Below are 143,363 nucleotides of genomic sequence, written 5' to 3' on the forward strand. Positions count from 1 at the left end.
GTCATGTGTGGGCAGAGGGGGATGGAGAGCAAAATCCTGAGGAAACAAGTCACTGCATGTCTGTTCAGCGCTGTCGCATGGAGCCACCACAAAGAAAATATAAGTCTGATTCTGTGGACATGGAGAGAGATCCAAGACAAACTGTGGAGTGAGCAAAGCCACCGTCTGTCGTTATCACATTGAATGATACACCAACATGCACGTTACGTGTGAGTCATGTTACTGCAGGCCAGCGTCTGTGTTGGCAGTCCCCCATGCCTTAGCCCATTTCACCCTCAAAACTGCCTTAAGGTGCCAGTGCTGTTAGTCCCACATGACGTCAGTGGGAACTGAGGCTTAATGAAGTTAAGGAAATTGCCAAATCACAGGGAGCCTGGATCAGGAGTCCTGCCCTGCTGGTGCTGAAGCCGGCACTCCTGACCACGAAGACGCCACAGTGTGCACGAGAGAAGGGTCTGGAAAAGTGTGCACACTGACACATCAGCAGCCCTTCCCGCGGGGGGCGGGTAGGAAGAGAGGACCTCGTTTTTCCCTTTCACTCCATGTACCTCAATGTCATTAATGTGGACTTCACACTGAACATGTGTAAGTTTTGTATTGAAAACCAAATCAGGGTCTGGTTCCAGGGAAGCTAGAGAAAGTGGACTCTACGCTGCCTCTCCCCGAAGGCAGCTATGGGACCAAAACACGACTGCACTAGAGGAAAGAGCAGAAAAGCACACGGTAGTGGGTAGATCCAGGAAGACCAGGATTTGAAGTAGTGCTGACTGGCAATTAGTGTAGCGTCTTTTTTCCTTCAGAATCTCCCAGCCTGCTACTGTGTTTCCCCCAAAAATAAGACCTGGCTGGACAATCAGCTCTAATGCATCTTTTGGAGCAAAAATTAATATAAAACCCGGTATTTATATTATATTATATTGTACCATACCTGGTCTTATTTTACTATAAGACCGGGTCTTATATTAATTTTTGCTCCAAAAGACCCATTAGAGCCGATTGTCTGGCTAGGTCTTATTTTCAGGGAAACACGGAATCAGCACAGCCTGAGACCTAGCCGGTGGGCATCAGGACATGGCCACGGAGAACTCTGGGAGAAGGCCATTACTTCTGGCTTGAGGAACGGGCAGGGGACTCTGACAGAGTGCAGAACTCCACTCTCCCCGTTTTAAACTTTCTTCATTCTCTCAGCTCCAAGCAAGCAGCAGAGGTAGCATTAGGGGCCACAAGAGCCAAACTTCTGGGGCAGGAGATTCTTCCTTTCCAATTGGTGAGCTGTCATCCCAAGAGGGTGGGGTGGACCGCTGCTGCTTCTTTTCCTCTCTCTGTCTTCCCATCACTTGGACCCAGGGAGGGCATTGTCACAGAAGTGCACAGCAGAGTGGGATGGAGGATGGGAAAGACAATCCCAAGGGGACCAGAAAGCACCACGGGGATTGCAGAGAGGGCAGAGCTGGGGATGCAACCCCATAAAGATGCCTGTGAATCCATGTTGTACACCAGAGGACCAGATTCTGAGCCACATAGCAGCTAATTGGAGAACCCTGCAGGCTCTGGAAGACAGACACACCAGTTCCGAGCATATGTTTTGGAGGCAGGCAGAACCAGACTCACCACCTGGCTCCCTGACTTACCAGTCGAGACCTCACTGGACTCATTCAGATTCTTCTACCGCAGATTGGTCTCTTTGGACCAACGGTGTCATGTACCTGTGGCCCTCAGCACAGAGCCCACGGCTGACAAGTGTCCCTAAACAGTGGGATCTTTCTCGCCACAGCTGTTGTTACAATTGGTGTTATTGCAAGTTTGCTCCTCTGCAAATAGTTTCTTTTTTCCCTTTCCTTTAGTACCAGGTGCCTGGTCACTGGCCGTTGGATGTCACACACACGGGGCAGACCTGAGAAGCTTGTAAAGATTGAAAACTGAGCTGACTATTGGAACTGCAGCTTACAGGTGGGTTGGAACTTGTGGTCTGATCCTAACCTGTTCAATTGTCTGCTAAAGCAAAATTGTCTACATTCTCCATAGAAGTCTCCATGAGCAAGACTTAGCGTCTCATAACATCATAGTCAAGTGTCCAGGATACAATCCAGAATGGTTCAGCTTACAAAGAATCCAGAAAATCTTAAATCACATGGGAAAAGATCATCAGCAGACACCAAAATGAAGTAGCAAAGATGTTGGAATTTACAACCAAGACATTGAAGCAAATATTATAAAAACGCTCCAAAAAAGCAATCATAAACATTTTTAAAGTGACTATAAAGTGAGAATATTCTAAAAAAAAAAAAAAAAAAAAGAACATGTAAAGAAGGACCAAATAGAAATTATATAACTGAAAAAAATACAATAACTAGAATAAAAAGTGCACTGGATGGGTGCAAACGCAGAATAACAAATGACAGGAGGAAAAATCAGTGAACAAAAATTATCCAATATGAACAACAGAGAGAAAAAAAGTTAAAAAAATAAAACAACCTCCAAGATTTATAGGAACAATAACAAAATTAATAACACTAATGTCATCATAATCCCTGGAGAGAAAAAACAGTACAAGGCTGAAAAATTATTTCATAAATAATGGCTGAATACTCCCCAAATTTGGCAAAAGATATAAACTTACAGATTTAAGAAGCAAATTCCAAAATGGATAAACCCAAAGAAATCCACATCTGGGCACATTGTAATCAAACTACTGAAAACTAAAAGTCGAGGAGAAAAAAATCTTAAAACATCCAGGGAAAAACAATCTGCTGCTTGTAGGGCAACAGTGGTCAGAATGACTTCAGGTTTCTTATCAAAACCACGGAGACCAGAAGGAGATGGTGCTTCATTTTTAAACAGTTGAAAAAACTGTCAACCCAGAATTCTATATCCAGAGAAAATATCCTCCAGGAATGAAGACAAAATAAAGATGTTCTCAGATGGAGGAAAACTAAGAGAATTAACTGCAAGCAGATCTTCACCAAAGAAATGCTAAAAGAGTTCTTCAAACAGAAGGGAACTGGAAGCATAGGAATAAGGGGAACGCAACAGAAATGGTAACTCTGTGTGTAAATTCTCCTGTGTGTAAAGAATAAAGTATTCTTCTCCTCTTGAGTTTTTTTTTTTTTTTTTTGGTTTGGTTTTGTTTCTTTTTTCTTTTTAGTATGTTTGAGGTTAGGAAATAACAGTGCTAACTTCCAATGGGTTGTGGGTGCATTTAGATACAATATATGAAACAAGTAGAACATAAAGAGGGGGAGTAAAGAAACCTGTGTAGTTCTCCAAACTCTGACCACATCACCTGCTCAACAATGGCTCACAAACACTAGGTAGTAAACACTTTCTACTGCAAGCACCTCGTGCATTGTTTCAAGGCCCATGCTGGGCGATAGGGACACCTTGATGAGCAAACAGGTGAGCGTATCTCTGAAGGCTCTGAGGTCCATCTGGGTGGGATGCCCAGGTCCTACCTGAGGGAATAAAGCCAGGTGCCTCCTGACTCGGGAGGCCTGGGCTTTGGACAGGAACAGGTTTTGCTTCTCAGCTTCTCCCAAGCACCTTCCCCTAAAAGCAAACTAGCAGAGCCCTGAAGGTCACAGATAAAGTCAGAAGCCTAGGGCTCTTACCACACTTTCCACCATTTTGTTTATTTTGCCAACTGTGTGTTAGTTTTGCAGATTCTTGGTCAAAGAGCCTTCCTTTCTCACACAGAATCTCAGATTGATTGATGAGCATAATGTATACAGACACTACACACACACACCACACACACACATTATATATATATATATATACACACACCACACACACAGACTATATATATAGACACCGCACACAATATATAGACACCACATACATGCACACACACACTATTTATATACACACACACACCACACACACACACCATATATATATATATATACACACACACACACCACACACACACACCATATATATATATATACACACACCACACACACACATACACACACTATATATATATATATATATATACACACACCACACACACACATACACACACTATATATATATATATATATATACACACACCACACACACACATACACACACTATATATATATATATATATATACACACACCACACACACAGACTATATATATAGACACCGCACACACATACACACTATATATAGAGAGAGAGAGACACACACACACACACACACGTCCTCGTCTATTGCTCTCATAAGCCATTATCGCTGGCATGGCCAGTCTGGTCCTCAGGAGCCCTTGCTACACTCACCGCCAGAACCTCTGCCTCTCTCCTCTCGGGAATTTTCTCCTCGCTGAGCTAGCAGCAGCAATAAAGGGTGTGATTTGTGATCTGTCCCTTTGCTCTTGGGATTATAAATGCAGCTACAGTATAAGATGCAAAGGGCAGGGCTGTTCCTGGCCTCCCACGCAAGCAGCCATCCCAGGCTGTAATTTCACTTTATCTCTCTCCCATTAAAAAGCAATTGAAAGTGAACCGAGGAGAACGAGGGCTGCCTGCAACTTCGGGAACCCTTGAACGGCGCTTGCTGAAGGGCAGCTGGGGGCACAAAGGCACCCTGTGTGAAAGGACAGAGGAAGAAGCAACTATTTGCAGAGGAGCGAACTTGCAACAACGACAATTGTAACAACAGCTGTGGCGACCCCGATCCCGCTGTTTAGGGACACTTGTCAGCCGTGGGCTTTGTGCTGAGGGCCACAGGTTCACGACTCCGTTGGTCCGAAGAGACCAATTTGCGGTGGAAGAACCCGAGTGAGTCCAGTGAGGTCTCTGCTGATAAAGTCAGGGAGCCAGGCAGTGAGTGAGTCTGGCTCTTCTCGACTCCGAAACATACACTCAGAACTGCTGTGTCTGTCCCTCCAGGGCCTGCGGTGCTTAGAGAGCGTCGCCTTTGCGTCCCCTTCTCCAAACCGCATAGGACGGTCCAGCTGATGCTTTTCACCAGCCAGCCTTTGGCTGTGGGCAGTGGGCACTTCCTTGTCATTCGGATGGAGCCTGGTTTTTGTCAAGATTGTGATGCTGGTCAAGTCTAGTGGCCCCTTTGGCAACGTTTTGCACCGTTCCCTTTCCTCACATCCCGGGCTTGTGATACACTCTAGTTGTCTTATCCCTAAGCAAAGCAGCCCTCGATGAATTAGTTCATTGTAAGAAACACATAGCATAGAGGCAGCTGGTTTCTGAACTACTTCATTTAAAGGAGCAGAGTCAAGAGTTGTAAACTATCAAGCACCGGGACATCTGGATCCTTCCACATAGTCCTTACGTTACATAGCCCTTGACTCTTGGGCTAGAAGGACTTCCCACCTCTCATTTTGCAGGGAGAGCGCTGAGGTCCCCAGGAGGAGGCGGCTGGTTCAACGTCAAGTAACAAAAAATTAATGGAAGATGTGGACACAGGACTTGAGATTTCAAGTGATGCCATCTCAGGTCTTTTCCACTTCATCCCATTGCCTGGGTGACTCCCACTTTGTGTAAGAGAGACATATCTGTTAATACTCTTCCTGCTGTAATGATGAAATCCCACCCAAATGGGTTTACATTTGAAAGAGGAAGTTGTTGGCTTGCATCCAGCAATTTAGAAGCTCTGTGTTCAGTGCTGACTGGGCTCAGGTGACGATGCCAGGACACTGCTCAGCAGCAGCTCCTCGTCCCAATGATGACAACACCTACCGTGTGTCCCCGAAAGTAAGACCTCACCGGAACATAAGCCCTAGCAGATTTTTCAGGATGACATCCCCTGAACATAAGGACTAATGCATCTTTTGGAGCACAACTTAATAAGACCCAGTCTTGTTTTCGGGGAAACATGGTAGGTGAGAGAGAGGCAGCTTTCCCTCACCTCAAGTAAAAGACTCAGCATTAGGTGTCATTGCTTCTGATTGGCTGCATTAAGTCATGTGCCCTTTCCTGAACCAACCATCATGGCTAAGAGGGGAGTGTGGCTCTTTGATTGACAGTCTGGGTTACAGCCTCACCATATGGATGGTCAGTCAAGTTTGATTTAAGGAAACAGAAACAGCCTAGATCTTCCTTGCATTCTGGCTTCCTGGTAAGTTCAGCTAGAGGTGGAGTGGTTTCCAGCTGTTTCTAATCTCTGAGTTGCCTCCTCATCCCACTGGTGCCTCTGCTCTTGCATCACTGATGTAATAACCCGAGGACTATGGAAATAACCCTAAAGGGAGGAGGTGGCATTACCAGGACACAGATGCCCAGGCCACCTGCCAAGGTTGACTCATGGCAGGGTGTGCTGGCTGGAGTTGGGAACAAGGTGGGGTGGCTGCCCAGTGGGGGTTGGAGCCAGTGCTGGAGACACCTCCCAGGGCCGGGGGAGGGCAGAGCAGCCAGGCTACCTCTCGTCTTTCCTCCTTCCTCTCTTCCATCCGTGTGTCCCATCAGCTGAGGCTCGTTAGCTGGGACGTGTAGTTCCTTGTGAAACAGGTGAGAGCAGGGAGGGACGTGCATCTAAGAGCAAGCCGACAAGTGGGAGACCCGGTGTTGTGTGGGTGGTGGGCCCCCAAAGCAAAGTGGGGGCCCGGCCCCAGTGACCAGGCAGGAAGCTCTGGACCTGGTTCTCCTCCTCACACAGAGAACCAGGAGGGTGTCCGCAGGTTCCGGAGCACTTCCAGAGCTCATGCCCAGAACACGGTCCATGCGATTGAGTGTCCGTAGCGTTGGAGCTACTCCTCCAGAGGAAAGCAGTTTCTGGGAAGCACATTTCTGAAGTGCCACTTGGGAAGAAGCAGCTAGAACCCCACCCCAAAGCACACAGTGGCCTTGGCGTCCCTCTTGTGACTTTCTGGGTGTCCCCATTGGGGTTCTGCCTGCCTCCTCTTGTGTCGTTGCCGGAGATCATTGAAAGAACGATAGCAAAGGGTTTCAAATCCAGTGAGAGAGCTGGTTGATGGAACGGCACAATACTCCATAAACAACACGGTGCTGCCGGCGCGGAGACGGCCCCAGCAGTGTCCAGCCACCACCCCACACAGCGCTCCCCCAGTGGAGTGAACTCACGTGGGGCCAACCCCTGGCCGTGTGGCTGCAGCCTCACCTGGCTCCCCTTCTGAGCTCCGGCTCACCCAGTACGCTCGTGTCAGGAGAGCAGCAACATCCAGATGTGGGGTGTCTTTTTGTGAGAACCCCAGCTGGCTATACCCCCCATGACTTAGGCCTGCCTCCAGCACAGCAGCCGAGAGCACAGGACTGCCTCACCTCAAGGAGACACCCCTGGAGACGGTACTTACTTCACACTTCAAAGCAGGGGCTCTGGAACCCAGAGACCCAGGTTCAAGTCTCAACTCTGTCACTTCCTCTTATGTGAACTTGGACAAGTTAGTAAATGGCTTTGGGCCTCAGTGCCTTGACTGTAAAATGGGTATGAGAATGCCTGCCACACTGTTGGAGGACGACCTGAGATAATTGCCATAAGCTCTTAGCGTGGTGCCTGAACGCAGAAGAGCCATTGCCCGTCTGCACAGACTTGCATCCACCGTCCACTGAGGTTCCTGAAAGCCGCGTGTGCCCTAACTTGTTTCATCTCATCAGAAAAGTCCCTAACAGTAAATATCGTGCACCACACGTGGGGTCCCAGACGTGACCTTCAGGACAACAGAAATGACAGCCCAGCATCTGCAGCTGTTCACAACCGATCCCATTTCATGACTCAAAACAAGCCCTTCTTTTTTTTCCTTTTGGTCAGAGGTATCGTGAAAGTGCATTGCTATCACCCCAGGCATCCAATTATACATATGAGCTGCATGTTCTCATTAGATTTTCCTAATGTCACATCTGCTTGGCCCACTGCTATTAATTACGGAATTAAACTCTCCTGTGAAGCCGAGTTCCGTTTAGCCAGTGATCCTCTCCCGCCTCCCAGCCCAGCCACGGTTCCTTCGCTTCTGGCTCTCACTCAGCAGGCTGGGCCCTCGCGTGTCCCTGAGGATGGATCCCCTTTTGAGAAAAGACACGCACTGTGGAGGCGTCCCCCTGGGATAGAGGGGGAGTCACCCGCAAGAGGGAAAGCCAGCATAACGGAATAAACACGCTGACCATTGTTAATAAACATGTGGTCATTGTTACAGGGCAACCCTCTAAAGGACCAGCCTGCTGCCCTGAGGGCCCCCCTCAGGGACCCCGTGCCCTCTCTTCACCATCTGGCCCCTCACAGGAAATCACAATTGATGCCAAGGTGTCATACCTGCTGGGGAGACGGGGCAAAAGAGGCGCCATGCATTGGCTTCACGCAAGAGGACGCATCCTTGATGGACTTTATCTGTGTCGTCCTGGTCACGTGGAATCCTAAAGGAGAAATGGATTAGGCCGTTGGCTGGGGACATTTGGAATTTGATTGAGGGGACAACCGTGTGGATGGGCTGTAGGAATCCTCCAGGGAAGGTTCTCTTGTTAAGTTTGGCCATCGCTGTGCCATCACCTCCTAGGTACAGGCCCGGCAAAGGACACCAGGATTCCAGAGATGCTGAACATCAGGGGACAGTGTCACTTGCCCCACTGTCCTGTCGGTCTGCCCTTATGGCACAGAAGAGCTGAGCTTCTTGGCTACCTTGTTCACCAGGCGCCCCGAGGCTCAGGCCCCAGCTTGTCCTTGGAGGTTTTCCACTTCCTCTTCCTGACGGGGCCCGTTCAAGTGCCCACAGCCCTGAAGCTCTGCTTCTCTCCCTCTGCCTCCCTCAAGAAGTAAAGAGGACGAGTATTAAAAATTACAGGTGCTACCGCCACACTCTGTCCCAAACTCCATTTCACAATAATGTCACACAGGATAATCGAGTTTGCATAATGGGACAGCTGTCCAAGGGTCACCTGCACGGTCATCCCTCCCTGCATGATGGCTTCAGATGGGAGAGAAAGGCCCGCAGGCTGTAGACATAAGAGTCCTTCACCAGTTACGGGTCTCTGAGTTTCCAGGCATCAGCCTCGGCGAGGACAGCTGGCTTCTCACCCCATCGTGACCCCTATTGGGGAGGGGGCCACAGACACAATCATTGAATCATCCTCATTTTTCTCTGCTTTAAAATGGAGATAACTCGGGAGAGGCCTAAACAATCGAGACGTTGGCTCTCTTATTGTATTATTGTTAAAAGAATAAACTTAATAAGATGGTAGTTAAATAAATTCTTTTGTCAATGTATCTATTAACATATCATCACCACTTGTTTGTTTGAAAAAGAACTTATCTTTAGAAAGATAAGAATTGCTGGGCTCTGGCATGTCCTAAGATGGACTCTAGATAAAATTAAAAATTCAAAAATCAATGACACACAAGAGGAAATTAGGTTTAAATGACTAATGAATACACAATTCTTTGTATTTTAGTAAATTCCGCTTATAAAATGTAATTCTTTGCAATTTGTTGCAGATAAGTAGGTTGCACTCTATGCGCTTGACATCCAGTTTAAAATATGAGGATAAAATGACACAAATGATGAGAAAGCCTGAATGAGCACATCTCCACAAACTGTTCCCCCAGCCAGGCTTTGACACACGGGCTGCTTTCCACCTCTCATAGTTCCCTCCCCTCCTCCCAGCTGTCCTCTTAACTAACTCCTATTCTTCCAGAGTCTTCTTCAGTATTGCTTTCTCCAGAAGCTCTGCCTGACCATGTTTGCAGGCCAAACACGGTGGGTGGCACACGGTGAATGTTCATGTACATTCCTTAAATGAATGAATAAATGAAATGTTTGATGCAATAACAAAACTTAACATTTAGTGAGTGGCGAGAGCTTCATATTCATGACAGGGGACCCAGGACCCCACTCTGACAGCCAACAGGGAAGGCACAACCCTAAAGATCCACCGTGTGAAACCCTACACCTCGCCTTTTGCCTGCTGCTCAGGAGAGACTCAAAGAAGAGCAAGCTTGTTAGAGCACTCAGGGCACACTGCCTCCCTGTGATGACACAGCCGTTCCCCAGAGGGCGCTCCAGAGCGCCTTTGTAATCCCTGATAACCCAGCAGTGTTCCATGGGGCCCAGTGTTTGCATGGAATCAAATCACACTCCAAGTACATTCTACGTAACAAAGGAGAACCTGGGACCGTCCAGTCAGCCACAACCTCTTCACTGACCCTCCACTGGGTCCTGACTTCTCAACCCCATCTCCTGAGTCATGGAGAGGGGAAGAAATTGGTTTAGCAAGAGCAAGGTCATGTTTAGTGGGTGGAGGGTCTAGCGAGGAGGGAGTCTGAGGATGCTGAACCCGGTAATCATATGCCTTCGCCAGTCCTGCTTCATTTTTCCTGTGTTCTTTGCAGCCCTTCTCAGCGCCTCCTTCCACCCAGGTACCCAGAGGACAACATCCCACGCCTCTGTCTACACACCCTGCCCACCTGCTCTGGAGGCCACGGCCGCCTGTGGCTTCTCGGTCAGAGCTCACTGCGGCCAGGCTATCAGGGTAGGACCTGGTGTCTGCAGGTGGGTGCTATGGGCTTGTCCAGCACCAGGAGCACCTGGTGAAGTTCAAGTCCAGGAGCTTCCCCACGGCCTTAATTTTAATTCATTTTTGTAGTCTCAGGTCTTTGGGGATTTCCGTTTGATTAAGTAAGAAAAGCAAGATGAGTTGTCCCTGGACCTCAGTATCAGTTGATTTAATGAGTCAGACAGATGAGGATTCAAATCCCTGCTCTTTCGCTTTCGCCCTGAGCACTCCCACACTTCAGGTCCCCCGCAGTGGAGTGGAGACGGGCAGGAAGCATGTGAGAGGCCCGGGGGAGCCTCCTGCATGGACCCCATCAGCCGAGACCAGCACCGCCGCTCCCCAGGAATTGCGTTAAATCAGTATCTGTCTTGTGTTTAACAGGCCGTTTGGTCATCCTGCCCGCTCGTTCTCAGAACCCTAACTCAAAGCCAAAGCCAGTGGCCGTTCACACGTCTCTCCTCACCCCTCCCGCCCTTTCCTTCTCTCCGATTCCCTCTGTGCAAAATTGCTCTGAAGTGTCAAGAAGGTCTTGTCTTTTCCCAATAAAAGGGGAGAAATCTAACATCTTAAGTCTGGAAGTGCCTGTAAAGGTCACCTGCCCTCCACCCCTGACTTTGGGCAGGACCGCTTTTAACAGCCAGAGCTATGGGGGCTTTCTCTACACATTTGCTGAAAAAGGACACTCCCTTCTCTATCTGTGGTTTAGGAAGAGGCTAATTTTAACACATCAGAAGAGAGATTTAAGGGACCACGCAACGCACAGTCAGACATGCCAATTACACCTGGGTGCCGTACGCAGGTAGCTGCATAACGAAGGGACCACTCCTACAGGCGGCCGCCTGGGCTGGGTGATCACAGGTCGTAGGGTCAGCCTTTCTTGTGCTTGATTTTGTAAATCGGACACTGATATTCTACATGTGCAGAGAGGGACCTGAAGGCGTGCTGAGACAAATTAGTTAAATTGATCTATAAGAGGAAATTCTAGAAAAAAATCTGGGTATTAGAGCTTCCTGATCAAAAGCCCCTCACCTGAATAGGCGAGTCCCCATTACTGCAGATGACTACCTGAACCTTCATGTATTTTTGATCTTCTTATTTGAATACCTTTAAATAATGCACCAGGAAAGGGAGGACAGTAACAGCATGGCTTCCAGCCAGTAGCAGAGAGAAGCATTTGCTGAGGTCCACCAGCTTTTAAAGGAGCCCTTTGACCCCTGAACCAAAGGCCTGGGGACTCCCAGAAGAGTGATGGATGTTGAGGTGAGAGCAGGGGTAAGAAAGACAGTTGGGATCTCCTGGCTGCCCCGGAGAAGCTGTGCTCAGTACAGAGCGATGCAGGAGACCTGCCTCAGAGGCCAAGGGGAGGCCTGCTCTGCCAGCCGGCTTCCCGAGCAGCCTGCCAATGGGGGTGAGGAAGGCCCTAAAAGGCCCCCTCCTTTGCCTCAGCTCTTTAGCGCTCTCGGGCTGACCACCACGCCTTTCATCATACCCAGATCTGCACAGGTCTCATCTAGGGCAGTGTAGACGTCCAGGGGACATTTGCTTTATTCTGGGGGCATTAAGGGGTTGTCACTGGGGAGGGGGTGCTACTGGCATCCAGTGGGTAGAGTCCAGGAATGCTGCCGAACAGCCTACGCTGCCCAGGGCAGCCCCACAACGGAGAATGAGCCAGCACCCATGTCAGTGGGGCTGAGAAATCCTGCCCGGGAGCCTCCGGGTGAGATTCCTAAAACTATGAACCTGGCCCTCAGGGTGCTCCAAAGGCCACTTGTGGAGAAGGCGCCTGGGGAGTCACCCCTCCCCAGCTGCCTGCAGTGACGGCCCCAGCTGGGTGGGAATGGACAGAACACCAGGGCCGCCTGCCCCCACCACACGGGACCCAGCGCTGCGCGGAGCCGCAGGAACATGGCCCAGCAGGGGGCGCTGTAGCGGCTGCTCTGGGACCGGATGCTCCCCCAGACCCGGCTGTGCCGGCTGCATTCTCTCTCTGCCTCCTCTGCAGTGTGATGAAACTGGATGATGGACTTGGGGAGCGTGTGGGAGGCGTGGCAGGGGCGACACATACACCGGGGGAGCCAAGCAATGTATACCCATGACTCGTATTCATCTTCTGTTGTCAGGATATGTGGAGTGTTACAATTTTACTAGTTTTTTTCCTTTCTTAAAATGTGTACACATTTTGGGGGCACCCTCTGTATAATCCAGGGGGCAGGAAGATCTCCCAGACATGCAGCCGGTGATTAAACCAGTCACCACCGGCAGGAGCCCACAGCACTGACTGGCCTTGTTCCAGCGCGAAGGCTGAACAATCAAACACGTTTCCTCTGCGGTTCAGCTGCGGGCATCGGTCAGCCCAGGTCACCAGGGCCTACTCGGGTCCAGGAGTTGCATAAGCATTTGTGTAAGGAAAACACAAGTGCTTGAAGGGTGGCTTCATTAATCCCCCGCTGGCCTGCCCCAGGAGGGGCGGCCAAGGATAGAGCCCCTGCAGGGGAGGGGCCGTGCCTGAGGAGCACGCTGAGATCTGGACGTCTCACCTTAACACTCAGGGGCATCCTTCTTCTACTCTGTAATGTCACTGCGTCTGTCTTACCAGTTTTTTAAAGCCGAAATCCCTCGCTCTGGAGGACACCGGGCTGTCTGGTTGGCCTCTGACTCCCAGCCCTGCACCCACCGAGCCCTGCGCCCCCAGCTGGAGAAGCTCTGCCAGCAGGTGAAACCCGGCCACAGCGGAAGGAGCAGACATGCCTGATGGCCTTGTTCCAGCAAGAGAAAACTAAGGTGACCGTCCCCGGCCCTGAGTGATATTACCGACAGTTAACATCTGGCCACGTACCGCAGTGAGCATTTTTCATGCTTTTATCACATCTGATTACAGAAAGTAGTGTTATTATGCCCCTCGTGCGACAAGGAAACTGAGGCCCAGGGCGGTTAGTGGTTTCCCCAGGGCCATGCTACTGATCCATCAGTGGAACCCAGGCAGTGTCAAGTTCAGAGCCGCTAAGGCGTAGCCTGTCACAGTGCGCACGCGCCCCTCAGAGGAGGGAGACTGTGAAGCTCATTCAGTCAGGCCCTCCCTGAGTGCCACCCACGGGGACGTGTGTGCTGGACACTCCCTAGGGACCAGAGAGGACACTGTCCTGGGCTGCAGGACACACAGTCCGTGTGGACTAAAGGGAAGGGCACGCCAGTAAATGCCACAAGAGGAGCTAAGGTGACACCGTGGGTGGTCCCACCAGGGCCCACCAGGCAAAAGTGAGCCCTCAGGGTCAGGAAGCCAGGAGCCGGAGGGAGGTTTTGGCAACAGCCGTAGTGCCAGGCACTTGTCAGAAATGCAGCTTGTGAACCCAAAACGCATGTTTCCCCGGGGATTCTGGTGTTCACCCCGGCTTCCGATCCTCTGTTTTAGAAAAATAAGAACTCCAAAGCGCAGAGAGGACGACACGTGGCAGGCCCGGCAAGTGGGGAGCAGCAGGGACGTGGCCGTGGCAAAGCCCCCTAGACGTCCAGCAGCTGCCTGCTTTCTTCGTGGTTGTAGAACTCGCTGTTTGAACACCGATATGCTTAGGAAGGATGGGTGAGCCCTGCCTGGCCTAATCCAGCCTCTCCCGTCGACGGATAAGAAGAGAAAACGGGATCAGCTGGGGCTTCCAGGGAAACTCGTGTAGATCCGTGTGGGTTGAATGGTGACCTCCCATAGAGGCCTGCTCTCCGCTACCTGTGGATGTGAGCTAATTCGGGAAAAGGGGGCTGGTCTTTGTAGACGTCATTAAGGTAAGGGTCTGGGGATGAGATCACCTGGATTTTCCAGGCAGGCCTTAAACCCAGTGACAAGTGTCCTTATAAGAGACAGAAAGAAGACACAGAAGCAGGGGAGAAGCCATCTGAGAACAGAGGCAGAGATGGGGTGATGCAGCCACAAACCAAGGAATGTCTGGAGCCACCAGCAGCCAGAGCAGCAGGAAGGCCCCCCCACTGTCCCCCCCCCGAGCCCACCCTCCCCAGAGCCCAGAGCCGGCGGAAGCCGCACGGCCTCACCAGTACCCCGTCACTTCTGGCCTCCAGATGTGAGACAATAAGTTTCTGGTTTTAAGTTATGAGGTTTCTCGTAATTTGGTACAGCAGCCATAGGAAACTAATAACATCACCCACCTAGATACCACCTGTACACTCTATTTCCTTCCTACCGCCCACAGCCATCCTAAAATGTGCATTTATGTATCTGGTTTTTTACTTCCTGTGTTCCCACTGGACTCTGGCGCTGTATCCGGTGCATAGTGGGTACTCGGTAAATATTTGTCCAGAAATGACAGACTCAGACGCATCTCCTGCCTCTAGGTGTACACAGGGACGGAGGTACAGCACACATGGAAGGAGCAGCAGCATACAGCGCCGGGTGCCAGGTGCGTGTTGCGTAGCACCAGTGGACGTGAAGCTCTTGTCATTTCCCCACAGCCAAGCCTCTGGGTAAAGTGAGGCACCCCTGGATGCAATGGCCCATGGACTGGGCCCAAAGCAGGGTTTCTCAGCCTCAGTGCCGGTCACACTGGGAGCAGGGCGCTGCTGTCCTCTGCGTGCCGCAGGGTGTTTCGCAGCACCCCGATCTCTCCCCACCAGACGCCAGTAGCAGAACACTCACCCCCCACCCCAAGCCCAGGTGTGACAACCAAAAACGTCTCCACACATTGCCAAATGTCCCTAGGATGCAAAATCAGTCCAGGTTGAGAACCACTGACTGACCTAAGGAATTCACAAATGGACAAGTAAACTTGACCTGCCCTGAAATGAAGGAACGAAAACATCCCCCGTGCTGTAAAGGCTGATGGAAACATACCAGATACAGTCAGAACGGGGTCACAGTCAGAGGACGCCCATGAACATGCATCATTTCAGTTCATGGATAAGTGAGAGAAGACGCGTGAAGGCTGGGGAGTGGGCCACAGGCCACCGGCTAGAAAGGGACGACTGTGTGTGGGCTGGTTCCCACAGCCAGGATGGGGGAAGGAGCAAGGGTGCAAGGGAGAAGCCACAGCCCCCATATTGTCACTAACTGCGAGGCGCAGGCCCTGAAGAGTAATCTGAGAGTCAGCACTACAAGGTGACAGAGCAGACAAGTGACACACACAGGGGTCCCGGCGAGCACAGGGGTCCACACCCCAAATCTTCACGGGGTGCCATTCCTACCCAAGCCTGAAAACGGTCACAACCCAGGGGGCCACCTAATGGCATGGGCTTCATACCAAAGCAGGGGCGCACAGAATGGGGGGGGCAAGTATAAAGCCAAAGGCGGCAATGATGATGATGTCATCTTGCGTTTAGTGCACACCAACTGTGTGCTGAGCAGGGTGTTATCTGATTCGAAGTACGCAGTTAGAGTGACAGCTATCGCTACCCAGCCTCCATCTCCAACTCTGCAAAGAGGATAAAAGCAAGAAATGAGTAGAAACCCAACAGGAGATTTTGAAAGAGCTCTCCATTCTTAATGAAGAAACCAGGTGAAAATGAATAACGACAACAGAAGATGTGATAAGGCCATAAAGGACGTGTGGTTAATACAACCAAAACCCTTGTCGCATCCCTCAGCTTTATAGGATGCCATGGTTTTTCCATATTTATAGCCAACCTTTTTGGTTTAGTGAATAAAATGCTACCAAGACATTTGAAGCAGCATTTCTGTTCCTCTCCCTCCCCACCCCATCCCAGTGGAAACCGGGTTCTTAGAGGTGGTGAACATGCCTCCTTTTGTACTTTTGATAATATATACACATCCAAAAATCATAGGTAGCATTGTTGCCTGTGTTGCTTTTACACAAATTATTATCGAAATGAACATGTTCTTTTTCACTTTCTTCTCCCTCCCTCCTGATATTTTGCTTTTGACAATTTTCCAGGCTGATATGGGGTGATCTAATTCAATCACTCCAACTGCCACTGATTAAGCTATTGCATAAATTACCTTATCCTACCCCCTACATTTCCAATTTGTTAACCAAAACAACACTGCAGTGAAAATGCTGGTACATATCTCCTTGTGTGCGTAAGAGAGTTCCTCCAGGGTACAGACATTGGAGCAGAGTTGTGGGATTACAGGGTATGCATGTTTTGACTTAGATATTAAGAAATTACTGTCCAAAGTGGCTGAAAACATGTACACTCCCAGTAGTGGGGCACGGCTTGCCACTTGCCAGAATCTTATTTTCTCAAATCTTCAAGGAACTGATCGTTCCTACACTATTTAAACAGTTCCAATACATGAGAAAGACAAAAGTCCCTTGGCTGTATTTATGAAGGCAGCGTAACCTGAAAGCCAGGGCCTGACAGAGAAAAGATAGGTAGAGGTCTGTGCAAAAACCGAGAATAAAATGTGGCAAACAGAAGCAAATCACACCGTGACAATGAGCGACTGATTCACAGAATCCAAGAACTGTCCCGCTTAGGAAAGTTTTTAAAACACCTTTACCGTATTAATAGGACAAAGGAAAAAGAAGCATACGATCATTTATTTTTCTTATAAACCATGAAGACATTTCATAAAATTTAATATCCACTTCTTATACTTGAAACGGAAGTGACCGATACCTCCTTATAAAGATTTTAAAAAATACATGCTTCAGTCCAAAAATTTCCATGATAATTATAAAAATACTGGAAGCATTCCATGAGAGCCACAAAAAGAGTTATGACTGTCCTTATCACTACTCTTACATCACATTGTCTGCAAGTGCTGGACAAAGCAATTAGACAAGAATATAAAAGCAGCCATGGTCATTAGAAGAGGTAAACCAATCATAATGTGTAGATTATAAGGTTGTACTCCTGGAAAAACCCAAAATAATAGAAAATTTTAAAATAATAAAAATACAGTAGTATATGATCAGTTATAATATATAACAATATAATTTATAATCTCATGTAAATTATAACAAGTTAGAAAATCATTTGCAATAGAATCCAAGTCCTAAAACACCTAGAAATAAATTTAACAATAAATGTACAGGACATGTATGAAGCAAAAAATAAGTCTCTAATGAAGATCATTGAAAAGATTTCAATACATGGAAAGTCGTGTCTTTTTTTTTTATTGGATAAAAAAGACTCATTACATTAAAGATACCATTTTTCCTAAATTATTCTTTACTTTCAATGTGATCCCAACGTGGGATATATTTTTAACTTGAAAAAAAGTAATTTTAAGATGTATGTGCAAGAATAATAAGATGTTTTATGATGATTTATAAGATATTTATCTTATAATAGTCAGGAAAATTCTCTAAAAGAATAGTATTGAGGACCTGTCTTGCTCAATATTAAAAATGTATTATATGGTGACAGGCACGCAAAGCATTGTGGTTTGACAAAGGAATCAAAAAGACAGCTCAAAGGAACAGAAATCGAGATCACAGGAATATTCTAGGCATATCGAGATTCTAGTGCATGGTCTGGTGATCATTTCTAATGAGCGAGAAGGTAGAAATGGAACAGCTGAATAGCTGTTTGGAAGATATAAAACTGGACTCCAAACTCATTCCTTACCACAAAGTGAATTCCTGGAGAAAAGAAGAAAGGTTTAAATTAAAAGAAAAAATAAATAAAAGAAACCCAAAAAATGCTAGAATGTAGGAGAATAAAGGATCATAAAGTGGGATTGGCCATTTTAAACATACTGTGAGCATCGAAAACACAAAATAAGACATGTATAAATATAACAACATAAAAATTTACAATGTCGGAATGACTTAAAACACTATAAACAAAGCCAAAAGAGAACAACAATCCCATAATTCTTGCCATGAATGGCTAATATCCCCATATACAAAGAGCTCTTATAAATAAATAAGAAAACAAATCACCATGTAGATAGAAAAAATGTCAAAGGATTTGAACAGGCATTTCACAAAAGGAAAAATACACAGACTAATGTGCATGTTCAAGCCCATTATCAAATAATTAAATAAACATAAAATATTAATTTTTGCCTATCAGATTGGTCAGGAATTATAATATAAATAAAAACCATATTATAGCAAGCCTTTAGGAAAATAGGCATTCTCATGCAATCTTGGAGGGATATAAAGTAGTACATTACTTCTGGAGGCAGTTTGCATTATTGTATAAAAAACATAAAATGTTCACACCTTTGGACCCAACAATCCTATTGCCAGGAATTTATCCTAAGGAGACTAATTCAGAAGTGAGAAAAATGCATGCAACAAGCAAACTCCTTAAGTGCTATCGACTGAATATTTGTGTGTTCCCCCACCCACTGCGATTCAATTCATATATTGAAACCTAGTCCCCTAATGTGATGGTTTTAGGAGGTGGGGCCTTTGGGGGGAGATCAGGTCACGAGGGTGGGGCCCCCAGGAATGGGATTAGCGCCCTTATAAATGAGAGCGCTTTATCCCTTCTGCCAAGTGAGGACAGGGTGAGAAGACAGCCACCTGTGCGCCAGGAGGAGGGCCCCCACCAGACACCAGTCTCCCCAGCCTCCGGAACTATTAGAAATAAACATCTGCTGTTTCTAAGCCACCTGGTCTCTGTGTTTCTGTTACGGCAGCCCAAACGGACTAAGACACTAAGTCTCCACCAATGGTGATTGGTTAAGAAAAATGGGGTATGTGCATTGAATAAATGCTCTGCCGTAGTTAAACAATGATAGTAGAGTACGTGTATTGACTAGAATTATGACCTTTGACATTGAATTGAGTGGAGAAGGCAAGTGTGGGCACGTAATGTGATAATCACATACATGAAATTGTATACAGACATCTTTGCCCATATGTACAGATGACAAAGGGCCTTCACCGCAGCTCTGCCCTGAGGCCGTCGAGCTTCCCATGGCTCATTCCACCTCGTCCTGGAGGAGGCCTTCTCTGGAGACGCACACCACACAGGCCTCTCTCATTTTCTTGGTGGCCATTATCAGCATCTGAAAGTGCCTGTGTTCCCTCGTTTTCTTGTTCACTTGTCTGCTGCCTTTCCCAGGAGAAGGTGGGCCCCGTGGGAGCCTCCAGAACCAGCGTGGACCTGGCCCAGAGTCTCTGCTTGGACAATACCTGCTGGACAAATGCTCGCTTGGTCTTGTGAGGCCAGAATTCCGCAGAGCGCGCCCTCTGGATGGAATGCAAACCCTCGTTCTAGGACAAGACATTCTATGGACGAGTCGGCTTGGGAAACATGAGATTGGATCAAGCCAAACGGCTTTGCAGAACTTCTCAGGTCCTTTACTACACGTACACACGTATTTCCCAATCGTCGTGACTTCAGAGTTCTTTTTCTTGGGACATCTTCAGAGTGTCCTGTATCATGGAACAGTCTGGCATGGAGCACGTCCGAAATACTCAGCAAAGTGTTAAATCGGGATAGGATTTAGGGCGGCCCTAATCTGTCTTGGGGCTCTTTGTGTTCTCCAGAATGTTCACAATGAGTGAGCATGTTTCCTTCTATAAACACGCTCTCATTTGCAGGATAAAAGAATAAACACTAAACCTGCTGACTCCTTTCATTTGCTGAATCTCAGAATTATTTTACAAAACCGTGAGTTCAACTAAAATTGTTGTGAAAGATGGAAGGCCAGCTGGAACCAGTAGAAACACATGGAACAGCAGAAGCAGATTTTCGGTACTGAGTTCCACCTTCGCCACCTACTTGTTGCGGGACTTGGGGGAATCGCTTCGCCTCTTTGAACCTCTGTCTGTCACAGGAGCTGCCTCCTCCAGTTGGAAGGATTCGGTGTGACCAGATGTAGTAAGCCCCCAATAAATGTTGGCAACTTCCGCTATTGCTAACATTGGTGGACCTGGAGTAAATTGTAGCATCTAAGCATGTTTGACTTAAACTTACTTCAGTCTGCCCGAGGCAGCCTCTTCTCCTCCCAAACCCCGGGACCTGGAGCCGCAGCTCACCTGCTCAGGCTTCCGCAGACAAAGGTTCCGTCACCCCCTGGTTCAGCACGTGCTGCGCTGGCCTCCCTTCCAGCTGTGTGGTTGTGCCCTCAGCCATCTGCCAGCAGCTTCGGGGCTGCCATGACCCTGCACACCAGTCAGGACCCCGGCCCAGGACGAGCCTTGAGGAACTGCATGGATGCTGAGAAGTCAGTCCCCACAGCTGTTTATTACAGTAACATCTGGATTTCTTAGACGATACTGGGCAAAGCAACGGTCATGTTTAGCTGTGGTGGTGCATTTTGAGGGCTGTAGCTTTTATTCTGCATGACTGAGAAGTCATGTGAGGCCGACACTTGATGCTTTCACTCAGACATGATTCCCTGGCTCGCAATACGCGATGAGGAAAAGGACAGAATTGCTTTTATTCATACATTCCCATGTCTCCACCACATCCTTAGGTTCAGGGCAGCAGACCTGTCTGTCCTTCCATTGAGGACTTGGTGGTGAGCTGGTTCTCTCAAGGGGCCGCATGATTTTGGGGAAGGGTGAAAGGGAAATCATCACATACAGCCTGATTCTCTAACACCCTCTAGCAAAACACCATCATGGCTTCCGTCCACCAAAAAAAAAGATACGCCTGAAATTTACAAAAGGCAACGAAGGAAAGCTACACTTCAAGAGCTTAGGACTGCAGGTCCAGGCACCTGACTGGGTGACTCCATGTTTGGATCCACCCACTGAGCCGCCTCTATTTCCACCGAAAATCCAAGCTCTCCCCCTCTGCAAAGTGGGGTATGTGACAGTGGGGACCTCTTTGTGCTGTTTGGGGAGCTCCAGGAAAGGGCTTTGCACAGAGCCGGACAGAGTATCACCTTATCACTGTGTTTTTGACGACTATGGTTCACAGCATTTCCTTTGAACAGGTCACTCAGCAAGTGACCGCCCCTGGTGTGACTGGGGAGGGACACCCAGTGGCCAGGGGGCTGGAGGCTTAGGCTCGTTCTTTGTCAGAGCGCTGGTTGACACATTTGCCTTGTAATCACTCGTTACACTAGGCATTCACATCCACCTTCTCTGTGTGCACATGGTCCAAATACTTTTAAGCTTAACAAATGTTTAAAAAGCAGAGCTTGGGGAGGTGACGTGACCTGAGCAAGATGACACAGAGGACTGGAAGTCGATGTGGATTTGGATCCGGTTTCTCCCAGTGTCACCAGTATGGTCCTGGTCCCCATTCCAGCAGCAGTCACAAGTCACAGGCCCCTCCTGTGGGGGGAATGCTCCATCCCACACACACGTCATTTTCTTTCCACAAATGCACACACACACACGTGGACACATGCATGTGTGCACACGTAGGCATGAGCACATGTACATGCAAGCACACAAGCACACACATGAACACACAAATGCTTAATACACAAGAGTTAAAATGGAAGCGCTGAGCTCACTGCCGACATAACAACCCCACAGTCTTACTGGAATCTTTGGATGGTAAAATCTGCAGGGCCATGTGTGTGATGTAGACCCCGCGACACCCTGGTTCCGGCTGTGTACCCGCCTCATCTCTGCGACGGGCGGCCTTGAAGATTAATGAGCTGACCTGCACCCAGAATAGGGCCTTGCGTGTAACACCAGCTCGAGTAACAGTTGCTGTTACCGCTGTTATTACTCACGAGTCCGGTTCTCACGTGTACACCAACCAAAATGTGTCAAACTCTCCCCATCTCACCCTTTGGAATGTGCAGGTTTGCTCTTAGCCAAGAAGCAATCTTACCAAGAAATGCTTGTGCTCTCGGCACTTAGAAAACCCAGCCACCACCTCTCGGCTTTGCACCAAGAGCAAGGCTGGCTGTGCCTAGGACAGCACGCAGGGCGCTCCCCAGACCCCCCACCAGGTAACACAGCTGATGAGAGACACAAAGGACAGACATCGATTCTCCCCACCACCTCCACTAGAAAGGTTTTAATCTGGCTTTAACGGAACCTCATTCGCTTACAACCCCTACGTGTGGTTCTGCACATTGCCCTGGCATTCTTTTTGAGATCAAGAAAAATATAATTTTCCTTCTTGAAGAAAGTCAAATTACATGTGCGGTGACTTTCTCTAGGTAACACCTCAGCCCTGTAATTAATTGCACCATCCACAGCCCTATGATTAAACAAGAGACACAAGACTGCTGATGGGCACAGCCGGGCCGGAGGCCAGTCACTGGTCTGGCTCTGCACCCGTGTCTTGGGCGCACACAGGGCGGAGGGAGACCTGCAGGCAGACGGAGCGGCCCTGAGCTGAGCTGTGCGCACGTGATCATTCACTTCCCATGGGGCCGATTTCCCAAGGGGCTTCACGGAGCACTAGGCAGACAGCACCGGTTTCTGGCTGCAGAGTCTACCCACATCCCAACGTACACTGCCAGCGGGAGACATGACTACTGCGTCCCCCGGGCTGGAACTCATGCTCGAGGAGGTGCAGGGTTGTGCTGAGCCCTTGCCTGCGGTTCCGTGTATTTGTTTCCAGGAGTGCGCATGCAGAGAAATGTAATGGGGGGCTGCAAAGCTCGCTCCCGGAGCTGTGGTGACCCCTCCTTCAAGCCCCTCCCACTGCAGACTTCCAGTACTAACCTCTGTCCCAGCATCCCGCCCACCTCCTCGCTCTCCCAGACTCCCCTGTAGAACTTGGGGCCGGAAGACCAGTCGTAAGACCGGCCCTGAACACAAGGGGTGCGTATGGCTTCCAGGCCGTGCAAAGCTGGTGCCTCATTTTCCTCTTGATTCCTCTTTGGTGAACCTTGCAGACCATGTAGTCCAGATGGGGAGGCTACAGATGGCAGAACCCCTTTAGCTGGAGCGTGAAGAGCAGAGGTCCCCACCCATCCTCACTGGCTGTCATGTGCTCAGAAATAAACCTTCCCGAGAGAAGCCACTCATATTTCCAGGGTTACCTGCTGCTGCAGCCAGCGTAAGGCACGCTAACGAAAATAAGCACCTGCTATGTGCCAGGCACTGAGCCACAACCGTTTGGCAGCATGGAAGAGACGGGAGAAGCAGACAGGTAAATCTATGTTAAGCGTGACCGGTTCTGGGAAGGACATGAGCAGTAAGCTATCGTGGACAACAATGGGGGCAGCCTGTAGCCATTTTGCTCAAGGGAACGAGCCATGCCAGGCATGGGAAAGGAAGAAGGCGGGCATGGCGGGCAGCGGGACGGCTCGTGCAAGGGCCTGTGTGAGGTGGAGGAGCAGAAAGCAGCCAGTGTGACTGAGAGGGCCAAGTGAAGGGGCGGAGACAGGCGGGGACAGAGCACAGGACCTGTGTGACCTCATGGTGCAGCGGGAAACCACTGCAGGAATTTCAGCAAGACAAAGACAGGGTCTGACTGACTTTCCAAAGGATCACGCTGGTGGCTTCGGGGAGGGAAGGCTGCAGAGAGGGAAGAGCAGCACCAGGGAGATGAGAGGCAGCCGTGGCTGCCACCCTGGTGGGAGCTGACAATGTCTCAGGCAGTGGCCAGGAAGAAGGGACGGGGACAGACTCTAGAAAGCTGTCACGGTGAATTAATAATGTGCCACCGGTGCTCCAGACATTTCCAGCCCGCTCCCCACATCCAGACATTTACAGCCCCATCTGATCAAACCCTTGGTGCTGAGGTCCCGGGCCTGCCAGCAGCCGCTAACGGCTTCCCGCCTGGTTCCCTGAGATCCAACCTGTGCGTCACATCAGAGGACACTGGTGTCGTGACCCTAAGGAAAAACTCAGGTCCTGCAAGCCAGGGGACAGCATATCAAGAGGCAAGAAGGCCTGTCAAGGGGCCGCCATATCAGAGCACAGGCCAGGTGGTGTGTAGTCTTCGGGCTGAGCTTCTCCAGAGACAGATCTTACGTGATGTGCCCACCAGCACTTACCTCTATGCACCGCCCCTTGCTCCCTTCCATTTGAAGGTTGCCAAGTAGCCTCCTGCACTTGCTCTTCTTTCAAGCAGATTTTCTCTGCTTGGAACATGTGCTTGGCTTCATGAGAAAGTGATTCTCAAGCACAACTCTGCCTCAGGACTATCTGGGAAAGCTTTTAAAACACGTCGCTTCCGGCCCCCATTACGCCCCCACGTCAGACACGCTCGTGTTTCTAAGAGCTGCTAAGGTGACTCTGAGGGGCAGCCAGTTTAGAAAAGTGAAGCGGGGACCTGCAAAGACGCACTCTTTTCCTTCCTTGGAGGGGAAGCCGGACAACGTGCTGTGCACCCCTCGAGTTAGCTGAGACTTTCAGGACGGCGCAGTCCCCACAACCCCCACTTCAGTGATCTGAGGTCCCCGGGCTGCTGGCCCCACAATGCCCTCTGGTGCAATAATTTGTCAGGAGGACTCACAAAACTCAGGAAACTGCTCTCCTGATGGTTACAACGTCTTTACAAAGGATACAGGGAGACCCAGCCAAACGGAGAAACACAGAGCCAACCTGGGAGGGTCCCAAACTCAGCACCTCTGTGTCATCTCCCCATGGGATCAGGAAGTGTCCCCTTCTAGCCCACCCAGGTGTGTCATCAACCAGGAAGCTCACGGGTGCTTCGGGTCAGAGTTTTCAACATAGGCCTGACAAATGGAGTCACTGGCCCCTTGACTGAGCTCAGCCTCCAGGCCCCAACTCTCCCTGAGTTCTGATGTGACCGAGGTCTCAGCCCCAAGCCTCTAACCACATGGTGGGTCTTTCCAGCAGGGCCAGCCCCATTCTGAGTCACCTCATTAGCATAAACCCAGGTGTGGTCCAAGGAGCCCCCCAGGACTAATAAACATACTCCTTTTCCCGGGAAATTCCAGGGACCTAGAGGTTTCCTCTCAGAAACCAGGGACAAAGGCCAGCCGAACCCTCTGTTATACCACAGAGATGCCTGTAATGACGAATGCTGGAAGGACAGCCGTGTGGTTTCTACAGCTTTTGCGTATGATTCGCCAGCAGAATGATGGGAACGGCCCCTAGGCTTCCGAGACCCCCACCTCCTCATTAGTGGCCCAAGATGCCAGGAATAAAACACAGACAATAGTGGGTCTGGCCATTTATTATGGGGTGTCACTTGCTATAGAGAGAAAGGGAGTTGAAGTGGAAGAAGATTCGGAGAACATTCTGGACGGATCCTATAGGGGAACACCTGGGTTCCTCTGGGCCACGGGGCTGGAGCCTCCCTGCTTCTCCAGGACAAGACCACAGGTCTGCCGAGCTCACTCACGGGCAGGCCAGTGCAGGACAGACAGCAGTGTCTACACTCAAGCCTGCGTGTCCAGTTCCAGGAGGTGTTTCCATAGCAACCCAGGCCCTCCCCTTCACAGCCCATGGCTTTAGGCTTTAAATGGGCAAATGCAGGAGCAAGAATAAAATTTGGTGTTTCCTTGACCGGCACCATGACCCAGGAATTAAAGTGCTCCCACTGAAAGCCCCCTCTCCCGGCCTGTGGGAGAGGGACTGTCACACATTAGCTGAGAACCCTGATGAGTTCTCTCTCCGGAGCAGCGTCCTGCTCCTCCACCACAGGAGACCGGGGTCTGCACATTTAACACGCTTTCTGCTGCCCCCAATTAGGGCCCTCCCTCTCCTCTGAGCCTTTCAAATCACTCCAGTTTTTCTCAAAGCAGCCAGCTCACGCTGGCCTGAGTTGGTGCCAGCTCCAAAGAGCCATCAGCGCTCCAAGCAGCGGCTTGGGCCAGGAAACACAGAAGAGGGGAATTCTCTGTGTGACTAATGGATTCCAGATACAGCCACTCCCCAGCCACTGCCACCCCTTTACAATGAACCCCCCCGACAGTACTTCTTGCTGGACTGTAGAAAGCTGTACGCAGACATGGCCAGTCGAGCTGCCCCACAGATGCCTACACAGCAAGTTCCAAAGCATCTACTCAGCAAGTTCCTGACTCTTCCCAGAAAGTCAGGCTCCCTCCTCCCACCTCCCGGGCCCAGGACAGAACCCGGGGGGAGGTGAGGGTGGAACCCCATCCCTTGCCAACGCCAGGCCCCTCTCCCCCTCCGCCTCCAGGCACCAAGCTAAGTAAATTCAATAAATCTATTTGAGCTCGTTTAGCCTCGCAGGGTCTCCCGGCTGGCCTGGCCTCCGTGAGCACCTCCAAACTAAGATCGCTATTAGGGAGAACGACGGCCGAGTTTTAAACGTGTTTCTGTCCCCAAGTGCTGTGGTTTTAATTAACAGCATCACCAAGTGTCTCCTCCTGGCAGGCGGCGGTGACGCAGGCCCGAGGGGGCCAGAGGAGCCCGGAGCCCGGCAGCTACTGTTTGTGTGAATCCTGTCAGCACAGGAGCTGCATCTCAGACACAAGGAGCAGATTCCGGCGGAAACGGGGGTGTTTCAGCTGCGGGGCACAGCAGGCGCGTGGTCCACGCCCGTGGACAGCAGGGCCCAGGCAGTCCCCACTTTGCTGCAGGAGAGGCTGCAGCGACATTGCGGCTGCAGCTGGCTCCCAGGCAGGCCTGGTGGCATCGCTTTGGCACGACAGACCCACCGGGCCGCCTGGGTGCCTTCTTCGGTGCCAGGCTCGAGAAAGTCCATCAACTGTGGCTCTAATTAATTACAAGCTCTGCTCGCCAGACGACTGCCACCACGAGAGACCGAGTCTGCTGTCGGGCTTGGCGAGGCGTCCATCGTGACCAGCGTCCAGCTGCAGCCTGGCCACAGAGTGCCCGCCCACTGCCCTGGGGCCACTGCCTGACGTTTGGGGGCGGGGGCGCCCGCCCGGGGAGAGCGTTTCCACCAGCCACTCCTCCAGCAGCGTTCTGGGGCATTCGTTCTTGTCCTTGTTCAACAAAGGAGGCAGATTCCTCATGTCAACCCCTGTCCTGTCTCCCGTTCTCAGTCTGTTGGACCTTGACTGATCCTATGGGACTGATCCCCCATCGGGAGTTTACATCAGGTAACATGCAGGCACCCCTCATTGTCCCCACATTATCAATTCCTGCAAATGCTTTGGAGAGCAAATTTTCAAACAGCAGAAGCTCAAGTGCCATTATCTAAAATGGGGGAAAAGGATACATTTCCAGTCCGTGCAAAACCCCCGGCCAATTTTCCAAATATCACTCAACCATTCTTAAGCAGCCACACACCCATCGGTCCGCTAAGGGTTTCTGTGCGATGCAAGCGTGAGAAGCACCTACTTCTAATGAGTCCGCACAGAAGGAACACACGGAGGGGAAGGTTTGCGTGCAGCAATTGGCCGCACTGCACAAAATTCACTCATTATGTCTGCCTTCGGCACTGCGACGGATACATGTAAAGTGTGAGTGCCCGATGCCGAGGCGGGTTACACACGGGACCTAAGAGAGACCCAGGTTGGGGGTGGTCCGGTGCCTGGCAGGACCCAGCAGGGGCCCTGTGGAGGGCCAACCCCAAGGGCGGGGAAGGGGAGAGGGGAGTGGCGGGAAGACTTCTGAGCTATAGGACCCTGTGAACCTGACGCAGGAGAGCGAGGGGTCCCTGCAGCTTCGGCCCAGCCTCACACCAGGCTGCCGTCCCTGGCACAGCACGGAATCTGTATCGGGACGTTTTCATTGGGAATAAATTCGGGTAAGGTTTTTGGCATGTATGTATGGACATGTATATGTGTGTATGTATATGCATAGGTCTGTGTGTATGTGTACTGTGTGTGTGCACGCATATCCACATGTGTATACATGTAGGTCTGTGTGTATATGTATGCACATGCGTAGGTCTATATCTGTGCGTGTGTACACGTGTGTAGATGTGTGTGTATGTGAAGTCTATAGAGTGTCCATATGCGTGTGTGTGTCTATTTGTACATCTCTGTGTGTCTGCACCTGAGCTGAGATCCACACAAAGAGGAAACAGGTGTGCCGTGGCCGCATCTCCAAGGTCTGCTGGGTTCCTGCCTCTGGTCTCATTTCCAGGCCCTCACCCCGCCCTGCACTGGGCCTCAGCTCCCGCCACACAGGTTCTTCTTTCCCCAGACCTTGGGACCTTGGTGGCCTCCCGGCCACATCTGGTAACTGCAGGAGGACAGGGTGGGCAATGCCATGAGGTGAGGCCTGGGCACCGGAGCTACACCCCAGCCAAGGAAATGAAAGCCCCTCCCACTTAACAGCCTAATGCGAATCTGCACCTGAGCTTACGAGGAGCTGTCAGTTACCTTTTCTCAGCTGTCAGGAACATGTCTCCTTTCCAGCATCCCGGGAGGAACTGTGACAGCTGGATGAGAACTTGGAAGCCTCCTGCCCTGGCCCAGCGGCCAGAGAGTCCGCGAGAGGCCCCCGGGACCAGCGCGGGGCGTCGCTAGACCTGGGGGGGCCTGGCAGGGAGAGCCAGGTATGCAGGCCAGAGCCAGGCAGCTGCCCACAGGGGACAAGTTCTCAGCAGGGCTGAGAGGAGTGGGCTTGAAGCCATTTCCAGCTGCCCTGGGCAACCTGATCCACCCGGAGGGGGCCGCTGGAATGAGAGGGTCTGTGAACTCAGGAGGCAAGTGCTCAGAGACGTCCCCAAGTCCATGTCAGCCACCAGCGGAACCGCGTGAAACCACTGTACTGGCCATCGGGGCAGTTTCACATTCAACCGCATGGGATCCAGCCCGTCTCTGTGTCCGGTGACCAGGCCCCTGGCACCCAGGCCCTCCCGCCCCCTCATGTCTGCTCAGCCAGCCAAGCCTCCTTTCTGGTGCTTAAACATGGGCCCCTTCGCGCCCCCGGGTTTGCCCTGACTGTTCCCCTGGCCTGAATGCCCTTCCACTCCCTGCTCGGGCCACTCCCTCTGGTCTTCCCTGACCCCCCCTCAGAGTTGCCCCCAAGTCCCAGCTCACCCTCTTTCCATCCCCTCTGCGGTTTTGCTTCCTGCACCTGGCACAACCCCACTTCATCTTCCCTCCTTACCAGTCATTTTCTCTCCCACTGGAATGGAAGCTTCCGGTGGCTGTGGCCTAATGTGTGCTGTTCACGCTGCACCCCTGCCCTGGAGGAGGCCCAAGCACACAGTCCACGCTCCGTGGGTACCCCCTGGATGCTTGGCCACACCCACCAGAACTGGCCTAGTGGTTACTGTCCAAAACTTCCTATTTAATGGTAGGGACACACTGTCACCACCTCCATCCCTGACCTTGGTGCATCAGCCAGTCAGGGAGCAGAGAGAAGTGGCCAGTCCCTCTGCAGGGGGTCTACCGGGGAGCAAGAGGCATTAGTGTGACCTGGGAGCAGGCGAGAGCCCTGGGCCTTCCGTGCCAGCCACGAAGCCAGTGCTGAGTTTGCTTCGAATCCTGCCTGGGATGTAGGATGGCTCTTACACTAGTGATCACGCTCCTAGACAACCCCCAAACACCAGGGATTTTCAAAGGCAGTTGCCACCGCCCACCCGTGGGGCACAGGCTCCGTCCCTGGCTTGCTTCTGCCACCTGCTGGCCACTCATTAAAATGCATCAGAGAAGAGGGTTATTTTCCAGTCTTCAACATGCTTTTGTTTCTTTCCGGGAAGAACTCATTGTGGACTTTATTGATCTCTTGGCGAGAGCTGCCTGGTTGAACCCTCCCTTGAGTAGGGCAGACTCTAAACCCAAGGTGAGTTCGGGAAAGTCACCTGGCCCAGCATCCTATGGCTTTTCTGCATTTTACATGTATTAACTCAACATTCAATATCAAAACTCTGAGTAAGGGACAATTATCATACAATTTATCGATGAAGCTGTTAAAGCACAGAGAGGTTTAGTAAGTTGCCCAAAGTCACACAGCACAGGTAGTGGAGCCAAAATTTGAACCCAAGCAATAAGGCACCTGAGGGCATGTTTTACCAACAACCATGCAAAATGGCCTAGGTGACCCCTTAACTCTGCTTGGGGTGAATATGGCCCAGGTGATCCCTCAACTCTGCAAGGGGCCTCAGCAGAGCACTGGAGAGAGAGGGATATGATGTGGGGAGAGTGGAGGACAGAGGAGAGGGGTCCTGCAGCTCATCGCATTGGACAGAGCGATTTCAAGTTTCCATCAGGGTTCTGTGGACAGGATAGAGGGACAGAGAGTATGATGGTTAGAACACAGCTTGTTTGGTCAGACAGATCCAAAGTACAGACCAGATGCTTCCACTCAGTAGCTCTGTGAACAAAAGCTACTTGTTTGTAATCTCTAAGACCCAGCTTCTCGTCTCATACCTGTGGATGAAGACAAAAAGAGTCAAACGCAAAGCTTTTTGCACTGCAGTGGTTCAGAGTAAGTGCTTAATAACTGTTACCTGTCATTATAATTACGTTAAAGGCTCTGAGAAGTCCTGCAGGAAAGAAACCTGCTGAACTTTAGCTCCACCTTGTGACCTGCAGAGCCACCAGGGAGCCCCGAAGAGCCATCATTCCACAGAATCCATTTGCCCTCGATTCAAACAGTTTCCTTAGAGGGATGAGAGCTTCGAGCCCCAGGAGAGCAGATCAGGGCTCAGGGCGGGAACTCAGGCCCCCAGCTCTCAGCTCCCTGCTCTTGCTTTCATAGTATCTCTCTCCCCAAAAGGCAGTTCTCACAACCATAAACAACAACAGTAGGAGTCATTCTCCCAGGCTCCCAAGACTAAGTATTTTACATTTGAATTCTATGGTGCTAATTTGTCAGCTTTACAGACCAGAGGCAATTAAGAGTCCAAGACCGGGAAGCCTGTTTTTAATAATTCCATCATCATTCTCAATTTTCAACACCACCACACATAAAAAACCCATTTCCAATTTCTTTAAAGGTGCTAAATGGCTTTGCTCTGTGTTGTGAAAGTTTATCATCAGCCCAGCCGCTATAAAGCAGGCCCACGGTTTCCTGGGCCGTCATAACAACTGGTCTGGCCTGACCCAGTGGGATCATCTGGGTGTTTCGTTCCCAGCACAGGTGACTTGAGTCACTGAGGATTTCTGGGCACAGTCAGCACTGCTGAGAGTTGCAGAGGCTTTCACAAGGCCCAGGTCACAGTGACTCAGCCCAGCTGATGCCCCACAGGAAGTGAACAGGAAACCAGGCTCAACACCCCGGAACCCAATTGAGAAACCCAGTGGCCAGCCTGACAGCAGAGTCATGAAGAGGGAAGTGAGTCAACACCTGAGGTGGACAGCCCGCTGAGGAAGGCAAGGCCAAGGGGACCAAAACCCAGAGGCCACTGGGGGGAGTGCTTCCTTTTTGTGACAATGAGGGGCCAAAGTCTGGGAAAGAAACAAGTGAGATAGGAAGCCAAACATTTGAATGAATGAATGAAAGAATGAACGAACGAACGAATGAACAAACAATCTGACAAGGAGCAAATGGGTTGAACTTGCGACGCCTTTTGGCCAGCCCTGCAGCTGCCTTCTGGAGCAACGTCCATCCCTCAGCCAGTTTTCCCATCACTCAGCTGCTCCTTTTAGAAGCAGGGTGTGCAGAAATCAAGGGCTTGTTTGTGCTGGCTCGGTGTGTGTTTGCTTTGAGGATCAGAGAGTTTACTCATTAAGAAACAGAGTGGAAAGGAGGCAATGTCTCCGGTTGGCAGACAAAAACAAAGCGAGGCGAGGGGAGGACGGCGAGGACAGCTGACTCCCGTTCTCGGTCTTAAATCACCAGCTTCCCTACATTCATATTTTCTCCTTTCAGCTTGGCTGTCAGTGCCACATGGCATGGCCTGCTGTCCTCTGGAGTGGCAGTGAGCTTTCTGACGCATCCCCAGCTGCTACGAAAACGGCCCACGTGAGTCTGTGCGGGTGTGTCGTGCTGTAAATGAATTTATTTACTCCGCAGGACAAGCTTGGAAGTAGGGCTTGTTTTTGTCCAGATGACGCAGATGGGAAAGCCGAGACCCAGAGAGGTAACATGTCTTGCCGAAGGTCACACAGCCACCAGTGCTGGAGCCTGGATTTCACAGCCTAACTCCACAGCCTATGCCACTGATCGCCAGCTAATCCTCAAAAGAAATTGAGTCATATTTAGTCAGCCTGCTAGTTCCAGGCACGTTAGTAAGTGCCTTGGGTTCAGTCTAGTGAAACGTATGATCGGAAAAGATGCAGCAAGGTAATCGATTCTTTCCATGACGGGAGTCAGGCTGCAAAGCACAGTGTTGTTTGGAATTGGGGTGGTCCCTCTAGAAGCGGGGGCGCTGGCGCGTGGAGGCTCCTTTGAAGAGACAGAGCTAAGGAGGACAGCAGTTTGGAGACGGCGGTGGGCCTGGGCCATGGAAGGCGTGCAGGTGTGTAGGTGTCAGATCTGGAAGGGGGCTCCGGGACCACCCCGGACAGAGGGCTCTGTGAGCCTGTGTTTCTGGGCTGTAAGCGTCAGCAGTTTCTGTGTTTTTCTCCCCTCTCAGGTGGGACAGGATGGCTCGAGGGGGCTGAAGTTAGGTATTTCCCTTCCCCAGGTATGTGGGCTCCAATAGCTCAGCAGGGTAGGCTCTGGTTAACGAGTTCCCCCTGAGGACAGGCCTTGTTAAGAACAGGTGCTCCGGGGTATTTCACAGCAGCGGTGCCTTTCTCTTCCCTCTGCTAGGAGCCAGAGGGGATTTTTTTTTTTTTTCTGATTTCACTGTGAAAACCTGGTCAAGCTCCTGTAGATAAAATTCACACAGCGGCAGGGCCCTGACGACTGGGTCCTCCTGGAATTTTTATCTCAGGCCTGTCTACCCTGAGCCTCTGGCCGCTCATCGGTTAGTCGGGTTTCTCTACGCCAGGCGCTGGGTTAGGCCTGGGGGTTTCCACTTCGTATGCTGTGATTCTCTGCATTTGCCTGTTGGGCTCTCCAATTTGGGGGGCGGCTGCAGTTTGCCGTGTGACCTCATTTCTTTGACAGATCTGAGGAGGCTTGTTCAGTTTGTTGAGCTTTTCACTTGTTAGGACTGAGCGGTGTCTTCCTCCCGCTCTCACATGCCTGACCGACAGCAGGCGTCTCTCGTTATATTTTTTATGGTTTCCTCCCATTCATAGCAAGTGTCTAATTTCTCATTTAGAAGAAAGTTGGGGGATTTACTTTTTAAATGCATGTAAGTAAAAAAATGGATTGATGTTTTTTATGAGGTAATTCAGAGGACCAGATCACACAACATGACCATGGGCTTGGAGGTGGTGTTTGAACGACAGCAGTCGGGGCGGCCGGAGCGTGGCAAGACACTGTAAGCCAGAGCTCTTGTTGGTAGGTAGTAGCCCCAGTTAGCCGGCCCCGTGCAAGCAAAGGGGCCGCCTTGTGCTAACCCACTTCCGGCTGCCACCCTTTGGAACAGACGTTCTGAAGGCAGTGGGGATAATTACCCGGGGGTACCGCCCTGTGCCTGGTAAGGAATTGCCTGCTCTCCCCAAAGCTTCCAAACAACCCCTGCTGAGGGTTGTAATCAAACCCCTCAAGTGGGGTTTCCCTCCAGCCACAGCAGATGCTCAAATGGATGCTCCACAGCTTAGACCATGGGAAAATTAGTGGGTGCATCCTCGCAACCCCCTGAAGAACAATATTTCAACCCTACCAATAGCCACAAACAGCCCACTGGCAGAGAAGAGCACCCCCTGTTCAAGAGACCCCAGGAGACAATGACATCCTTTGCCGGTGATTGTTCAGTGGAACTGTGGGGTGTCAGACTCCCGAGTGGGGACAGCAGGCTACTTCATTCTCAGCCCCCTCTCCAGGGTGGTACTTCTCACCTGACAGGCTCGGCACCAGCCAAGTAAACCCTGCAGCCCTTGGCCGTTCAGCCACAGGCACGAACTAGAGACAACATGCAAAACACACCTGGTCAGGGGATCAACACAGGCTGCTTCTCGTGAAACATGAAAACAAAATGCTTTCATTTACGTGAAAACAAAAATGAGAGAGTCAAAAAACCAGTGACGTGAAGTGTGGTTTGGACGGGGCTAAAGGGTTTTCAGCCCTGATCCAAAATATCAACCTCACCGCCCATCACCCCCGAAGAGAGCTGTATGCCTGGGCATCTTGAAAGGATCTTTTCATTGCAATACTTACATGCCCAGGAGTCAGAATCTGTTATATAAGGTGTCATTGGAGAGATGGATGGACAGACACATGAAGACAAAAGTGGGATCCAGGATGGGAACTGAGAGAAAAGGGTACGGGAGGCGAGAGAGAAGCATGGGGGGAGGGTGAAGAAAGGGAAAAAGAAAGAGACAAAGTATCAGTCAGGACCCTTTAGATTGGAAATGACAGAGACCAAAATAAAGTGAATTAACAAGAATTAGAGGAATATTGACTCAAGAAATGGAGAAAGCAAAAGATGTATAGGCTTCAGGCAAAGCTGATGCATGAGTCTAAACAACATGTCAGTGCCCAGCCTCTCTCCATCTCCCCACTCTGCTGTCCTCTGCATCTCCGTAGGCAGCCACTCGGGGCCACCACCCCACAGCCCAGGGACCCAGGAACAGAGGGAAAGCCAGCATCCCTATCCAACCTCTCAAAGGATTCTCATTGGCTTGCTCGGGTCATGTGCTCACCCCTGGACCAAGCACGGGGTCACAGCGCAATGAGTACTCTGATGGGCCCAGGTGGGGCCAGCCAGATAACAATCCCACCAGCAACACGGAGAGAAGAGGCAGAGAGTCCCAAAATGAACAATGAGTGCTTTGAAATACTATTTTTTCCCAATTTAATCCTTACCATAATCCTGCCAGGTAGGTGTTTTTATCCCCATTTTATTGATGAGGGCATTAAAGCAATGTCGAACTTGGCTGCCTTCAGTGTTGCAGGCATATCAGGTCCTGGGATGGGATGCCTGTGGGGGATTCATGAAGTCCCCACCCCCACGCTCCCCAGGAATAAGCTCAGCTGGGCTGCTGGCCCGTCAGGCAGGCGGCATCCTACCTTCCTTGGTGCCCCGCGCTCTGCTTTAAATCTACTTCTGGGGCCTAACTTCAAAGAACTGTGTTCAGGGGCCACTGCCCAGAAAGCTGGGACGTGTGAACTACAAGGGGGCCATTTGCACCCCAGAGAGAGAAACCCATTTCACACTGGAACCCGGGGGACTCACATTTACCTTACGAAGCAGACTTACGTGGCTTTCTCTGCTGACGCGTCCCCATGCCAGGCACCACCCTGCACTCTGCCTCTCACGACAAACAGACCCAACCAAATGTTTTCTTAGAACAGCCGTTTTGTCAGGCGATGAATTTTCCCTCCACCTCCTAAGGCACCCCTCGTGCACTCGGTGCAGTTTGAAATGGGACCGTCTCCTGGTCCTGTCACACCGCCTTTCAGAGCCGGTCGCTGTGGCTCTCCCTTCTCACAGTGGGAACAGTTCGGATGACCTCAGGCTGGCCTTTTTCTGGAAGCCTGCCCAAGAAGCTGCTAATCCCCTTGATCTGGGTCACAGATCTGCCGTGTCCTAGGTTGTCCTTCTTGGTGAATATTCAAAATGTGCTAAGTTTTAACACCACTTTCTCTTTGGTGTCCAATATGCTATGGGTTTGCTGGGCCTGTTCAGAAACCAATAGCTGAGGTGATTTGTTTCCTTTCTCTTCTGCCGTTCAAATATGACTTTGAAGTCTGTCCGCAAAGTAGAGGTAAAACTCGTGGGTGTATTATGCTTTTGACTTTTGACCCAGAGCGATACGGCGGGGTGGCTGGGTGAGCTTGTCCTAACACATGTCATAACCTCAAAACTACCAGATCGCCACCGCAGGAAGAGAAAGCTCAAAGACAGTGACTCTTGGGAATAAACACAATAAACCTGGCCTGCTCTTGAAGGTCAGGAGCACAGGTTTCCCCAAGTCGGGAGCTGTTCCCTGTCCCCACAAAGTCCAATTCTGCGTGGCCATAGACGTTGTATGTCAGGGGAGCAAAGTCGGGCACGTGCTGCAATCCAGGCCCACCCTGGACAGAGAACCAGCATGTTGAAGGTCAGCAAGGGGCTTTGTCCACTCTTCTGTTACTTCAACACATGCCGACCAACGGGGCGCTGTAATTGTGGAGGCCCCAGAGAGGGACAGAAAGAGGTGAAGACACAGCATTTCCCCCAAAGGGCTTGCCTGCAGCAGGAGGGGAAGGCGGACAAGCCAGGAGAAGGTATGCTTCCCCAGTGCCACACGAGGGGGCCCTGTGAGGAGCGCTGGGGTCAGGGAGACTCCTGACCTGGATGCTGGCTGAAGCCATCCCAGCTGGCACCTGCAGGCCCAGAAGGAGGGAGCCATGAAAATCTCAGCAGGACTGGGTTATACGACTCCAGGCAGAGTGAGGGACACATAGCTGGAGGGGTACCCCAGAGGCTGGTCGTCCAACAGAACATGTGAACTCTGCACCTCCTGGTGGCTTTCTTAGGCAAAGGGTGTGAATTGCCCACGTGCTGTGAATAAGGGGTCAGGTGCCCTGGGAAGCGTGGGAATATCACCTGCTCCTTAGAACCTAAATGGACACAGTCCATCTGAAGACAGCCATAGAATAGTCTTTATAGGTATTGAGAGATTGCCCTCATCCTGCCAAGCCCCAGGCTTGATTTAAAATCCTTCCATCTGGAATTATTGGTTAAGGGCAGTTTATCAAAGTAAAGATGGATGGTGTAAGCAGATTTCGCTTCCAGCATTCACAAAAACGTGGTATCCCCCTGCCATGCAGCCAGAGCTCTTTAATCATGGTTGATTGAAGATTACCAGCCTTGAACTATTAGTTAATGGCATCTGCAAAGGAATGATGTATGGGGCGAGTAAACTTGGCAAATGAACGCAGACCCTGAATTGCTGGGTGTTTTCATCCTAAGCTGATATGCGCATTATTTCAACTATCTGTCTTCACAGTGGAAACAAAATCCAAGGCAGAGGCTAACATTCAGACTTGATCTCAGCTCTCCCTGGGCATTGATATTAAGAAGACAGAAGCCGAGGCTCAGGAGAGCCCCCCATTTTCTGGTTCACCTGCGCCCTGGAGAGCTCTGCACAGCAGGCCAGGCCACCTGGGAGCAGGCTCCCCGTTATGGATCCCCATACGAAGAAAAGCACGCGTAACCCGGTCACCCTTCACCAGAGCCCTATCCTGAAACCCCAGCGGGGCCAACACCACTCACTGCCCCAGGGGTCCCAGCTGCCACCTTCTTGGTTCATTTGTTTGAGAGCAAATTTCATTGGTTCCAAGGGAAAAGAATATGCTGGTTTTGTCACATGCCCCATGGGGAGGACACATCCTCCCCTTCCGAGCCTCCAGGGCCCACAGAGATGCCATGCTCGGGTCCATGCTGGGGTGCTGCCTGCCCCCCACCTCGCCCCCATTCACTGCTCATACTCAACGCCCAACTCACAGGGGCTGCCCCAACCCCCAGATGAGGTCACACACACACACACACCCCCGTGATAGTTTCCCGCCATCACCCTCTTTCCTCCCCACTCAGAAATGAATGTCCTCTTAAAGCCATAAAGGAAAAGACTACATCACATTTTACATTTCACGTGGAAAAGGATCTCAAAAAACAACTGGTGAGGGGATTTGCAACATGTGACTGACAGAGATAATACCCTCACATATAAACAGCTCTTACAAATAGATAGAAAGGACCACCAACTCATTAGAAAATAGCCAAAGAATAAAACCAAGCAGTTCACAGGAAAATAAATGGCTCAGAAACATATTTTTCCATGCTCAACTCATTTCATTTATAATGAAAGACATGGAAATGAAAACTATAATTATAAACCCTTTTTAAAATTTTTTACTTAGACTAGTAAAGATTTAAAACTTGGTAATAAACACTATTGGTGAGAATGTTGGAGGACAATTTGCCAATAGGTTTTAAAATTTTAAATGTAGGTTTCTGCAGGTCTAGGAATTCCACTTTGAGGATTTTATCTGGATCATATATGAAGGTCTGCCAATTAAGTTCTCAAACTCATCCTAGAAAAAGTGCCACACACCTCATTGCTGAATATCACTACAGTCACCTTCGAAGTCCTCCCCTTGGGAAGCTATGCACCGATGCCAGTGCCTAGTCCACCCGTCAAAGCCATTTTGGAACTCTTTTTCTGGAATGGCCATCAGAACTGTTGTATTACCCTTGATGTCCTGAATGTCATCAAAATGTCTTCCTTTCAATATTCCCTTTATCTTCAAGTAAAGAAAGAAGTCATTGGGGGCCAGATCCAGTGAGTAGGGTGGGTGTTCCAATACAGTTATTCATTTTCTGGCTAAAAACTTCCTCACAGACAGTGCTGTGTGAGCTGGTGCATTGTCGTGATGCAAGAGCCATGAATTGTTGGCAAAGAGTTCAGGTCGTCTAACTTGGTTAACTGTCCCGTTGGCACAAATTCATTATGAATAATCCCTCTGATATCAAAAAAGGTTAGCAACATCATTGCAACAAGTTTGTGAACTTAATTGTCCAACCTCGTATTTGTGCACATGTACAAAGAAATGTGAATAAGAATGTTCTCAGCAGTATTTTATTTATTTATTTATTTACTTACTTATTTATTTATTTATTTTTGGTAGCAAAAGGCTGGAAAGCACCTAAATTTTCTCAGCAGGGAACTGCGTAAGTAAATCATTACATACAAAAGAATGGTATGAAACCTCTAAAAAATTAGATATGAGCCATGTGTTGATAGGATACAGTCTCTGAGCTGCACTGCCAGCTGAATCAATAAAAATATGGTAGAGTTCGCCCATTTCTATTAAAATTAAAAAATGATACCTCCACCTTTTCAGAAGGTGCTATCAACCATAATCACCTCTGGGAAGGAGGCCACGGGACTGGCGCTGTGTATAGATCGAAACTGTTCAAGTTTCGGTGGTGTCCTCACGACGACCCTACCAGTCACCAGCATTCCCCGCTCTCCTGAGTCTCCGCCCTGGTGCTTTGGGCCCCGACCAGCTTTCCCGCCAACTTCTACCCCATCAGAATTTGCTCTCAGCAGCCATAACTTACAAATCGTTCTGAACAAAGCATCTACCTCACACTGTGGATGACTTCCACAAAGCAAGAACCGTGGCAGCGGTTCAGGCACCAGCATCAGGCCGGAGAGAAACGCCGGGGGGTAGAAGGGAGCTGCTCACAGTTCTCCAGCCTCACTGTGGAGGAGCCCACCTGCCTCGTCCTTCTAAGAGTCAGGACAGCCAGGCAGACGTTGACAGCTGCTCCAGGGACTGGCACCCCTACCCCCCACCCCCATTCAAAATGGAATGACCGCAGGTCAGAAGCAGCTGGCCAGCCTTCTCACAGAGAGCCTCACAGCATCTACTTATCCACAAGTACCAAGGACCTGAGACAAGGCCCCCGCCCAGCCCTCCCCAGGAGCGACAACTCGCCATCCGGGCCCTTGCCTGGACCCACCTCAGCTCGGACTGTTGGTGCAGCGGTTCTCAGGGGCTGTGGGAAAGGAAGTGAGGGGACCGATCACCCCTCTGGGCTCAGGTTCTCGGCCTTCCCAAGCATCAGGACCCTCGGGAGGGCTTGGTGGGCACCTGCCCACCGTTTCTGATTCTGTAGATCTGTGGGGGACTGGGGATGTGCATTTCAGCGGCACCCCACTTTGAGAATCACTGCTCTGGTTGGTGAGTCAGAGGCTGCTGATCCAGGACAAAGGGCACCAGGAGGCCAGGATGATGCCCCACAGGGACCACAGGTGCAGCTTCTATTTCAGGCTTGGGATCCCAGCCAAATCCTCCCCTCAAAAATAACCAAGCCCAGGCTCATGACCTGGCCTTTGAATCATGGCCCAGAGAGCTGGTGCCTGAGATCACCCAGACTCCAGGCCAAGGGCTGCGTGAGCCCAGGCAGGCTAGCGTGTCGAGGACACGGGGCCACGTCCCACTCTCCTGACCCGCTGTGTGAGCGCCGGCAGCCCCTGGACCCCTGAGCCCCTGAGCTTTGGGGTCCTGGTGGAGGCAGCCGTGGCCCTGACAGGGGCTGTTGTCACAGGATTAACCGCAGCGTGCGCTGCCTGGCCGGGGCCGAGGGCTCAGAGTAGCTGCTGTGAATAATAATATGACGGGTGCTTGGTCCAGTACTGCCCCCAGCAACTGACTGTCCCCTGAAGAGACAGGATGTGTGCACATGAATTAGATACACAGCAGTCCTGCATATCTGTGTGATTTCTCAGAGTCCAGCACCTGCTTTGTGCATAGTTTGGGCATGAATCAGCCCCAACCACCAGGCTGGCAGGAAGGAAGAGTTGGGCAGAATGTCTGCCCCGTCCCCAGAAGAGGTGACTCATTTTTTTCTCATACCTGAAAGCAGGATGCTGGCATCCTGGTTTCTTTGAATTCTACTTGTGATTCTCAGTGATTTAAAGCGGAGCTGGCCCAGAGACGTTGCAGGTGCATTTCTGAAGCGGCTGGGGTCAGAACCCTGCCTCTTTCAATCGTGGTGATTAGTTGCCAGCGAACCCAGCACAGATTTGCTGTTAAGGCAGTAAAACAGAGAGAGGTCCTCGGCTGCAAGGCTCTGGGAAGCTCGTAAGCAAAGGAGCTGAAAGGCATTTCACTTGCATCTGAGCACCAAGGCCGTCCTGGCAGAAGCTCGGATCTGTAAGGGCCCTGCTGGCTGACCTTTGCCACCGTGCAGCCGGCCTGGTGTCCCCATATCATGGCTCTCCCCTAGCTGCTCCCGGAAAGCAATTTCCTGCATGGAAGCCCTCGGCCCACCACCAAGGTATTATTTTTAGCCACTCTCCGCAGTGGCCAGGCTCTAAGGCTATGAGCAGAGACTTCAAGAGTGGGGCTAGAGAATATTCTTGAACCGTGGGTCCCTGCTCAGGGCTGGGCTGGTTCCCACAGCTAATTTAGAACTTGCATGGCTTCCCTCCTGACCTTTCCCCGAGAGCACCAAGCTGACCAGTCCACTTTAATGACTTTGTAGTCAGTGTCCCCCGAGAGCCTGTACTTTAAAAGACTCAATCCATAAGCCAGTGGTCCAATCAGGGCACTTTTGCCCTCCAGGGACACTGGGCAATGACTGAAAACATTTTGGTTATTACAACTGGAGGGAGAGTGCTCCTGGCATGGAGTGCGGAGGCCAGGGATGCTGCTAAATGTCCCCCAGGGCACAGGACGGCCCCCACCGTGGAGAATGATCTGGTTCAGAATACTGTGCCGAGGTTGAGAAACCTGCCATTAACCTCCCGCCCCAGACCCACCCTGACATACTGTTCAGATGCTGAGAAGCTCATGGCATCTGTGTTAAAAACACTTGCTCTTCCAGATGGGCCGAGGGAAGTACTGCTAAGCAGGGGGCCAGATCTTGCCGGGGCTGCCGCCCTCCCCAAGTGCCAGCCGGCCAGCCACTTACCCTGGGCTATCTCTACATCCAAATGCTCTTATGCCGCTGCTTGCAGGGCGCTGAAAATAGAACAGAGATTACGAAACAGCAGTGGCTTGCCTTTGATCAAAGTGAACCTGGAGTGGACAGAACCCAGCAAAATGAACTGACAGTGCCAAACACTGCGTTTAGCAGGAAGCCTATGGAGTCGTCAGGGTAGCAGAGTCCAGAGCCAGGCCAAGGACCACGATGGGACAGGGGGCCTGGAAGACGGTCCATTCTGAGACAGAGTCTGGAGGAAATTCCCAAAGAGGAACCGCCTCCTCACCCGGCCTTCTGGAAACTTGTTTTTCTTGGGGGTTATTCTTTGCTCCCCTGTGGGGGGCAGAATTTTAAAGATGTTTCCCAAGATTCGGACCCCTGTTCACACAGATAAACTCGAATCTGGCACTGCTTTGTGGTTTGACAACCTATAAACCACATGGTAAGTTTCTGGTTCCTGGTACACCCAGCATAAGGTAGATGAGTAAAAATACGATGCCGCCTATAAAAGCCCCCTTTTAGATAAACACACCATCACTGGTCCATGCCCACAAGCCAATCCAGCAGGACCAATGAAGACTGGTCTGCAGCATCACCTCCACAGCCATTCCTCGCACGCTTGCTGCGATCTCCCTGCCACAACTGACCTATGTGGTATCGGAGGCCGTGGCCTTCCTGGGACTGCGTGCGTTCATGCTTCTTGCTTTCCATGTTGGTGGTTCCAGGGTTTGCTTTGGGGTTGGACAGTCACATGCTTTCTCAGATCAGGTTGTGGTTTCTTAGGCAAAACAGTTTCTTCCCAAAATAAAGACTTCTGACCTATTGTGTCCAGTCAGTGGATCTGTCCAGATATGGTTTATAACCCCGGAAGTCTGGCCTTCCCTTGTGGGCTTCCACGCTTGGCCAACGCCTCCTGTCTCTGAGCACAATGGCGTCCATCCACCTTGAGCCATTTGGGTTGGAGTAGGAGGGCAACCCCCTTTAAATGGCTTTTGCCACAAGATTCAGATTAGTGGGATGGGGCACTAGCATGATTTTCTGCTAAGTGCACTGCTTTGCACTAAACCGGTTCTGGCGCCAGTGTCATTTGAGAGACACAGCAGCTGCTTTCTTCAACCCTGCAAGGCTCCGAATTACCGAGCTCTCGGTTGACTTAGGTTGCAGACTGCAGGCAGAGCGTCATTCCCGCTCCCACACCGGCCAGCAGTAGCCTCGCTCCCTCTCTGTTGGAGGACTGCTAACAGCAGCGGGACGTAGTAATGCATCTCCACATTAGGAATTTTTCTACCTCAAGCCTTGTTCAGAAAGAGCTGCTTTGCAAAACCCAGCAGGAGAGGCTTGTTATCAAATGCTTTGTTTCTGCATGACAAGGGTCACCCCCCCCCCGCCCACCATATCTCAGTCCTGACCACATCCATGAAGCCAGTGCCCATGTTTCAGTTCTGCTACTTGAGGCTTCTTCAGTTCAGGTTAGATTTGGCCACAAGTGACAGGAAATCCAAAATAGCCATGGCTTAAACAACACATATTTAATTCTCCCTCATTTTGAGTCCAGAGGAAGGTGGTCCGGGCTGGTGCAGGGGGGCTGCATGGTGCAGAGACCTACGCCCCCCTATCTTGTGGACACGGCATGCGGCAGTTCTAATGGCACCGCCCAGAATGGCTGCCCCAGCACCAGCCGTCATCATCTCATTCCAGCCAGCAGAAGGGGAGGAGGGGGAAGAGACAGACCCATCCCCACCCTTCAAGGACCCTTCCTGGAACTTGCCTTCCATTGGCCAGAACTTAGTCACATGGCCATACCTGGCTGCCCGGAAGGATGAGAAACGTCACTCCTGTTCCGGATGGCTGAAAAGTCAGGGTTCTTTAATGGAGGAGGGAGAGGTAGCAGATACTGAGGCAATTTGCAGTCAGTGTGGCCTCAAGACCAGAGTCCATGTGCTGGGAAAGGTACAAGGGGTTTTATAGCCCCGAGTTCTGTAGCCCCCTCCTTCCTCTGTACGGCGGATTCGCTTGGCCTCTGACACACATTTCAGAGGAGACTCTGACCACACCAGGTTTGTGGTCTTCTGCCCACGCGTCATCTTTGAGGGACCTGTTGCTTCCCAGGGACATAAAGTGAGGTTTCCCGAGTTAGTGTTTCACTTGGGAAAGTATTAACAACTGTGTTCACACCTTCCGTGTTCAGTAAATCATAAAAGTAAGCAAAACAAACACCTCCGATGAAAAGCTCCATAAAACCAATGAGGTTGTTCATGCAAATGGAAAACCAAAATTGATGAAACACAAAATAAATATTTAACTGACGAGACTGCAGCTGTCTTTGGACTGCTAAGTAATTTGGAGGCTAATAGTCTTAATAAAATCACTTTCCTTGAAAATATTTACTATTTCAGTTTTATTGCATTTTTCATTGCCATAGTAAGACTTGGTTTAGCTCACAAGTCAATTCCACAGCACCAACACCTCCTGATGCCGACGTTCTAATGGAAGCTTTTCTAAGCATGTGGATCGACTTGAGAATGAACTTGTGGGGAGAACCAGCCACTTCCATGAGTGTTCCCTGCAGATATCAGTTGGGGAAGGTGATAATATAGAATATAAACTGGCATCTAAATGGAAAGGCTGAAGTTTTATATGCCAGGTGTGCTTCGTAAACAGGCCAACAGGGCCATTTTGTCCCCAATGTCTGAGACCCATGAAAATGGTCAGGATCTGAAATATGCGTATAACTGTGTTTCCCCGAAAATAAGACCTAGTTGGACGATCAGCTCTAATGCATTTTTTGGAACAAAAATTAATGTAAGACCCAATATTATATTATATTATACCTAGTCTTATATTATAAGACCTAGTTTTATAGTATAGTAAAATAAGACTGGGTCTTATATTAATTTTTGCTCCAAAAGACACATTAGAGCTGATTATCCAGCTAGGTCTTATTTTCGGGGAAACACGGTATATTGGCTTCAGAATACACAAAGGAAAGAGCAAAATTAAAATTAGTAAATGTCCAGTTATCTACAAAACATAACACTTTGTTCTCATTAACTGTTAAATTTGGTATTCATGACTTTTGCATAAGAATTTTACTACTTTTGAAAACAATTAGTTGGAGAGAGTCTCATAATGTAAGATTTCACAAATACGCACAACTGCCCAGATTCCACAAACAGTAATGAATGAAATGAGCTACCCACAACCAAAAGCAAACTTACCTACAACCTGTCCGAACCTGTATGGCCATATACCTCTTTTTAACACCGGCTGTGTGGATACATCCTAATATGTTTGATACAATGTGGCGTTTCCAAAAAGAATCGCTTAAACAGGATCAGCACACTTTTGTTTTCTGTGAAGAGCCAGGCAGTAAATAGGTTTGACTTTGTGGGAACATATGGACTCTGTCATAGCTACTCTGCTCTGCTGTAGCAGCACAAACCAGCCATAGATAGCACATAAAAAATGTATGACATGGTTGTGTGCCAATAAAACTTTACTTACAAAAACAGGCGGTGGGCCAGATCTGCTCCCATGGCGGTAGTTTTCTGTCCCTTGCCTCAGATCCAGGAGGCTCTAAGGACCACCTACTTACCTCTGCCAACCAATCAGACCCAAAAAGTATACTTGTAAAAACATAGACTTTTATCCTGAATTACACAGAAAATGTCCTAGGCTCTGCTCTGCATCGTTCCAGCATTCAAGCAGCTGTTGTACACATTCACGTGTCAGATGGACACTCCAACACTTTGGAGATGGATTTTCTTCTTTGTCAGTTGCCCAAAGCACTGGATGAAGAGTGAAGTAACTATATACAAACACTGAGGTCTCTTCACAGTAAATATTTCCATAGCTTCTTCATAAAGAAAGGGGAGGGTTTCACCCTGAGTCAGCTAAAATGTCATTTAATATAATACTTCACTGATTTATCCTAGGGTGACAGAGGGCACTCACAAAAGATTATGCTTAGTAATCATATAAAGGTTTTAGCATTTGGCTGTGGACTTTTAGATTTCCGATACACACAGTAAAGTGTCCTGATAGCATTTAAAATTTTGTTTAGCTAGCCTCTTATCTATTACCCAGACCAGACATTGACCGTTTTTAGGGCACATGCCTTACTATTTAAAATTTTTTAAGAATTTTAAAAGATTTTACACTAGTAGTAAGTGGACAAGTAAAAAATTAAAGGTGGTCATTCTGTTTAAAGAAAATGTAATTGGAATTTATTCATTAAAGCTACCAAATTCTTTTACTTACATAATACACGCAAGTTAAATTATGTCTTCATTTTTGGAAGTATATACTGCTTATTAAGTTTTAAGCATAATCATTTCTCTCATGATAACATATTTTACTTATTTATCTATTCAAAAAGTGAAAAGGATCACTATTTATTTTTTAAATCACTAAAAATACTGATCACAAATGTTCTAGAAAACATTTCCCTATTTTCCTATTTTTTCCACTGAAACTGAAGCACAATCATAACTATAAAAATATAAATAATCACCAAAAAAACCTATTTTCCCCCAATATTACCTGTTGTTGCCAAATTGCTGTGTATTATATTTCATTTACCCTCAGAGCTAGGCTGCTACTAGAAGCAAGAAATTACAAAATTAAACTTTCTCTGGAAAATCTGTCCAACAAATCAAATTTTTAAAAAAGCATAACCTACTCTTTTGCTTTGGTTCAAGATGTCTGGTCTGAGAATATCAAAGCGTTTAATCTGAACTCGTAATTTATTCTCATCCTAGGACTTGGAGGTAATTTTATGAAAGAAGAAGAAGAAGAAAAAAGAGAGAGAGAGAGAGAGAATCCTTTAATAGTGATTCCCTTCCATAAATTATTTCAATTCACCATAACATACATTTTTTAGGACAAAACACCTGACCCAGAATATAGTTCTATGAGTGAAGTAGCCTTGGAACCCAAACAGTCCAGCAAGTCCAGCGGCAGGTCCTGTTCGGAGAAGGCAAGAGAACTGAGGGTTTCTGCTCTGTCACATTCTCCCTCTTCCGAGTAGAGGTGGGGCAGGTAATCAGTGTCATCTTCCAGCACATCCATGCCACAGAGCTTCTGGAGAAAAACCAGGGCAAGACATGGTAAATGCCAGAGTCCATACGTGGCTTATTTTCTCCAGGCTCTATGGGTGGATGGATGGATGAATATTGGATGGATGAATGAGTGGGTGGATGGATGGATGGATAAGGCTAAAGAGCTTTCACCACGTTACCTTTGAATACCTCCAGGAGAGTGCTGTTGGAAATCTGAGCCAGTTACCTTACCCTATGTGGGAATGAGTTTAGCTAGAATCTTCTATCTTCACTACCTAACAGCCGTCCCTGAGAGGGTGATCTCACCTATGGCCTAAAGACTTGTAGAATCAAACATCTCAGAGCCAGAGGCAGGAGGAGCTGGGTGCAAGGCCTGGAAAGAGGAAGCTGAGAAGGCCGGAGGCCACCCACATCCCGAGCCCTCAGCCACGCCCTCCCCGGGATTCTGGCAGCCAGCTCTCCCCCACTTCCTCTGGCTCACAGGAGCCCCTCCTGGGCTCTCTGTTTAGCCAAGAAAACCGTCTCCTGACCCTGTATTTGCTGGTGCCCACAGGTGAACCTCAGAAGCCTCTCCCTTATGTCTGCTCATTGCCTGGGTCCACTCATTTGGGGACTGGTCACTGGGTGACCATACACCATGAGGGGGCCGGGTGGGGGAGGAAGGGAAGCTTTGCCAGCTACCAAACGGATGCATAGCTCTGGCCACGCTGTCACAGTCCTGTCGGTTCCTGTAGTGAAGCTGAATAGGTAATTGTGGCGGACGGACCTGGTGGGCAGATCCAAGCAGACTCTGCAGCGGGTCTGTACTGTGCAGATTCTAGTTCAGGATCCCAAAGGCTGACGACAGAGCAGCGGGTTTCTGCACCCTCATTCAGCAATGTCAGAGTCCCCATAAGATCAGTAATTCATCATAAAGCCCCGACTCAGTTGGAAGGCCCACAAGGGAAGGAACCAGGCCTCCTAGTCTGTCCTCTGTCACCACCAAGCGCAGAGCCCCAAGCTTGCACTGAATAAACTCTCCTGCCCGAGTGCCTGGTGGATGGAGCGGGGGTCCTGGGCTGGCAAGCAGCCCGGGGGAGCCCCACGTCCCTGTCCTCACGGTCCATCTGGCACAGTACAGGCAGGGGGGTACACATATGTGGGTATGGGTAAGCGGATGTTGTGTGATGACAGCCGTGTACTGTATGCAGCCACCTCGTCCCCTTGTGCAGTCACGTGACTGATATGTGGTACAGTGTTCCGACATTCCTTTACTGACGGGAAGTTCGGGGACAAGGAGCTTTTCTGACTCCTCAGCCAGCAGGCAAGCAGGGGTGCAGTGAGCTGCACCATGTCCAGCCCGGCTCTGCATCCTCGCAGCTTCCCCACTTTGAGCCACTTCCCCAGCCTCTTTTGCTGCTCTGCCTCCTCTGCTGAGAACGCTTGTTCACTCATTCATTCTTCAGCCACCATGTGTCAGGCACCGGTAATGACAAAGTCCTGTGCTCACGGAGGCTGCAGTCTGCTCTGGAGAGACGGACAAACCTTGCTCTCTGCGGCTCATTCCATGTCTTCGTCACCAGCAGCTGTGCCTGACGACCAACGCTGTACGATGCACGGCCCCTCCCACAGGCCCTGGATCCGGGGTGACTTAAGACTTGGAGAAAATACCAGTGGTTGTTTTCTGTTTTTCGTATCAGCCACCAGGCATTGCCCACTTTGCAGGACTTGGGAGTAGACATGAGGAGGGACCAGGTCCACACAGGCCTCAGGGCTGTCACTGAAGAGATGCAGCCGGGCACCAGAGGGAGCCGACACGGGGAGACCCCAGCCAGCGACCCTAGATGCTGCCATGGTCTGGATCTCACTCCCTTAAGCTGTGGTGCCTGCAGCCCTACTGTTGTCACTCTGACAGCCAGAGGAGGGGTCACCCGGTTTCTCAAAATGGGGTCGCAGGACCTCAAGTCAGGGGCTCTGATGAGCACCTACACCCACTAACACAGGGTCTGTGGGGTTGGGGCCTGGGATTGATGCTTTTGAACAAGCTCCCCAAGTGCCTGTGAACCCCAATTCTACCACTTCCTACAGCTGTGACCTGGGACAAGCCACCTGATTTCTCTGGCCCCAGGTTCCCTCATTTTATAGTAAGGAATGTGACAGGACCTGCCCCAGTGGGTTGACGCTAGGACTGAATAAGTTAACATCTTTCAGTCTCTCAGGACAAGGTCTGGTATGCGGTGGTTATGACACGTGTGTATCAATAAAATAAGTCCCGGCAGATGGGTCCGCCTAGCAGTCCTGCATTCCATTGTGCTCATCACTTCACGGCTGAGCCCCAACTTCCCTGCAATCTGTGGAGTTCCTGGGGGTCAGCTGTCCAATCTGCAGCTTCTTCGTGCATCCCTCCCGCCCCGCATGGGGCTCACACAGAGCTCACCCTCCATGACACGCGGTGTGGACCTGCCCCAGCTCCTTCCACTGGAACCACGCGTGGGTTTGCCCAGCTCCCAAAGCACCTTTCTGATTCACTCCGGAACACGTGTTGAGAGACCTTTTCATGTCATCGTCCCATAATCCCCTTAGGCCTAATCAACACATGGCCTTCATGACTTCACAGAAACAGACCAGTGACCCCCGTCTTAGGTCGCGTCCTGCAGAAGCAACCCCTGGAATGAGGGTTCCCAGGCACATGCTTGCTCTGGTCTAAACTGGGTCCCCTAAATTCCCATGGTGAAGCCCTATCCCCTGCACCCCAGTGTGACGGTACCTGGAGGCGGGGCCTTTGGGAGGTCATTTGGGTTAGATGAGGTCAGGGCGATTAGTGCCCTGATAAGAAGATACCGTCCAGAGGTTGTTCTCTCGGACGTGTGAGGACACAGCGAGAAAGTGACCGTCTGCAAACCTGGCAGAGGGCTCAGCGGAGCCCGCCGTGACGGCACGCTGCTCTCAGACCTCCAGCTCCCAGACTGTGAGAAATCAGTCTGTTGTTTAAGCCGCCCCGTCTGTGGTCTTTTGTTCCTGCAGGCCCAGTGGACAGAGTGATTTGGGAGGAAGGGTTCCCAGGTCCGGCCTGGGTCTGGGCTGGGAAGCAGACCCCGCCGCTGGCACTGACAAAGGGAAGGCTTCCTACCTGTTGCAGGATCTCCGCCATGACTCCAGCTCTCACTTCCAGGGCCCTTCTGGGTACCAGGGTATCCCGGCGAGCCTGTGAAGCAAAGGGGCCGAGGGCTGACACCACTGGGGAGCCCTCCTCAGCTCCCCACACCGATGGCTTTTGCTGGCCAGCAGGTGGGGGGCCACCACCCACGGTGAGGGTGGTCAGAGCTCCTTTGGTGGGACAGTGGGTTCAAAAGCACTTTGCTCACATGTCCATGTCACTGTTTGTGTGGTGGCAGAGAAGGGAGAAAGGGCCAGACCTTGTAAACACATAACTAGGAGCTCTTGCAATCATATTACTTTTTATTTCTGCACTAAAGGTATGAAAATGTAATGTTAGCAGTGTCTGTATTCCCAGCAGACATCCGTGGGCCAGCTTTGTAGTTGCTTTGTGGGGCTGGAGCCTGAGCATGTGAGATGTTCAGCTATGTCCTGGGTCCACAAAAGTTCAGGAAGACACCTTGTGCCATGAGGAGGGCCTCCACACTTGCGAATGAATCCACCCCTAGGACTCAGGACAGCTACATAACTGACAGGACCCAGTGCAAAATGAAAACGTGGGACCCATTGTCCAAACATTAAGACTTTCAAAAAGATGACAGTAGAGCATTAAACCAAGCACAGGGCCCTGTGCAACTGGCCAGGTTCCATGCCTGTGACACTGGCCCAACGAGGGCCCAAGGGACACACCTGTCCATGCACAGGCCCTTGCAAGAGCGGATTCGTGGCATCGTCTTTGTGCAAAACAGAAGAGCACGTGTCTGTCTTAGCTCAAATGCAGGCCGAGAAAAGATCATGAATTACAGAGATCTTTAATTCTTTTTTTTGAAGCTTTTCATCATAAAACTTGTGGCTCTTTGGACCTTGAATACCTCTTTCAGTTTTTGTCAGATAAGTACAATTTTTTGTTAAAATAATATTTAGCTACACTAGGGAAGTCCAAATGAGGTCTGTACTCGAGACCTGTATGAACAGTGTTGTACCAGGTTAGTGTTCTGGTTTTAATAACGTACTGTAGTTATGTAGATGTTAGCCTTGGGGGAAGCTGCATGGAGGGTACTCAGGAAATCTCTGAAATAGTTTACAGCTCCTTGTGAGTGTAAAATTATTTCAGAAAAATCATTTTAGAAAGTAAAGCAATCGTTCTAGAATTTGTACTTAGAGTATATGAGACGTGAAGCAGGGGAAAGTCAGGGCTCAGTTTGGCAGGAGGTGTGAAATCCCTGGGCGAGACTTTGACCTGGGCCAAAGCCATGTGCTCTTAATATTATAGATTATCTCTGGTGTCCTTCAGACAAACACAAGAAAACGTATTTACTGATGGGTGTTCTAAGAAGTGTCATATTTGATTGGGACTATCAAATAACAACTCTTAACAACAACCAACAATAACTAGAGCTAGTTACTTAGATGACAAGAATTTCATTGACTATGTGTGTGTTTTACCAGTATCACAGAATCTTCTAGAAAGGCCACCTCTCAAGGGAACCCACTGTCAATCATTAGTGAGGTTACTACAGCAGGGAGTCAGCTTGTGTAACTCACCAGAGTTCCCAGGCCGATGGGTGCTTGGTCTGATGTCCTAACTGGCGATGGTAGCATTTCATTTATCGCCTAGGGGGAAAATACTGTTTTACTCAAAAGATAATGCATTTCCCTCCATCTGAAAATAAAACAGGTGTGTGTATCCTTCCAAACCTCTCACTGGTTCATACACTCATAAACAAATAAAAATCTGCATTATGATGAGGGAGAGGGGAAATGGGAGTAGAAAAGGAAAGGTGGAGAGAAGCAAAAAAAAAAAAAAGAAAGAAAAGAAAAGAAAAAGGCCATAGCAAAATGGAAGTGTGTGACCTAAAGTGACTTGAACATGTCGGTTCTAACATTCTATCGATGGTAATACAGACACCTAAAACCTGGACATGCTCACGGAAAAGATCTAGAAGGTGACGCAAATGAAACTTTCGATTTAGGGATGGGATTGTGGTCATTTTTGTTTGGGTTTCTATTATTTTAATGTAGTCCCTTCAACAATGAAATAAAATTCCAGAGAAAATAAAGCAGGCAATGGACCTTAGCAGTGGTTCTATTTAAGATAGCTCATGCCTGCAGCAGATTTTAAGATATCAGGTTACCCAATAAATCCTAAGTGATGACTAAACTTAGGGAAGGAGTGTGAGTGGCTGTTTATTTAACCTGTCACCATAGGTACAATTACTATTTGCAGGACACTGTGAAGAGAACCCAGAGACACACCCAGAAAGAAGGCAGAGGCGTTGCTTCCTCCCCTTCCCCGCTGGGGCTGGTCAATTCTGTGAGATTGACTGCAGAGTGCAGAGCCCAGGGCACGGTCAGGAGGAAATCAGAGCGGTCACTGTGCCTATCGGGAACAGTGCTGCTGGCCCCCGGACACTTACAGAGCAGCAAAGGAGGAAAGAAAGAGAAGGCCACCACCAGCCCACACGACATCTGTGCACAACTGAGGAAGGGCAGCCCTTCCCCCAGTGGGCACAATGCCCGCTGGCCCTGGCCCTGCTCACCCCCAGCCAGGCCCTGCCCAATAATTTATGGCAGCTCTGGATGGACTCGCTGTCATCTGATGTGGGACCATCTGCCACTTCGAGAGGGAAGACAGACCCAGCTCGGGAACAGGGTTTTAAGGGACATTGAATTGCATGGTGAGAAAATGATTCTCTTTTGAATTCCTCGTCCACTCTCCCAGTGACATCAGGAGAAAGTCTCCATCTGGTGCCAGCGTGGCTTTGCTATCTCGCCCTTTTTCACAGAGACAGCCCCTAGACCTTTGGCAGGCAGCATTCTCTACGTGGAATTATTGGGTCCTATTTCTATTGTGTCCATTTTCCACTTACCTGCTCTTTACACAAGTAAAACCGCTTTTTCATTTACAGTTGAAATATAACATTTCCTATTTAAAGGAATGTACTTCATTTGCATGAAAGCCCATTTAAATGAAAAATATTTTAAAACTATGCTAGTACAAGTGGCATATGCACATGGCACAGCCATGAAGGGGGCACTGGCTGGGCTGAAATCTAGGCGCTGAGTCATCTGAAACTTGCCTGTGAGAGGCAAAGGCTGTGAGGTTGGAGGGAATTGGGGCTTTGCAGGTGTGAATGGGGCAGAGGCAGGTGTGGAGCCACCTGGCGGAGGGGTGTCACTGGATGTGTGCTGGGAGGACCAGCCAGGGGGTTCCCTGCCATGGAAACCACCAGCGAAGCCACTTCTCTGTTTAAACCCCGGCAGCAAATCAGCCATGCCTACCTTCCCTACAAGCGTGTTGTCCACCTCAGTCGTGTTGCTCAACAGGGCTGTCGCCTGACTCCTGACCTCTGACCCTACCTGTGGGACACAGGGAAAGAAACATGACAGGGGCTGAAACTAACGATGGCAGAAATAAAAGCAGAGAGCAAGGAATAACATCACCCCCAGATACGTTGTATCTACGCCATCCCAGAAAACATTCAGACTCTGGAAAAGACACCTGTCCTGTCAATGGCAACGGCTTATTTGGGAGGAGGGTGATTTTGTGATTGCTGGTGGGCAGGTGGAGTTTCTTGTTGTTCATGCTTCCTGTAAAGTGATGGCAAAAACCCTTGTTTCAATAGGGCCTCGTAATCTAAAAGGTTGTCCTCTCGGACGCTCCCAATGATGCCTCCTGGGTCCCCGTGGATGGGCACCATCTCATTCATTCCTCAGTTAGCAGATACTCACTAAGGGACCTAGATGTTGATGGGGCTGGATTTCTTTTCTAAGAGCTCACCAGCTTCCCCATGGAAATGGGAAGCATCCATGCAATCTTGCAGACCATCTTGATCAGGGAGCATCCAGGGGCCAAACGGGACGACATGGTGTCAAAATTAATGCCAGAGACCCTAAGCAAGACAGGAATGGGGTGAGGGGGCTGTAGGAGGCTCTGTCACACCCTGTTGGTGGGAATAGCCCCTCCCCTCCACTTCCTCTTCTCCTCCGAACGAACTTCCATCTTCATGGTCTGAGGGTTTGCACAAGGCTCGCCCCAGCTGCACTTACGGGATTGCAATCCTTTCTTTCCCTGCCCAATAACTCCGTTTCACTGACGGGATGCCTGGCGACTTCTGTTTACAGTGGAGAGTGGATAGACTCAGCTGTGGCATCTCAGATGGACCACGTCCTCCCAAGAGAACAGCCTGTCCCAGGTGAGCGTGTGAGCATGTGTGGGCTGGTACATTCATGTAAGATGGGTGACGAAGAAGCATGTATGCTGGGAGATGGCCTCGTTTACCCATGGCTACAAAGACGTAATTAGTAACTACTGTCAATAGTTCTAATATCGGCTGCTGCTGTTTATTGAGTGCCTGCCAAAGCCACAGCCTGTGCTAAAGACTCACGTGTATGGTTTTTATTTGATTAAATTGCCCAGTAAACCTAAGACAGAGAGAGAACGTTACTAATCTCACTTTATATATGAAAGCCGAGGGTCGGTCAGATTATGCATTTGATAAGCCACCGTTTTGGAATCTAAACCCAGGTCTGTGGACCCCCGTTTTCAGAGCCCTAAAGATTCCTAGGCAGAAATGGGGGTGTGTCTTGAGCAATGAGTAGGAGACAGGGAAGGACTCTTGGTACTGGAAGAGGACAGAAACGCCTTGCCCTGGGTGGGGCTCTCTGGTCCTGGACCAGTGTCCTTGCCAGCAGATTGCCTCCCCCGCCTGACCTCAGGTCAGTGCCCTTCCCTGCACACACGCTCGTGGAGGTGCTTCCTCCTTCTCCTGACATCAGCACTAAGCTGCTGGCCGGCAAGTACAGCACCCAGGGCATCACCACACCTCGTCCACTGGCTGTGTGTCGTGCGCGGCGGCCTGCGGGGTCTCTGCTTCCGCTCCCCACATAAGAGCGCAAGATGTGGTGAGGCCAAAAAGGAACACCCACGGAGCCCTAGGTAGGGGAGTCACACCGCTATAGTCTCACTGGAGGCTGGATTCACACGACGTGTCCGCTTTGCTGCCAACCGACCGACTCTCTCCTCAACTCTCCTCGACTCCCCAACGTAGCCGCGGCAGTTATATTAGTGGCCAATGACTCAAGGGTTACAGCTGACGGCCATCTACTCCCCGAGCCAGCACCTTTCCACTGAGGCCGAGAGCCTGGACACTGCTCTCTGGGGCTCTGTCCCCACACTGTGCCACAGCCAGGACTTGGGGAAGTGACCCTCATGGCTCCTCCAAGCGCTGCACCCGCAGAGCCACCCCTCTCGCCCAAGTGGAAGGCGAAGCACAGCCGCTGAGTCTAGGAGCCATTTCCATTTTCCCAGGCGATTGAACATCAAGCAGAATGGAGCTGCCTGAGGCAAGGGTGTCTGTCTGTTACACAAAGCACTGTTGTTTGTCAAGAGGGTTTCCTGCTTAAAATGATACAAATGAATCGAAACAGCTAACTGCTGCTGTCACTGCTGGGTGGAGGGATCCGGCTACCTGGCTAGTTTGGACCTGCCCTCTCACCCCCACACCAGGAAGCGCTCAGCCAGGCCTACGTGGATGTACAGGCGGGTACATCTGCAACGACCCAAGGCTGTTACACCCCCCTTGCTTCACACCAGCAGGGACGAGAAAGTGCGGGAAGAATCCTAGGCGTTTGGCTGTCCACCAGCTTCTCAAACCAGCGGTCACTGGAGAGTATCTCCCTATTTACTTGAGCATAAAGCCAATGTTAACTGGACGGTCTTTTCCTAAAAGCATCTCACCTACAAGTCTCTTGGGAGGGTAGAGGGCTAAGATGGTAGTAAGATGGGGCAGTCTGGATCCTCTGAGTGAAAGAGTCTGACATTTCTTTGGCTTCCATTTTTCAGATCAACCACCCTTAGTTCCAGTGAAGACAGAAGAGCGCACAGCGCCTTCCGTCTGCTGGTCCGGCCAACCCCAGCCCCGGGGTGCTGCGAGGACGACAGGTAGGGCAGGGCCGATGTCAGAGGCAGCAGGTTTGCGAAACCAGCAGGTACCGGCTGGTTCCTATGTCGGGGTGACTGTGGTGGGTTTGCATGGGCATCATTTGGATCCACAGCTCCTCGGCGAGGCTGGTTTTATCATCCATGCGTCACGGAGGAGGCTGTGGGGTTAAGTGACTTGCTCGATAGGACAAAGCTAATAAGATGTAAGGTCCAGGGCTTGTCCATGCAAGGTCAGGCAGCTCAGCCGGTGAGGATGGGGGAGCCGGTTCTGCCTTCCTCTCCCCAGGCTGTGGCCGAGAAGCCAGTGTGGACTGATTTAATTAGTCAGCACAATACATCATCCACGTAGAGGAAGTTCACCTGGTGAAAACCATTCTTCCCCTAAGCAAGGTTTCTCAGCCTCCCCTCTGCTGACACTTTGGGCCAGATTTTCCTCTGCTGGGGGGGTGTCCCCAGGACTGTAGGGTGTTTAGCAGCAGCCCTGGGCTCCGCCCACTGCATGCCAGTCTCCTACCCGTCCGGGTTGTGACAATTAAAATTATCTCCAGACCTTGCCAGATGTCCCCTGGGGGCAAAATTGCCCTTAGTTGAGCTAAAACAATTACGTTGGACGATTTCCTCAGGAATGTGTTTCCCCTTTTGCTCCTCAAATATGAGTGAGTGTGAAGAAGTAAGAGGGGGACACAATAAGTGGGAAAATACATAGTGGTATTGATGTCATTGTCATAAAACACAAAGTATCTCCCTCTACCTGGGTTGAAAGGGCTTTGCTCTCATCGCTGTACACGATCAGCGTCTGGATTCCTTCCTCAGTGTGGGCAGGGCACCTGCGCCTCTTGGCTTCAGGCACAAAATGGCATCGCAGCAGAAGGAAGAGCAGAGTCACTGTGATGAGACAACGGGAAGTGACTTACACAGCGTCGTCTGTGTCAGAGGGTTCCTCAGGCTCATGTCCTGTCGACACAGACTTAGCTATGACCTGCCCTGGTCAGACTGGGCCTCAGGCATCTTCGTACCTGCAGAGTCTGGCACAGCTGGCCGCACAGGCAGATGCTGGGCAACTATTGGTTAAATTGATGGACTAATCCCATGTGACCAGTAGTCCTGTGTTTACCTGAAAATCCAGCTTCCCCATTAGCCTTCCCCAAGCCCAGGAACCTAGCAAGACGTGTGTGTTGCTGCCCCAGCGTTACTACAAACACAGGGTTGCAAATCGCCGCTTATTGAGCAGAACCGGCTTTTGCACGACAGACAGCGTGTTCTGACCAGGTTGGCCGCCTGGGATCTGAGTCTGGGACCCTGATGAGCCTAGGGGTCATTCTCGAGGCGTCCCACTCTCTGCCATCATCTGCTCTCACCCCAGAGGACTCCATGGCCCTGGCTTACAGCCTGGGGAGAGGAACCACTTTCCCGGAACAGCCCCCGCCGACCACTGACCTGCCAGAACTGTGAACACTGCACAGAGAAAAGCCACAACCCCCACGGGGAGCCCGGCCCCCGTGACTGATGACTCCATCACACACGTGAGTCCACTGGCACACGAACAGACCCTCACGTGGACAGTCTGCTTCTGGGAAAGGCCCTGTTTGTCTCCGATGAAAAGTGGCACTAAGTAATCACCACGTGGGAGGCTTCTCAACATGAAAAGTTCAACTGCCCGACCTGCAAAGGGAGAAGGATCTCACATGCATTGACTCCCTCACTGTCCAGCTACTCAACAGATATTTACTAAATGCCTACCACATGCCAATGCTCTGTTCGAAAGTTGGCCAACTACTGTTCAGAGGGGACAGTCGCCAAGACCACCCCCACTTCTGACAACAGCTGCGAGTTCAGGGATTCCCAAGAGCAGTCAGCCAAGGGAAGAAGCACGTAGGGCAGAGTCCAGAAAAATACCCGATGCAGAATTAAACTTCCATTTCTGCTCTCCCGTGGGGTTGGGACAATGTTTCTCCCTGGCATTGAGGAGTGACAATACAGGGAAGCTCACCGAGCCTGGCATCCACAGTTCCCATCAGGATTTGGTCACATAAGTGGCCGCACAGGTGGCTGATTGATTGATTCCCACGAGACCCAAAGCCCCCACCCTAAATCACATTATTCCTGTTGATTGGTACAAGACCCCAGGTAAATACTTCTATCAGAAAGGTCATTCCAAGGGCTTAGAGATCAGCTCCCAGAAGCCAAAGCCCGGCCTTTTGGGGTAAGGTGCAGGGCGTTACTACATACTCTGGCTCTGGGAACCTTACATGCTGTGTTTATTTGAAAATCTAGCTTCCTTGCTAGCCTTCCTCAATTCCAGGGGCTCACAGTTTCAACTGAAAAACACTACATTTTAATGACCCATTAACAGAAGCACAAAGGAGAATGTTGCCCGTGGATGCCAGTGGTTCCTCCTGGTAACAGCACCCCAGTTTTCCTTGGGGGAGCCCACACGCCCATGTGGGTCAGGAGAGGTTAAGCCCAGATCCCAGGCAGGTCCAGGTGTGGGCTCAGTACCAGCCAGTCCGCACCTCCCAACTCCCACCCACAGTGATTGGCGGGGCAGGTGGCCCAAGCCATGCAGTGATACAAATCTTGCCAGGTGCTAGGATGGGTTCCAGGGACTCCAGCAGCCACCCTGCAGCCCCCAGATGAGAACCTGCCTGAGAAGGAAGGAGCCCAGAGAAAGGCCGAGCCAAGGTCCAGACAGGCAGCATCGGGATGTCCTTGGAGCATCTCGCCTCAGCCCTCCTGGAACACGGGCTTCCCTGGCTTCTTTCTTAGGTGCAGAAACTGGTAAACTCCTTTTTTTGCCTAAGTCTGTTTGAGTCACATCTCTGTCATTTCAGGCCTTTATCCGGGGCCAGTACAAACACTCACCCTGGTTTTCCCCCAGTTGCCATGTGGCTTGTGCATTTTCTCCCGTGGTGTCCAGTTTAAATGTAAACGGCTCCGAGTAGGGCTCCAGGTCGGCGTCCTCTGCCTCAATGAGAAGGGGCTGGGTCACGGCAGACTCACAGACCTCCATGTATCGAGAGCGGGGCTGGAGAGTCGGGGCGTTGTCATTGACATCAGACAGGAAAAGCTTCAGCGTCCCTGTCCCGGTCCCCGGGGGCAGACCTGGCAAGGGAATTCCATGGGGGCGGGGCTGCTTATCAGTGAAAGAGCCTGCCCCGTGCCCGCAAACCCCCGGGAAGGCACTGTCTAGCTCCGAGGAAAAGAACCACCACCCAATTGCTGAAACTGGTTCCCTTTCAAAGTCATAAGCTTTGCGTACCTGCGTTTTTGAAAAGTCAGAATATCTGGGTAAGGTAAGTTAACAAAATGCCACACCAAAGCATTTGCAGAAGCAGGTAGGATACAGAATCATATAGTACATTAAATGTCAGTTATGCCAGGTGTTAAGGGGGTGGGAAGGGAAGGAAATGGGTGTGCTGGGATGTGAGGATGGACATATTCTGTATCTGGATGGTCCGCACCTGGGACAGGCTGCGATGTGTACAAGCTTTGTAAGGCTTGACCGTTGGCGGACACAGCAGTGGGTACACATCCCACTGTATTATTTCTCCGAGTTCCCGGAAGATGGACCCCACTTTCCTTCCCCTCTGATTAGAAACACAGATTTACTGTGATCCTGGCCAACAGTCTACTGATTACTTCTACAAACAGCATATCCAGCTACCTATCCCTTGGAACTTGGGTTTGAATTCACATATTTCCTTAAATACAATTATTGAACTTATTTGAAAGTTTTTGTTTATTCAGCTTCATGTTCTGGCAGGTTTGAAAGTTCAGCCTTGGGAGGTGGTAGAGAAATGTTGAAACACTATCATCAATCCACCCACGCTGGGTTGATGACAAGTGCGTCCCACGCAGGCACATTTACCGGAGCTTACAAGCCCTTCCAAGTACGGGGACGTGAACTAAGTATTTGTCCCACCCCGTTGGCTTTGACAGAGAGTGAGAGAGTTGTCTTGGCACAGATGACAAAGACATTGGGTTTGAATGCGACTTCCTCATGGCTTTAACTGTCTCTTCTGAGTGACTAGTGCCTCTCTTTCTGTGGCATTGGTCCCTAGTTTGCCCGTACAAGAATTATCACCCAAAGTAATCACTAGTATGAATACACACTGATGAAACGGTGTCTGTTTTTCCCAGTTGTGCTGACTCACCGGGGTCATTTTCCTGCAGGAAGCAAGAAAACACGCTTTCCACCCCAGTTTTGGGGAAAGACTTACCGTCATCAACAGCATGCACGATGATTGTGTAAAAGCTGTCGTTCACGTAAGGGGACTCTCGGTCAACTTGCTTCCTGGTGACAACCGCTCCTGAGCGTTCATCTATGGTGACCCAATTCGCAGGATCACGAACCAGTTTATACCTCAAAGAAGGAAATACATGCAATTTTAAAAATTACAAAGTTCCATCAAAAGACAAATCAAAATATATCACAGCAGACACAATTCCTGTCACAAGAAATGTGGGAAATTCGGAGAGCAGTTAAGGTAGGAGTGTTCATTCGATGAAGGCACAGGCGTGACTGCTGAAGACGCCATTCTTCAAATGTCCAGTCGATATTCACTGAGCACTTTGCATCCCGTCCTCGCTGGGCTGAACCTAACTGTCCGTCTTAGGGAAAACATTCATCCTGTAAAGGGACCTGTCGTCAGTGGCCTATGGATGTCGGTAGCTTAATGTTCAAACCAACCTGCCCTGGGAACGGAACTGTGAGACTCTGTGCCCTCTGGGGCTCACACGATCCACACGTGGGTACCCCGTCTTTCCCCATGGTCTCCATGTCCCCCTCACCTGTGTGCACCTGGTGCCACTTTCATAGGTGGGCCTGCCCAGCCCTCTGGAATTCCTGAGGCCTGTCACTCAGATGGCATCGATCGGAACCATCTTGGGTTGCCAAGTGCACCTGCCTGCCGTAGGACCCACAGAGGAAACTCCTGTTTCCAGAGGCCAAGCACAGAAAAGATGCAGATCCCACGAAATGCCAAAGAAGGGAAGTGCCTCCTGCCTGCTGTTCCCCACGGAGAAAGGGCTGGCGGCCATCCCTCTCAGATATTCCATGCATCGCAAGTTTTAAGGGGACTGCAGCTTTTCTGTGCACAGCTCGACTCAGAAAGCTCCAGAAGTTTCGTGGGAGGGCAGTGGTTTTGTAATGTTCACAAATTGGGTAGAAACTCAGAGTTCATCCCTGGACCATCTCAGGCCAGCAAACACCTTTCAGCAAGTTGGTGTGTGAGTGGTCAGGTAACCCCACAGAATGGAGAAGGAGGCAAACACAAGCAAACCTAACCTGCTCGCCAGGTCACGTCCCAACTCGGTCACAAAGGACACCGCACGTACATGTTGGCAAAGGCAAGATTGGAGGCCAATGTGAGCAGACTCTTTACTTCTTGGCTTGAGCACAGTCCAGACCGTGACTGAGACCTACTCTGAGCCCAGCGCCCCCCAGGGCCAAGAAGCCAGCGGTGAAGCAGGTGCAGGCTGTGCCTCGGGTTCCTCGGAGGGGGGCCGTGGACCCCGTATCAGCATCACCCAGGACTTGTGAGAAGTGCAAGTCTCAGTCCCCGCCCCCCCACAAGCCCCAGAAACAGGCCCATGGGTGGGCCCGGCAATGTGCATTTTCTCAAGCCCTCTGGCACTTCTGCTTCACTGTCGTCTGACCACCTGCTTCTGAGCCCTTTAACTGTGTGTCCCCCAGAGTAAGACGGGCAAGAACGGACGGCCGTTGCTGGGAAGTGTTTATGGTCATGGCATTACTGTGGCCCCAGCACAGAATCATTTCCCTAGTAATTCGCTTTTTAAACTATTTTGGGACAATCGCTCCATGGTGAATTGGAAATTAAAAGAAACAAAATCGGGTCCTTCCCAAAGTATAAGTTGAAAAACATGGTTTTCAGGTGCCCACGGGGGGCGGGGGCCAAGCGGTTGCCAGAAATGAGTGAAGCTGGCTGGATGGGGGCTGGGGCCAAGTGCTGAGCTGGGCCTCTTGAAGGGCATGACCCCACCGTGCCCCAGGGGTTGGGGGGATCATGGTCCCACAGACCACAGACCCAGTGAGGCCAAACCTTCCATTTTCCGAGAACATCCAGACAATTCAGGCTGTTCTGCCTAATCTCTTGATTTTTAAATGCTGGCAGCGTCATTTTCTTCCCGTTTTTTATCATGGTAAAGTACACATACCATAAAATTTACCTTCTTAACTATTGTTAAGTATATGGTTCAGTGATGTCATATACATTCATACAGTTGTGCAACCATCCCCGCGGTCCTTCCCCAGAACTCTTCCTCTTGCGGATCTGAAACTGTACCTGTAAACCGGTAACTCCCATTCTCCCCGCCCCCGGCCCCTGGAAACCACCTCTGTACTTGCTGTCTTTATGATTTTGACTGAGGTAAGCACCTCATAGAAGTAGATTTGTATAGTTTTTATCTTTCTGTGACTGTCATAGTTCACTTGTCATGTTCTCTCTTCACAAAATGTGGAAGCAATCCACGTGTCCGTCAACAGCTGACTGGATAAGTAAAATGGGGTCTGTCCACGCAATGCGACATCGCTCAGCCTTACAAAGGAAGGACGTCCCGCCGTGTGCTCCATTACGGCTAAGCCTTGGGGACGTCATGCTACGTGGAATAAGCCTGTCACAAAAGAGACGGACACTGGAAGGTTCCACTTACACAAGGGACCTGGGGTCGTCAGATTCAGAGACAGAGGAGACTGTGGTTACCAGGGAATGGGTGGCGGAGAAAGGGGGGCTCTTTGTAATGGGGACAGAGTTTCAGTCTTACAGGATGAAAAGAGTTCTGGAGATGGGTGGTGGTGACGGTCTCACAACAGTGTGAATTTACTTAATGATACCGAACGGCACACTTACAAATGGTCCAAACGAGAAACTTGACGTTATATACATTTTACCACAATTTGAAAAAACCTGTACTTCTGTTGCCCGGAAGCCAGAGGGCTGCCCGTGTACAACCGTGGGTAAAGAGGGAGATAGAAATACATAGGGAATTATTCTAACACAAGAAGAAGATTATACAAGAGAAATACGCCAAGTGCAAAGGGAAAAGAGCAAGTGAATTCCTGGTGGGATTGGAGAAAGTTCCGGAAGGAAGAGGCCTGGGACCTGGGCCAGTGGGCATTCTGGGGGCTCCTGGTATTTTCATAACTGAGACAGAGTCAGCCTCCCATCACAGATCCAAAGAGCCTGTTCCCCAACAGGACTTTGCCCAGGTATATGGCTCGTTCTGCTCAAACAGCCACCTTAAACAGGTCCTCTTCTCACCGTATCTGGTTGGCATTTCTGTCTGGATCCGTCGCATTAAAAATTCCCAAATGAATCCCAGGTGCGGCGCCATCAACCTCACTGACGACCAAGGTCTCGGGGTGGAAGACCGGCGGGTTGTTGGCGTTGGTCACCTGCACGCTCACGGTGGCGCTGTCCGCTGCCCTCCTTGGCTTCCGAAGCTCGCCCCCATCGCAGGAGAAAAGCAGCTCCTCGTTTTCCACAGCAATGACAAGGCTTCGTGTAGGGGGACTTTCGTAATCCAAAGGCTGCAAGCCCCAGAGAGAGGATTTCATTAGCACATGCTGGTGCTGCAGCCAGAGGCAGCTCAGCAGAGTTTGTGGCTTCTGAGCGTCATTTATTATTTACATTGTCTTTGATAATGATCAAGAGACAGTCATCAGCTCATTTTCAAATCATTTATGGAGCTCTTGTTGTGTTTTTTCTTTCCTCCCCCTCTCCTGGTTGAAAAGAGCCACCATCCATCAGAGGGTAATGAAAAATGCAACAAAAACCATAACCTCATGAAACATTAATGTGACAACCCTGCTGCAAAAAGAAAAAGAAAAAAAACACTTGGGGGACCTGAAGGAAATGTGCATATTAATGATCATAATTATCCAGGGTACAAAGTGGTCAGTGACTGAAAAGGATTAAAAGGCTGGGGATGTTTGGAAAATTCAGCCCCAGGCATGGAGGGTGCAGTACCCACAGAGCCTCGCCCTTCACAGCCTGTGGGGCCATTGGCATCACCTGGGAGCTGTTATCCTGACCGGCAGGAGCGCGGGCCCCACCCACACCTACTCACTGAGGTCTGCCTTTGAACTTGGTCCCCAGGTTGACTTACCTGCACTGCATCAGGGACACTGGCCCCTGAGAGCAATGAAGACGAACGGCACTGGAGTCAGGCTACCCCAGTCGGAACCCTGCTCCAGCTGTGTGACTTCGTGAAAATGACCCAGCCTCTCTGGGCTTTGCTTTTCCTCTCAGTCAAATGCAGGGCCCACTCCCCCTTAGGCAGCAGGCCATGTACCAGGAGCCCGTGATACTTTTACTGGCCTGCACAAATGTTCCAATTTGTTTTAGATTCAGAAGGAAAAAAGTGAACTCTTAGGGTTAGGGAAAGTGTTTTAAATATTTTTGTCATGTCAGAAAAAAATGACATTTTGGGGCCTATATCAATCTATTAAATCTTGTCTAAAAGAAAGTAAATGTTGAAGTACTTAAAGTCATATCAAAAATAATTTTTAATATTGACGTTAGTTTGGTAGAAGGAAGCACGGAGGCCAAAGGGCCAAGGGCCACTGCAGAATCCATGACAGCCCTGCCTGCTCACCCGGGGGCCCTGGGCACTCGTGACAGTGCGTGTCCCGTGCTCAGCACACGGTGGGCACTCAGCTGGTGCTGGCCCCTCTGTCATCACCACGGACCTGCGGGATGGGGCCACCTAGCTGGTACCCACTGTGGATGGCTTTACCTTGATAACATTTAAAATCCCTTCGTTGGTCTCAGGGTCAGTCACAATGTCAAAATGTCCCTCTTCGTTGCCATCCATTATGTTGAATGTCGCTCTCCAAGCTGGCGTGAATGGCGTGTCGCCGTCTTGGACCGGGAGACGCAGCACGTCCTGGCTGACTCGGCCTTCGGGAACCTGAATTTTATACTGAGGGAGGCAGTCATCCAGTCCGTGTCATGGAGATAAAGAACCGCAATTGAAAAAGAAAGCAAGAAGGAGAAAGTCAGCCCGTGGCACAACAGCTTGGATATTTCTCTTGCTGTTGAACTTGACCTCAAGGAATTTGAAACTCTGCCTGACACAGCAGAACAAGCATCAATAACAAACATCTCGTCCCTTCTCCTTGTGACTTGCTGCCTACAGCTGAACAACTTTGAAAGCACTCTTCAATCTGACGCAGTGCCCTATTTTTCTAAGAATTTTAAAAATAACAACACACATCCTAATTTATGCTGCCGAAAAATCCTAGCTCTTCTCCTAAAATAGAACTCTTGTGGTTACTTAGATTAAGGCGATCATTTTTCTAACACATGCAGATCTTTAAAATAGATGGTTATTTAATACTTTTGGTGACAAGGTAATTTCCTTTAATGAGCACATAAAATAACAGGGTTTACTTTTTTAGCCTTACTTTTGAGAGCACAGCTTTTTACCAAGCCAGAAAATTTGGAAACAAGGCTCAAACATATTATTTTTCAGTTATTCTGTACTGTTTGGTGAGGTGCTTTCATTGAAAACATTTCAGCGTTGGATTATGCAATTAAAAAAATTTAATGACACTTTAAAAAAATTACTTGTAGCATTTCTTTATGTACCTGATTCTGTTTTAGGTGCTATGAGCAAGATAGACAAAAATCCCATCCCCGGGAACGATGACTGAGTGTGTGTGTGTTCCTTGTGGGGTGTGTGGGGCGGGGGAGGAAGGCCAGAAGAAAGACAAAAATACAATGGACATTTTCCTTTAACAATTTTTTTAAAAATTGGAAACAGATCCTGAGCAGTTGTTATTCTCTATCTTAGCAATCTTGTATGTCTTACATGGTGTAGTATTTCCAAACTAGTCTGAAGAGTGGATTTCAATATATCCTTCAAGCCTGGGGATCCTGTGGCATGTGAACTCCTGCATGGAACCCTGATATACAATATAAGTCAGGTGACCAAGAAAGGCCAGGCCTGGGCCTTCCTGCTCGTCTTCCCTGTTCTGGAGCCCTGGAACATTGTGGGAAAAGCTCAGGTCTAGACTTCTCACCCGGGAGCCATTCTGCCACCAAGAGACATGTGACAATATCTGCAGACATTTTTGGTTGTCCCAACTTGGTGTGGGGGGTACTCCTGGCATCTCATGGGTAGAGGTCAGGGTTGCTGCTAAACATCCTACAAGACAGCAGGCAGCTCCTCCCCACCACAAAGAATTGCCCATGCCCGAATGTCAGTAGTGTGGAAGCTGAGAAACCTGATGTACAGCGAGCACGGGTGCTCTAACCTCCCTAGGCCTCAAAGTCTGCATCTGTGAAACAGAAATTGTGATGGAGTTCCAACAGTTAAGAGTGAAATCACCCATGTAAAAGATCTGAGCACAGTTTCTGGCACAAAGTAGTAAAGAACGGAAGCTCATGTGACTGTTATCAATTGATTCTATATCAGTGTGGTTGACTTCTTGATTCTAACCCAAGTTATTTTGGAGAATGACATGGCTGTAGGGTGATGTAGGGATTCCCTGAGCCTACGACTTAGGGCCATTCGTGTCAGGGCTTGGAATCTGAGGTATCCAGGTGACGTACCTCCTTTTGGGGGAATGTGGGCCTATGGTTGTTGCCTTCTTGCACGTTGATGTGAACTGTGGCTGTGGAGGACAATGGTGGTTCCCCACAATCTGTCGCTCTGATTAGCAATGTGAACCGAGGAGCAGTCTATGTGGGAAGGAAAAGGAAAGTCAAGCCCCAAATACGTTAATAAAGAAATATTCCATTTTCGCAATTTCAGCAGCAAGTCTAGCCACAGAGGGTTTCTCACTGCAAGTGTAAATCCTCAGTCGGGCTCAGACATAGAGAACACATTTCATGTTTAGAAATAATAAAATCCACATAACCTCATAATCTAAGCATCCTGAGAGTCGGATTTCTCCACTAGTCCGGTCAATCCTGAAGCCACTTTCTTTCAGTAACGGCATTTGAGAAACAAGGGAATAAAGAACTTGAGAATTTGGAGTGTTTTCTTGATCCAAGTCAACTGTTAACATCTGAAAAATAGGTTGACCTGGAAAGAATTTTTTTTAATTGTTAAAAAATTGGCCAAAGACAATGTATCAAACCAGTAGGAGGACGATTTTTTTTTTTGCCAAATGGTATTGGGGCACATGCCAGAATGGATTAAATATTTAACTATGAAATCAGTCTACAGACACAGTAGACCAAATAAAGACGAATATTTAAATAGTCATAAGGCCAAGAGCACATTTCTACTCACGGTTGCAAAAGCAGAAGACTTACAGGACAACATTGATAGATAGATTTTCAGATGTGTGGCCAAAAAAATCACAGACAAAATGAAATGGAAATGATAAACCAGAAAATCATATTTGAAATATATATGGCAAACATAGGCATTCTTCATATAGAATGAGGAGGTTAAAATCATGAAGAAAAATAACAAACACACTCACAGAAATGGACAAAGAAAGGAACAAGGACCGGATAAATAGAAATGGTCAAGAAACCGATCAAAACATTGAAGTGTGTAAAACTCAAAGGATAATATTACCTGGGGCTCTTATGTTGGAAGTAGATGAATAAATTGGAACGCTTAAATTGTGTGTGCAGTTTGAAGCAATTCTACTTCTCTGAATTTATGCTAAGTAAATAACACTTAAATGGGACACAGATTTAGCTCAGATATGCTCATTGAAGCATATTTGTGAAAATGACAAAAAGTGGCAACAAAACACAAGTGTCCAACAATAGATTAGCTAAATACCTTAGAGCACATTCATAAAATAAGACACTATTGAATGCTGTGGAATACTATTAGATTACAAACAGTAAAAGTGCGTTTTTCAAAAAGAAAATCCATAAATATACACATGTAAAAAAGCACACCCATATATTTGTCAATATTTAATATACATATACATTTTGTACTGATAAAGATTAAAAAAGTATATGGACATACAAATATGCCTTTGAAATTATAAAAATCTGTGAATATATACCCATAGAAATATAACAGGGCGTGTATATATGCACATAAAATGCCAAGAAAAATACTGAAAGAATATAAAAACAGGTACTTAACTGTGATAGTGTTAAAGGTGCTTTACATTTCAGTCTTTTCTTGGAAATTGTCCCAAGTTTCTAAAGACTATTTTGCACAGTAAATAACCCTTTTTATTACTAAAATAGATGCACATTCTAAACAAGTGATTTGGTTTTAAAGACTCACAGAATTTTTGGCTCAGAGACTTTAGACGTCTTCTTGTTGCCATTGTACAGATGGGAACTAACTGCACGGAGATACTCACAGCTCACCACCCCGCTCTGCCTTTTTCCCTCATTACATTTGGCTTTATTTTAATTGGCACTGATTTTAATTGGCACTGACGTATCCGCTCTTCCAATGGAAACAACCCCACATGGCTGTAATGTTGCCAGCGCACTGTGAGGCTCCAAGACCCCTAGCCTTTGTCTCTACTCCAGGGCCTGCGACCTTTGAGATGTGGTCAGGACCCGTCTCCCTGACCACGCCGCCCCACCACTAGGACCACCACCCCCACCAGTGTGGACGCGGGCAGAAGCCCACCGCACACACCTGCGGCGTGATTCTCTTGCACATGGATGCTGAATTCCTCCTTTGGGAACTGGGGTGCGTGGTCATTCACATCACGGACCTTGATATGGAAGATCAAGGATTTATCCACGATTTTTCCTGTTGTGCGATCCATGACATCCAAATAAACCTAGGAAGCAGAGACCTGTGTTAACGTGCAGAAGCACTTACCGGTGAAACTCATCCAATAACGGCCGAGGCACTGTGCGTTCTGCATGGTCTTCTCCACCAGCCTGGAGGTGCCTTAGGGCGGGGCCAGGTCACTGTCGCGTGCCCTATGACCCCCGGGACTGCGCACGCTGCAGGCGCGGACCAGGCGCTCAGCAAACATTTATAGAACAAACCAGTGCGCTGACTAGAAACCCACAGAATGTGCACCACCAAGAGGGACCCTCGTGTAAACTGTGGGCTTGAGTCAACGTCCAATACTGGCTCCTCAGTTATACCAGCTGTACCCACTGATGGGAGACGCTCGTGGTGGGAGGGGTCAGGAAAATGGGGGGGGTGGAACTCTGTATATTCTACTCTATTCTTCTGTGAACCTAAAATGGCTCTAAAAAAAATAAAGGCAATTCATTTTTTAAAGTTCCTACTTGTAAAATAAAAAGTGGGCAACCATATATACTGGGGGTGCCAAAAAAATGTATACACAGGACTTATATTCATCTTTTGTTACCGGTATATATTGAGTATTACAATGTTAATGTAGATTTTTTCTTTCTTAAAATGTGTATACATCTTTTGGCACCCCAGTATATATATATATGTATGTATATTTAAAAGTAAGTCTCATCTGGCTTGCTGCTGACTCTCATTGCTCGGGAGAAATGTGATTTTATTTGTCGAAGGCTGAAAAGACTGTGGGAAGGAGTCAGCAGTCAGGCACAGGTTCAGTTACAGGAAAAGGAGCAGGAAGGGATGAAATGTTGCACCCAGAAGTTAGCAAGGCAGACGGCCCTTTACGGTGGGACCACTGGTTTCTCAGGGGTCACCTGGCTGCCAGGTACAGACACTGAGTAAGCACAGGGTTTATTCTAGAAACTTCAGTGAGGCCCAGGAGGACTCAGGGGAACTGGGCTGAGCCCTCACGGACATCAGCTCCTTCCTTGCTTGCAGAACCTCTGGTTGGAGGCACCTTGTTGCCCCGCTCTGCGCCATGGAGGTTCCGTGGATCTCAAGCCCTCACCTTGGAGGCAGAGGAGCCCAGGTTCACATCCAGTTAGATGTAGACTTGACTGAGCTATCAGCCAGTTCTTCACCACTTCCCTCTATGGCCACACAGAGCCCAGAGCAGGCAGCTTCAGCAGGCGGGAGTCTCAGGCTCTGGCCGGCTCCAGGCAGCATCTGTACCCTTTAGTCCCCTCCTGTCCGTCACTGCACACGCCTCCCTGCACACTTGCTGCTCACCCACCTGCATCCCACATGGTGCACCCCCTCGGGGACCTAACATGCCGACCTGGGACCCCCAGTCTACTCGGGTTCAGCTGTCTCCTCTCTCGCTACAATACGAAGGATGCTGCAATGTGACTGTTGCCGCCTGTTCGGCTTTGGGGTCCTAACATACATTCTTACATTTTTATGCAAGCAAATTGGCTTTCTCACACACCATTCCTACACGAGCTTCCATCATTTGTGAGTGTGCTGGCAGCTCTTTGGTCCTAGTCAGCCTGGCTTCTGGCTCTAAAACTCGGTCAACTGTAATCCACCCACTGGAAAATAAGAACCACATGTTTGTTTTATGTTTATTATTTCAGATTCCATTTATTATCCTAAAAGCTACATCTGAGACCTTTAGTTCTGTAAGATGCCCAAGAGGCGTAAGGGCTATTTATTCTTTGGCAAGATGTTCAGACTTTCTGGGGAACTCAGAGTCACAATGGAGACAGGAAACGTCATGAGTGTTTTCTGCTCTCAGAAAGGGTTTTAGCTTTTGTTATAGCCTTAAGGCGTCTGTCCTTGGATAAACAAACCGTAGTGCATGGACATGATGGATTGGCACGTGCCTGTTCGAAATTCCTCGTGCCAGATCCATACTCTTAGACACAAATGAGCCTATGGAAACATCTTAACTGCCAAACACACAGTACAAATCACTTGTACGCACAGGCTATAAGTGTACAGAGATGACAGAGTTGGGATAAAGATCAACAAAAAGTTATTTCGCGGGACAGGAAAGGGTGGATTTCCTTGAGTGTATTTGTAGCCTATGAAATTGAGCATCTTCTGATATAAACAGGTGAGATCCTTACACGGAAAACAGACCTGTCCCTTTCCCAATCTGCCGTAAGTCTTACAGCAGTTCTCAGCCGCTGCTACTGCTTCTCAGGGCTCATGGCGTTCCCAAGAAGCTAGCCTCCCCACCCTTCTCCTAGACTCGAGATTTTCAGTGTTTGGGTTCATGCTACTGACTCCTCGACCATCCTTGAGCAAAGCAGTGCTTCTAGGAATGTCTTTTTACCATTACATTCAGTTTACTTAATTTTTAATAGCACCCTGTCTTTATGGACAGCCAGAAACCAATGGTAAACATTCTCGTACCGAAGCAGAGGGTTAAACTCCAGTGCTTGGTTTGGGTAGTATTCCTGTCAAGTTGTGCTCGTCCCACTTTTCGTGGCTGGTCATCTTTCTTCCCGGCCTGTTTCCTGTCTTCCTAACCACAGAGCTCTGTGTGCTCGTTTCCTATGCCGCTCGAACAAAGTACTGCAAACCTGTGGCTTACGACAAACATGTATTCTTTCACAGTCTGGATGGTAGAGCCCAAACCAAAGTGTCAGCAGGGTTGGGTCCTCTGGAGGCTCTGAGGGAAAATGTGTTCCAGGCATCTTGCCCACTTTGTGGTGGTTGCCAGCCATCCTTGGTGTTCCCTGGTTTGTAGACACAGTCTCTGTGCCCAGGTTTACATGGCGTTCTCCCCTGTCTTTCTCTGTATCCAAATTTCCCTCCTCTCATAAGGACACCAGTCACTGAATTAGAACCCACCTAATCCAGTATAATCTCATCTTAATTTGAGTAGGTCTGCGAAGACTCTATATCCAGATAAACGCACATTCACAGGTACCAGGGGTTAGGACTTGAGCCCATCGTTTTGGAAGACACCATTCAACCCAGAGCACCCCAGAAGGCAGAGACTACATTTTGCTGTGCTCATTCATTTATCCATCGACACTCCTACTCTTGACGCTGGGTTATGGCAGTGAAGAAGACAGGCTGTCCTCCCTCTTAGAAGTTACACTCTAATGGGGGAGTTTAACCATCAACAGAGACTCAGCACAGAAGTACAATTTTAGGTAACGGAAAGTATTGGGGAGAAAGTAAACCAGAATAATGGGACCAAGAGCCATAGGTGGGATGGGGGCACGCCTCAGAATTCCCACCTTGTATCTTCTCCCATGGAAGTACACAGTCAAGTAAGGGGCCCAACTACCAAATAATCACAGAAATCGATGTGAAAGGACAGCTGTGGTCGACACTTTGGGAGGTGGAAAATGGATTTGATCTAGCCAGGGAGGTCACACAGCGCCTTGAAATCGATGGGACAGGAGTCATGGGATGCCATGTACGTCACCCACACATTCCCCCTTTTTGCTCTAAACAGTCCCTGGGACCTATCTGCGGCTGACTGACGAGCTTTTCCATCTAGACGTCAAGTTTCAGAAAACATTGTGAATGGCCAACCCTTAAGACTTCATTAGAGGCATTAAAAGCAAACAAACAGTGACAACCAAGAAACCCACTAAACATTTTGTTCATCCTTGCACAGGTCCTGTGCATGACTCTTGTGTCCTGTGGATGCCCACGGCCGGAAACACCAGCGTCACTGGGTAGCCTGTTAGCCTGCAGAAGCTCAGGCTCCACTCCCTCCTACCAAAACAGGACATGCATTTTAACAAGATCCCTAGGCAACCTGTTTGCTCATTAGAGATAGAAGCTGTCCCAGACCCCCCTGTGACGACTCTGTATACCTTCCTTCTACCAGCCGGGCAGAGTCTGTGGAGAGGGTAAGGATTTGTGTGGATAGAAACCTGGAGAGATCTCTGCATGTCTTTTGGAGTTTGGGGAGAATTTCTGCCTGTTTAAAAATTAGAGATTCGGAGCCTATCTGTGAGTTAAGGGAATATATTATGTGTACAAATATTTTGAGGTCACTGAAGAAAAGTTCCCTAAATTCTCTCAGATGTGAACACCTTCCCACCCTGGAGGAGGTAATATCCAGCCAAGCAGGCCTGAGACCCAGGCCCACTTTCAGCAGAAGTCGAAACAACTAACACTTGACCTCCTAAGAACCTCCTATAAGTTCAGGCTGGTAACCCCCACATGGCTTGGGGCATTTCTCTTTATAATTTCCTTTCCTGTTTTAGAACATGAATTTCAACTTCATAGCAGACCATGGTTTGGGGATGACGAAATCATAAAGAACACCTGGAGTCACACTAAGACACTCACCAGGTTGCAGTTCCTAATTCGTCAGTTATTAGGCAACCCAGGGGGTCTGCTGGTGCTTCTCTCCATAGATTTCAACTGTGACTCGTTAAAAGATTAATTAGCCCATTTTATAAACATTCGGTAGCTCTGTGCCCAAACACTTGCAGATACCCTGATCACGCTGGGATACTGGTCATTAGAGGAAGGTGTGTTCACATCGATTGCAGAAATCATTACAGAACCAAAATCCAGACTCCAAAGGAAGATTGCAAAAGACCTCTGCAAACCCACGCACGTTCTAAAGCTTGCCATCAAGGCACACGGCTTACCGAATACCGTGTTCCTGCAAGAGCTTTACAGTAAGTCCCAGCTTAGAATATATCAAATTTTAGGTACCATAAAAGATGGCGTTTTCTCTCGATCAACAGGGCGGTGCACATATATTTTTCCATTCATATGATCTTCTATAGAAAATAAACCAATCTCTGGGTATTCATCCACACCAGGTCCACTGATGAAATACATTGACGTGTTTTCAGACATATGATTGAACAGCTGCAAGGAGAAAAAAACGAAGATGAGGATGAGAAAAAAAACACTATGCACGTCCAATATCAAGGCTCAGATTCAAAGGCGTTTTTGAAGAACCAGACTCAGCAATTGCACGTCTGAGGATTTATCCTAAAGAAATAAATGGATATACAAAGATGCAGGAACAGGGAATATGGTGGCAAGTTGGCTTTTAATGGTGAAAATGAGAAACAACATAAATGTCTACCCGTATGGAACAAGTCGTGTAACAGTACCCTGTCACCTAGAATGGGACTTGGCAGCTTTTCAGGGTGTATGTGAACGGCCGTAAAAACGGGTATGACACGTGGGGAAGCAGGAGAGGCGACCTGAAGGTCGGTGTGCATCGTATAGTCCCGTTCTGTTAACAGATTCACGTCAGTAAATGGAGAGAAGTGTCTGCAGGAATATGTACTGATTGTTAATACAGGGGATCCTTCCGTCCAGGTCGAGAGGCGTGAGGCACACAGCAAACCTTTAGAAAGCTGAGTGAGCCAGTTTGCCGTGGGGCTTCTTGCCGTCACCTGCTGAACCTGTGAAACAACCCTGTGATGCCAGCACTCTCAAGGGTGCCACTGGTGGGGAGCAGGTTGGGGCTCCCACGTGGGAAGGGTGTGCTACGTCTGGGATTCGAACCCATGCAGTCCCCCTGACGCGGGGAGTTTATACTTCTAACCCCTGAGCTTTGAAGACTTCCTGTAGATGTTTTCTTTCTAATAGTAGGCATATACTATTTTTATAAACATGGCAAAAATATGTATGATGTTTCAGTGTTTTCTAGGAATCAGAGAATGTCAGAGCTGTAGGGGACTCAGTACATAATTCAAAGGCCCATTGGGGTCAGGAAGGGAACGAAAAGGACCTGCATGGGGCAGGTGTGAAAATTCCAGCATTCCAACATCACCGAGTGTCTTCTCTGGTGCTTCAGCTGGTACTCAGCGTCCGAGCGAGGGAGACAGTGGGACGTCCTGGGTAAGCCAGGCCCCATCTCCTCCTTGCTGTGTGAGAATGCAGGCTCCGTGTGGGCAGAGCTTCCAATTTTTAGAAAGTCTCCAGAAGTGTAGAATTATAATACAATCTCTTCTTTTCCATTTTTAATTGTAAAATACACATAACATTCAATTTACCTTCTTCCCCATTTGTAAGCGTGCAGTTCAGTGGCATTCTGTCCATTCTCATTGTTGGACCATCTCATTGTTGTGCGACCATCACCACCCTCCGTCTCAGAACACTTTTCATCTTGTAAAACGGAAACTCTGTACCATTTAAACATTGACTCCCCAGCACCTCATCCCCACCCCACCCCCGGCACCTACTGTTTTACTTTCTTTTTTATTTTACTATCCCTTTTGCCCCCACCCCCCGCCTCTAGGGACTACAATCTCCTTATTTTTGAATAATGAATTTTTAAAAAATGACTGCATGGGCCAAATAAAAGAGGGCTGCAGCCTGGAAATAGCCATCGTGTTGCCACAGACGATTCTGATTCTCTCGGTGACACTCGCCCGGAGAAGTGGCTTGCCCACCGTCACGACGCGAGCCCCAGCCCAGGGCCTCTCCCACCGCTTCACTCCCTGGCCTCACCAGCACGCAGCCTGTCAAGACTTCGTCCTCTCCGGAGGGGCCCTGCCTAGTCAGAGAGGGTGATGGGGGCCGTGCCGTAAGCATAGCTGTCTTACCTCCCCAACAAACTTGGGGAAGGGTCCTGTGTCTTCCTCCTCCAGTTCCAAGGTGCTGATAATCCATCGTCTCTTGGATCGCCGCAGAGACTGGTGGCTCTCTCCCTGCAAATGATGGTGACAGTGGTGAGAAGGAGGTGGGTGGTGATGCTTGCCGGCACTGGGCTAGCCCTTGGGAGGAATTCTCTTTCTCATTCTCACAACAGCCTTCAATGCTGAGAAATTCCAAGTGCCTGTTCTCGTAATAACTCTGGTCGTTTCTGCATGGAGGGGCATCTGCCACCCAATGGTTTTACATGGTTCATGAAGTAATTTTAGGGGCTGTGCAGACAGAGCATTAACGAGCAGTACTTATTATGTGCTTACGCCTGTCCTGTGGTAGACATGCAAATAGCTGTTGAATGAATGAGAGAGTTATTCCCTCTCTATGTCTCCGTCTTCCTGAAATCATTGATGAGAACGTCTCCATTCAGTGCTGGATAGGTAACGCCTCTCTGTCTACCAATCTCCCTTGTAACAGAGGCAGAAAGAGACAGACTCAGACATTGGGCTCAGAGATTTGTCAGGCAAGAGAATATAGACAGACGTTAACAGGGTGGCTTTGTCTGTATTCTATTTATATATGTACTGTACAGTTGCCGTCTATTACAATTGAACCTGGTTCATAGCCACATTCATTTCTATCCAGAAAAATGTACATTTAAAAGAAATAATAACTTAGCTAGAAAGTGAGTTTATCACAAGAACAACAGGGAGGAAATGGTCCTAAGGTGGTGTGAGGATGGTGGTTGGTTTGCTGCCCCACACCCACCCGCTAGAAATATTAAGTCCACTGTATTTTTATTCCGTAAAGGAGCAAATGGCGTGGATAAACCTCTGGGCTGATTTTTGATGCTCGCAGATTGCTCATCCTGTAATTAGACATCAAAGCACCATCTGCAGTTCTCGGGCAGTCCCTCAAGATTCTAAAAGCCCACGTCTAGTTACTAATTCGTTTCCTGCCAACCAAACATCGACAGGGCACTAAAAAACGTGGAATTGCAATCCAGTCTCTAAGCAAAGCGTAGTCTCACTTGATTTATTAAGAAACTGACTTCCAAACCCGCCTGTGTTTGATTGGTAAGATCATCATTCTCTTGTTGGAAGCTGTTGATCATGTTGACCTTAAAAATTAAAATGGCATTAATTAGTGGGGAATATACTTATCAGAATCGGGTAGAAACTGCCTGAAGTCACACAGACCTTCTAGAACTCGAGTGGAAAAAAGAATGTCTGCATTTAGTTTGATAAATATAATTCCTTGTTCTTGACGCCTCCGTTCATCCTGTGTTTCCCCGAAAATAAGACCGGGTCTTATATTAATTTTTGTTCCAAAAGACGTATTAGGGCTTATGTTCAGGGGATGTCACCCCAAAAAATCATGCTAGGGCTTATTTTCTGGTTAGAACTTATTTTCGGGGAAACACGGTAACTACCACTTCTCTTCTGTAACTGCAGAACTGACAAAGGAGTTCTGATCTGGTGTTACCAGTGGTGGGGGCCTTTAAAACCATAACATTCTACTGTTACGTTAATTAACAAAGCAGGACAGTAAACTGTCCATTCAAGAGAACCAGAGACAGTGCCACTCTTCAAACTAAATGGAACTTTTAAAAACAGGGCTATTTTTCATAAAAATGGGTAATTATATTAACATGTAATGGGTTTATTCTTGTTATATTTAATGAATTGAGAGACAGGTTTAAAAATCCCCATCTGAAATAAAGTACCAGTAAATATAGCCCTCATAAGCAAAAGCTCTCTGGATTCTCAATAAAGTTTTCTCCCCCATCACATTATAGATGTAAATCTTTTAAAAGTTGTCCTCTTTGGACTAACTGCTTAAAATTGGCAAGGATGGGAAATATAAGGGCACTTACAAAACGATTTCAGCCATTATACTCGTAAGTTTCTAGTCTTTTTGCATCACCCAGACAAGTGAATTTCCAAGGTGTGCATACACAGAGGGGAAATCTCACACACACACACACACACACACACACACACACACACACACGCAGACATGTACACACAATGACGTGGAATTTCAGGCGTCTCCTGCAAAGTGTCGTCGTTCACCATCTCACACCTTTTTTTCAGCAGTCTAGCCAGGTCTTATGTAACTACCGCTGTGCCATTTATGTGCTATCACAGCAAAATAAACTTCCAGAGCTTTCGTGTTGAAAGGACTCTCAAAGACACCCTGTCTCACACCCTCATTTACCGAAGGAGAAACTGAGGCTGGAGAGGAGACAAAACCTCAGTGTCGTCCTCACCTTCTGCAGTCGACCAGCTCACCAGCTCTGTTGTTCTTGAATGAGGCGGTTGAGTGAATTAATCAGGCAGAGCATAAATGCTAACGTCTTATTAAGATAACTAGATTCAGAATTTTCCAGATTAAAAAAGCAGCAGCAATAACAATACTATAGCTAGAAAAACAGAAAGACACAGACATACGGACACACCGGCTCAGCCGTTACTGTGCCAAGCTCTTCCGTGCGTTTCCTCATTTACTCTCACAACCTCCAGGGCAGGTTAGTACAAATCCTTTTTCAGGGGAAGAAATGAGGCTTAACAAGGTTAGGTTAAAACCCTGATGCCCGGGTCACACCCCAGATCAGCTCAGTCTGAACCTCTGGGGGTGGCATCCAGATATTGGGACTTTTCCAGCTCCCTGGAAGAGTCCAACTTACGCCAATGTGAGAACCAAGGTCAAGTAGTTAGCCGAGAGCCTCCGCCAGAAGTGGACGAGCCTGGGTTAGGATGCTAAGCAACCCAATCCAGGCGCACAGCCTTCACCCCTACCACGCACCGCCTCCTGGGGGTGTTACAGGGGAGAACTCGACAGCAGTGTAACAACCCCAGGACTCTCCCTCCCCAACTGTAGAAAGCTGCTCACAACCAACAAGCGTGTGCAGTGTTAACTCCATCCACTAAGTACCAATGGAACAAGCCCTCTATTTCTCTAATCTTGATTCCACTGTCTCTATTTTCATTTCAGCAGTTGCAACTGGTAGGCTGTGTGTGTGGGTAGGGGTGGGGGTTAGTCATCCATCCTCATCGGTTTGCTCAAATTGTCTTGACAGTGTTATAAAAGAGACAATAGGCCCAAAATGGAGTCACACGTGCTCCACCCCACATCTCCAAACCAAGGTTTAATACCTAACTTAATTATGGTTTCAACCTCACCCAGAAATGGAGCCTTGAACCAATCTGTCTGGAATGACCGGCTCAGCAGTCGTGAGGTCGTCTGCCTGATAGACGCCCCCAACCCCCGCCACCCCCTAAGGGAAGGTGACCTTGCCAGTGTAACTTCCTTATCCCGCCCCCTTCTGCCTAAAATGCCTTTCATTTGTCCAGCTCCTCTGGGCTTCTTTCTGTCTGCTAGATGGGATGTTGCCCGATTCATGAATTGCTGAATAAAGCCAATAAGACCTTTATAATTTACTGAGTTGAATTTTGTTTTTTAACAGATTTGGTGGCAGTGGTAGAATCCGAAGGAAACTTCTGATGGCTTCAGGGACAAGAAACACAGGCACTAGTATCCCTGATCCCTTGGAGTTCTCTGTCTTTCTTGCCACTTCCGAGTGCTGTGGGTAAGTTCCTCTCGGTAACAGCTCCACTCTCTTTGTGTGGGCTCCCAGTCTAGTTGGCTTTCCAGTCCGGGATTCACGGGTCAGTCTGGACTGACAGAGGGCCCTGACAGAGTGCCAGTCCCCAGCCCTTGGTTAGCCCATGTCCCAGTCCAGGGCTTTGTGGATCAGCCTGAGCTGGCAGATGGTCCCACCAGAACCCTAGTCCCTAGCCCTTGGTTCACCCAAAGTCCCCATTTGTTGGGGTCGGCGGTTTCAGTCCACAGCTCCATGTTGGGAACTGCTGGTGGCATATACCGAAGGCCATTCCTTGGCCAGTCGCAGTGACGTCTCTCTGATTACTGCTGGCGTGTTGATGCAGTGTGCACATGTGGTGAAGTCTATTGATAATGGGAATCACATAAGCTCAAAGGCAAAAATGGGTCGGCACCGCTCAAGTGCATAAAAGCTGTTAGAGCGTTCATCACTTAACTCTAAGACTCCGAGTTGGCATAAGTTGGTCACACAACGAGTTAGATCGACACAGATCACAACCCGACCACAGGAAAATTTTCATGCCGTGAGGTATACATCACACAGTCCCCAGCCCAGGAACACATCCCTCTTAGGTGTTAAACTGGCTACAAGAAACCCAAGCTGAGCTAAAATGGAATCCTTACGTTCCAAAGAGTGGAGTGTGCCACCATCAGGCGCCTTTACTTATTTTAACTATGGTCCCAGGAGCTACAAACACCTACAAAAATGGCAAAATCTTTCTAAAGACAACCTAGAATTACAATGGCCATTACAGGGAATGTCCCAGTTAATCAAGATCGTTCACTAAGAAGTGCCTTGAAAGCAAGGGATCCCAAATCAAACCAAGAGAATGGGATATCTATTTTAATGGGTGTGCAGAAGCTTCCAGAAGCCTTCAACAGCCCCAAAGTAGCTTCACTGAAGAATCTGTTACAAAAGGCTAATGAAAAATTAAAGACACAAGAGGCACCTAAACCAAAGACCATAAGACAGACGTGCCTCGTGCCACCCCCTCTATCCTGTACCCGAGTCCTCATCCTCCCTCTGAACTGCCTTTCCCCTCAGAAGAGACCACTAAACAGCTGCCTACTAAAATAAGACGACCGAGACTGCAGGTGACCCCTCTCCAGGTATCTTTCACTCCTTGATCAAACACCAAACTGAGGGCCTGTGGTTAAAGAATAAGGGCCTGTGGTCAAAGAACTATGGTTAAAGAATTTTCTAAACCCAGGGATGGTCCCCCAAAGTTTCCCGAAGAATTGGGAGTCTTTATCGGGGCCTGTGACCCTGGGCTGCCAGGTCTTTACCATCTTATGCACGTGGTCCCTGGTCTCCCTTAAGTACCAGGAAAGCTTGCAATACAGCCGCTGAGCTTCTAAGAGATTCTGGACTCTTCTCTGTCCACAATGACTGGTGTATCATTCAGACAGGCAAATAAAAGGAAGGGGACTTTGGCTGACCTAAGGGCTTTCCAAGGCTCTCCTCCTTCAGCGCTCTGAGTCCCTTACATAAACGATGTCAGCCAGCCTGCTCTTGACTATAAATGGATTATCTCCTTATATTAATGGATTGATAAAAAGGCAAAAATAGGTTGGGAGGCCACCAGGATGACTGAACTTGTAACCACAGCTGAATACTTGGAAAGGACTTTGGAACAAGACCATAAACAAAAGTCTGCTCAGCTGTTAGCCGCTTAGCTGCACAGCTTCACAGCCAGACAACTGAACGAACACCTGGGCTGCCAGGTTGCACCCACCTAGGGGTCCATCGCCAAAATGCTGGCCCCCCCGAGGTCAGGGTCCCTTTCGTAATCAATGGGGATACTGGATAAAAGATTATCCTCAAATGTCTTGGGCAAATTCTTTCATGTCAACTCAAATGCTCCATGTCGGCCCCCAGGGGAGGCCCCACAGGGGTCCCTTTGAGAGCTGACAGGACTCCAAGAGGCTCTTGGTAAACTGCGGCCAGTAATTCCCTTACACAGTCAAGGGAAAACTAAAATGAAAATGAATGAGAAACTGCCAAATTCTGACAGATATCAGAGCTACACTCTCTACTTTAAACCCCATTCTTACAGGATAGCCAATTCCTTGGAGTGAAAAAGAAGTTTCCATAGTGGTGGTATCTAATAAAATTCAGAGAGTTCTGATCTCAGCCAGTACAAATACTCTGGGTCCTCTCACTGAAAACCACTCCTTTCTGCTGTGATCTGTATATATCAGGTAGAGATCTTTCTAAATTCAAAGGGCTAATACATTTTTGTCTCCAAGGGAGACCTCACCTTAGAATTTCCTAAGTAAACTGAACTTGATCTTTTATGTTCCTTATACCCTATTCTTGATATAGAAGAGGAAGAATCCCAGAGGGGAAAAAAAATCCCTAATTTAATCGACGTGCCTGGAAATGTGTGGGCTACTTTTAATATTGACACCGAGAGAATAAAAAGTGCAGAACCTACAAAATTGCAGATAGACATAACTAAACCTCCCCAATTGCCTCTGTGTCCATGAAATTGCAAAACCGGAACAGGCCGCACCCACAGAGAAGAAGACCTGACCCTCCAGGGCTGACCAGCCCCCGTAACACGTAACACACCAGTCAGGCCCATCCAGATATGTGGGGGGGGGGGAGGGGGGGTTGGCCACTCATCCAGGACGTGAGAGCTTTTCACAAAACAGTTATTCCCCATTTCCCAGTTGTTCCAAACCCGAACCCCCTCTTGTTACAAGTGCCACCAGACTCAAGATGGTTCACCGTTGTGGGCCCTGTGTGGCCTTCTGCAGCAAGCCTGGGGACCCCAGTGGCCAGTAGTGACTTGCCTTTACGTGGAATAATCAACAGTGTTCCTGGACTGTCAGGCTGCAGAGGTTCTCTGCGGCCCCGTCTGGTTTCTGCCAAGGGCTCCGCCAAGATGCAAGACCCTCCCGTTTCCTGGAAAATCAACCCTTCCAAGCGGGTACCTGACCTCTTGCTATCCTCAGTTACCAAGCAGGTGCCCACAAAGGGTGTCTCCCTGTGTAGGAGCAGTCAGCTGGGAGAGGACATAGGCCTCTAAGGAGAGGTTACAGTTATCTCTGGACACTTCATTACCTCGGTCACCAGCAGCCGCTTTGTGGGGTTGGCTGGCTGGCTGGCTGTGGACAGTGGGTTCCTAGCTTTGCTCTGTCGGCCTCCCCACTGTGAACTCACTAAAATTGCGGACCCTGCATGTGTCCCTTGGGAAGAGAAACGTGAGCAGGCCTTTGTGAGCCTAGAACAACACCGAGGAGCTGCCTGCCAAGGGCTGCCTGACCTCAGACCCCACGTCCTCGTGCAGGGAGTGAGCCAGGCTCAAGCAAGAACAGGGCCTAGTCCTGTGACCGTGGACTTGAGTCAGTGACCTCGCTGCCTTCGGCTGTAGCTGCAGCTGCAGCGAGAACCTGCAGTGGACTCGACCCTAGGAAATGACATTGGTTTACAAACTCTGCATACTGGCCAAAGTCCCCGTAATTCTGGAATGACTCAGTGCTTCCCTGTAAGCCGACCCACCTGTGAGGTCTTCCTGCCCCTTTCTGCACCTTTCACGATGCAGCCCTCTTCCTCCTACTGCGTTACTCCCCCTGCCCCAACAGGGCAGGTCCTGCGACTACTGCGAGGTGAAACCGTCCTTTTTCATGACACCACGTCCTGGTTTACAAGACACCCATTTGACTGATCCTGATCTAATTCTGTCTGTTCATGGGTCCTAATGTGGACATAAAAAAGGACATTTCCAAGCTGGCTTTGCTGTCGCGACCCAATGTGAACTACTGGACAGGGTCAGTACCCCCAACAAGCAGGGTTCCGGGCCCTTCTCCAAATATGCCAGAGGACAAACAGGTAATATTTAAACTCCAGCCACTGTGTCTCTGGGGTCGTCCATGATTTGAGGGTGTTACGGAAACAAAGGGGTTTGCTTACGACCACTGAGACCCCACCCAAAAGTGGACAACAAGTAAATGAACTTCCTCAAAACTGAGGCTCACACAAAACAGACAGAAGGTGAGTGGCAGGGGAGTGGCCGGCTGACGTTCAGGAAGAGGCAGCAGCAACAGACCCCATGCAGGTTGTGTGCGGCGCGCATGGCTGAGGTCCATGCGCTTCTGGAAAAAGCGACCCCTTGTTGCCAGACTTGGGCCACCCTGCTGTCCTTGCAACATGGCAGCAGTCTGCTCCGGAATCAGAGAAGTCATGACGGCAAACGGGGTGTAAATTTAGTGAGCACTCGGGGTACAGGAACCCCAAGATGTCCGCTCGGATCTCCAGGCTGCCTGGCAAACCCGTTTTTGGGCTTTTGCATTCTTTCACCCACCCTGGTGCATTTCAGGTGACTCCAATTACCGTGTATCCCCGAAAATAAGACCTAACCGGAAAACAAGCCCTCGCATGATTTTTCAGGATGACATCCCCTGAACATAAGCCCTAATGCGTCTTTTGGAGCACAACTTAATATAAGACCCAGTCTCATTTTCGGGGAAACACGGTATGAATAAACACTGGTGGGGAGACTTCTCTAAAACTGTGAGAGCAGTTTACCACCAGTGTCTGAACTGTCAGGCCCATCATCCCGGGAAAACTGCTTTTGTTTCCAAGGGTCCCCAGCCTCTCTGGCTCCTGTGAACGCGGGCAGCCGACTGCACTCACCTCCCCCCGGAGGCCGGGCCACCAGTGTGCTCTGGTTACTGTGCGGGCTTTCCCGGTGGGCCGAAGCCCTCCCTGGCCACAAGGCTGGTGCCCTCCCAGGGGCAAAGAAACTGTGAAAAACATGTTCCCCACTCGTAGGAAGCCTTCCACAATCTCCATGACCAAGGCACCCCAGAAAAAAATTAATCTTTTCTGAGAAGCGTTCATGATGAGTTCATCATTATTAAAAAAAAAAAAAAAAATGCTGAGAACTTGAGGTCAACGGATCCCCGGGGCAAATCATACAAGCCTCAGTGAAAACCTACAAACTTCTTGGAAGTGTAACTGTCACTGTCACTCTCAATCGTCAGAGAATGAATAGGCTCCTCAAACGCAGAATCTCTAAACCTGCAGGACGACTGGGCTCCCTGGTCCCCAGTCGTAAACTCTCCACATGACAGAGTCACCGGCAGACCAGTGTCTACTGGCAGACAGCCTTCTGTGGACATCTGTCATCTCGCACTAATGGGACCAGCTACTGTAAGTCTTCAGGGCCCATCATAAGCAGCTTCGGGAAGCTTTCCAATCCTGGTTCAAAGGGTTCTATCAATCACAGTCTGGAGCCTGGTCACAGGGTATTCTGGAAACATCACTGGGGAAGGTAGGCCTCGAACCCTGTTGGAAGGGGCCTCACCAAGTGCTCCTGACCTCTGACACTGCCGCAGAGTAGAAGGCACCGAGCCTCGGGCACACATCTCCCAGGTGTAGGAGGCTCCATCTGATACCTGGTCCTGGACAGATGCTGGACACCTCCGAATCAAATCATCGAGGAAGAGAAGTTGCTGGCATCCAGGTAGACTGCTCCCAGCCAAGATGCTGCACCCAGGATTCTTACTTTAACTCAACATGAAACTCTTTCTTCTCCTTCTTTCCTTTACTCTGACATTGGCCTGGGAAGGTAACGCCACCACCCAGATGTCCAAGGCCATTGCTAACGGGGGTACCCTTTGGGACTGCTGCATTTGTCATCAACAACTCCTACCTGCCCATGATGCTAGAGACCCCTGGTCCTCCATGCGACCAGCTTCTCCTCTGTTCCCCGTCACGATAAACTACAATCCACCCCCGCTGGAATTTAGAGTCCAGCTCTTAGATCCAGAACCTACAGTGTCTTGCTTTTACTTTCCGATTATAGCTGTACTTGCCCAACTAGACACAACTGCCTGCCTCCCTCGCCGCCCCCGCTCCCGTGTTGCTCATAATTATCTAGATCAGATCTGCCCCCACCATGGAAAGAACCCATCTTTGTGAGGAATTTAGAACAACTTTGTATTTCAGACTAGAAAATCAACTTTTCAAACACGCTGGAAACTTAACTGACCCCTGGCTTAAAGGGGCAAGTACATCTATTCGTGCAAATGAATCCATTGGCGGTGCCACCTTAGAGGGAGTGCTGTATGTCCCCACAGCATCTCTCTTTGTGCTGGCTGTCATTGTCCTTGGGCCTAGGAATGCCCAGATGGCTGGCCCATACCCAGGCAGTGCCCTTAGGTATCTAACTGGGCCCCCGCTGTTAGACCTCATTGGTCAGCTGCCTTGAACTTATATCACTGAATCGTACCGGGAGGCGCTCATGACTCAGTATCCACTTCCTTGCCACTCTCCCTGTCCCTTGTGAGGGGTGAGTACAGTGAGCCTGGGATCAGGCTCCTCTCCTTCACTCGTGAAAGTATTCAGAACGTACTGCTAAAGCAATGGCCGCCCCACAAAAACCGAGACTCTCTGGCCCAGGTTGCTCTTGATAACAGGACAGGCCCTGAGTGTCTTTTCACTGAGCAAGGACGTTTCGGTGCTCCAGCCAATGCCACCTGCCACCCCTAGATTCACACCACTGGGGAAGTTGAGACTTCGCTAAACAAGCCACTTGGCTTAAGAAAGTGACTCCTTCAGCAGGGTCTTTCTTTGACTGATTTGATTTTGATTGGTTTGGATCCTGAGGACCATGGTTCAGAAACACACCCAGACACTGGGAATCGTCCGTGTAGCATAACCATAGCAGTCTGCTGGTGCGCTGTATTCTCTCCCAGGCGTCACGTGCATGTTTGCAGCTGCTACCCACCAAACAAATCATCTCCCAAAGACCAGAACATCAGAGAAGGGATGAAGAGAATGAGCAACTTCAAGAATGTCAACCCCAAGTCATGACCTGGGCACTCCACAGAGTCAGCTAAAACCGGGAGCGCTCAGAGCGGCAGCTGGGAGTGCAGCCAGTGCCTTAAATTTTGATCACATCTGTCAGCTGAGAGTCTGATCAAAAGGGAGGAACAGTTAAAAAAGAGACCACAGGCCTCGAATGAGCTCAGCCCCACATCACCAAGGTGAGCCTTACCTTCAGTTTCAGCCTCCCCCAGAAAAGGAGCCTTGAACCAGTCAGCCTGGAATGACCGGCTCAGCACTAGCGAGGTCGTCTGCCTGATAGACCCCTGCCATCCCCTAAGGGAATGACCTTGCCACAATCAGCCCTTTGCCAGTGTAACTTCCTCATTCTACCCCTTTCATTTCTACCCCTTTCGTTTGTCCCGTTCCTCAGGGCTCCTTTCTGTTTGCTACATGGGATGCTACCCAATTCATGAATCGCGGAATAAAGCCAATAAGACCTTTATAATTTACTGATTTGAAGTTTGTTCCTGAACAACATACACAATTAAGATTTTCTCGGTCTGATGTACATAAGTATCTTGGAAAACTTGCGTGTGTTGCTATAAAGCTAAATAAAAGTGGTGTGTGCTGTTCAAAGCAGTTTCGAGATGAGTGCCCTCAGCCTGCCCCACTCCTCCCCCAAACACGCTGTGACTCTAAACCCTCTGTGTAACGTCTGGCACCTCCGCTGCTGCACCGTGCGGTAAATAACCAGCCCCCTTGCTCCCACCTCGCCAGCCTCCATCAGATCACACTCAGGTCTCCCCCTCCGGCCCCCTTTATCCTACAAGGAGCAGAAGCAGCTTGAGCTGTGCTTTCCATCCCCACAGGCATCCCACGCACCCAGGTGTGGGTACCAGTCCCGGCTTACCTGGGGCAGCAGCACTAGGAGAAGAAGCTGCAGTAACATGTGGGCTCTGGCGCTCATGCCGGCAGAGTGGGGGGAGTGCCTGAGATGCCCCTGAGCGTGACGCTGACAGCCAGCCCTCGGCTGTGGTCTCACCCAGAGCCAGATGCTGTCCTTCCCTGCTAGGAACTGCTCCTCAATCACTCTCTGGTCACTTTGTCCCAGAGGTTCTCATCTCAACTTTCTCCTCCCCTCTCCCTGGCTGTTCTTGTGTGTATCGGGGTGGGGCTGGCAGAGACTTAAGCTTTAACCTCGTAAGCCAGAAGCAGTTCCTAGGAAGGGAGTGGACGGAAATAAAAACACACTTAACTACACGCGCACACAGATACCAGCCGGAATCTGACCCCCGGGGGTTAGGGCTCAGTCAGGGGACCACAAAACCAGCAAACTAGCATGTGGGAAAGCGGGGCTCTGTTTCTTTGTGTTTAGTTTCTAAGTAGGACAGCCAACGATCTCTTTCTGTAGCAGGATATTTTAATGACTATTTCCTATACCCCCTCTCCTTTGTAACAAAAGAACTGGAAAAGGACTCCAAGAAAGCATAACTTTGTTAATGAGGAGGAAAAAAAAAGAGAGAAAGAAAAAGGAAAAAAAGGAACCACCTTTTACTTTGCAAAGCACTAACAATCTTTATCCTGACCATGTCTCGGGGCTGTGGGATTTACAGACTTTTTCAACCAAAATCTCTTGTAAGCTTAGATGAATCTGTCGGAGTTTGGGATGAAAGTAGGCGGGAGGAAGGATGGGAAAGACATTCCCTGTGAGAGGGTCTCTGTACCAACCCGGGGGTCTTGCATTAGAATTCTGAACAAAAAGGACAAGGTGGGATCCTACTACGTCAAGTTGAAAACAAAATCTGAGGTCCATAAGCCTGGTTACCTTGCCGTATTCCCTTGTTATCACAGTACCTTGTTTAAAATAGTAAACAGTTCTTTAGCAGATGAAACAGATGTCTAAGTGGACATCCATAGCTCTGTGAGATGTAATTTGAATAGTTTATTATCGTAGTCCATATTAATAGCTTTTTATTGAAAAGAGTAACAAATGCACTTTTAAGATCTCTACTTTCCCATGCATAAAGAGAAGCAGAAGAATAATTATTGAATGTACAACTTTGTGTTTATTTTCAAAGTGGATACTTTTTATTTTCAAAGTGGATACTTTTATTCCATGGCAGTGATTGAAAAACTTGATTAAGTTAGAATCATTAATTCGGAATTTATAGATCAAATAAGCTAACCATGTCGAATGTTTGTGGGGGGAAATAAAGACGCAGGTTGAACACCCTCAGTGCTAGGACAATGCTGAGGATGATAATAATTGAGCCGGAGAGACAGTGTGTTGAGTTCCAAAGATGTGGGGGGAGGAGCAGGGCTGGGGAATGCTAGTGAAGGGTTGGTTACATTTACTGTAAGTTGAAAGAAAGTGGTATTTTACTATATTAACAACAACCACATTTTCAACATCCTCAAACATTTACAAGTTGACAAGAAGCCAGTTTCCCACAAGGTAACCCTTCTCAGTGAGGCTGAGTGAGGCTGTGACTCCCTCAGCTGGTGACTTTAGGCTTCACCTGTGGCATCTCTTAGGTGAGTCTGAACCAGGGGACTTTCGGTTTCCTCTAAGCTTCTCTCACTCCAGGGTTCCTGTGTCCTTAGAAGTGCAGTAATACTTTGCAGCCACGAGGTGGCAGCTCCCAGCTCCGTGTAAATTGATAAAATGAAGAAATGTGATTGCTTGTGAGATAAAAATTCCTTGATTAAAAGGAAGGTATGAGCCGCAATTCATTATATAAACTCAACATTCTCACCTTGGGTGTAGAGAGGAGTCCAACCGACTGCAAGCCCTCAGGACTTTTTTTATAACGATAAACACATCAGGAGTTTATCGTTTCTAGGAAAGGATGGATTTTGTCCTGAATTACCCATGTCAGCCAACGTTCCTGCAAACGCCAGGCATTCATTGAGTTTCCTTCAGGGTCGTTGTTCAACACAACGTGACCACGTTTATTTGTCATCTTTACAAGGAAAAGTACGTTGCATGTAAAGTTTCGACTTGCCCGGGAATTGGTGAGGAAGGCCCGCCCCTCAGTGAGAATGGAGAAGCATGAAATTCACCACGTTGTAAAAAGAGACACCACACACCTCAGGACTCACTGATTGTGTCACCCGCAGCCTGCGTCACCGCCACCCACTGAGGTAAGGACTCGGGGTGGGAGTGGGGGGTCCGCTGCCTCCATGTGCCTCATTTGCATGAAGAACTGACGCTATCCTTCCCTACTGGGGAGGGATGGCTGCTTTCTTTCCACTTCAGGAAATCAGTGGATTGGGTTTTCCCGTGAATGGAATAGAGCATTAATAGAATCACAGATAACGAATGAGGGCGACTGCGAGACTGAGAACCCGGCACACGTCCCACCTTGGATCTGCTTAGATAGACGGTGGACTGGCTGACCAGGCCCTGTGCCCAGCTCAGAAGAAGGGAACCGATGGACAGCGGGGCTTAGAAAGGATAACACTTCCTCTATTTGACATGGATGGTGGGGACACAGAAATTCTCAGGTGAACGTCAAAGAAGAAAGATGGTCGGGCTTTTACCTTCTTCCTGAGGCATGCTGCCGGGTGGGGAGGTGGAGGACACCACGCCTGGAGAAAGGTCCAGCGTTTGGACATTTGGACGCAGTGACCACAGTGGTGCCAGCCTCAGGGAAAGCCAAGACGAGTGGCCTGGTAAAGAAGGAGCACTCGTGCTTTCCCGTTATTTCTCCTCGGAGTCTGCCCTGGAGGAACCAGAGCCCAGGAGAGGGAGGGGTGGAGGATCCCAAGAGCAGACCTCAGCCACGCCCTCCTCTGCAGCCACGCCCTCCCCTACAGCCACGCCCTCCTCTGCAGCCACGCCCTCCTCTACAGCCACGCCCACCCCTACAGCCACGCCCTCCCCTACAGCCACGCCCTCCTCTCCGAGTTGGGGTGGCAAGTGCAGAGGAGGCGGGACAAGCCCTGCACTGCTCACACACAGCCCAGAAGCCAGCCTGCCCTGGAGGGGTGGAGATTACATTTAAATCGGGTTGGCATTGACAGCTTAAACCGTACTGGTTTCACTGACTGCGTGAGGGCCTGGGAAAATGCCCACCATGGAAGTGAGGGATTGACAGAGCAGGGTTGAAAACTCTGATTCGGAAAAAAATTGAATCGTTCATATTTTGTCCTCCACTGGAGGTCTACTCATAACATTAACTTCCCAGTCAATTGATTCTGAATTCAAGGCCCCCTTTCTTCACAGTCACAAGAAAAGTTTAATTCCTCAGAATTGTTTCAAGGAAAGAAAACCAAATCACCAGGGGAAGGGCTGTGCTTCCCCCCAGGAATGGGCACGTGGTTCCCACCAGCCCAGCTCTGCCATACTGAACGATCCCCTGTGAACACAATGTACCACCAGTGACCTGGAGAACCTGCAGAGGGATGGAAGGCAGGCAGCCAGGTGCCTGGAGGAGGCAGGAGGTACAAGGATGGACACAGCACAGAGAGCAAGATGCCAACTGTAGAATTCCCGACAGTGAGCGTGGGGGTATTCCCTGTACCATTCTTTCAACTTTTCTGTGTGTTTAAAGATTTTTATTATACGAAGTTGGGGGGACATATCAGAAAAATGAATTTGAGTCTAGCAGTGAAAAATCCAGGTTATTATTAAGTGTAGTTTTGCCTCAATCTCTGATGTTGTGTATCTAATTGTCCCCCAATATTTAACATGTGCAAGAGCTGAAGGTTCTTAGACTTTGCGTGAGAATAAAATAATTTATTTGTATGTATCTCCAGATTTATTTTCAGTGACGAAGACCTTTTTGTCTCTTCTGTTTTGATGCTTTCGTAGTCACAGAGTTTGATCAGAAGGTGTGGTTCTATATGTCTTAGTATTTTGAGTCAGCCACCAAGAGCTGGCCGGAAAATATCCTTTAAGAGATTCTAATCTCTTGCTCCTATTTATAACTAATAGTTATAGATGAGCAATTAAGGGGAGGAAATGCTACCACATATAACAGCTTGGAGTCTTTCCACTTTGTGCAAGTATATTCCAATGCTAATAATACTGATAGAATCACCAAGCTCTTTCTTCAGTCAGTCATGTACGTAAATGATTTTACGCTCTTTTTGGGAAGGAGAAGGAAGATAAGGAGAGGAAGAGAGAGAAGTTTGAGACTGTTTTGCTTTATCTTCCCACGTCAAAGTCATCCTGTAGAGATAAGAACATATACTTCTTTTTTTAATTAGAACATCTTCAATTCCACTTGGTAGGTCTCTTATTTCATTACTGTGTGAAACCTACGAGGAATGAAAAAACAAGATGGAGTCAGCACAGCTAAGCTAACTTGAAATGGAGACTCTGTAGTCAAGCTGGCAAAACTGGTTCAGGCCAAATGGTCTGAAGCGTAAGGAAACAATTCTATTTTACTTTACCCTGGGAACTTAAACTTTTGAACTTCTCAGTCATGTGTCCATGCCTGGAGATCCATGAATTCCCGTAGACAGCTACCCCTCTGAAGGACTTAGCAAAGAATGAAGAACTCAGGAAAGAATGTTCTCGTCCTGAAATGCTGACCCAGACTATCAACATCTGGAAGATCACGATCTCCGACCAATCCAGAGACTGGGAAACTGGACTGTTCTTCTGAAGAATGTACTGTTTTACAATAAGCACTCTCGGCTTTCCTCTCTGGAACACTCTGGGGGTTTAGCTGCTAGTGTTTTCTGACTCACAAATCTCAAGACCCTTGAATAACAAACACTTTGCCATTGATTTCTAACCCAAGCCTCCCAACTTGGTGCTAGGTTGACAGCGATAAGTAAAAAGCATTTCATTCCAGTATTTAGAACATTGAACACCTTAGGAAAATAGCAAAGCTTTCCTTTTCTTCCTCCTTTAGGAAGGCAAACGTCTCAAGAGAGATGGGTTTAGCAGAAAAGCTTGGTGAGAGGTAGTGGGACCCTTCTGAACCTGGTCAAAATACTGAAGTGAATGAAAGGGCCACCAAAGGCAGAGTGAGTTTTCCACACCTGCAGTTTAAAAATAGAAGAGTATGAATGTAAGAAAAATGTGCTCCGGGAAAATGTGTAAGAAACCTCAGTTCCTTAGCACTCACTTGTACCACAGATTACCAAATGCCATAAATCATGCATTGGAGTGACACATTCCTGAGGCAAAGAACCAGCCAGATGCATTTAAGCCCTGGAGAAAATAGACATACATAAGGCAAAAGACTGTTAGTGGCCAAAGCTCCAAGAGGAGACTGGTCCACCCATTGAAATGCTGTCAGAGCAGTCAATTCAAACTTGCAGATGTTCAAGTGTCATAAAAGCAGGTTTCTCAAAATTTAATCACCAAGGATCTTGTTAAAATGCAGATTTTGATTGGGTGGGACAGGTGAAATTTTCCCTTTACCCTTGCAGGGGAGGAAAGATAATTTTACCTTTACCCTTCTAGGTTCTTGGCTGAGAGCCCCACCTGTAATAAAAGACAGATGAACAGGAGAACAAACAGAAGTGCAATGACACAGATCCCTCCTGTATACTTGGCAGAGACCCAGAGTAACTTCCCCAGACGGCCCAAGCCACCACCTTAAATACCATCTCCAGCTCAAGACAAAAGAAGACATTGGTGGGGGTCGGGAGGAACCCAGTTAGTTGGTAACCAGGAAGAGCATAGTAAAAGAAGGTATGGTTGCTATGCAGACTTGAGTCCATGCCTGAGTAAGATTAGAGGGGACAAGAGTTTCTAGAGATGTAGTCATCCTGCAGGGAGGGAGACCCCTCACAAATGGAGATTTCCCTCATAAATGAAAGGTCTCTAACAAAAGGGTAACTTCTACTCAGTTTTCAGAGCTTCTCCTGTGTTTTCTGTTTCTTAAAAATAATCAGCCTAAAATAGTTCTTATGCCAAAGAGGCATATTTTGGGGTGGCAAGATCCTGCCCCCCTTCACCTTCCTAGGGTTCTGTTTGGCTGGGCCTGAGAATTAAGTTGACATAAGCCAGATGAACAGGAGAAAAGTGTACCAATTTCTTAAATGCAGGTTTCACGTGACGGGAGCCTTCATCAGGGATGAAGACCCAAAGAAATGGTGAAACTTACTTGCTTTTGTGAACAGGTTGAACAGACAGAGGTAGTTGTGGAAAAGTAAATGACGTGAGGAAGCCAGAGGAAGAATTATTTTAACAAATGAAACTTTTGTAGAATTCTCTTGGTCTCAGCTTCTTGGCCCTGATAAGAGTGTTACTTTCTTTCTGGTACAGGGAGGACAGCTTTCATATGGGAACTTCGTCTGCTTTTAAGAAAAAGAAGAAAGGTAAGAGTGATTTTCTTGTATTTGCTGTTTCTCGAGTGACTTTGAACTCAAAATAGTCAGTCTGCTGGAGTGGCATATTTTGGGGTGTCGTCCTTCACATTCAGTACGTGAGGGGTGGGCTCCCAATCTCAGTAGCAAGCCAGCTGACTGTAATCTAAAGTTAAGCATGCATCATTACTTTTCTTTAAAATATCATTCAAGTGAGGACAGTTATATTCAGGACTATCCCATTTTTTCAAAATTCCACATATATTTCCCAGAGTGATCAGTTAATTCCTCCAATAGCAAGTGGCTGAGGACAGGGATATTCAAATCGTATTTTTTGAAACAAGGTCTCTGAAGATTTTTGTAAATTACTGATTTATGTTACTTTGTTGAGCAAGCGCTGTTCTTTGCTAGACAGTGTCTTAGGATGTTACGGTAATCAAACTAGGAGGTCCCTTGACTGTAGCTAGTTCTGATACCTTGGTAGCCTAGTTAGCAAACCAAAATCCAAGCCAGATCAGTTCCTGCCAATGTTTCAAGTGTAAAAAGGACAGCCAATCACAACAGCCAACTAGCCTTTTCCAAATAATGCAACCGCTTAGGCTATCGCCAATCAAATAATTTCCTTGCTTCTGCATCTTCTCTCTAAAATCCCTGCCCCTCGCTCCTGTCTGAGGAGTGTACCTTACCACTTCTGGTTCGGCGCTGACCGATTTGAATCAGTTTTTGTTCAAATAAACTTAAAATTTTTAGTATGCCATCGGGTTAACTTTTCACAATGACATGGGGGTGTTTAGTGAATGAAGGGATATTTCACCTGATGACATTGGACAAACCATTTAATTCTCTAAATAAAGAACATGCTTTGTGTCTGAAGTCAAATCGTCCTTTTCTCTACCATTTCTTTTTGATTACAATAAAAATCTGTTCATTTGACTAGAAGGTACTAACAGTACAAATTCAGTGGACGGGCTTAGTCGCCACCTCATGGATAATAAAACAGCAACATTCAAAAACAATCTACCTTTTTCCATACAAACTAATGGTTTAAAATCTCTAACCTGGTTTGTTTTCAAACTACAAAAGATAAATATACATACTGACATACACACACACACACACACACACACACACACACAAAACCCTCGTTAAAAACAAGATAACGGGTCCAAAATGGAGTTGCTTATGCTACGCTCACTTCATCAAACTGAGACTAAAGTCTCAGGTCTCCCAGAAACGGAATCTTCAACCTGTCAGTTAGGAGTGGCCTGATCAGCACTAGTGAGGTCAACCGCCTGATAGGCTCCTCCCTGCCACCCCCCACACAAGAGTGACTTGGCAGTAACCAACCGGATTTGTTCCAGTCTAACTTCCTTGTCCCGCCCCCTTCTGCCTATAAAAGTCTTTCATTTGTGCAGTGCCTTGGAGCTCCTTTCTGTCTGCTAGATGGGATGCTGCCCAATTCATGAATCATTGAATAAATAAGATCTTTAAAATTGACTCAGTTCAATTGTTTACTACCCCCAAAATTATTTTTTAAACTGCCACTATTTGGTAGACTCAAAAGAATGCACCTCCTCGTTTAGAAAGAGGAAGAAGAGTTTAGAAAGAGGAGCAAAGGGCCTTGCAGAATGTTTGCAGCAGTAGCTGCTCAAAACTGCCATCTGCTAACCAGGCGGCTTCATGGAAAGAGACACTACTGGTTTCTAATGAAGGCGGGAGTTACTTACATTGTGTTACTTTCATTTTATTGAATTTCCATCCTGCTTCCCTAACCACTCATCACCTTTAGGGGGTGATAAGAGGAAGAGGGACTCAAGAAATGTGCAGCCAGTAATGCTTCTCTAGTAATGTTGTCAGATATGGTGTTTAATATTAAGAAAGGAGTTGGAACAGAATTTCTTCTTCAGCAGTTCTTAGAAATAACCAGAGAGAAATAAGACAAACCCTGAAAGAGAACTGCATAAAAAGCAAAGCAAAACCACACCAGAAAAGTCCAGACAGTATTTGTCTGCTGTTTAATTGATCTCAAGGAAGGAAAAATCCGGATCCACAAAGACTTACATGTATCTATTTTATTACATACAAAATCAGCATACAATAATTACTTTAACAGCAAATAACATACATGCTGAATATTTCCAGGCCACTTTGAATGCAGCTCTGTACAGGTACACAAATAAATAACGAATATTGCCTCTCTCTTACCTTGAAATACAATACCACAAGAGTTTTATATTTTTACATAACTAATCAAGTTAATGAACATAAAGGAAAGAATAGGCAATATTTTTATCATGTAAGGTAGAATTCTTAGGTCGTCTGGCAACTAACCTACCAGGCCTAAGGATTGTTACAAACCATCTTCCTTTTAGCTAAGAGCTAGCGTAAGAGCAACGATAGCCTCTCCACCAGCTTTTTGTCAGGGGCCACCAATCCCACCCCATTCAAGTTAGTTACAAACCTTCAACCAGTTTAGTCATTCAAGTTCTGAGAAATCATCTAAACCTAAATAATTGTAGATAATACTGATATATTTTTGTAGTTCATCTTTGTATATTTTTTAATCTTTTCCCACTAACTGATTCTAAGCCTGAAGTAGTTCTTGCATCCTCTAAGTTTTCCGGTTTTTATTTATTTATTTATTTATTTATTTATTTATTTATTTATTTATGTACTTTGGGTTCTTTTGATTGGTTTAACTGCAACTTGTATGTAAACAACTCCCCAGAAATGACAGGCACTTCCTAGAAACACAGTGACTCATGACACTCGGCTGGCAGGACGCTCAGTGGCTTAGACTTGAACTGAAAGAGTTCATGACCTGACTTTCCAGTGTCATCTACTTGAAAATGGCAAGCTCGGTGTCTGTGGCATTTAGTACATGAAGCTGTGTTACGTGTGTATCAGAAACCATCAAATTAAAAGTGTGCTCAGTTAGGTAATGAACTCACACCCATCATCAGCTCTGATCCCATCACAGTGATACTGGTTAAAGTAAACCATCAACTTAGAGGCAAAAAAGCCAGCCAGCAAAGTCACTTTGTAAAACTCTTGCCATGTGACGTTAATGACTGTTCCTCAAATTAAGCAACCAGCTTCAATTCAAAGAGCAAGGAACAAATGCCACATCCGAGGCGTGGCCTCACAGTTTCCTAAGCCTGATGGTCTTCAGCTCAGACACACATATGGCAAAGCAAAATAAATCACGTCAGCCTCAACCTGCAAGGTCTCCAAAAGCACCCACACAGACGCATTCCTGGGACAGGCAGAAACTCAGCGGGAAGCTTTCTGTGTTACTATCAGGAGTACGCGTGTGTATAGAACCTGCTTATAGAGTCATTGGCCCTGCAACATCAAAGGAGCTGAATAAAAACCAAGCAGGGAAAGAATCAGGAGTGAGGTGCCAGCCGTATCTAAAGGAGGGATCCGTCTGGTCACAAGAGCAGGGCTGGCAAGGATCACATGGGGTGCCATCAGGGAGCAGAGAGGAAAAGTCGGGGGAGCAGCATGCTTTCAAAATACAATACAGACACTGAGTACAGAAGTTATGGTGTAATTGGGAACTATGGAAGTAATGCTTCCTAGATACACACCTTTCGTTCACATAAAAAGGTGGAAGATCTTAGTGTAAGAGCATGCTTTCTCTAGTAGGGTGGTGTGACAGATAAAGAATACAAGAGGGAATCTCTCAAGTCTGGGGAAAAAGTCTTGGAAGAAAACGATTACCATAAAAAAATTGCATATGTTGTTTAATATGATTAAAATCAGATTTTAAAACAGGATCTTAATATTTAACTTTTGGCCATTATTTTAATTGTAAACATATCATGTCTTTGGCTGTTAACTTAGAAAGCAGCTTGGATGACGTTGACTACTGAGTGAAAAGTCTGCAAGCTATTATATATTGTCAAATGAAAAGGGCCAAGTTTTTCGTTTGCCCCAAACGTGAAAAAATAGATACACGTATGTGAAAAAAAAAATAGAATAATCGTTCAAAGGGATAAAAGGAGCTATAGTCATTAAAATATTCTGTATAGCAAGAAGTAGGCAGAGGTTTTCAAGTTATTCATGATAATGTCAACCGTAATCTCAGCATAACTACGGGGACGCTTAGATGGTGCCTAACTGCAGTCAACTGAGAATTTAGTTAGGAAGCCGTAAGCCCAGTGAGGATGCTAAGAAGACCTGCAGCAACTTCGTTCATATCCACCCGGTCTGGACCTGCGTCCTCCCTTCTGCCCTCAGCGAGATCGTATAGCTGCTCCTGTAAACTAGAGCAAGCAGACAGCAGGATCCAGTGACTAAATACTGTTGACATGCAAAGTGGTTCCATGCGTTCCTATCTCATTATAGGCCCTTCACTTACAAACTCCAAAAGGTGGTTTTCCTGTGGCTCCCCTTCAGAGAAGCTGCACATGCCAGAGATTTTAGGGTGCCAAATATTTCACGCGTACCCCCCCACCAAACAGCAACTCCATGCTTATACCCACTGACTCCCCAACTGGACAAAGTCTGCACTCTTTTCTCCGCAGTTGAAAGAACCTCAAAATGGACCTCACCACCAACTCTAAATTTAAAATGCCTTTTTTTTTTTTTTTTTGAACTCATGTCAAGAAAAATGTATGAAAGCACTGGATTGCACGGTCGATAAGGAGGAAGCAGCTTCGTGAAAAGTGACTTTGCTCAAAATAGATGCTCCTGAACTTGGAGAAGAGCTGGAGCTGCTTCTGGGGGTGAAACAGACAGAACTGCTGCTTGAACAGTTTCTGGTGAGGATGCTGACAGCCCTCACTGTCTCGGACGTTTTGGATCCTACACCGTTTAAAACAGTATATTCTGTACTATATTTCATATAGTTATACACGGTGAAAGTGGGGAGCTGAAGGGTTCTACAGGGCTGCCTGCTGTTTCAGAACTTTAGCTGACTCTTTCCCCAGAGAGTTGTCACTTTATTCCTTTATGTGGCACAGACCCTGGTTAATTTTTATCTCAAGGGCTATCATTCGCTTCAGACTAGCAAGGCTTGTTGAAAGACACCTTGCTTTGAAAAGAACCCTGGTCGGGGTGGGATGGACTAAAGAACCAACCAGCTACTTAAAGGCAGGCATCATCAACCCCTGAAAATTCACAGTATTGTAACTCTTGGAGACCCTCCACCACTCAGGGATCTGCAGGTCTTCCCAACTCGTCATTTCAGAGCTTATTTGAATTTATGCGTGTTTTGCTTCCCTCCGTTTGTTTTCAGTTTCTTCTCACTGGATAGGGTCACGTGACCACAGTTATGAGCATTTCCCTTTTTCTTAAGATTTGCATATGCTTGTGTTTTGCAGGCCTTGTAGGAGTCCCCGGAGTCCAGAATCAAGGCTGACTGCTTGGGAATTCGGATGTTGCCATTGCTCTCAATCTTAGAGCTGCTGTCACTGCCAGACAGGTCCCAACACTGCAGCCTGCTACTCCTCCCGGACTTCTTTTTCTTATCCTCTGTCCTCATGTCCAGGGTTTGCGTCTGAGGACACAGTCTGCCACTGCTTAGCGCATGGAGGGGCTTGGGTGGAGTCTCAAATGTGTAATAGGACGGGTGCCCTTCTTCGCCGTGAAAGCCTTTCTTTCGTGAAGGCCCTGACTTGGAGGCTCCTTCCTGGTGGGGCCTAGACAGGGCACTGGCCATCAGCTTGCTTCTCCCGGGGCTTTTCAGAGCCCCTGCGGTCCCAGGCGTGGCGGCCGCCTTTGCTTTGGCCCCCTTTCCTCTTTCGCCCTGGACGGTCTGGATCTGCAGCCACTCGAGCTGAATCAGCCTATCGATATACTTGCCCAGAAGGCCCCCTGTCCGCGGCACGGCCCCGGCTCTGTGCTCGGCGTTCAGAAGCACAGCCATGTCGCGCAGGTCCCAGGAGTTGAAAGGCGGTGGAAGGAAGTCAGGGTAATAGTATTCCCGCCTTGCATGGCCCGGATCTGGGTGAAGATCGAAGGAAACCGGGTCGATTTCTTCCGCTCGAAGATGGAGCTCGGGAGGCGTGAGGGGAGAAGGAGGGATGGGAATCCGTTCGGAGTCAGAGAGATCGCTGGCACTGTCCCCGTCGGCGTCTTCTGTAATAATTTTCATTGACTGAAAGTCAAGAAACAACTTGTTCCCGGAGGCCCCCTGACACCTGGAACCCGCTGGACTCCGGGCGGCTTTTCCTGATGGGGAAATGCTTTCTTCAAGTTCATCTTCAGCAGCTTGGGAGACACCTACACGGATGCTTTTCCGCTGGGAAGAAACAGGGCGGTCCTGGGGTTTGCTCTGCCTTTTTCCAGAAGAATTCTTCAAACGTGGTGTTTTGTTCCAAGACGGGCCAGCATTCATAGCGCTGTGAGAAATAAAGCGGATTCTCGGTGCCCATTACAAAGACAGGTCTGCCTACGATTAGACAAGCCACCCTCTAGTTGTACAATCCCCTACCGTGTTCCCCCGAAAATAAGCCCTAGCATGATTTTTCAGGATGACATCCCCTGAACATAAGCCCTAATGCGTCTTTTGGAGCAAACATTAATATAAGATCCGGTCTTATTTTTGGAGAAACTCGGTAGTTACTACAGGAAAAGGTGAGGCCTCTACACTCCTGGCAGAGCCAGGAGTGCTGGCAGGACAAGCTCCAGAACCATTTTCCCCACAATCCTCTACTTAAGAAACCTTATATAATACAGATGCCAGAAGCCAATGCATAGATTCTATTTTCTATCAAATATTAGCATGGAGGAAAAACACTAGTATGTTTTAAAGTGCTTGTGTTACAATTTTAGACCATTAGTTTGGAAAGAATCTGTCAGAGAACTCAGTCTGTTCTGTTACTGACGAGCAGTGTTTACTGACATTGATGAGTGACCTCCACGGCTTTCTTTTATATGCTTATCTTAGATGAAGTGTAAACAGCATGTAAAACCCAAGTTTTATAGAACTTAATCACTAATCAGTGGTGAGCCCGAGCCAACTAAAATCTTAATAAGAAAAAGTGTAGCATATATAACCTGTGCCTTGATCCAAAAGCTTACTAAAGTGTTTTCAAGTCAGGGACAGACATAGGAACTCTGTATTTAAAAGGGTAGAAATAAAATCCTACGGTGTCTTCTGACACAGTATGAATGAAAAAAATAGGGTTAATCTTGAGAAGGGTAAAGAAAACGACTGAATACTGTGTGGCCATTACTAATAGAGCACCTAATTCTTTCTGAGGTAATTTATTCTGAGGCAGGATTTCATATCTGAGTTGAAAATATTTTCTTTTCAATTTATTTGCCAAGTACATAGCACTTCAGTAAGATCAATAATACTTCTCAGTAACATAAGTCAGATGGGATAAAAGGAATAAATGGTAAATATGCTTTTTGGAAACCTCAGAGGTTCACTTGTCCAGAGGTTTTCACCACACTAAGCAATTATTTGAAAATGTGTCACCTCTTAATTTGTAACTATGGAGGCTATTAAATCATTGCCAATATCATAACACGTGCTCACTGAATGATGAAGAAATGAATGGAGAAATGGATGTGGGAACCGCCATTATTTAGAACTCATAACGATCAGTGTTAAAACTTTTGTTATCTCTAGGTGTCACTGTGCATCCACAGAAATTAGTATCTCTTTTATATAAAAGGAAGCTAGCATCAAAAGATGATTAAAGAGCTTACCCAAAATTGTAGACTCTGCTAACAGTGCCAGAATTATGACCTCTGGAACATTTACCATCTATTTATGTTTAAAACCACTTGCCCACTCACTTCTGCTAGGTAAAAAATAGAAGTGTATAGTTCTTATTCACAGACATTATTTCATTTTCCATCCACACATGGTCAATGTGGAGGACTGAGGTAATACGATTTCACAAGACAAAGAAATTACATGAGAACTACTTGCTTTTCTGATGAGACTCATTCACCCTATTCCCTTTCTTGAAAAAAATCTCATGGCTGATTGTCATCTATGATTTGATGGACTGTCTAAAAAAACAGACATGTAGAAATAAATACCCTGAACACATACAAGGAACAAACAAACAAACAAACAAAAAACAACAGAACACATCTAAGTAGGATTCTCCTTCAGAGTTTACATCACCTTTTTTGTAATGCTTGAAATATTCTTGCTCAATTTGTTGGAAGATGATGACAGCTGGGGAAGTGACTTCTTTATTCTTCTTATATTTGGAAAGGGCTCCTCACCACCGGAACTAGAAGCAACAGAACTCTGTCAGTAAGTATTTTTTTAAATTCATTTTTAATTCTAGTTGACATACAATATTATATTAGTTTCAGGTGTACAACGTAGCGATCAGACATTTATATACCTTACGAAGTGATCACCATGGTAAGTCTAGTACCCATCTGGCACCATAAATATTTATTAAGATATTGTTGACTATATTCCTTATGCGGTACTTTACAGCCCCATGACTAATTTTATAACTGGCAATTTGTACTTCTTAATACCCTTCACCTTTTTCACCCATCCTCCCCTACTGCCCTCCCATCTCTTGAGCATCAGCTTGTTCTCTGTATCTTCGAATTTGTTTCTAAATACTGAACACTTCACAAATTTGCGAATTTGCAAGTGATCCTTCCCTGGGGTTGTGCTAATCTCTGTATGGGTCCGATTTTAGTGTTTATGCGATCAAAGCAAGCAGTGAGTATTGATGGCACATGGTCCTATATCCAGTATTGGGCTGGTTTTCACTTGTTTGGTTTTAAATATTCACATAGTATTAAAATATTGGTGGGGATATTGCCTTGTGTGTACAGGTTAATATTTTTTCTTGTTTGTTTTTCACAGTGGATGTTGGATGCAAGATCATACTACTATAAATGCTGTGAATGGATTCATACACACACACACAGTCCATGGAAATAACAGGTTGAGGAAACTTGTGAGGCTGAATAAAGGTCAGGTGTTACTCCAAAACTCCCATGTCCAATCATTCATTCATTCACCAATAGAGGAGTGCCTAAAAAATAGCAGGCTCATGCTATTAAGAGAGTTCCCTGCTCTCAAGGAACTTAACTCCATTGGGGAAGCTCCCTTTCACTTCACTTCATTGTCACATCAACCTATTAAAAGATTATCAATATATTAATATATGTCATCTTATTTCCTTGTGAAATTTTGTTGACGCATGCCACACAGTGTTGGTACTCCCTCTTATTTTGAGTGACCTACGAAAAGTGCCCCAATTCAAAAGAATACTTTGGTAATAGCCCCTCCTTCTATAAAATGAGAAAGAGGGAATTATAGATTTGTATTTAATTCCTGAAACGTGGCTGCATTGCTTTTCCCAATAGGCACGGATGCCTTTATAGTCAGTTTACATATGATGGTAATAAAAATCCCATATGGGCTCCCAAAATTAATGAATTATACCACAATCAACAGTTGATTCATTTTAGATATACAGAATGTTCTTTACCAACCCTCTTGCATTAGTTTGGTTTTCTTTCTGCTCTGTCTCTCTTCTAGACAGTAAAAAGGAGCCCTCTAGAATTTCTGGCCCCAAACTCTTCCCTAAAAAGTGAACTTCCATCTTTCCCTTCACAAAGTCAATGACATGAGATGCATGCCTGTGGGGTCCTGAGGATGCAGAAAACAAGCGCCGATTTTCCTGATGGTTCGGCCTTGCACTGGAACAAAGCTAAGTCTGAGATTCCGGCTACAAAACTGCTTCCCAAGCGCCAGAGGCGGATTAAGGGCAGCTGTATCATTCATCATAAAATATTAACTCCTTACCACACCTTCCTCTTTGGCATGACGCCAAGGAACTGACAGAAGCAGTACCGCCCCTCTCCACCCCCAAGGGAATTGGCTCGTAGTCCCGGGCGGCAAAGCATTGTGGGTGATGTGTGGACCAGCCCGTTCTCTACGTAGCGAGGCTCCCTGGGTCCCGCCGAGGGTCCAGGTTGCAGTGTATACGTCCAAAGAGCTGGCCAGCTTAGAGGCCTAAAACGAGCCTAGGGACCAGCTCCTGAAAAAGCCAGTTTTTGCCTCCCCTCCCCCTTCCCTTGCCCCCAATAATCCAGAAATCCTAGGACCCGCAGCATGCGTTTTCCTTGTCCTCGGTTTGTGCAGACGCAGATATACGATCGATAGGCGCGGGGCCAGGCAGACGCAGACAGAAATTGATCAGACCTGTTTCGCGATCGCGGAGGACACGTGACCAGGCCGCCAGCCTTCCTTCCCGGAGCTCAGGCCGGGAGGCCAGACTGCGGTGCGCTGCGGCAGGGGCGCCGGAGGGGGCGGCGCGGCGGCGACGCGCAGCTCAGCGGGGCTCCGGGACTGCGCTCCGGCTGGCGGGAGCCCTCGCGCGGGCCGCGTCACGAGGGGAGGGGCGGAGGCTCGCCAGGAAGTTGCAGCGAGACAAGTTATAGCCTTGTAAGTAACGCTGCCGACTTGGAAGGTGGGAGGGGCCGCTCCAGGAACGCAGGCTTCCCCTAAGAACCTCCAAGGAAGCAGAAGGAGGCTCCACCCTGCGCTCCGGATAGTGTCCCCAGAAAGCTTGCACCCGAGAAAGCACTCATCTCTTGGGAAACAAGCTTTTTTTTTTCGCTGCAAGAAGCGGAAGACCTGGGGGAGGACTCGAGGGGTGAGGGGTGTGCGCAGGGGGCCCCAAGGGTTCCCGCAGGCTGCAGTTGCGGCGGACACTCGGACGCTTCTGAGCACCGCCTGGGACGCGGAGGTAGCGGACGCCGGGTGGGGAGGCTGCCCCTCGGTTCCGCCCTCTTCCCCCACCGCCCGACGGCCGGTTGGGCTATGTTCAGCGGCTTGGGCTCCGCGGTCCAGCCCCCCGCTCTGGGGCTCCGGAAGACCGCACCGCGGAGCCTCAGCTGCCTCTCGGACCTGGACAGTGGTGCAGCTCGGGAGCCGCGGCTCTGCCGGCCCCCCGGAAGCCCGGGCCGCGCGCCGCCGCCACCGCCCGCGCCGTCAGGCTGCGATCCCCGCCTGCGGCCCATCATCCTGCGGCGGGCGCGCTCGCTGCCCAGCTCTCCCGAACGCCGCCAGAAGGCCACCGGCGCTCCGCGCGCTGCTTGCCGACCGGGCTGGAGCCAGCAGCATCGCGTGCGCTTCGCCGACGCGCTGGGCCTGGAGCTGACGCAGGTCAAGGTGTTCAACGCCGGCGACGACCCGTCGGTGCCACTGCACGTGCTGTCGCGGCTAGCCATCAACTCGGATTTATGCTGCAGCGGTCAGGACCTAGAGTTCACCCTTCAGTGCCTGGTGCCCGACTTCCTGCCACCCATCGAGGCCGCCAACTTCGGTGAGCGTCTGGCGCGGCAGCTCGTGTGCCTGGAGCGCGTCACCTGCTCAGACCTGGGCATCAGCGGCACGGTGCGCGTGCGCAACGTGGCCTTCGAGAAGCAGGTGGTTGTGCGCTACACCTTCTCCAGCTGGCGCAGCACCCACGAGGCCGTGGCGAAGTGGCGGGGACCGGCAGGTTCCGAGGGCACCGAGGACGTCTTCGCCTTTGGCTTCCCAGTGCCGCCGTACATACTGGCGCTTGGCTCCTGCGTGAACTTCGCGCTGCGCTACCGAGTGGCCGGCGCCACGTACTGGGACAACAACGACGGCCGCAACTACAGCCTCACGTGCCGCAACCACGCCCTGCACATGCCCCGCGGGGAGTGCGAAGAGAGCTGGATCCACTTCATCTGAGCGGCGGGGCCAGGGGCTTCTGCACCCAGGCCCCACCTGTAGTCACTTCCCAGCTGGGCTGTCCCAGAAGAGGTGGTTGCGCTTTCCTACACCCCACCCCCAAACCTAAGTCGTCTGACCTCACGTCCCGCTGCGAGAAACCCTGGCAGTGGCCATCCTGTCATCTACTTGAAAGTCTGTGTCACTTGGTGTAAAAAGTAACCTCAGGTGTCCAGAAAGCTTGTGTGTATGCAACGTGCTAGGGGAGGGTGCGGGGTGGGTAGGTGTATGTGAGGGTTGGGACCTCTGGACAGGACCCAGCAGGGTTTTGTTCTGTTTTGTCGGAAAGGCCTGCATCCTCCTGCTAGTAAGGCCTGTGGTTTTTGCATGTGTCTTGATTGGGTCTCTGTAAATGCGGTCGTGAGTTATTGTTGTGATGCTGGGACCTTTGATGCTCAGTGAATGCTTTCTTAGGAACATTCTGGATTTAATACGCAAAAAAATAATCAGTCATGTGCATTTGTGCCCACTGTAAACAGAATGTATGGTGTGACCCCCATCATGGTCCCTTGAGGCATTCCGGCCCTGGGACAAGGAAAACCTGAGACCATGTTTGCTTGCCAATGTATGTGGACTACTCGCAGTGGGAAACTATTAATAGGCAAGAAAGTTATGTCTCCTCAGTCATCGCACAATCATTCCTAGGAGTTCAGCTGCTCTGGTTAGGCTGTGTGTCTCCTACATCACAGCTGAGAAAGAGGGAAAGCTTAAAACTTTTAATAGCAAAACAGCGCTTTCTGTGAGTTTCTCCTCTCCATGTATTTCTTTTGTATGTGTTTGGTAATTAGTATCTGCATGTTATCAGGACATTCTGTTTAGGTTTGAAACTACCTAAACATTTTGAGAAATTCTGCCTTACGTTATTTCAATTTTCAGGCAACTCGATAGAATTTCAGGCAACTATGCCCTTTTAATTACCTTTTTGATGATTGAGATGACTCTTGTTGTCTTCTTTAAGCATCAGAAGATTCCAGCAGTCAAGCTACCAAGTGGAACTAGAAGGTGTTTTCAGCAATAACCAGAGCACTGGAGGAAAATAATTCACAGATATTTATACTTTTGTATTGTTTTAAATTGTATTTATAGATGCCTGGATTTATCAGCCACGTGCCAACTTTATTCTTTGTGCCTTCAGATAGGACCATTTCTAACATTGTCTGGACTTGCTTTCCAGTTTTAAAGTGTTAAATACTTTTCATTTAAACTCCAACCCAGAATTCAAGGCTGTTGTCCCCTGCAGAGTTCCACAACCACTTAAAACTCTCAGGGAGGGGCTGGTGATTTCTTTTGGTGCTGAGTGGTGGTCTCCCAGACAGCAGGTGCTAGCAGTGAGGTGGAAAAACCCAATCAACATGGACAAGGCCTCTAATTTGTGAAGTCAAATTATGATCCAGTTGAAACCAGTGTGGTTAATTTTGTGACAGCTGTCAACAGTGAATTAACTCTAAATTTTTGAATGCTTGTTGACATTTATCACGTCAATATGTAAAAGATGAGTTTTGTATTTTAACCAATTTGTTCTTTACAATGACAACTTTTGTGTTTTTAAAATTCCAAGAAGCGGGAGGCTTTCCGATGTAGAGGGACTACCCTCTGGTCGAAGAACACTGAATTTTGATTTAAAACATTGGGATTAAATTGAACAACTTTTGGCTGTTAGCACTGTGTACTACATTGACATGCAAGAGAGAGAGAAGCCTGGTTGCATTTCCTGTTGTTTAACAAACTGTCCAATTAGGTCAGCAAGCCTGGGAGGGCCTTGGCTGCTATGCCCTTGGCCGCTATGCCCTTGGCCCTAGCCCAGAATGCAAGACAATTGTCCAGAGTACTCACGTATAAGATTTAGAGCTGCCAAATGTATTGTATAAAGGCATGTAGGGAATCTTATAACCCATGTGAAAGTCACTTGCCAAAAATGTTCTGCTCATAGAATATAAAGTAAGTGTTATATCTTTGATATGAGAACCTCAACGTGCCTTTTAAAAAATACCAACGTGTTAACATTTAAAAGCTTAGATGTACTGGCCTGGTTGTTAAAGTTCAGCTAAGGAGAACTTTCAGACCCTAAAACACAGTTATATTGCTTAGATGTTAAAATTTTGTATTGGATTGTGCAATTGTTAGATTGTCTCCCCAAACATATTTTAATGTCTGTCATTTAAGATGATTTCACCCAAGCCTAAATATTAAAGTATATGTGCACAAACTGTTAGCTGGAAATGTATTTTTTTTTGTGGCCTAATAACAGAAACAAGGTTTTAGAAACTTCTTGATTGTTTAAATCATTTCACATAAAAGTCTTATCCTTCCTAAAACAGTCAAATTTAGTGCCTTGCCAAAAAACAATTGTATGCGGCTACCTCAGCTTCCGTAGCACTGTTGTGTATCTTTGAGAATTGGAAATGCAGCCTTTGATGCCAGGTCATCTGTGAAGACATCTCTAGGGGAATATAGAGGATGGGATAGTTATTGAACTTCTCTTACGCTGCTTATTGAATCGTGTGTATGTAATAACTAATGGGTATCTGCCTCTCCCCCACCCCTTGTGGCCCTCCTCCAGTGTAAAGCCTTGTACATAGAGGAAGGAAACTAACATTTATTGTGTCTTTTCTTATTTACTTGTCCACCGAGCTAGGTATGCTGTATTTGATTTCATTTAATTCTGAAAATTACACTACCTGGTAGATAATATCCCCATTTTCTTAGCTGAAGTAAGTGAAGCTCAGGGAGATTTCAGTAATTCAACTCAAGTCCCACAGCTGGTAAGCGGCAAAGTCAACATTCAAACTAACCAGCGTGCATGCACTGCCATGTGATAGGATGTTCCCAAGACGTGCCCATGGAATTTAATCGAAACCCTGATTTTGATGATTGATAAGGTTTTCCATCTAACAGCAAAATCTAAAAACCTATTGAAAAACAATTCAAATGACATTAAAATGAGTGATAGGATTTGTCTTCTTCTTGGTAGTTTACTGATGTTTACTAAATAATTTCTATGCTTTTTGAACACACGAAACAAAAAGGGCTCTAACATTTTTCTCCTCTATTCGAAAGTGGCAAGGGGAGAAAATCACTACTGTTAATTTTTGAAGTGTGTGTCTGTTATAGCCATTTCTGAATTGCTTGTACATCTCTTAAAATGTGTATACATTTTGGGGGCACCCCCAATATATTTTACACAACATCATTGCTTTTATCATTTAAACTGATACTTTAAATGGAAACATTTTTAAAAGCCTGGAATATATTGTTGATGATTATGTTCAGTACCACACGTAGACAGCCTCAGCCTAACGTCCCCCCGGGGTCTGGGGTTCTGGCTAATGAGGGCAGCAGCCCCTGGCATCATCTCCGTTTAGAAAACCCATGCAGGAGACTGGAGGCTGGGCAGGCTGGGGGGGCGTGGCAGCAGGGAGGGGCGGGGCCATCTGGGGCGCGGTCAGCGGAGAGGGAGCGCGAGGTGGGCGAATCGTGGCAGGAAGCCGGGGGGCGGGGCGAGGAGGGACGGCGGCGAGGCTAGCTGGGCGTGGCTAGCTGGGCGCGGCAGTCTGGCGTGGCGTTTAGCGGGAACACGCCCGGGCATGGCTCTGCTGCCCTCTGCTGGCCCACAGCGTGGGACTCTATAAGAGGAGAGGTAGCCTCGCGTCCTCGAAGGTTCGTCTGGTGCCCCGCGGCTCTTCGGCCCTGTTCAGCCCTCTCGGGTAGTTGTGGGGAGCCCGGGGGTCTCCTTGGGCCCGCCGGCGCCCTCCGGGGCACTTGGGCGCGTCCGCATCACGGGACGGGAGTGGAGGAAGGGAAAGGACGGTGTCTCCTTCTCTCGCAGGGCTTCCATGAGGAGCGGCCCTCGCGGTGAGGGCGCAGGCTGAGCGGACTCGGGGTTGGGGTCAGGGTCTGGGACGCGGCGGCCCACTTGAGGGCCCAAGTCACGCTCACCGCAGTGCCCCTGCTCCGGCCTCGGGCGGCCCCGGCTACAGCCCCGGGCACGAGGGGCGGGGCCTGGCCAGGCAGCTGTGCTGATTGGACGCGGCGTCGGCCGCACGTAGCGCGGATTGGATGGATGGTTCCCGCCTCCAGTCGGCCGCCTGAAATACGGCCGCGGGGCCTGAGGCGCTGTCACACGACACTTGGCGGCGGCAGTGGGAACAGGCCTCGGACTTCCACGCGGAGGCCTCCGACAGCTAGCAGGTTGCGCCCGGGCGGGTTTCCCTGACGGCGGGGGCACACGGGGGTACTTAGCAGGGTCCGGCTGGATGGACCTCTGGAGGGGGCGGGCCGTTGGGCCCGCGGACTCCCGACGGTTGAAGCCTGTAGTGGAAACAGCCAGGACGGCGCGGCATCGGGGCTGAGGGGTGGACTCCATCAGGGCGTCCGGGGGCCCTGCGGGCCTCGCGCAGGTCGCGCGGCTGTGAGGGGCCCGACGGCGGCCCGAGGTGGGCAGTCCGCGCTGAGCTAGCCCTGGTCAGTGGCCTGGGCGGGAGCGACAGGGGTGGCGCCGGTCAGGAGACGCCGGGGTAGGGGCAGGACGTGGGCGGGCTGGTGCGGCGATGACTGAGGACGCCAGCCCTTTCGGTGTCCGGACTGACCAGGTACGGACTTGCTCATGTTCGCTATGCTGGGCCGGCCTCGGCAGGTGTGGTCGTCATCGTTTCAGAGAGGAGGACCAAGGCCTGTACGTCGGCCCCTCCCCCTTATCCAGACGTTAGCTTTGGAAACAATGTAACTGTTCTGGAGATGGGCGTGGAACTTTGCATGTGGCTCCGTTGTTGCCCGTGCTCCTTCCATTTTCAGAACTAAGTGCCCACACCTGTTTCCTCTCCCGCTCCCCTGTCCCGCCGTCTTTTCTGTCTGCTTCTGTTTTCTTTGGTCCCTCTTTTCAGCTCTGTTCCTGCTGTCCACTATATACAGTAGGAATAATGATAAGAATAAAATGGATCTGTACGCTGAATTTCACGGGGGGGGGGCGCAGTGTCATTAGAAGTGTTTTATTAAGTAGCTTTGTTAACATTTTAGTCGTGATAGAAGATGGTGTTTCTTTCCCCTCTCTTGGTTAGGCTCTCATTTACATTTGGAATGTTAGATATCTGTTATGGTGGTAGAGAGGACGTAGTATTTATCTATTACTATTTGCACTCATTCAGCTTTAGGGAAAAAATATGTGCCTCCCCTGTCTGTCAGGTTGTTGGGGTTTTTTTAAAACCTGAATCCTTTTCTCTCCCTGCATATACACATTCATCTTCTCACTGGTTCTCTGTTTTGTCTGTAAGTAGACCAGGGCTCAAAGCCTGCTTGGTTGACCCCAGACCCCACACTATTGAAAAATTATTCTTCTTTGCTGGGTTTCCTGTATTTTTCTGTTGTTTCTTGTCTGTTACATTGTGTTTCATAAAGATATTTTGAACTGTTTACTCATTATGGTAGGAAGATAAGTGTATCACTTGTGTTTCTTTCTAGATGGTTAGCCTTCCATTTCATTTGCAAATATTTGATTTGTTTAATGGATAGTACTAAATTTTTGGCTCTATTGAATTGGAGGGAGGGAGGAGTCATTGGATTGTTTAATTTCCTAACTTTTAAAAATCTACCAGTTTTTCTTTTCCCTGCTTGACTTTTTGCATGAAAGTAGACTAGAAGCTAAACCGACGTGTTAGCTTTATGTGGCTGTTGGCCATAAGTAATTCTTCTGTGCAATATTTCTTGTCTCAGAATATGTAAATTACATTTAAAATTCAGATTGTTTCAGCTGTGAGGGCCTGCCCCAACAGTCACTGGCCCTAAGGAAAGTACAAATGGAGGCCCTTCCTTTTAAGTATTTAAACTTTTTAATAAAGTTTTCAAATTGTGAAATGAAATGTTCTAGTCTTCAGTCTCACCAATATACCATCATTGCAACAAAATAGAAAAAATATATAAATCTATTATTATGACTGAGTGTTGGGGAAATAGGAAAGATAACTGAATGCATTTATTATGGATATTTGATGACGGACTGGTGAATTTTGGATAAGTAATAAAATAATTACCCATATATAGTTCATAAGTTAATATATATTCCATAATTTCTTTTCATTTTAGCAAAATCAGTAAATATGGTATAATCAAGACTTATTTTGTGTTCTATTGACAGTATGATTTAAGGATTAAAACTAGGTAATTATTCAAAATATATAATTTGAATATATTTTCAAAAACATGAAATAAGTATAAAATAAGTATTTTTCCTTTAAATTTTTCTGAAATATTTTTGTAATTAAGGTAAAATGTAAATTGTTAACGAACAATAATTTTAAATAAAATTATTTTAATAACACTATATTGCAAATCTTATTAAATATTTTTGTAAAAATAGTCACCATTTTAGTGTTTGCCATCTAACTGCCATTGTAGAGTCCATATCATATTCATGCAGTTATGTCTAGATTTACATATTTACACATTAAATAATATTAGTTGCTTAGAACTACAAGTTTTCTCAGTCACTATGTGCAACTGTTGCAAATACTGCACAAAGTTGCTAGTACTTCCAGACCCCGAGTTGGAATAAAAATAAAAGCAATAAAATGGACATTTGGTATTAGTAAGAAGCAGTTCTTCATTATGCAAGAATCAACTATGAGTTCTGCCAGAGGAAAGATTTGATAGTTACAGTAATTAATGTCTTTTCTCTTACCTGAGCACTTACATTGCTCAAATTCTACCTCCTTCTGAAGCAGACTAAAATGTCAGGATCAACACAACGTACAATCTTTTCTGCATTGTTTTGGCCTCCCCTCTATCCCCTGTTTTTATTATGGAAGATTTCTAAAACATGCAAAATAAACAGAATAGTATAATTAACTCCAGTCTCCTTTCAAAGCATAGGTAAGGGAAGTGTTTCTTTGGGGCCTGAAGGGTATGTTATGAAGTGAAGATGTTTGTGGTTATAGGACTTGCTGGGCCATAACTGAGTATTGGATTCTGAGTGGATCGAGATTCCTGTGTGCTCCCTAATAAAATTGTGTGAGTGAGTGCGTGTAAGAGAGAGACAATGATGTACAAAACTCCATGATTTTTATGTCTTAGGTCTTCCCATATTGCAAAGTCTGAGAGAAATCCTGTATTTCCTTCTAATTGTTTTTAAACATTTACATTTTACATTAGGTAGTTAATTCATCTAGAGTTTCTTTTGTGAATGGTGGGATATAGGGGTCTAATTTTATTTTTTTTTCCATATGGTGAATTAATTTTCCCATACCATTTATTGACCAGTTGTCTTTTCCCTCCTGATTTGCAAAACCTTCTTACTCATATATGAACTTCCAATATATGTTTTGGTGGTACGCATTTGGAGTCTGCTTTGTTTTATGATCCATTTGTTTCCTATTCTTAATACTGTTTTGTTTGTTTGTTTTAGTAATTGTGACTTTGTGATATGTTTTAATATCAAATAGTATGGTTCTTTCCTTTATTTTTGAATAGTGTTTTTGCTGGCTACAGAATTCTAGTTCTCAGGTATTTTTCTTTCAGTACTTTGTAATTTCTTTTCTTGTAGTGTTCTTGTCTGGCTTTGGTATCAGGGTAATGCTGGTTTTTAAAATGAGTTTGTGTTTCTTCCTCTTCTATTTTTGGAAGAGTTTGAGAAGGATTGGTGATGTTCTTTAAATGTTTGGTAGAATTCATCAATGAAGCCATCTGGTCCTGGACTTTTCTTTGTTGAGAGGTTTTTTATTGTTGATTCAAAATTGATTTTTGATCTCCTTACTAGTAACTGGTCTGTTCAGATTTTCTATTTCTTTATGATTCAGTCTTGATAGATTGGATGTTTCTTCTAGCTGCTGTTTCTTCTAGCTGCTATTTCTTCTAGCTTTTTGGCCTGTAATTGTTCAGAGTAATCTGTTATGATCTGGTGTGTTTCTGTGATATCACTTGTAATGTTTCCTCTTTCATTTATAATTTTATTAGAGGCCTCTCTTTTTTTTTTGTAACTTTAGCTAAATACCTGTTTTGTTTATCTTCTTAAAATATCAGATCTTAGTTTCATTGATTTTTTTTCTGCTGTATTTTTAGTTTCTATACCATTTATTTTCACTCTGAACTTTATTTCTTTCCTTCTAATGTTGGGCTTAGTTTTTTCTCATTTTTCTAGTTCCTTGAGTTATAAAATTAATTTGTTTATTTGAGATCTTTGTTTTTATTAATATGTTTATTGCTATTGACTTCCCTCTTAGAATTTCTCTTGCTGCATCCCATAAGTTTCTGGTACGTTATATTTCCATTTTCATTTGTCTCAAGGTATTTTTTGTTATCTCCTTTAATTCATTGGATATTCAGGAGCTGTTTAATCTCCACATAGTTGTGAATTTTTCAGTTTTCTTCTTGTAATTGATTTCTAGTTTTCATGCCATTGTGATTGGAAAACATGCTTGATATGATTTTAATCTTCGTAAATTTATTAAGGTTTGTTTTCTCGCCTAACATATGATGTGTCCTGGAGAATGTTCCGTGTGCACTTGAGTAGAATGTGTGTCCTGCTGCTGTTGGTAGAACGTCCTGCATATGTGTGTGAGATTCGTCTGGTCTCCTGTGTAGTTTCAGTCCAATTTTTCAGCGCTTTAAAGGTGATGTTACTCTAAGTCTTCCAGCTTTCCTAGTTTCTGTTGGACGGCTATCAGCTTTATTACTTTAATCAGTCATTAATCTTTGTTTTTTACTCGAGCATCTTTTAATATTTTGGTCTTTAATTTTTCAGCAATTTTCTATGGCATAGCTGGGGATGTTTTTTTCTCTCTTTCATTTTCCTGCTGGGGTTCATAGAGCATTTTGAATCCATAGTTTGATGTCTTTATTGGTATGGGGAAATTCTCAGTCATCATTTCTTAGGTATCGCTTCTGCCTCATTTACTGTCTCTTCTCCCTGGATTCCAGTTAAACATACAGGCTTTATAATTTATCCTCTATATTCTTGCTCTATCTTCTGATCCCCCCCCACCCCCATATTTTTGTGTCTCTGCTTCATTCTGGATATTTTCTTCTGATATAGTTTCTGTTTCTCTAATTTTCATTTTATCTGTGTCTAATCTGCTATTTAAACCCATCTATTTTCTTAATAATTTCATTATTGACTAATTTTGTTTATAGAATTATTTGGTTATTTTTCAAATTTTCTGTGCCCTTTTTTAAACCCCCCCACCCCAGTTTCCAGTTGTCTGCCAAAATTCTCAAGTCTTGTTTTATAATCTTTATATACACACATATATTATCATGTATCTTTTTTTAATACTTTTTAAAAAACTTTTTATTTATTTTTAAGTGTGTTTTTCCAGGACCCATCAGCTCCAAGTCAAATAGTTGTTTCAATCTAGTTGTGGAGGGCGCAGCTCACAGTGTCCCATGTGGGGATTGAACCGGCAATCCTGGTGTTGCGAGCATTGTGCTGTAACCAACTGAGCTAACCGGCCACCCCTGTATCTGGTTTTATAATCTTTATACTCTTTGTGTAACTGTACTTCCAGTTATTATAGGGTATTTGTCTAATTACTACCATATGGTGATCCTGTGGGCATGTTTCTTTTAGCTAGTTCTGCTGTTTCTCACTTTTTAATAAATTAATCCATGAATTGCATTTAAGTGTTGCTTGGATTGTATCCTATTGATTTTTATATGTACACATCTTCTTAAGCACTTAAATATCTTGACATTTCCATCTTTTTATAACCTGTGGACTATTCAAATGTACATATTTTAGTTTCCAAATATGTAGGATGTTTGAAGTTACCTTTGTAGCTGATTTCTAAATTTATTGCATTGTGAGAACAGAGTATCTATGACGTTCATTCTTTTGCATGCTTTTGTTTGTTTTCACTGTGAAGACTTAAGATTTTGTCTTTTAGTCAGAAAGTTCCTCACAACGTGCCTAGATGTACTTTTTCTTTATCTTCTTTGGAATTCAGTGGACTCTTTCAATTTGTAGATGTTTATGTTTATTTGGGAAAGTTATTATCTATAATTCAATTGTTGTCACCCCACTGTTTGTTTTGTTTTTTTTTTTAATTTCTGGAATTCTTAGTGGATAAATATTGGAATGTCTGCATTTCTCCTTCATAGCCCAACTTTCTCTTCTGTATATTTTACCACTTCACCCTTTTGTAATGTTCTGGATCATAGCCTCAGCCTGGCCTTTGTATCCCAAGGAATGTTTCCTCCTACAGACAGCCAGCCCCTAAGCTTTCAGGTCTGTGACAGGAGAATGTGGATGGTCAGGGTTTTCTGGCTTACATTGTTCCTATTATAAGTCCTCATTAGTCCCCCTGTAGGGGGCATTAGTCCCTCCAGTGCTTGTGTTGTGTCTCAATATTTGAGATAATACTTCTCCTATTTTCTGTTTCCTGTCTATGAAGAAGGTATAAATCTATATCTACACACATATATACACATATATTTGAATATGTATATGTATAAAGTATATACATATATGTGTATATATGTGTATGCATGCACACGTGCGCGCGCGCGCGCGCACACACACACACACACACACTTTAAACTACAGTCTTATAACAACATGTGGAATAACATTTTTAAACAGGACCAGGCTGAATTTCTGTCATCTGTGATGGCCTGAGAGGAATGAAAGAAAGAGTGAAGCCAAGTAGAAAATAGGCAAACTACTTAAGAACCGGAGAGGCAAAGAATAGGTCCCTGCATTTCCATTATTTTCCAGGGTCCAATCTCTCTCTAATTACTAACTATGTAGAGATTCTGGAATCACTGTTAGTGTACTGGAATTCCCAGCTAGCCACAGACCTAGAATCTCCTTTTTAATAGTTAAGGCAGAACAGACGAATCCAAGCAGAGAGGGCAAAACCACAGCTAGGCCCTGGATAGAGTTGGATGGAGTAGCTGGACTCCTAGCTACTTAACGGCAAAGACTAGTCTTGGTCATTTCATTCCCTCACAGTAACCCAAACCCACAAGTTACTGACCCCATGTTTTAGACTACACTTTCCTGCATTTTGGCAAAAATTTACTATACTTTTTACTATACTCACCTAGAGTATAAACTAGAACTTTAAGTATTCCCTTGAGAAATAGCCGATTACAGTTCTGTGCAACTCCTTATTCCTCCTCCCCAATGAGCCTGCCAAGCACTCCAGCTGTTCTGAGCAGTGTAGGTAAATGTCTTCCTCTACACACACACACACACACACACACACACACACACACACACACACACACGCCTACACCTAGAAATATAATCAAAATAATACAAAGTTTCTTTTATTCACTTTATGTATCATTTGACAACATGTTTTTAATCACTTAAAATTGTTTGACTGCAAATATCTGAAATTCTAGGTCTTTTTATTTAATTGTTATGTTCACTAAATTGATTATTATTTACAACACTTAATTTATTCATTCCTTTCCCTCTGTCTCATTCCCAAATCCCATCTATGTGCTTTTGAATAATTGCCACTCAAAACGATGCTGCAAAATCACCTTTAGACTTGGTTCCTTATGCACATGGAGCAAATGTTTCTTTGGGGTTCAGAATTTTTTTCCCTAGAGTTAATCTTTGGAAATGCAAGACCTGTTTTTTACTCCTCCCTTTTGTATACTTTATGTCTGTCCTCATTGGCACTTAAATTTCTCTATGGGCATTTGTCTGCAAGAAAGTAGACTAATGCCTCTTGTCTTACAGGTGTGTAGTCTTCCATTCCTCTTGGATTAATTAATTAATTGCCTTTCTATGTTGGATTTCTTGGTGATTCTGTTACAAAGCTCTTCATAGTACAGATTATTTTTAAATTGTTCTAGTCATGATATCTAGGAAAAAATTATATTCTTTTCCTTTATAGAGCAAACTTCCAAATTACATTTGGAAATGTCCGATGTGTTTGTTAAGATGGTAGATGGTGTTTAATGTAACCCTGTTGTTTCCTGTTTCCATTCTTCTTTGAAAGGAAAAATGTGCTTAGGTTATCTTTTCCTCAATCCTCATCTATTCTGTACTTTGGTAATATTTTCATATTCTTCCCTTCTTAAATATTATATTACTAACGTGAATATCATTTAGACATTAACTCAACATTATTTTTCTTCTTATTCCCAAAGTTGGACATTTCAAATATAGCAGGAATCTCGGATAAGGGAGATCCAGGTTTGTCTTCTTTCACTAACTAGTTTTGTGACCTTTCAGCAGGCCTTTAATATTTATCTAATTTATAAAAAGAGTAAACTTGAATAAGTGATATCTTCAGGCTTTTCTCCAGAAATTTCTTTGGCCAGATTCAAATGAGTAATTTCATAAATAGTGAAGAGCTCAAAGAAATTATTTATTGCCTTTAGTATAAGCAATGATTATTCATGTGTGTTAAGATTTTTAAACTGTAAATATATAGAACAGGTTGTAAGATACAGAAAGTGTGTGTTTTCTTTCATAGGTGTTTGTTTTGCTCTGCTGTTTTAAAATTAAGTCAAAATGCCAGTAAGACCAGATCTCCAGGTATGTAGTCCCAGACCAAAAGGAAGTATTTTATTTAAGTTCCTAAAATTACTTTTTGTTTGTTTATAGGTATTAAGTGCTCTATTTTTAGGGAAGACAAAGCTTACTTGTGTTTATGAAATGGTCAAGAGTAGAATAAAATATTCTGTTCATTTTGTTTAATAGATTTGTTTTTAAAGCTGTATTAAAAATATTTAAAGTGTTATAGATGTTAATTATGTATACATCTTTTACATTGAAAAGAATTGTGCACTGATTCTTGTATAACTTATGCCTGGGTATTATTATATCAAGGTTTAAAATTGTAAGATACTTGCATTTAGATAAAGAGTAAGTTTTAATGTACCGATTTAACTTGTATGCAGTTCACCACCAAGTCTGGTGATCAGTGTGAAAATTCCTTATTAATGATATTTACATTAACCCCAGGGATGGCAGGCTTTGTGAAGGTTGTACAGTCATGTGCTGCTAACGCCTGGGATGCTGTCTGAGAAACGCCTTGTTAGGCGGTTTGCTGTGCGACCATCACAGTGCACTCCACCCCGAGGCTGTGTGTGCTGCAGACTACAGACCTGTGCGGCGTGTTACTGTACTGAGCACTGTAGGCAGTTGTAACATAATGCAAGTATTTGTGTATGGAAACATGGAAAAGGTACAGTGCAAACACAGCATAAAAGATGCAAACGGTCCAGCCCTGTGAGGCACTGAGTGTGGCTGGAGCGGGCGGGCATGACGTTGTGCTGGGCAGTCAGTGAGTCAGTGGGAGTGAGTGTGAAGACGAGCACAGACTGGCCGCTTCGGTAGACGTTAGAAATACTGTCCCCCCAGCCTCCACTAAATGTATAAAACAGCGCGAGGTTCAATCACACATAGGAGAAAGGGATGCAGCCAGGCGATGCAGTGAACGCGGCATGTGAGGTGCTTCTGGCCTAACGCGCGTGCTGTTTTACAGCAAATGTTTTACAAGGAGAAAGAAAACACTCTAAAATAGTAATAAAAGGGTAGAATAGGAACTACATAAACCAGTAACAGTCATTTATTATCACTATCAAATATTGTGTACTGTACAGAATTGTAGGTGCTCTACTCCTATATTCTGTGGCTGACAGCACACTAGGTTGGTTTGCACCAGCATCTCCACAGACGGGAGGAATGTGTTGTGAGACAAGGTTACCATGGCTGACACGTCACTAGGCAGTAGGAAACCTCCAGCTCCATGATAATCTTATGGGACCACCATCATCTGTGAGGTCTGCTGTTGACTGAAATGCCATTATGTCACACAGGCACATGACTGTAAATATGTAATAGAATAAATTAGATGTATGTATGTAATCCTTAAGTCATATTGGTTGATATAGTTTCTAAATAGTGCTTTTACCTGTCTTTATGCATTTTTTTTCACTATTTAAACCTCATCAAGAAGTTAATAATCGGGTATGTTAAGGTTTTATCCATGGTATTATGTATTAGTTATACTATAAAGTTTATTTTACTTCTTTAATAGGTTTTTGTTGAGTTCAATATATTGATGACTTTCCAATTTAAGATATGAAGTGGCAAATTAGTGAAATATATTTTTCTTGTATAGAGTCTTATCAAAGAATCTTAATCTCTAACTACATTACTCCAAATTTAATAGTGGGCAGGGATTTTTAAATATAAGTGAATTGATATTATATATGCTCTTTGAGAAGTTTCATGTGAAAACAATTATCAAATTACTACATTGCATGAGGTGACTGATTTTGGTTTTGATTCTGTATATCTGCCATTAACTATATTTCTGTAGCAGTTGGAAAAATGCATTGATGATGCTTTAAGAAAAAATGATTTCAAACCCTTGAAAACACTTTTACAAATTAATATTTATGAAGATGTGAAGATTAAATGCAGCAAACAGTTTTTGTACAAGTTGGATGACCTTCTAAGCAGGGTAAATATTTATTTTTGTTAAATGACTATTAAAGTTATTAGATAGCACTCTACCTTCCAGGAAGAAGCACTCCATTGGAAGAAATAAATAAAAAGGCTTTGGCAAGCTTGCTTATAATTATATAAATAAATGTTTATTTCACCACTTGCTTATTTTTTTTGTTTTGTTTGAGGAGTTCCAATAACATTGGACTGTTTTCTAAATAAAATATACAAAAAGCTGTGTTTACAGAGTTACCATTAATTGTTACCTAAACTGGGGAAAAATTGTTTATTTGTTTGAACTTTAAACAAGTTGATCCATTTTTTAAAAACCTGTCAGCATAGTCTTCATGTTATATGGACAATGCTTGATGCTTGCAAAAATAAAACAAAAATTATCCAAAATCTTTGACTTGATTTATCATTTGTAAAGCAGTTTTATATGACAAAACGTGGTTGACAGTCTTTCCCCAGTAGCTGAGATTTGCTTTGACTGTAAAAGATTGAGTAAAAATTTCTTGTATCTGTTAGATACTTAGAGCTATTTAGAATGGAACATAACTGATTAATTGTACCACAGTCTTTAAAGTTTCTTGAATTTATACAGATCTGCATTTTTGTACTGAATTTGTCATTCACCGGGTTTAGGCAGGTTGCTTTTTTCATTTTTTTAAATTAAATTTATTGGGATGACATTGGTTAATAAAATTATATAGGTTTCAAGTGTACACTCTATAATACATCATCTATATATTGCATTATGTGTTCACCACTCAAAGTCAAATCTCCTTCACCATATATTTGAGCCCCTTTACCCTCCTACCCACCCCGTCCCGCTTACCTTCTGATAACTACTATACTGTTGTCTCTGTCAATGAATTTTTGCTTGTTTGTCTTGTTTGTTTGTTACTTTCAGTATTGTGTCCCACATATGAGTGAAATCATACAGTTCTTGCCTTTTTCTGTTGACTTATTTCGCTTAGCATGCTAATCCATTGCACACCCTTGGCTAGCATAGCTTGTAGAGTGCAGAGGGCTGTAGACTGGGCAGGTGGCTTTTTTAAAACCACACTTTCGTCCTTTGTGCTTGGAGATTATGATAACAGCTAACTTTCAGGATTTATGAGAATTATGAAACTCCTAGCACAATGCCAATTCCATACTATTTTGTGTTAACAGATACTAAATTTTCACTTTTCCTTTCAGGAACTTAATAAAAAGAATATCCAAACTGTTTCAACCATTTTGGTTTCTTTTGGAAGATGTATCAAAAATATCAGTATATCAGGGCAATATGGACCTCTAACTTTGATAAAACAAGGACTAGTCCAAAAGATAAGTATAAAATATATAGCATACTCATATGAAGGAAATATGATAAAAGGTATACTTTCTAATAAATGGTTCAAACTGTTGAAAAATAAATTAGGAGACTTTATATAAATCTTTGAGATAAATATTTTTTATAACCTGTGGTATATGTTGCAAAGATAATGATCACAAGGAAACTACACGGGCTCCTTGATAAGCATGTGAGTTTAAGGTCGCAAGATTCTCTAAGGCCCTTATTTGCTTTATTTTCTCTTTAGCCCATCTGAATCACTATCTAACTTTATTATTTTTTATATTTATTGTCTGTCTGCCATGCTAGAATGTAGGAGATTGATTTTCGTCTATTTTGGTCATTACACTCAGTGCCTAAAACAGTGCATACGATGTAGTCTATACTCAAATATCTGCGTTAATTGAAAGTAAAATAATACCAAAACTTTCAGACAGTAACAATGCCAAAATAATGTACTTATTTTGTGATAACTTCTTTTCATCTATTACACGAATGTACTTGAACCAGGAATTTGAAGGGGGAAATAAAGCTCTTCGACCTGGAATTTTAAGATTCACTTTATCTATTCCCGTGCAAACAATGGGAAAGTATAGTGAGTTACCAAAAAATAAAAACAATGAAGATGGTTACAAGCATAAACTAATTTTGGTACAGTACTGGAATTTGTATTGTTGATATTTCTTTATTCCTAGGTTTACTATTTATACAAAGATAGATAAGCACATTCTCAAAATTGAATTTAAAGTAACTCATATATGTATATTTCGTTTTTTACATGGTTACCTGGTTTGAAAAATCCAAGGAGATTATTCTGAGTCGAGGAAATTCAAAAAATGAAGCTGTTTTAAATATGATAGAAGACTTATTTGATCTTTTGATGGTAAAAATCACATTGATTCACCTATGTTATAAAGCATGTGTTTATTTAAAAACAATTTGTGTTCTATATGCCCTGAGCCTAAAAGTCACTAACAGTTTGGTTTGTGATTTGGTTAGATTAGTCTATTCAGATTGTGTTTAACATCCTGATTAATATAATTAAATAATGAGTTAACACATAAAAGTTAAATTAACATGTGGTGAGGTCAAATGTAATCAGTTATTTTAATACTATTTGTAATGCTTTATAGGAGAGTACATTATAAATTAAACATTATTCCCTTTCTTTTCAGGTCATATATGACGTCAATGATGAAGGTATAATAAACACTTTATTTCTATGGAACAGTAATTTGCATTTAGAGTTTTAGTATAATTTTCCAGTTCTCATAGTATTGCCCTAGTCTTATTCAGAAATCAACAAACTTTTTCTGTTTGTTGGGGCCAGATAGTAAATAGTTCAGGCTTTGTAGGCCAAGAAAAAAGTCAAGATATTAAGTAGGTCTTTATACAACGAGAAAGAAAACAAATTTCCACAAATGTTTTATTGATGCAATTCAAAATATAATGATAATTGAGTACAACGTTTTTGTAATACAGGTATACTAGAGGAGAATAGCACTCTTTTTTTGAAGGGATAACATTTCACTTACTAAGGTTCAAAGTTTTTGCTATTGTCAAAATTGATTGCAAATATTCATTTGTTCATGCTTATCTATAATGCGATTTTATGTATATTGCATTAGAAAAGGTCTTTTCATGCACATAATGACAAATACTGGTACCAATTCAGCAGCATGACTTTTAATTGAGCATATTCATCACTTGGAAAGCATTTATAGAACTATGGTTCTTAATATTTGCCTCTCAGAATGTCATTGCATTTCGGATTAATCCCTTTCAATTGAAGGTTTGGTGGAAGCTCCTCTATTGCACAATTAAATGGATTTTGATGTATGAAAATTTCCTCTGCATTTAACATCAATGTCCAAAAATTCTGCTAGACTTGTAGTTAGAACTTGAAAAAACTATATCCCCTGTAGATTTTTGTGGAAATGGAGATGTTTTAATTTTTGACAGCCCAGGAAACATAGAAAGCAGCTTGGCATTACTTGTGATTCAGATAACCTCAGTTTCATTGAAATGACTTCACTGAAGTATAAGTTTCTCATGTAGTACTATTAGCCCTGATAATTTAGAGTTGAATTCATTAAGAAACATTATCAAGTCTGAAGCCCAATCTATTTACCAAAGTCATACAGTGGTAACTGATGATGGCTAAGTTCTTGAGAGTGAATGAAATTCACCTTGACACTACTGGTTCAATAAAACATGATAGCTTCAAATATTTCCATGGATTACCTGCTGATGAATAATATAGCCACACAGAAATGGGCACTGGGGTTGGATTTGGTTCTTGGGCTGTCGTTTGCCAACCTTTGAGCTAGTGGAACAGAATTCTTAATAGTATACTGAGAATGTCAAACATGCTACAACTCTTCCTTTCACTTGTGCCAAGTAATCAATCCAAGTTAAACTGTATCTCTCTTGTTTGAGGAAAAACTACCTAACATTGGTAATTGAGGCTGGTGAATTATTTATAAATAAAGGAACAGCTGCTGTTTTGTTCCTTCAAAGCCAAATCCTTTTAAAAGGTCAATTACAGTTTATTTCAATAGTAGTTAATGCTATACCTTTTCATTGATTTCTTTGCAATTAGCATAACAATCTAGTCTAAATTCTTACGGTTTTTTTAGGGGAGAAAAACAATCCTAGATCACGAGTGATTATCAAGTGATCCAACAGGTTTTTGTGTTTTTTAAGTAGTTATTATATCTTTCCACCGACTTGATTTTTTTCTTTTAGTGTAGTCACTTTGGAAGGTTGTACATTTCTGTTGCAGTATTGCCTTTATTTAAAATTATTTTTTAAATTTGCATTATGAAATAGCATGTGGAAAATTCCTTTGGATATATTTAGTATTAATAAAGCTTCATCTTTTGAGAATAGGGTTAACTTTTAGAAATAGCTCAAGGTATTTAGATCTTTTGAGGTTGAGAGGTGTTGATGTCTGTTATGGCATTTTGAGGTATGACTATAAATTAATACCAGTTTTCTAAAAACCTCAAAAAGAGGTTTCCACTTTTGAATTATATCTATTTCATCCAAAAAAGTAATAGTGCCTTATGTGCCTGAAAGGAGAAGCTAGGTTTAGATTCCTTTGCCAGAATTAAGATCAGTCACATCTGTTGAATGGTTTCTGATCAAAGCCATGTAGTTAGTGGCAGAGCCAGGACTGAATTTCATGAAGGCCAGTCAAGTGGGCCTTCTCTGAACTGAGTTAGTGCTACTTCCTTTCCATTAATTCATTCAAGTGAAAATTGTCATTGAAAAGAACTTAAAATACACATTTATCAATAATCTAACACTTTTATTCAGGTAAAAAGCAAGCAGTGGAAAGTTTCGCCCCTCGAATTTGTGCCCTGGTTATTGACTCAAGAATGAATATTTGTATTCAGCAGGAGGTAAAGTCATTAGTTGGTTTTCTTTTAAAACCTGAAAATGAGAAAGTGAAAATATGGTAGCAATTTATCAAATTGAATAATTATTTTATCTTGGCACTAAATTATCCTGTAGTGTATTTCTATTGTCTTTATTCATTGCATGACATGATGAATATATTACCTACATATTTATTAAAAATTCAAAAACATGGGTTTATATATGCATGTAGCTCATATGAAAATAAATTGTACTATCTAAATATTAGGAGTTCTTAATATAAAATAAGCTGTAACGGTGTATAGATGTGTGTTCATGTGTATAACCATAAAAAATATTGAGGTACATTTTTTGCTTTCTTAGATCTTATAATAAAGTGGTAATAGATATTGCAGAGTATCATTGCTTTAAGTATAGGAATCATGGGATAGTCTATTTTTGACATTCTGTGTTTTATGTTTTTCTTGTAGGCACTATTTTATACTTACATTCTTCCCTCTTCCCTTCTCTATTCTCTAAATAAAATGCTGTGATTAAGAACAAATAGGCTTCTACGTTTATGTATATAATATTTTTCTAAATGATGTTTCACTGAATATAAAAAGTTGATGGAGTATCTTTTTTTCTTTTCTAGACTCTAAAAAAATTGAATGCTATGCTTGACCAACTGCCTCAAGATGCCAGGAAAATACTCTCTAAGCAAGAAATGCTAATTTTCATGTAATTGTACTATATTGCTTTAATTAGTGGTTCAAGTCAAGAATTTAAAGGATGTTTTATAAGGCGATCCAGCAACCATGAGTTGTATTAATAATTGAAACTGAAACTGTTTTAGGTTTCTAATATAATTTATAGATATACTTTCTGCAAAAGTCTGTGAGACTAGCAATTGTAAAGTGAAGTTTTTTAGTGAAGGTTTCCCTAAATATGGCTTTGTGTTTAACTGATATTAGTTTAGTATATAATCTATCATTTTGATTCACAGGAGTAATATGGGAGAAAGGATTTTAGATGCTGGAGGTAAGTTTTTTCAAATGTCCATATCTGAAATTATTCTAAATTTATTAATCTCTTTTTAGTCAAAATATATTAACATTATAATGTGAGATTATGGGAGGGAATTATAAACTATATATAATCAAATAATTTTAATTACTTTAAGTAAATGATAAATATTTGTGGGACTGAAATAATAATTATGACTGGATTGTTAAATATAATTGGTACCTAATAGTAGATTTATGAATAATAACTTAATTTTCCAATAGATTTGAATTACTTTTGCTAAGAAATTCCTCACATGGTATTTTATGAAGTCGGGGTTATTCTTGGAATTGATAGATTTGTTTTTAAACAATGTTTTTATTAAAAGAATTCAATTTTCTTTCCTGTTTCATATGAAAAAATTTTGATGTAGTGATGTACATGTAGAATAAACCACTGGTTTAAAGTACTTTGGAATAATGTAAATGTATTACACAAAAGGAAAACAGATTTTGTGATTTATAGACTATTGTGTGAATTAATTTACAATTCATAACTCTAATAATAACGGAGTGTCATAGTCTTTGAATATTTAGTAGTTTCCTTTAAATATCCTTAAAATTTTATTTTCACTCCTCTTCGTAAACTTGTTATTAGGGCTGTATTTATTTCTGTAATGATGAGCTAGTTCTAATTCACGTAAAGAAAATGGCCAAAGGTGAGTAAATTACACTAATATTTTCCTTATTGCTCTTGTTTCTAATGCCTTATAAAATATATTGATTTTTACATACTCTTAATTTTCAAAATTTCAAATAATACCTTAACTTTTTCTTTTTTTAAGATTATGACTTACAAGTAGGTATTGTAGAAGCTTTATGCAGAATGACCAGAGAAAATCAAAGACAAGAACTGGCGTGTCAGTGGTTTTCAATGGATTTTATTGCCAATGCATTTAAAAAAATTAAAGACTCTGAATTTGAAACAGTAAGTAGTGTAAAAATAACAAATTGACAATAGTTTTTAAAAATTACTATACTTTTTAAAAGTTTCTCTTTTTTAAATTAGGATTGCAGGATTTTTCTCAACCTTGTAAATGGCATGCTTGGAGACAAGAGAAGGTAAACTTAATGCAGATTATTTACTCTCAGGAATGGACATGAAAGGATAAGTAATGTAAATTTTTGTCGCTTTTGATGATGACCGAAAAAACAGTATTTGCAATGCAGTGCCTGGCACCTTGCAGATGGTCAGAACACATTGGATGACTGAGTTCACACTGGCTTTACTTTACTTAAGGAGATGAAAGGCAGGGTGAGGGTTAAGTACAAGTATTTGAATCACGGGTTCCTCTCTCCCTATTGTAACATTGGGCAAAGTATTTAACATTCATTTGCCTCAGTTTTGTTAACTATAAAATAAGAACTCTGATAATGCTTCCTTCATATGTTTGTTGTGAACATTAAGTGACATAATTATAGGCTAAGTATTTATAATCATATCTGAACAAGGAAGTATTCAATGAATTCAGCCATTTTTATTAGGAGTATTATTCACTTCTACTCTTCCCATCTAAGTCAGAACCTCTATTGTATTAATAGTGTGAGCTAAAATAGGAATCTCTGCGCATAGTCAATAGCACAGAGAGCAATATGGTACAATCACTTCAGTCAGAGTGGTAGGTTGAGTAGTGTCATCAAAGTAATATGTTTTCTCTACAGAAACAAATTGACATTAACTCTTATTTTGAAAAGTAATGAAGAAGGAGATATGATTTTATTTAAATTGTTATGACCACTGCCTGATTTTCTTTTGATCCTTGGCATGATATCTAGGACTAGCCAAGCTTATGCTGTGAAGGCTTATTAATTTTTTTTATTTAACTCAAACTACTGTTTTATTTCAGAGTCTTTACGTTTCCTTGTTTATCAGTATTTCTTGATAAATATGAGGTAAGTTTTAAATTTAACATATTTTAGTTATTGGATGAATTTTGATGAAAGGGTCAAGTGAATTACATGTTACAAATTGGCAATAACATTAAAAATAGTCATAATTAGATTTCAAATACAGCTGGTCTGGTATTCTATATCTAAGAGACATTTTATGATATAGCGTGTTTGTACCCAAGGATAAATGAATTATAAAGGCTATCCTTCAAATTTACTTCTGTTTCCTTTATAAGCCCATTATTGGTTTATCATTCATTAATATATTCATACTAATATTTTCAACCTTTATTTGCACTTGGAATATTTGTGATTTCTTGGAGCTAGCTAATTTCTGTATATAATACCAAGCAGCATTTTTTGTTTCTAAATTGATTTAAATGCTATACTTTTCTCCTCTATCTTCCCTCACCAGCTATATTCTTTTCAAAAAAAAGAAAACTCAATCATGAATATTACATGATCATAATTATCTGTTGTCACTTTTAAAAGCGTAGAATATATTAGTTTTATATGTTTATTTTTTTAGCTGCAAATACCATCAGATGAAAAACTTGAGGAATTTTGGATAGATTTTAATCTTGGGAGCCAGACTGTATCATTCTACATTGCTGGAGATAATGATGTAAGTTTTTCTCCCTCTGTACCATTTTCTATGTATGTGTATATAAATAAAAAAATGTCTTTATTTAAGAATGTATATTTCTTTGTGTATTAATTTTTGTAATTATTTTAATATTTTTCAATGCTACCCCAGAATTTTGATTAACGTAGTAACCTATCAAGCTAATTAAAAATGAAAATTATTTCTGATATTGTATTGCAACAGAAAAATTTATGCTAAATTTTAATACTAGTTTTTTAACATAAGCTTTTCAGAAATAAATTACAAGTTAATGTCAGATAAAATTTCACATTCGCATGAATAAAGTTAATTGAATCTAGAAAACAAGCAACAGTTACTCAAATACAGAGGCACTCAGTTAAAAATAACATTACCGGATGATGGCAAGTGGTCTTATTCATTCATATAATCTTCTGTTTCAAAATAGTGAGGAATTGTTTCATATGGTAGTATTTGGAAGTCAATTTTAGTTCTTTTCCTTCTGTGCTCTACTGTAGCTATGTTTTAAACCCTCCAACCAGGTGGTGTATTTCCTACCGATCTCTTTTTAACCTGAGGAACATTATTGAGCTGTTGTTTCCAAATAGTTACTATTTACTGTTTGGTACATTGGGGTACCTCTAGCTCAAACTATATACCGGGGGTGCCAAAAGTGTGCCAAAAAAATGTATACAAGTGGACACTTTGTTCAACGTTGCTCAAGCAGTAGTTCGCTGTAATCAGAAGTGTCTGCACACTGATGGGAACCACTTTGAGCACCTCTTGTAATTGCAGAAGTCAAATGTGACTTATACTCATCTTTTGTTATCAGTATATATTGAGTATTACTTAATAGTATTACAATTTTTCCTTCCTTAAAATGTGTATACATTTTTTTTGGCACCTTTTGTATATAGTCACTTTGCCACAATCTGAGTAAGAGTTAATCTGCACTTACTAATTTAATTGTGGCTGCTGATACTTTAATGAGGCTTTAGTCTTTTTAGTCTCGTAAAATCCTGTTTTTTGCTCCAGGTAAACTCTTGATAGACGAGCATTCACCACATGCCTCTCAGAGCTCCCACACACCTTTCTTTCTTTGTATTTTAGGGTACCTTCTTAGCCAAATACCAGCCCTGCCTCTCAGGGGCACTGAGTTTTCATGAGTACATTTACTCCTGCAGGGCTTGTAGGAGTCTTTTTAACTGGATTTTCTCAGAAACTGGACTTGCACTTTGGGAGAAGAGGCTAGAATAGGAGCGATGTAGTTCCTGCCTTCATTCAGCTTGGTCTAATGATGGTTCAGACAAGAAAGCAAACTATTGCAGTATTACACATGATGAGGCTAGTGCAAAATGCATTTATAAGTATTTAGTGCCCGTTACGTTCCAGACACTGATCGAGAGATGCTGGCAGATTCTTCTTCCCAAAAATATATTTAGAATCCTCTCTTCTCCGGATTTTTATAGCAGTAGTGTATTATCCCTGTATTCTCTCTTACTCTCCTAGAAGTCATTCTCCTTAGAGTGGCTGCTTGAAGCCCATCTTTTGTCCCTGTATCGAGGTATATGGGAGTCTTTATGATCTATTCCCTGACTGTTTCTCTGACATCTCAGACCATTCTCTGGGCTTCTGTGTACAGCCATATTCCATTTTTATTTTTTCTATTCCTCTAATACGGGTCATGCCCATTTCAGGTCTTTCTACTTGCGGGTTGTTCTGTCTAGAACCCTCCTCGAGATCTTCATGTCTGAGTCCCTTCCCATTTAGATCTCAGCCCAGATACCATCTCCTTATGAAGGTATTCTCTGGCAGCTCAATCCAAAGCCGCCTCCAGCCACATTGTAGCACACTGTCCTGTTTTGTTTTCTTTATTGTAGTTATTTCTACTTAAAATCATTCTGTTTATCTGTTGTCCATTGTCTCTTTCCCCCCATTGAATGTAAGATTCATGAAATCAGGGACCTGTCTTTCTCATTTGTAGCTATCCACATTTATTACAAGAATGAATAAATAGAATATTCAAAGAACTGAAAGATACATAGTATGGTTAGTGCAAAGAGTGCAAAGGAGATTGGAAAGAAATAAGATAGAGTGCAGCCAAAGAAGGATTATAAGTAGAGGTAACATCCATTCAACAAATATAAACTTACTATGTGCCAGATATGTGCTAGGCACTGAGGACCACATTCATGTAAAAGATTGTCCTGGTGGGGAGAACGGATTACAAAGGGACAAGACCAGAGGCAGTTAGGAGACTTTTGCAATAATCCAGGTGAGAAATTATAGTGGCATGGTTTTGGAAAGTTACAGTGGGGATGGATGAAAATGGATGGATTCCAGGAAAACTTGAGAGGAGGTAGAACTGAGCAGACATGGTGATTTGTTTGTAGTAAAAAGAGGGAGGCTTAGTAAAACTTGGGTAACTGGATGGTTGGGGCTGTTGTCACAGGAGGAGAAGTTTTGTAGGGGAAAGATGATGAGGTCAGCTCCGGAGAGACTCCTGGGATATTCAGCTGGAGGTGTGTGCAGGTACCTGGGTATACTGGTCTGCAGTTCAGCCTAGAGAGCTAAGCCAGGGTGGAGATATAGAAGCGCTCTGTACATAGATGATCAGTAAAACCACGGGATTGAGCGAGCGCCTACATGACAGCTGTGAAAAACACAAATTTACACAGGCCAGGCAGAAGAGGCACTAGCTGGAAGGATACTTGAAGAATCAGCCAAAAGAACAAATTAAAACGGTATCTATCGTGATATGGAAGGCCAGAGAAGGGTGTGTTCAGGAGAGGAAATGAGCAACACTGTCAAAACAAATATTAAAATAAAAACTGGTGATCAGGCAAAGAGCAGTTCACTTAAGAGAGAAGGATTTAGGCATCCCTGGAAAATTGAAATATAGAGGAGGTAAGACATCAAGTTAAGGGAAAGAGCACAGTAGTAGCTGAAATGAGATGTGGATTCACGGGAGGGATTTTGTCATGTACTTTAAGGGTAAGAGCTTTTTAAAATTGATGGCTGGGGTGACAGGTTGAATAGGAAAAGTTAAGCCAAAAGGGAGAGTGTAATGGAGGGAGAGTAGCAGGTAAAGAGGAAACAAGATGGGTACAATATGTCGGTAACTGTTAGACTGGGTAAGTGTGTATTTGGGGTTTGTTATATTATGATTTCTACCTTTTAAACATTTCCCATAATATAAAAAAAAGCTGTAAAGGACGGCACTGACCCAGATGCCTCGGTATATATAGGGAGGAGTCATTTTGGAGTTAGGAGATGAAAGCAGCCAGTAGGTATAGCGTACGCTCCTGGCCTGGGCCTCACAGGAGCCGGTTGTTTCGCACGGAGAACTGTGAAACTGCTCCAAGTGGTGGGCAGAGATGATGCCAACCCTTTCCTCCTGACCCTGCGCTGTGAGGAAGAATTAGCACCTTACCTGCAGAGGGCTGTACCGGTAATGGGGCCATCAGAGTGCAACAGGTTTCGAGGAAGGCGAAGAAGTGGAGGGGGTTAGTGAAGACATGGGGGACTTGGGGGAGTTTCTATAGAGGGAGTTGTGCGTAAGTAACTAAGGACTTGGTCTGTTTGCCTCACGTGGCTGGGAGGCTTTAGAATCCATCCCATCTGTTAGGCGTGGCGTCTGCTGTTTACTTGGACTTTGTGATTTCAGTATTTTATTCGGTTATGCAAATTTTCGATTAAATTACTTGAAAGGGAAAAACGTTTTAGGTTATTAATTAATGTGCATCAAGTGTTTGAATCTGAGGACGTTCAGTAGGTGGGATTGAGGAATGTGTATGATTTCACAAAACATTTCAAGGAAGAAATGACAGAATTTGGTAACATTTTTTTAAAGGAGTGTCCTCAAATAAATATTCATGGATAGTCATTTCTTGTTTTGGTCAAGAATAGGAAACCATAAAATTAATACCATTATTTCCTCTTAAGAGTGGACAAGTAGATTAAATGTGACGTGTAATGTATTATGCAGTCAATTGATGAAGCAAGAATCGTGTGAGAACATGGTTACTTAGTGATACTTAGTAATAAATAAACTTTATTGCTTGTCGAACTTTAAAAATGGTGTTTAAAGAAGCTTTAAAGCAGGAATAAATTACTTACTTATGGTCAAACCCTGTTTTTACACTTTAAGGATCATCAGTGGGAAGCAGTCACGGTGCCTGAGGAAACAGTACAAATATACAGCATTGAAGGTATGATTCTTCTTTTCTGTCATTCTCTTCCTTTTCTGTCATTCTCTTCCTAGCATGCCAAGTAGAAGGTGCATGCTCGCTGGGAAAACAAAATGGCCTAATGAAAGCAAAAGCAACCCTTCCGATGTTCCCGTTCATCCATTTGATTGTTCAGCATCACCAAATGCCCTGCCCCTACGTTTCCCCTCCCACGGGGTTGCTCCCAGCTCCCTCCTGTACTTGTTTCTTTCCCTATCTGGCCTAGAATCCATGAGCAGTCACTTTCTCGTCAGTATGTTCAAGGCTCTTGTCCTTCCATCATATTTGTTTGATTACATCCAAATATCTCATTTATCCACTCAGAGAACTGGAATTGTATAACACTGCTGGACAGAATTATACCACTTGGCAGACTGTTATCACCACAAATTCTGCTATCAAGACATTTTAGTCATTTCAGTGGGCATGCAGTGGCATATCACGATAGTTTTATTTGTGTTTTCGTAGTGACCATTGATGTTGAGCACTTTTTCATGTGCTGAGAGGTCATCCATGTATCTTCATTTGTGAAGTAGCTGGTTAAATATTGTGTCTACTTTTTACTGGACTGCCTTTTTTAAAGTTTTTGAGTCCTGACATGTACTAGATACCAATTCTCTGACAGATTAAGTTTTCTGTGAGTATTTTCTCCCAGTCTGTATCTTGCTTATTCATTTTCTTAATGGTCATTATGAAATGACCCTATTTTTGATATGATAATATTGTTTGTTCTGCAATTTTCTTTATGTAATGTTAATATACTCTTCCAGCTTTTTCTTGGTTATAACATGGCATATGTTTTCTTTATTTTTAACTTGTGTGTGTGTGCGTGTATGTGTGTGTGTGTGTGTATAAAGTGAGTTTCTTGTAGGCATCATATATTAGGTCTTGTTTTTTAAATGAAATTTGACAGTCTCTGCCTTTTAATTGTTGTGTTTAATGGGATTACTGATATGCTTTTAATTTAGCATCTAGCTCTTGATTTTTCTGCCTGACATCCCACCTGCTATGTTTTTTTCTGTTTTTCTTCCTTTGTATTAATGGAGTTTTTAATGATTTCATTATATCTCTTTTGTTAGTTTTATACTCCCTTTTTTTAGTGGTTGATTGAGGGTTCATGTTATACATCTTTAACTTAATAGTGTGTATATTCAAGTAATATTATACCCCTTTATCTATATAGTATGAGACTCTTGCAACAATATACTTCCATTTTTGCTTTCCTAGCCTTTGTACCATTTGCTTCTGCATGTGTCAGAAACGCCATAACATGGTGTAGTGACTTTTTGCTTTATGAAGCCATCTGGCTTTTAAGGAGATTTAAAAAGTGGATTAAGAAGTATGTGCCATTTCCAATGTTCAGCTTTCCTTTGTGTAGACTCAGATTTCCATCTGGTATTATTTTCCTCTGCCTGAGTGACTTCTCCAATATTTCTTGTAGTGCAGATGTGCTGGTGATAAGTCTTTCAGTTTTCATATGTCAAAAAATATTTATTTTTATTTTTGAGAAGTATTTCTGATACACACAGAATTCTACATTGCCTCTTGTTTTTCTTTCAGTTTACTTCAAAGATGTTACTCTGCTGTCTCCAAGCTTGCATTGTTCCTGATGAGAGGTCTGCTGTCGTTCTCATCTTTGTTTCATTTTATTTGAAATCTTTTTTTCCCCTGGCTGCTTTTAAGAGTTTCTCTTCATCACTAGTTTTAAACTGTTTGATTATAGTGCTTTAGTGTAATTTTCTTCATGTTGTTTGTTCTTGGAATTCGTTGAGCATCTTGCTTTTGTGGATTTATAGTTTTTATCAAATTGAAACTTCATCCATTATTCCTCAACTTTCATTTCTGCTCCTTTTCTCCCCCTCCACTATGAAGATTCTGATGACACATATACTAAACTCCTTGAAGTTTTCCCACAGCTCAGTGATTCTCTGGGTTCCCCAACCCCCACCCCAGATTTTTTTTTCCTTTCTCTTCTTTCATTTGAATAGTTTTATATTGCTGTGTTTCATGCTCATTAATATTTTTTTTCTGCAGTGTTTCATCTGCTTCTAATCCTATCCTGTATGTTTATCTCAGACATTATATGTTTCATCTCTGTGAGTTTGATTTGGGTCTTTTTTAAAGATACATTTTTCATTTTGGAATAGTTTTAGATTACAGAAAACTTGCCAAAATAGTATAAAAGTTTCCTCACCCAATTTATTTTTATTGATGTGAAAAAAATGCACAACAAAATTTACCATCTTGACCATTTTTAAGTGTATACAGTTCAGTAATGTTAAGTATATTCACATCACTGTGAAACAGATCTCCAGAACTTTTATCTTGCAAAATTGAAACTATATCCATTAACTCCCGTTCCACCCTCCACTCAGCCCCTAGTAACCACCATTCCACTTTTTGTCTCTGTAAACTTGACGATTTTAAGTGGAGTCACACAGTATATATCTTGGTGACTGGCTTATTTCACTTAGCATAATGTCCTCTCCCGAATTTTTCACATCTTACGTTTTTATGGTACATTTGCCACTGCATCTTAAAACAAAAAGCCTGCTTGGATCCTATGTCTTCAGTTCTAGCAAGCTCATTCTGTTTCCATTATAGCCAGTTTTACAAGAATAGTTTTTACTAAATCTTTTCCTTCTCCTGCTATTCATGCCTGATCTTATTACATTCTGTTTTATATCCCACTCCATTGAAATTTCAGATGTCAAAAGAATTAACAATTTTATTATTAGTATCAGTATACACCCTTCAGTCTTTCCCCCACATTTGACACTGTTGACCATACTTTCATTTTTTAGTCATTTTCCCTAATTTCTCAACTGAGCTTTAGATGCAGATATGAGTAATAAACCATTCCATTTGGATATTTTCACAAATATGTCAAGCCATGTCTGAAACTAAACTCATACTCCCAAAGCTCCTTTATTTTCTGTCTTGACAAATGGTATGATAACCTTTCAGGTTCCCAAGTGCAGAAGCCATTCTTGGTGGTTTCCTCTCATTTTCCATGTTCCTTCATTTTTGTCTCTTAACATCTCTCGCCTTTATTTCACATCATTTCCCGTGTTAATCACTGCCATCACTTCTTACTAAGGTTTTGTCTTTTGCATCTTGCCAAATGTAGTTGCATATTCATTGGGCAAAAAGTTATTTTCATGGCGTCACTTAAAGTTGATTTTTAAGATCTATTTGACAATATATAACTCACCTTGATTGTATGAGGATACTTTTATAAAACATCAAGTTCTTTATGTATGTGTTAAAATCTGGGGGGAGCTTCGTGCTGGGAGGGTGGTGTACCGCATGTACTGCACCCTCCAAGCGGATAGGAGCTCTTGTTATCAGGACCCCTCCAGACTTCGCACTGTGGACCCTTCACCGGCTGTTTATTTGTATCCTTTAATACCCTTGTGATAAAGCTGTAATCTGGCCTACCTGTATGGAGCAGGCGGGATCTACATTTTTACACGAATGGCACTCATGGAAGTTAAAAAGGTGTGGACCCTGGAGATCAATCAGTATTTCTAGTGAAAGAATTTCTACAAGAAGTTTCTGACTGAGGGGATATGAGGAAACAGCAGCAGGAGAGAGTGCAGTTAGAGCCTTTTATAAATAGTGTATAAGAAATCATAAAATACAGGCTCCATGGACAATTTTTGAAAAGTGTTTTTAATGGCTTTGCAGAAGAAAGCATTTTATTATATTCATGTAAGTATCGTATACTGGAATCCCAGAGAAATACCTAGATAACACTATAACATCCAATTATGTTGACATCTATAAATACTTGGATTTATAGCAACAAAATAGGAAGTTTTCCAGTATCTCATTAATATGGCTCATTAACTAAAAAGCAAGGTGTGATATAGTCCAGGCAGTCAAAGCAAATGTCAGAAATTTCAACAAAGCCAGCAATAAAATAAAATAAGTATCAATAATTCTTTTGTAGATAGTCACGATATATGTGGAGAATACTTTTTACAAATAAGCACAAGGCATTCAGCAAAATAACAAATTTGAAGTGATTCTAATACTATTTCATTGAAGCAAATAATTCATTTACTGTAAGTTCACAGCAAGCTGCAGGGAAAAAGTCAAATGAGTATCAGAGGGATATAACAATCAGCAAAAATATCCACATGGATTATAAATGTTCCAGTCTTCGTCATCCAGATCTGAAACATTATCATCTTCAAAGTCACCTCAACTTTTATCTATAAAGCCTGAAAACTTGTTACTGTTGACACTCATAACTTTTTTTCCAAACAAAACAAAAACAAAAAAAACCCACTGGCACTTTTTGAGTTAGAAACTGTCACCACTATCTTTAAGCAATTCATAATTCTTAGTACCATGGAAAGACATTACTGTGAAAATTTCATGGCCCATAGTTGCAAAAACAAGTAAGACGTTTTCTGCTTCGGAGAGCCTCACAAGAATCAGAAATTTATAGCCTGTTGGGGTATTTGTCCTTTAGAGTAGATCACTGAGTGGCCAGCAATGCTCCCTGATGTAGAAACAAATTGTTCTCCTCGGTGTGGTCCTTCTTCAAGCGGTTTGCCTCCTGCCCAGAAGTGTGCCCTGGGGGCAGGTGTGGAGACCTCTCCATCCCCAAAGGCGCACCACCATAGCGGCCTTGGGTCCATAATAACAGGCACGTTAATTGGGTGCCAGGCAACTTTTTGATACCTTTTTGGAGGAGTGAGGTGAATACCTCTTGTAAACTGGCACTTACAGTATTTTCTTTTCACTCGATTAATAAATTCCTGAAGATCAGCACTGTATCCTTAATGCACAATTTCCTAGCACTCAAGTTTTTATCAAATGATTGTTTACTGTCAACACATTTGTAGCAACTGGATTTAATAGAAATGTCTTAATAGATGCTTATGCATAGAAATACAGTTATTCAGGGAATTAGTCATTTCGTTTGCCTCTTTTAAATTAAGAAAATAGTTTTCTCACATGTGTTCAATGATTATTAAGAACGTGTTAGTGTCCTGAATGTACTCAGGGCTTTAGTTTATTTTGTTGTATTACCCTATACTTTATAGATCAAGAAACTGAAACTCTGAAAAATAAATTGATTAAAAAGATTTTTTTTAAATAAATTGACTTGGTTGGTTACATAGGTAGTATCAGAATGAATTTAAATACTATTGAAACCTAAAAGTTAATTTTATTTCATTTTAATTAATATGCTGCACACTTTTCTTATTTATAGTATACCTAAAGAGTATTATAAAAATGAAAATAAACTAATCATTGTGATTTGTTGTGCAGTGAGAGAATCGAAGAAGCTACTGACCATAATTCTGAAAAATACAGTAAAAATTTGTAACAGAAAAGGGAAAGAATTGCTTTTATATTTTCATGCATCATTAGAAATTACTAAGGTGACACAAAAAATTTTTGGCACAGATAAATATAGGGTAAGTGTTTAAACTGTTTTTAATAAATATTATTTTCACATTCTAGAAACCTATGGTCACTTGGAGCTTTAAGTTTCATTGATTTTTTTTTTCTTGAAATCTTAAAATGTTTTGTAGATTTTTAGTTCTTTACATTTTTATTGTGGAATTGCCATCAGATTGTTAGCTCTACCTTTGAGCTACTTATTAGAAAAAGAATCTCAGATGACAAAGTTAGCAGTAGCTACTCAAAACATTTAATGAATTCCTGCCAGGTGTTTAATAAATGAAACGAGACAAAGCCCTGTTTTCAAGATATTAAACACTCTTTGTGAGAATTACAGCGTATACCTCAGAAGAAGAAGTAAGTGGCAGAGGGAAAAGGTAGTGGAGAAGTTGCCGAAAGAGAATGTGCATTAAGAGACAGATTTGAAGGAAAGGCTGTGGAGATGGGGCTTGAAATGAGCTTTGAAGTTGACGGATGAAATTTAGATAACATGCTTTCCAGGTCTGTGGCAGACAATGTGAGATGGATATTGTTTAACTGGAAATCTTAGGTGACAATTCATGTTATATTTGGGGGAGATACTCTGTTGACAAATTTGGATAGTGGGTGTCTTAAGTCTGTTCAGGCTGCTGCCACAAAATACAATAGACTAGATTGCTTAATGACAAACCTTTATCTCTCACAGTCCTGGAGGCTGGGAAATCCAAGGTCAAGGTCCCAGCAGATTTGGGGGCTGGTGGAGCCCACTTCCTGGGTCCTAGTGGCCACCTTCTCACTGTGCCCTCACATAGTGGAAGGGGTGAGGGAGCTCTCGGGGGGGGGGGGTCTCTGGTAGGGAAAGGGCACCCCATTCGTGTGGGCTCTGTTCTCAAGAGCTGATCACCATCTGAAGGCCCCACTTCCTAACACCATCACATTGGGGATTGGGTTTCAACATGAATTTCGGGGGGGCGGCACATATTTATGTGAGTGCAAATACTCATGGTGAAGAATCCAGAGAATCTGTTTTGAGGAACCCTTACCAAAATGGCAGACTAAGAAAACTGGTTAATGGGGAGTCACTGAAGTGTCTGAGAATGGTATTTATATATACAAAAGAATGACTTGAGATAACGGGGCCATTATGGAAGAAAACAGGTAGGAAGTAATTACCATTTTCTTCCAGTTCTTTCTATTTTAATGTATCACTTTGAATTAATTTAATTTTAGGACTTTACCAGAAAACAGAGTATCTCAGTTGCCAAGACATCTGTGCATATACTTTTTGATGCAAGTGGGTCCCAGGTATGTGTCTCACTTCCTTGATCTTACTCATTGGGCTAAGTTTAACCCAAACGATAGCACAGCAATCAAGTTCTTGTTGGAGGGTGAATATCTAAAACATAAATGGTCTCAACATAGATAGTGCCCCAATAAGATGTATATGATTTTTAAACATGTTATCAATGATAATTTAGTATAGCAGGCAGATAGTTATTAATCAATACCAGTTTGGGTAACTTCAAAAATTAGAAGTATCTGTCCTTCCACTAATGCGAAAGCTTGTTTTAGGTCTATTAACATTTGAAAAAGTGGATGCTTTTAGTTGGGTCACTTTGTAGGACTAAAAATTATAACAGTACATAGAAACAGAAAGAACTGATATCCATGTAAGATGAACGGGTGCTTTATTAAGACATCAGTGGTTTTTGAGAATATCCTGTGGTTTGCAGTTTTAAATATTTTTTTTTCCACATTCTCCAACAGATTCTAGTGCCAGAAAGTCAAACCTCACTGGTTGAAGAAGAAGAACTTAGTTTGAAAGAAAAACCTAACTCCCAAAAGGAATTTTCTAAACCTAAACCTCCAAAATATATCAAAAACAGTACTCACGGGGACAGAAAAAATAGTGAGCTTGAGGTAAATGTGGTGTCAAAACAGTCATTCATAAAAAACATGTCAAGTCATTGCTATATATAATTATAGAAAAAAGCATCTAGAAGTTACGCTAATAGCCTTCATCAATAACATTTCAAAGTATTTTCTCTGCCTTTTGCAAATATAAACAAAAGATAGCGTTTTTAGCAAATTGTGTTTATGTGTGAGGGTTAGGGGGTTAGGACAGGTATACTATATTCTTCCAAATTAGCAAAGTAATCACCACTTTTTACACGTAACTTTCTAGTTTTGCATTTAGATATAATGTAGAATACACGTTTATAATGTGTTTATAAATTTCATTTATTTGCATGAAGAAAGAAAGCAAAGTATTAGGTTCTTTTGCCGCCGCCTCCTCCACTGAGGCTGTCCCCTGGGCCACATCCGGTAGAACCGCTGACAGCCGGCTGTGACCTTGTTGTGACACTTGACATTGCTAACAGCCCTCCTTCCTTAATGTCCTCCCCTTCTTTGACTTCTCTGTCAGCATTTGAATTCTCTTCCTACTTCTGTTACTACATCAGAAGCAGTTCCTCTCCCCGCCTCCTGGAATTGGAAGTAGACTTGCTTTACAATCTGGGTACCTGGCCTTCTGAACATCTCTGCGTATACCTTCTCCCTTTGCGAGCTTCCTTCACGTGCACAGTGGAAGCTCTTAGAATAAATGTACCAGACTCTTCTTCAAAGTTCTCCAGCGACGTCTCTACTTCCTCTTCTCATGCTGTCTTCTGTGCGTCTCTGTAAGCCCTTTCCTGAAATCTAATCGCAAACTCTTTATTTTTTGCCTCAAGTGTGTATCTGTCTCCATCCTTCAGTCATGCTACCATTGATTTTTCTGATGCTATCCCTGCTTCCCATCCCCCTTACCTAGAACCAAGGTGCTGGTGATGGTTTCTTCATAGTATCTTCCATAGCCTTTCCTCCTGTTCCCTTGAGTTACTCATTGTAGCACTCCTACATGAACACAGCAACCTCTCACTTGGTCTTTGACACCATTGTTTCATCCTGTGAGCTACCCTATATGGCTTACCACTGATTTTCTTAATATTAGTATTTTTGTAGCATTTTTCTGCTCAAAGCTTTGTGATCTCTGTGTTTATCTCACTTAGTCTGAACTTTGGCTCTGAGACTACAAAATACCCTTCACTTTAGTAAGGTCAGTTTTATTGTATCTTTTTATGTCATGCTCATTCTTGCCTCTATATCTTCATGCATGTTGTTTCTTTTTTACCTTTACTCATCTAAAGTGTACTTACTACATTTGTAAGTCTTCGTTCATTTTCACTTTCTTTGTGGAGCTTTTTTTGATTATTTCATTTTTTACTAATCTCTCATCGTAGGCAACTAGAACTCTCACAGGATTTTCCATACATTTGAGGTTTATGTTATGATTTTTCCATTTAGTCTTGTGTCATTCATTCAATTACAAATGTCATATTAACCTTAGCTCATAAAAGCCATTTCAGTCTTTGTATCAGAATCATAATTTGAGTCCTTATTAAAAATGCAGATTCTTGGATCCCCACATTATACGTATTGAATTACAAACTCTGGGAAAGATTTTAAGCACACCTAAGATTGAAAACATTGCAGTATTGTTAAATGCCACTATGTTTTCAATAAGGATTAAGTGTTTGAAGTATTTATATGAATAAGTAACTGTTCAGGTCCCGTTCACTATAGCTCTAGGAATTGTCATTTCTTTCAGAAGAATCTGCTGGTCCAGTGCTTTTGTGCTTAATCTTAGGATTCCTTTTTCTTCTTCTGCCCTCCCCGACCTTTCCTCCATGTCCCATTGTACATACATACCAAAACTCCATCAGTGTTTTTCTTCTCTGTCTTAGGGGCAGGTAGGTAGGTGCCTTTTTAAAAACAGCTCTCTGCCTCTTTACACTTTGTCATTGTCTGCTCCTTCACATGGCACCCTCAGAAACTCCTGCGGTGGCGAGGGGGACAGAAGCAGATACACTCCTGCTTCTCTCCTGTTGCTTTTACCAGTCAGGCATTTGAGGATGAAGTTAAAAATGTGACTCTTTATTGGGACACTCGCTGTGTCACAGTCTCTGACTTCCTGTGGCTACTTTTTACTCCAAAGGCAGTTGAGTCTTCACAGAATATTAATACAGTTTTTTAAATATAGGAAGTTTTGGACAATACTTAGCATTATGAAAGCACTCACAGACAAGTTCACATAAATATGTATGCAAACATCATCATGAAATAGAAGAGGGAACTGTGAGCCACTGCTTAACGAGGTAAACTCAGTAGCAATAAAACTGCAGCTAGGAGGTAAAGGTACTTCATTTCCGATGGCTAGGTATCCTGTAAATATTCTCTAACACAATATTCCTTACTTGTTTCAATACCAAACATTAGGATAAAAACCCTGGTTAGTGAAAAGTTAACCTAAAACAAAGAAATTTCTGGATATCATGTTGTTTATAAAATGCCATGTATCTTGTGTGTGTGATCAAGGTAAAGTGTTATGAATAAAATTATAGGATATTTAATTTCAAAAGATAATGTGTGTTTACTGTGGTTGTTTCTCATGGTTTAAGATAATTACTCCTAGCAAAAGAAAAATGTCTGAAGCATCAATGATTGTTCCTGGTGCAGATAGATACACTGTGAGAAGTCCAATACTTTTAATCAACACATGTAAGTTTTATAGTCTTAAAAGATTTCTAACAAGTGTTATTGTATTTTAAAGCAGGCGTTTTTAAGTCAAGGATATTCTGGACATAATTTACCTAGACGATAAGTTGGGGATATAAAAATTGAGAACTCTGAACCACAAATGTTTAAGAAAGTTTAATGGGTATTGGCATATAAACATTACTAAAAATATTAATACCCATCATTAATAGTGTAATTTAAGTGGGAGCAGCATTATATAGTGGATAAAACATTGAATTAATCAGGCATTTGGGCTTGTTTCCCCATTCCCAGGTGTGTGCTTTGTACAGATTACCTTCTAGCTAAATTTAGAACCAGTTTCCTTTCTAAACAGTGGGGTTGAAGTGGGTCTACTTCATCGAGTTGTTCAGAGGATTAAGTAAAAATCATTAATTCAAATGACAAGGAATATTGTGAAACATTTAGACAGTAACTGGTACATACTAAGAGCTAATAAAAATTAGTAAGTAATCTGATACTGTACTAGTTGCTCTAAACAGTCTTGTTTAATCTTTATGACAATTAAATAGTGACCAGCTTTTCCCCAAATCCAGTTGGCTACTGGTCATTTGTCTGATGTCTGACAGGCTTCTCAAACTTAACAGGTCCAAAATAAATTCATCTTGCCACCCACCACTCCAACCCCCCAGCAATGTTTTTCTCCATTCCTTACCTTGATAAATGTTGTCCATATCCACTAACTCTCTAAACCAGAAACCTGGGACCCATCATAGAACCTCCCTTTTTTACCTTCCTCATCTAAAAAGTACGTCAATAAAGCAATATGTAATTTTTAAAACCCCACAAATAAACCATCCCTTTGTCCTCCTTTTTAGCAACACCACGAAGAGGAAGAATTAAACCACCACTGCAAATGATGGGTTCTGCAGAAAAACCTGGCGTTTCTAAAACATTGGCTAATGCTGTATCACTTAAATCTAGACCATCTGAAGGAAGAAATAGAGGCAATGATACAGACAAAGTAACTTTACTTTGAAAGCATTTTTTAAAAAGTTTTATCAAGTTATTATAGAAATACATGTTGAGCTAACTTCTTTTACAAGCAGTGAATGTCTCACTTTGCTTAAGGCATTGCTTTTTTTTAGATATCATTTGTTGTCCTTGAATGTAAGGTTATTCTCACAGACGACTCATTTACTGTGCTGACAATAAAATTTAGGAATATCCATTGAATATAACTGATTTAGGCATTCGGTAGCAGAATGGACTCATCATCATTTTTTAGTTTATTATACAAATTAGTGTCTGCTATGGGGAAGTTTCTAGTATAGAAATAAAAGATGTAAGTGGACTCTGTACTTAAGTATCTCAAAGTCTAGCATGGGAATTAGACAAATTAATAAGATTAATAATTACCATATTGTTTATTCTCAGATGTGCGTATAGAATGCAGTAGGAACCTAGTGGAGGGCCTGGTGCCTCACCCCAGCTGGAGGGGAGGATGAGAATCAGGAGATGCTCTTTAAGGAGATGGAGAGGGAATTGATTTTTGAACGGTCAATAAAGGTTATTCAAATGGACAGAGAGGAGAAGGGCATTCACTCCAGGTAACTGAAGGGACAGCAGGGGATGGCTGGAGAAGGTGGTTTTGTGGAGAAATCGGTGAAGGCATACAGAGAAGTCTGTCGATGAGGAACGCCTCATAGCTGGTTTTCTTTGAAATGTGACATGGCGAGCTTCTCTTGGGGACATGCTGACATAGAGTGCTCAGAGACACGTAAAGATTTGGAATAGCCACTGAGAGCTAATGGACAGGGCTACAGATAAGTAAGTAGGAGCGTTAGGCAATACGGAGGGCCCAGTTGAAACTTGACTGGAATTTTATCATGGCATTGCTTCAGAAATATTTGTAATACTCTCTCAAATATAGCTTAATAGCCTTAGTGTTGCAGTAAGAAAGAATAGATGAATTTTAATTTTTTTTAACTGCTACTTATTTTAAGTGTTTTTCCAGGACCTGTCAGCTCCAAGTCAAGTAGTTGTTTCAATCTAGTTGTAGAGGGTGCAGCTTACTGGCCCATGCAGGGATCGAACTGGCAACCTTGTTGTTAAA

At 45.4% G+C, this 143,363-nt stretch overlaps 3 protein-coding genes and 1 long non-coding RNA gene across 7 annotated transcripts; 2 read left to right on the forward strand and 2 right to left on the reverse strand.

Annotated features, from left to right (window-relative positions):
- Window positions 1-31,824: 31,824 nt before the first annotated feature.
- On the forward strand, window positions 31,825-37,779 carry LOC117015869 (uncharacterized). The gene is made up of 3 exons (XR_004421807.1): window positions 31,825-32,001; window positions 33,318-33,432; window positions 37,029-37,779. It is a non-coding gene; the product is annotated as an uncharacterized LOC117015869 (long non-coding RNA).
- Window positions 37,780-44,424: 6,645 nt separating this feature from the next.
- CDH26 (cadherin 26) lies at window positions 44,425-86,564 on the reverse strand. Of its 3 annotated transcripts, none has more exons than XM_033094690.1 (16): window positions 86,305-86,564; window positions 74,947-75,051; window positions 73,094-73,252; window positions 68,258-68,405; window positions 66,543-66,709; window positions 66,235-66,363; window positions 64,415-64,600; window positions 62,938-63,206; window positions 59,878-60,020; window positions 58,520-58,759; window positions 57,095-57,319; window positions 56,409-56,542; window positions 52,996-53,073; window positions 51,259-51,327; window positions 49,688-49,762; window positions 44,425-46,600 (listed from the first exon to the last, which is right to left on the reverse strand). In XM_033094690.1, exons 1-16 carry the CDS (start codon window positions 86,359-86,361, stop codon window positions 46,397-46,399), a joined length of 2,388 nt encoding a protein of 795 aa, XP_032950581.1. In that variant the 5' UTR covers window positions 86,362-86,564; the 3' UTR covers window positions 44,425-46,396. The 3 variants fall into 3 exon arrangements, with proteins under 3 accessions (XP_032950581.1, XP_032950580.1, XP_032950582.1); XM_033094689.1 differs by lacking the exon at window positions 86,305-86,564 and adding an exon at window positions 76,020-76,109; XM_033094691.1 differs by lacking the exons at window positions 57,095-57,319; window positions 86,305-86,564 and adding an exon at window positions 76,020-76,109.
- Window positions 86,565-94,725: 8,161 nt separating this feature from the next.
- On the reverse strand, window positions 94,726-102,994 carry FAM217B (family with sequence similarity 217 member B). Of its 2 annotated transcripts, XM_033094698.1 has the most exons (4): window positions 102,820-102,994; window positions 100,762-100,873; window positions 100,561-100,639; window positions 94,726-99,016 (listed from the first exon to the last, which is right to left on the reverse strand). In XM_033094698.1, the coding sequence occupies exon 4, from the start codon at window positions 99,010-99,012 to the stop codon at window positions 97,867-97,869; it is 1,146 nt and encodes a 381-aa protein (XP_032950589.1). In that variant the 5' UTR covers window positions 99,013-99,016; window positions 100,561-100,639; window positions 100,762-100,873; window positions 102,820-102,994; the 3' UTR covers window positions 94,726-97,866. The 2 variants fall into 2 exon arrangements, with proteins under 2 accessions (XP_032950589.1, XP_032950588.1); XM_033094697.1 differs by lacking the exon at window positions 100,561-100,639 and having other exon boundaries at window positions 102,820-102,993.
- Window positions 102,995-103,095: 101 nt separating this feature from the next.
- Window positions 103,096-106,579, forward strand: PPP1R3D (protein phosphatase 1 regulatory subunit 3D). The gene has a single exon (XM_033094699.1). The coding sequence runs from the start codon at window positions 103,441-103,443 to the stop codon at window positions 104,338-104,340; it is 900 nt and encodes a 299-aa protein (XP_032950590.1). The 5' UTR covers window positions 103,096-103,440; the 3' UTR covers window positions 104,341-106,579.
- The last annotated feature ends 36,784 nt before the right edge of the window (window positions 106,580-143,363 follow it).

Source organism: Rhinolophus ferrumequinum, chromosome 23 (assembly GCF_004115265.2).
Source record: "Rhinolophus ferrumequinum isolate MPI-CBG mRhiFer1 chromosome 23, mRhiFer1_v1.p, whole genome shotgun sequence".
Lineage (NCBI taxonomy): Eukaryota > Metazoa > Chordata > Mammalia > Chiroptera > Rhinolophidae > Rhinolophus > Rhinolophus ferrumequinum.

Coding starts and splice junctions, on each gene's coding strand:
- CDH26 (XM_033094689.1), bottom strand. CDS start 76,103: ATGATCAACAGCTTCCAACAAGAGAATGATGATCTTACCAATCAAACA. Junction 64,601..66,234: donor CCACATTCCCCCAAAAGGAG/GTACGTCACCTG, acceptor TGCCTCCCTCAG/TATAAAATTCAGGTTCCCGA. Junction 49,763..51,258: donor CCATCGGCCTGGGAACTCTG/GTGAGTTACACA, acceptor TTTGCTTCACAG/GCTCGCCGGGATACCCTGGT.
- FAM217B (XM_033094698.1), bottom strand. CDS start 99,012: ATGAATGCTGGCCCGTCTTGGAACAAAACACCACGTTTGAAGAATTCT.
- PPP1R3D (XM_033094699.1), top strand. CDS start 103,441: ATGTTCAGCGGCTTGGGCTCCGCGGTCCAGCCCCCCGCTCTGGGGCTC.